The sequence below is a fragment of the Siphateles boraxobius genome, unplaced genomic scaffold (assembly GCF_051911475.1).
Source record: "Siphateles boraxobius isolate OS27281-9 unplaced genomic scaffold, OSU_SipBor_1 143, whole genome shotgun sequence".
In the NCBI taxonomy this organism is placed as follows: domain Eukaryota; kingdom Metazoa; phylum Chordata; class Actinopteri; order Cypriniformes; family Leuciscidae; genus Siphateles; species Siphateles boraxobius.
Window position 1 is genome coordinate 128,049 of NW_027508748.1, and position 144,179 is coordinate 272,227.

The 144,179-nt window shown below is 41.8% G+C and overlaps 2 protein-coding genes and 1 long non-coding RNA gene across 5 annotated transcripts in view; 1 reads left to right on the forward strand and 2 right to left on the reverse strand.

The window, feature by feature from the left end:
• Positions 1-21,716: 21,716 nt before the first annotated feature.
• LOC143738285 (uncharacterized) lies at positions 21,717-22,557 on the reverse strand. Its single transcript, XR_013203872.1, has 3 exons — positions 22,371-22,557; positions 22,182-22,287; positions 21,717-21,807 (listed from the first exon to the last, which is right to left on the reverse strand). It is a non-coding gene; the product is annotated as an uncharacterized LOC143738285 (long non-coding RNA).
• Positions 22,558-25,794: 3,237 nt separating this feature from the next.
• Positions 25,795-101,365, forward strand: LOC143738298 (NLR family CARD domain-containing protein 3-like). Of its 3 annotated transcripts, XR_013203877.1 has the most exons (14): positions 25,795-25,931; positions 33,850-33,946; positions 34,082-34,195; positions 43,610-43,735; positions 44,017-44,112; positions 44,309-46,033; positions 70,782-70,853; positions 72,744-72,917; positions 79,503-79,676; positions 81,063-81,236; positions 92,300-92,470; positions 98,816-100,646; positions 100,722-101,021; positions 101,106-101,365. XR_013203877.1 is itself a non-coding variant. In XM_077230362.1 (12 exons), the coding sequence occupies exons 2-12, from the start codon at positions 33,897-33,899 to the stop codon at positions 101,179-101,181; spliced, it is 2,952 nt and encodes a 983-aa protein (XP_077086477.1). In that variant the 5' UTR covers positions 25,795-25,931; positions 33,850-33,896; the 3' UTR covers positions 101,182-101,365. The 3 variants fall into 3 exon arrangements, 1 of the variants encoding a protein (XP_077086477.1); XR_013203876.1 differs by having other exon boundaries at positions 98,816-101,021; XM_077230362.1 differs by lacking the exons at positions 98,816-100,646; positions 100,722-101,021.
• A 39,500-nt stretch (positions 101,366-140,865) lies between these two features.
• The window catches only part of stard10 (StAR related lipid transfer domain containing 10), a 19,101-nt gene continuing 15,787 nt past the window's right edge, over positions 140,866-144,179 (reverse strand). The window contains exon 6 of the mRNA XM_077230371.1: positions 140,866-143,328. Coding sequence (XP_077086486.1) covers positions 143,101-143,328 — 228 coding nt within the window. The 3' untranslated portion in view covers positions 140,866-143,100. The remainder of the gene's footprint in view (positions 143,329-144,179) is intronic.

Sequence of the window (144,179 nt, forward strand, 5' to 3'; positions counted from 1 at the left end):
GAACAGTTGTATTTGTATTAACTAAAGATTAATAAATACGGTCAGAAATGAATTGCTCATTCATTTTATCCCTTAAAACTCCTCTTCCATCACCAAAATGACATTTAAACGTTTTTTCCTTGAAAAAAAAAAGAAAAGCATCTTCATGCCTTAAAATATCTTGAATGTAACTCGACACCCTTGCCTCATTTAGTATGCATGGTTCTATGCAAATGAGCCCCGCCTCCACTCACTCAGCTCAGAGATCCACTCGTTGACGATCACAAGTTGATCTGATTGGTTACAAGGTAGTTTGTGACGTCAGAAACACCAGCGATTTCAAACTGTGTTTTTGAGACTGTCTTTGGTTCACTGCAGTTTTAAGGAAAAAATACTCAGCAATGGTGTTGACTTATGAATTTACATGTTTTGGTTTGTCTTAAGGTCAAGTCAAGTTAACTTAATTTATATAGCACTTTTAACAATATAGATTGTTTCAAAGCAGCTTTACAGTGATAATAGGAAATTAAAGTAACAGAGATTGTTTTGGCTTTACAGCAGCTCCAGAATAAAGTTATTGTCCAGCTAAAGTTAGTTTTGATTGGTTCACTTCTGTCGCAGAGATCATTAGTTATTAACTTAGTGGCCGCTAACACGACACCGTTCTAAGTGAAAACCCTTAATGCGCTCCGGCCGCTCATTTGCACAAAACAGTGTTTGGCGGCTCGAGAACGCAGTTCCAAGGTCCAAGCCTTAAAAAAAAAAGAAGAAGTTAACTCTGCGCAAACTTTAAAAAGGCGAACCTGTGAGAACGCTGATGGCCTGCACATGCGTATTACGTGTTTAGTCTACAGGTATGCGCATTAATATGAGCAGGCGTGTAGTCCATCTTTACAAACCAACCCTCAACAAACTACTTGTCTGGCCTTAAAAATGTATAATAGAGAATTTGCATCGCTTACGCATAGCCACATGAAACCGGAATTATTCTGACAATGTTTTATCTGTACAGAGGTAAAGGAAGGGAAGGAGGGGAGAGACTAGTTGACACTTCAGGACTGCATTGTTGTCGTGTCCAGGCGCAGGTCATCGCTCTGCTGCAGAATTTCAACAGCATCAACATTGATTTCATGTGATAATATTAGATCTAGAGTATGATTACGACAATGAGTAGGTCCTGACACGTGTTGTCTAACTCCAATAGAGTTAAGAATGTCTTTAAATGCCAATCCCAATGCATCTTTTTCGTTATCTACATGTATATTAAAAATCACAAACAATTAGGACTTTATCTGCAGCCAGTACTAACTCTGATAGAAAGTCAGCAAATTCTTTGATAAAGTCTGTATGGTGCCCTGGTGGCCTGATTTATCATTTACACTAGATAGTGTTACATTAAGCACCAACACTTTAAAATAATTATATTTAAAACAAGAATTCTCAGTAATTCTCAAGATATTACTATAAATTACAGCAACACCTCCCCCTTTGCCTTTCATGTATATAACAGTAATCTTGCGGGGTGCTCTCATTTAAAGTAATGTAACTGTTTGGTTTTAGCCAGGTTTCTGTCAAACACAGCACATCTAAGTTATAATCTGGAATCATATCATAAACAATAAGTGTATTTGAAGTAAGTGATTGAATATTCAAAAACCCAAGCTTTATCATTTGTTCTTCCGTATTATATCTGTTTTTTATTTGTTTAACATCAATTAAATTTTTACCCTTAAATGGGTTTAAGAGTTTTTGGTATGTCCTAATTCGGGGAACAAACACAGTCTCTATATTATGATATCTAGGTGAAAGAGTGATGGGATTTATCTGACCTCAGTGACGTAAGAGAGCCAGCAGACGGTCGGTTTAGCCAGTTTGTCTGCTTCCTGACCTGAGCCCCAGATTATCATGTTTGAGGTCTAAGACTATGTGCCATATTACTAGAGAGAAGAGTAGCACCGTCCCAGGAGGGATGAATACCATCTCTTTTAACTGGCGAACTCTTTTAACTCTTTTAACAGCATCATTAGTGCTGACATGAATAATAATCTTAGAGAATTTACAATTAGCATTAGCCTGCACTTTTAAATTTGCTTTGATGTCAGGCGCTCTGGCTCCCGGCAAACATGTGACTATGGTGGCTGGTGTCTCTATTTTCACGTTCCGTGTAATAGAATTGCCAAAAACTAGGGCTCATTCAAAAAGATTCTCAGTGGGTGTTTCACTGACAGGGGAGAACCTGTTTGATGTTGTAATCGGAACGGAAGAGCTGTGTTTTGTCCCGCGACTACAGCGTCTCACGGTCACCCAGTTGCCCTGCCGCCCGGGCTCTACAGCCGGAGCCGAACAACAGAGTTCACTAAGTTAGTCGCTATCCAAAGTAGAATCTAAAGCCCTTGCACTCTTACTATCCTTGATTAAAGTTTGGATACGTGTCTCTAGTTCTGAAATCTTCTCCCTGCATTTATCACATGTAAAACCCTCATTGCTGACAGAGAATGATATAATATACATGTGACACGAAGTGCAAGTGACAATAACAGGAGATGACATTACTCACCGTGTTTGTTGACTGATCCTACTCCACACAGTTGTTTGATAGACTCGTAAAAGGAGCGAGTGCGCGCGAGAAAAAAAAGATGGCAAGCACGGATGGCAGGTTAACAGGCTAGCGAGATACTAGCATGTTGTGCTAGCAATAACGATTTAAATTATAGCTAGCGATGTCAGATTAATGTGATAGGCAGTATTTGACAATATCTAATATATGTTGATGAGTAAGTTAAATTTAGCAATCATAACAAGGAATGATAGTACATAGAGATTCAAAACAGAAAGCTATATGGAGCTTTCAGACACAAACCAGCACCAAGGCAGACAGAAGCAACTGAAAGGAGCCTATTACAGATAAATGCCCAACGCTGGTTTCAGTTTTGCTTTAAATACATTCGTTTAGGCTTTAAAATAAATATTGTTTGTGGGCTAATTAATAACACAATAATTTATGTTTATTTTATAGGCTATTTATATTTTGTTTTGCAGTGAATACCATTTAAAGGATTTGTTGTGGAAACCGCAATGGCATCCTCCTATAGAAAGCCACGTTAAGCGGTTTCTTTACAATAATATTTTTCTATGGGGGGAAAACGGCTAACGTGTAATTAAATGTGTTGCGTTCATATTCTGAGCTCATCTGCTTTTCTGTACATAATATGCTTTAATAATAAGGTGTGTACAGAATTTGATATTTTGATAATACTGTCTTAGTACATTAAGCCATGTTAAGCGTTTTCTTTATAATAAGGGTTTTGAGGAAAACGCTTAACGTGTAATTAAACGCAATGCGTTTGTAATCTGAGCTCATCTGCTATTCTGTAGGCTACATATGCTTTATTAATAAGGTGTTTACAGAATTTATCTTTTAACATGACTGTCTTAGTGCATTAAGCCACGTTAAGCGTTTTTCACGTCATAAGCGTCCCGTATTGGGGGCTGCTACTATTTTTCTTCAACTTTTCGAACGTGGAACTATAATAAAGACATGATAGGCTATATAAATTTAATGTGGATAAAGGCATATTTTTTACATGACTACACGTGTCCTTATTAGGCCTAGAAAATATGTCGTTTTAATGACATAACATCTCGTTATTAAAAGAAAAGATGTCGTTAAAATGACATAACATCTCATTATTACGAGAAAAGGTAATATGTCACAATAACATCTCGTTATTATTAGAAAAGGTAATATGTCAATAATATCTTGTTATTACGACATAATTGAGATAACTATCTGCATTTTCAGAATCGACTCAGGCTCGAACTGATATGGTAAAACTGACAACATTATTAACTGTCTTACCTGTATTAACTATTAACTGAAAGCTGAAGCTTGCGATTATGGTGAGGGGCGTTACATTTCCGACACACGCTTGAGGTATTGCATCTGCTCCTCAGCGCTTGCAGAGCGGCTCGTCTTCTCTCCTTTAGTGAAGGCACACGAGGATGGACAGTTAAAATGAGACGCAGCTCCTGATAATGCTGACACTGGTTCTACATTGAGTTGTTATCGACAGCATGATCACCTGAGCTGGGATTCACACACACACACACACACACACACACACACACACACACACACACACACACACACACACACACACACACACACACACGATTACCTGAGAATGAATGAGACTGATCTCCATTCAGTTCAGCTGTTCCTGCTGAAACACAATCACAACAAACTACATCTTGTGTTTATGAGAAAGTGACTGACACGCTATTTTGTGATATTTAAAGAGAATAAGGTCTAGGCTACATAAAGTGAATCTGCAGCTTTAAAGAAATTTTCATTGAAGAAATCCAAGCTCTTTTATTCTACAAGATAAACGTGTCACTTTTGCTATGTAGTTCCCTTTCGAAAGGGAACTCGCACTGCGATGATTGACGCTTTGGGGAACGCCTCAGTGTGACTGATGACTGAAGTACTGTATAATCACGGCAATCGTATTGGCCGGCGACAGCCATGACATCACTGCTAGTGCGACAGGAAGTATAAAAGGGCGTCTAGAGGTTCAGGTACAGGTTCCTTTAGTTGTAACAGTAGGTAGATTTGTTTTGCAGTGTCAGAGTTATCCACACATTTGTAAGACAACCACAGACAATAAACATTAGACATTAAAGAAAAGAAACAAACAAAACACAAATAAAATAAAAATAGATAAAAATAAATGACATAGCTTCTGTGTCATCTGTGCATTTTGCTCCTCTGAATAATGGCTGCTGGAACAAAGCTATTTTTATACCGCTTTGTTCTGCACTTTGGGACTCTATACCTTCATCTAGAAGGAAGAAGCTGAATTTCACTGTGCAGAGGGTGGACATCATCATTTAAAAGCACGGTAGAATAAGACCATCATGCTTTTGTCAATGTTGAAATAAAAACAGTTTCCTCAAACAAAACAAGCGCTGGTGCCCCTTTTTGCACACAGCTTCACAATTTGCCTGAAAGTTCAATTTTGAGTCGATAATTGTCCCAAGATATATGTACAGTAGGATTGGGTACATTCCACTGTCTGACCTTTGATGGATGTGACTTCTAAAATCAGTGCTCATATCTTTTGTCTTAGATATGTTTAATTGAAGGTAGGACTCCTCACAAACGTGACAATGACAGGTCTCTTTGTCCTGAAGCCTACTAACAATAACAGAGTCATCTCTGTAATGGTGGATTTCCTGCAGGGGTTCAGGCTGCAAGACTGCCGAATGACTATGAAACGTTGTCAGCAAGATGGTAGAAAACTGTACATTTCTTGTCTATTACCACCCACTGCTACTCATACCAACGACGGAAATAAGCGCAGTTACAATAGCTTAATATGTGGGAGAGCGTTGCTATAGAGTGACAATATTGTATTGCAATAGGTAGCACTTCAAAGTCAATACCAAATTAGAACTAGTTAGCACATTATTTGTAATTGAAAAGGTTTAATGACAAAATATGGTTATGGTTATACTTAAAATGGTTACAACATAGATGTCACAGTTCTGTCACTCTTGTCTGTGTTTTCTCTTGGTTAAGTGACAGAGCTGTAACACTCCCGGTTTGTCATGTGTTTGTGTTTAGTCTGGTCTGTTGTGAGCACATGGCTGTCATGTTATTTCCTTGTGCCATGTGCTCTCCTGTCAATTGTGTTTAATTTTCCCCGCCTGCCTCGTTACCCTCTTATGTTTGTTCCCCTATTTAATCTCCCTGGCTGCGTTCGAAACCGCATACTCAATGAGTAGGTACTTAATTTCAATAAGTACTTACTTAACGAGTGCTAAAGGAGTAGGTACTATAGCCTATAGCCAGATCTCATTAAGGATGAATGCGATCCGACATCTGCCATGTTGACGTTATCATGTGACCTACAAAGCTTTAACACAAGCGCAACAACTTAAAAGATACGAACAACACGTTTAATTAATTTATCTGTAAATATCTTGATATTGATGAAATTTGCTCAGTTTGTGGTATTGTTGAAGAAACAGTTGCCCATTTATTTTGTGAATACATTTCGGGTTGATTTAAGTTGTTATATTTTAAACTCTACTAATGTGACCCACAGTTTTATCCTTATAATGATATAATTTTTTATTAAGAAATCCCAAAATCATCATCTCTTTAATATGTTGTTAATTTCTTTATTTTATATCCAAAAACATTCTCCTTTAAGTCTTCCTCTTTTTCTTGTTGAATTTACCTCTCGTTTCATCCCTCAGGCTTATAAATAAATAAAATATATATATTTTTTAATGTATTATGAAGCACTATTTAAAGATGTTTAGCCTTGTCATTGTTCCTTTTTCCTGTGTATAAATCATATTATGATGTACACAAACCCATGATCTTTATGTTTTTGTCATTATGATTTTTCATTTTTAAAGATACAACTATGGTATCTTTCCCTGATCTTGTATGTAACTATAAGCTCTGCAATAAAAAATTATATGAGTGACAGGTGCACTAACACCTCATAACATCGGTAACTCGACAGCCCTACCTAGAATGATTTTCCACAGTGTTTGTAATGTCTGCACAAAGGAGACGAGCAACTGCTCGAAGAGCTCACCTTTGGAGAAAACTGTTGATTTTATACTCGAAAAATGCAAGTATCACTCCTTAAAAATTAATATTACCTCAGAATAAATTGCATTACTAGCCCACCCCAAAACTTAAACAAAATAGTAATAATAAATGCTGACCAATACTTAATTATATTACTTTTTTAATACTGAAAATTATATAATTGAATAAAACAAGCACAATGTAATTGTTTTGTCATATGACATAAATACACACTAGATAAATGCAGTGAAACATCTAAATGAATCAAGCAAGTCAAGCAATGAATGAATGAATGCATACATTAATTAAATAATTATATTTTATATACTGACAACAATAAGAAACATGAATAAATTAGTAAAAGAACAAATCAAAGTAACCATCACAATAAACAAATGCATATACAAGTCAACAACACATGAAACAAAGCCCAAATCCTTCTGCCATCTCAACACAGCGGTTCCCATTCTGCGGCTTTATTCTGATGAATCAGCTGACCAGGGGAGGTGAGCCGTGTTTTCGTGACAGAGGTTGTTGTGCTTCACAATCTGAGGCGATAAGAGCCGGTGGATTGATGGAGGGTTTCATACGGGCAGGTGGAGAGATGGAGGGTTTCATACGGGCAGGTGAAGTGATGGAGGGACTCTTAAGAGCAGGTGGAGTGATGGAGGGACTCATAAGGGCCGGTGAAGTGATGGAGGGTCTCGTAAGGGCCGGTGGAGTGATGGAGGGTCTCATAAGGGCAGATGGAGTGATGGAGGGTCTCATACAGGCAGGTGAAGTGATGGAGGGTCTCATATGGGCAGGTGGAGTGATGGAGGGCCTCAAACAGGCAGGTGGAGTGATGGAGGGTCTCATAAGGGCAGATGGAGTGATGGAGGGCCTCAAACAGGCAGGTGGAGTGATGGAGGGTCTCATAAGGGCAGATGGAGTGATGGAGGGCCTCAAACAGGCAGGTGGAGTGATGGAGGGTCTCATAAGGGCAGATGGAGTGATGGAGGGACTCATAAGGGCCTGTGGAGTGATGGAGGGTCTCATACGGACAGGTGGAGTGATGGAGGGTCTCATACAGGCAGGTGGAGTGATGGAGGGACTCATAAGGACCGGTGGAGTGATGGAGGGTCTCATAAGGGCAGATGGAGTGATGGAGGGACTCATAAGGGCCTGTGGAGTGATGGAGGGTCTCATACGGACAGGTGGAGTGATGGAGGGTCTCATACGGGCAGATGGAGTGATGGAGGGACTCATAAGGGCCTGTGGAGTGATGGAGGGACTCTTAAGAGCAGGTGGAGTGATGGAGGGACTCTTAAGGGCAGGTGGAGTGATGGAGGGTCTCGTAAGGGCAGGTGGAGTGATGGAGGGTCTCATAAGGGCAGATGGAGTGATGGAGGGCCTCAAACAGGCAGGTGGAGTGATGGAGGGTCTCATAAGGGCAGATGGAGTGATGGAGGGCCTCAAACAGGCAGGTGGAGTGATGGAGGGTCTCATAAGGGCAGATGGAGTGATGGAGGGACTCATAAGGGCCTGTGGAGTGATGGAGGGTCTCATACGGACAGGTGGAGTGATGGAGGGTCTCATACAGGCAGGTGGAGTGATGGAGGGACTCATAAGGACCGGTGGAGTGATGGAGGGTCTCATAAGGGCAGATGGAGTGATGGAGGGACTCATAAGGGCCTGTGGAGTGATGGAGGGTCTCATACGGACAGGTGGAGTGATGGAGGGTCTCATACGGGCAGGTGGAGTGATGGAGGGACTCATACGGGCAGGTGGAGTGATGGAGGGTCTCATACGTGCAGGCAGTGTGATGTAGGGTCTCATACGGGCCAGTGGAGTGATGGAGGGACTCTTAAGGGCAGGTGGAGTGATGGAGGGACTCTTAAGACCAGGTGGAGTGATGGAGGGTCTCATACGGGCAGGTGGAGTGATGGAGGAACTCTTAGGGGCAGGTGGAGTGATGGAGGGACTCTTAAGGGCAGGTGGAGTGATGGAGGGACTCATAAGGGCCTGTGGAGTGATGGAGGGACTCATAAGGGCCGGTGGAGTGATGGAGGGTCTCATAAGGGCAGGTGGAGTGATGGAGGGTCTCGTAAGGGCCGGTGGAGTGATGGAGGGTCTCATAAGGGCAGGTGGAGTGATGGAGGGTCTCATACGGGCAGGTGGAGTGATGGAGGGACTCTTAAGGGCAGGAGGAGTGATGGAGGGAGTCTTAAGGGCAGGTGGAGTGATGGAGGGACTCTTAAGGGCAGGTGGAGAGATGGAGGGTCTCGTAAGGGCAGGTGGAGTGATGGAGGGTCTCGTAAGGGCAGGTGGAGAGATGGAGGGTCTCGTAAGAGCAGGTGGAGTGATGGAGGGTCTCATCCATGGCACCATTTCCAGGATTCAGCTCTGGGCTCCTCATCCTCAGGGCTCACACCAGCCTGCAGAGATTTCAGATCCTATAAAAATGCACAAACATCATACAAAAGCAGTCATTTTAACAGCACAATGTAATTTGATTTCTGTATTAAATGTAACATAAATTACCTTACTTTATATTTAAGTAAAATCCCTAAAACCTTTTTTTCCCCAACAAATGCTGTCATCATCTTTCCTTCCTCTCGAGTATGACGTATCCTCTTCTTCTTCTTCCTCTTTTTTATGACGTATGCTCTCCCGTGGCCTTCTGGGACAGAAAAGTATCCGTCGATGGGTGCTTCAGACTCTGGGCAGAAGCAGTAAGTCATCCGGGAACTTCTCGCCTACTCTTTTATGAGTACTGATGTTTCGAACGTACTACTTCTTTCACGTACTGTTTTCTCCTACTACTGTATATAGTAGGTAAGTAGGCATATTCGAACACACTATTAGTATACGCAGGTCCGAATCTCGCGAGAATTAGTACGTCACCCAGGTAATTCTCGCCTACTCTTTTATGAATACTAAGGATTCATACATACTTTTTCGCTCGGCTACTGCTTTTCCCCTACTATATAGCAGGGAAGTATGTGGTTTCGAACGCAGCCCCTGTGTTTGCTGGTTTGTTGTCCATGTTTCCCTCGTGTTTCCCGTTCCTGCCTGAGACCTCTCTTGTTTTCCCCCATGGGGTAGTTTTTGTTTGTAGTTTTGGTTTTGCCTTTTATTTACTTAATAAACATCCTTATTTCCACACTTGTATCCTCGCTTCACTTTTGACCATTTCGTGACAATAGATGTATGAGATGATAATAAATGATATCATTAATTGTACCCAGCATATATGTAAAATGTTACCAGAAGAAAGGGACCCAGAGAATAAGAAGAGAGCCAGAGCATAAAAGAGTGAGAGCAACAGTTACAATCTTCAGAATCAGAAATCAGAATCAGAAAGAGCTTTATTGCTAAGTGTGCTTGCACACACAAGGAATTTGTTTTGGTACTGAGGCTTCCAGTGGACATATACAAATCCAACATGAAACATAATACTACAAATTATAAGAATAAAAAATAAAAATATAAATATATGAGAATAAAACTATCACAGTTGGGTTTAGTCAGAATAGACATTTTCAGATTTACAGATTATGAACCTATTTACAGTGTTTTGAATATTATAAATAAATAAATCTACATATAAGTATCACCTGAGTTGTGGGATATTGCACTAAACAGTGGGAGTATTGCACTTACAGGCATATGCCTTGGGAGGAGTGTTAACTGTTCAGGAGGGAAATGGCCTGTGGGAAGAAACTGTTCCTGTGCCGAGATGTTCTTGTGGCCAGTGATCTGAGTCTCCGTCTTGACGGTAACAGTTCAAACAGGTGGTGTCCAGGGTGAGTGGAGTCTGTGATGATTTTACCTGCTCTCTTCCTCACTCTGGAAGAGTACAGGTCCTGGAGGTTTGGCAGGGGGGCACCAATAATCCTCTCAGCAGTCCGGACTGTCCGTTGTAGTCTCCTGATGTCTGATTTGGTAGCTGAACCAAACCAGACAGTGATGGAAGCGCACAAGACAGACTCAATGACGGCTGAGTAGAACTGAATCAGCAGATCCTGTGGCAGGTTGAACTTCCTCAGCTGGCGAAGGAAGTACAGTCTCTGCTGGGCCTTTTTCACAGTAGAGTCAATGTGATTGTCCCACTTCAGGTCCTGAGAGATGATAGTGCCCAGGAACCTGAATGACTCCACTGCTTCCACAGTGCTGTTCATGATGGTGAGTGGGAGGAGTGCTGAGCTGTTCCTCCTGAAGTCCACGATCATCTCCACTGTTTTGAGCGTGTTCAGCTCAAGGTTGTTATAACTGCACCAGGCAGCCAGCTGTTCAACCTCCAGTCTGTAAGCAGACTCGTCACCGTTTCGGATGAGACCGATGACAGTGGTGTCGTCTGCAAATTTCAGGAGCTTGACAGTGGGGTCTTTAGAAGTGCAGTCATTAGTGTACAGGGAGAAGAGCAGTGGGGAGAGAACGCACCCTTGGGGGGCACCAGTGCTGATTGTGAGTGTCTTGGATGTGTGTTTCCCCAGTCTCACTCGCTGCTGCCGGTCCGTCAGGAAGCTGGTGATCCACTGACAGATCGAGGATGGTATGGAGAGCTGGGTCAGTTTGGCTGTGAGAAGACCAGGCATGATGGTATTGAAGGCCGAACTGAAGTCCACAAAGAGGATCCTTGCATAAGTCCCTGGTCTGTCGAGATGTTGCAGGATATAATGCAGTCCCATGTTGACTGCATCATCCATAGACCTGTTTGCTCTGTAAGCAAACTGAAAGGGATCCAGCAGGGGTCCAGTGATGTCCTTCAGGTGGGCCAGCACCAGTCTTTCAAACGACTTCATGACCACAGACGTGAGAGCGACAGGTCTGTAGTCATTAAGTCCAGTGATTTTGGGTTTTTTGGGGACAGGAATGATAGTGGAGCGTTTGAAGCAGCAGGGAACTTCACACTGCTCCAATGATCTGTTGAAGATCTGCGTGAAGACCGGGGCCAGTTGGTCAGCGCAGGCTTTTAAACAAGCAGATGAGATGCCGTCTGGGCCTGAGGCTTTCCTAGTCTTCTGTTTTTTGAAGACTCGGCTCACGTCCTCCACACAGACCTTAAGCTCAGGTTGGATGGCAGGAGGGGGGAGTGATAATTGGAGAACAGGAGGTGATGCTGAATGTGTGAAGTGCAGATCAGACCGGGTGTGTGGTGTGAATGAGGGCTTTTCAAACCGGCAGTAAAATGAATTTAAATCGTCAGCCAGGTGTTGATTGTCCACAGATCGAGGGGATGGTGTCTTGTAGTTGGTAATGTTCCTCAGGCCATTCCAGACTGATGATGGGTCGTTGGATGAAAACTGGTTTTTCAGTTTATCAGAGTAGTTCCTTTTAGCAACTCTGATCTCCTTTGTCAATCTGTTTCTGGCCTGGTTATACAAGATTTTATCCCCACTTCTGTAAGCATCCTCTTTGGCATGACGAAGGTGTTTGAGTTTCCCAGTAAACCATGGTTTATCATTAGTGAATGATAAGAATGTCCTGGTAGGAATGCATGTATCCTCACAGAAACTTATATATGATGTTACAGTATCTGTGAGCTCATCCAGATCATTGGTAGCAGCTTCAAAAACAGTCCAATCAGTGCAATCAAAGCAGGCCTGTAGATTCTGCTCTGCTTCATTAGTCCATCTTTTCACAGTCCTTATTCCAGGTTTAGCTGATTTCAGTTTCTGCCTGTAGGTCGGTATTAGATGAACCAAACAGTGATCAGAGAGCCCCAAAGCTGCCCGTGGGACGGAGTGATATGCATTTCTTATTGTGGTGTAACAGTGGTCCAGTATATTACTGTCTCTGGTGGGACATGTAACGTGCTGTCTGTATTTTGGTAGTTCACGGGAAAGATTTGCTTTGTTAAAATCCCCAAGGATGATTAAAAGAGAGTCTGGGTACCTTTGTTCCATTTCAGATATTTGTTCAGCCAGCTGTTGTAGCGCCGCACTCGCGCACGCGTCTGGAGGGATGTAAACATTCACGAGAATGAAAGAGGAAAATTCCCGAGGCGAGTAGAAGGGTTTACAGTCTATGAAATGTGCCCCTAAATTAGGAGAGCACATCTTCTTCAGTGTTGTTACATCTGAACACCAACTTTCGTTAATGTAGAAACACAATCCACCACCTCTCGTTTTCCCCGTTAGCTCCGCGATGCGATCCGCTCGGAACAGCTGGAAGCCCGGCAGATGTATTGCGTTGTCCGGTATGGCTTCACTCAGCCAGGTTTCAGTGAAGCACAAAGCAGCAGAGTTTAAAAAATCCTTGTTAGTGTGGGTGAGGAGAAGAAGTTCATCCGTTTTGTTAGGAAGGGATCGGAGATTCGCGAGATGAATGCTGGGGAGTGCAGTGCGCAGGCCGCGCTCGCGGAGTTTAACCAGCGCGCCGGCTCGCTTCCCGCGTTTGCGTCTGAACGCGCGTTTGAACAACAACGCTGCCCCTCCGACGAGAATGTCCAGCAAAACGTCCGAATAATCAAAAACTGTAGAAAAGGTTTCTGGTGTGTGTTTCCTAATGTCCAGTAGTTCGTCTTTGGTGAAACTGATAGGAAAAGAATGACTAAACGCAGAACAAACGAACAAAAACAACACAATAGCTGGAGAGCTCCACACCGAGGCAGCCATCCGCGGCGCCATCTTGGATCAAAGATCTTCTTTTATCCTTTCCCTGACCATGTGACTAAAACCCAAATGTGAGACATTCAAACTGACCAATCAGATAAATACAACTTCCCCCACGGTACTAAAGGTCTGACCATTCATAGACCCCCGAATTACACACATCTTGGCCCTACAGGCCTTGATCACTATCAGCCCCTAAACTCCAAATGGTCATTGGGGAAAGATGGGGTGGAAAACAGTAAAGCAAATGTCTTTGTTCATTTAAAATATCTTGGATTATTTTCAATCCTACAAATTTTAAGATGGTCCTATTTTCATACCTACTCTGACACATATTTGTGTAGAGGATATATAATAAGGGCGATAATAAGGGCGAAAGCACACATCCTTGAGGGGAGCCGGTTGAGGAGGAGACTTGGTCTGACAGCATTTGATTTACCTTAACTCTGTGTGTCCTGTGGGTTAAAAAGTCAAGTTTCCAACCCACAAGATTGTTACTTAGGTCAAATTGTTCTGCTAAACTAAATGTGAGTTTGAATTGTATTAAGAGCAGAGGAAAAATCAACAAACAAAAGTCTAGCATGAGACCCATTTCCTTCCAGGTGTTTAACAAGTAAGTTAAGCAAGGTAACTGTGGCATCTTCTACTCCTCTATGTGGCCAATAAGAAAACTTAATGGGATCAAGTGCTTGCTCAGTTTTCAGTAGGATTTCTGGCCTAACGAGTTTTATTTTTTTTAACGAGAGTTCTAAGATGTTCATTAAAATTGACGTGAGAGCAATCGGTCTAAAATCATTAAGGGCAACTGAATTTGGGAACAGGAACTACCACAGCATCCTTGCAGATCTTGGGTACATGCTGTGTCTGTAAGGACTTATTTAAAATGAAGTGGAATACAGGTTTCAGTTCTTTTGCATGAGATTTAAGTAAGCGACCACAGATTTTGTCAGGTCCATGATTTTTATTTACTTTTACTGAGCGGAATGCTTTTTCCACCCTTTTTGGTCTATTTAAGAGTGCTGGTTATCTTCAAATTTGTTTCTCAGTTCCTGAGTTTCATTACTAAAATCAAGGGTATCAAAGCGGTTATAAAATAGTTTGAGAGCATTTGCAAGCTCAGTATCAGAGTTAAAACCATCCAGGGTGACATGACTACTGTTCTTTGGATTCCAGAGGCCACTATAGTTTTCATGCTAGACCAGGCTGAGCCAAGATTATTTGTAGCCATCTTTTTCTCTAATTCAGATTTATAGTTCTGTTTTGCTTCTTTTATTTCCATTTTCAGCTCTTTGGTAGCTGTATGCATGTCTGAGGCTACTCCCTGTTTAAAAGCGAGTTTCTTTTTCTGTATGCTAGACTTAACAGATTTGGTCACCCATGGTTTATTATTAGGCTAGATTTTAACTTGCTTGCGGGGAATGATCATGTCCCTACAGAAGGAAGCATATGACCATGTCATCGCCATGTAAGAATTAATTTTCCTGCTAAGACAAAACTGAGATAAAACTCCTTCTGCAATAAAGCAATAAAACGCACCCTTGACAGAAGATCGCAAAGAAAGAGCACAGGACATTGTCCTGTCCAAACGTTTCTCCTTTGCATTCTCTGCATTCTCCTCTCCCTCCTCCCTTCTTTTCCCCCTGATCCAAGTCACTAAAAGTTCACTGAAATGTCAATAGATCACATATGATGTATCTTGTGAATCTATTGTTTTTCCTTTTCATGTTTGGTATCATTTTAAATGTCTCAGTGCGATTGGTAAAATGGTCTTAATTTCATTGCAGTCATTGGTATTATGAGAAAGATTGAACACTTAGGAGAATCCTGTTCTCCTCTTCAGGTGATGTCTCTTCAAGATATCTGATAATCCTCCCCTCTCCTCCAAAACCAGGTGCTACCCCCTGGGGTACATGAATAGACCCAAAACAACTCTAAAACATATTTGTACAAGCCTTTTGTTCTGGTCTAGGTATATAAGGGTAAGTGGCAGAGCAGTCTTTGGGAAACTGTAACCAGGAAAACCCCCATGCAGTGCTGGGTCAGTGTCTTCTCGAGTCTGGCACTCAGAATACACTCACACACCACTGTGTGTCTCTGTCAGGAATGCATTTCTTACTCTTAGAGTCATCTTTGAGCAATTGATGTTATGTATTTATTATTTCTGAATTGGCTTTTAATCATTTACTTGTGGAATTTACATTTACATTTAGCTGACACTTTTATCCAAAGCGACTTACAATTGCTATATATGTCAGAGGTCGCACGTCTCTGGAGCAACTAGGGGTTAAGTGTCTTGCTCAGGGACACATTGGTGTCTCACAGTGGATTCGAACCCGGGTCTCTCACACCAAAGGCATGTGTCTTATCCACTGCGCCATCACCACCACCATTTACTCTGAAGTAAAACTAAAGGAGCAAACTAAAGGTCAAACTAAAGGAGCATGTATGAATGGAGCAGTAGGCACGTCATCTGAAGACCTTTTGATTTCTGTCTATCACTGATTTAGCAAGTTGTATAGAAATGGCTAAAGTAAACTACACTTTTTGTATGAGTGAGCAGTAGGCAACCGACTTAAGAGGTATTAGCTAACCCTGCATCCTCTGACTAAATTCAGAACTGACAAGCTTTGTGTCCGTGAGAAACACGATCCGGCCGACGTGATCTCTGTGCGGCATTGGGTCCATAATGAATTAATAAATGAAAGTATAAGAAACTCAGACTAATCAATGATCTAAATTAAATCATAATCAATATTTATGATTATTTTCTAATAAGAATCAACATTTGATTATCAGTTGAAAATGGAGTTAGAACTGTAATCAATAGTGATTCATAATAGCATAGAAGAGCAATAGAACAGAGCTAAATGTGACTAAAAGAGTGTGATGTGAGATAACAGAAGAGATCATTTTAAAACATCAGGATTTATTCATTATTTAATGTGTCGCAATAATTTTTGTCCTTTCCTCTCGATGGGTTTTGACCATTTCAGTAATTAAATTAAAAGTGCAATAAAGTAAGCAGTAAGTACAAAATAAATTAAAACTGTTAAAAAGTTTACAATGTTTTGTACAGTACTGTCACTGTTGCGCTAGCAGGACAAATAACTTTACTTCAATATATTACTATTAAATCCTAATTTAATCATGACAAACTATATATCGTTGGAAAGATCTAAGACTCCTAAATAGATATTTTAGCGCTGTTTTTTTTTATAACAAATTATGTAGGAATAGTAATATATGAATTTATGACAAGAGTGCGCCTCAAAAAATCAACGTCATTACAGGAGTTACTGACCTTTGTCACAAAAAGTCGACGCACACACTTTTAATAATTGAAACTTTGGTTTTTAATGCTAAAAGTTCATATTAAAACATAATGTAGTATTTTTCAATAAAAAAGATAAAATAATGTTTTAAAAAGTAAAGTAAAAAGTCCTCTAAAAAGTATAATATATAGTATATATATGAAAACCGTTTTTAAATTGGACGTTGCATTACCATAGAAACGGTAAATTTTTATTAGGCTCCTCCCCTTTTGGGCATCTTCTTTCATAATTTATCAAAACCTTTTCTAATCTTGACAAAACACATATAGTCAGAAAGGTCTGAGTCTCAAGTTTTCATATTTATGACAGAGGTGATATTTGGATAGAAATGTATGAATTTGTTACAGCAGAATGCATATGTAACCCACTTGAAAATAGCCTACTAGCAGGATTACGTTATTCTAGTTTAATATCTGATTTCTTGATTACTTTTAGTTATGTTTTCTCTGCACACCGTATTTGTCCAGTAGATGACAGTGGTGGCGCTGCATAGAGAGGAAAACTGCTACACTGATTCTCGGAGAAGAATACAAAAAATCGCGAACAGCAGAACGATAGAGCTGAAGCCCCATTTTGATTTTCCACACTGAGTAATAAAGTTAGAAAATATAACAAGCTGGTTAAAAGGGTTTTTCCCACCAACCCCACTTCTAAGGCGGAAATAACAGAGAAAAGGGTCGAAATTACGACAAGGAGCTTACCTACTTTATGATTTTTTTCTCCGGTGAGTGTTTTACACGTGTTCGTCATTTGTGTTACTAGCAGACATGGTGTGATAGATGTGATTAATGAGTTAAGAACGTAAAAGTTATCTTTATTTTTCTATTTTGCTGTAACTCAGTTGTTTAATGCATTGTGTGAAAATGTATTGATGAGATATGTACTGCATAAGCTAAAAAAAAAATCCAATCGGAGTTGAACGTGAGTTTGATGATTTCAAGTGCTGCGCATGCTACGTTGAAGTCACGTGATATGCTAGTGCTTGAGTTTCATGTATGTAGTGAATGTATAGATTGAAAATAAGAATTTAAGCTACTACAGTTTGTGAATATGAGTTATATTTCCAGATCTAGTCAAATTTATCGAGAGAGTAATTGAATGTTGCCCTGCTATGTAGGTTGGGTTTTTTTGGATGCATGATTCGAGAGGGAGTTCCATTGGACAAATTCCCCATCGGACACACGAGGCAGAAGAGCAGAGGGCGCGAATGATCATCTTTCCTGCAACACGAACTGCTTCTACTCACCATTTCTTCATTGCATCGTACAGATAAGCGCGAGATCTCACCCCACTTTTAAAAAGGAAAAAAAAAACATACTACCCGGGTAGATGGACTTTGGTTTATTTTTTTTGAGGTTATTTAATCAGAGCTCTGAGTTTATTTTATTTCATATTTCCCAACTTGTGTGAAAAAAAGTTAAAACTAAGAGAAACACTGATATTCACAACTAAAAGGACGTTACAAAGAAAAGATAAACAAGGTCATACTGGTTGATGTTTGATGTTCAATAAATGCCGGCTATATGTTCTGAGTAAACTATTTTGGTACTTTCATTTGTCTACTCCTCTTGTGAAAAGTTCCTTAGAAAGGTAGCACTTCACTCTACATTATAATAAGTGCCCCGTTACACATACAATTAAATTCAATGGAATTCAATGGCACCCGGTGGCTATTTTTGGTATTACGCCTAAACAAAATCTCATGGGAACTTCAATTTTTGTGATATCAACTTGAAATTTGGAACACAACTTGGTTAGATATATAGTTTTCATTTTATAGTAATTTTATAGTAAAAAATATGTAAATTTTTTTTTTAAATTTTTCGGGGCGGGTGACAGTTAAGGGGTTAATTGATCTGATTCTTTCTTTTTTATTAATGTCACATTGCATTAATCCATATTTGTAGATCGCTTTGAAAATCATCTGCTAAATGACTAAATGTAATTATAAACATGATTGGATGATGACAAACTTATTTCATATCATACAGATGTGATCAAACAGGAAGATAAATGAAAGACAAAACTGAACAAAACTTAACGAGCCAAAGAGAACAAACAAAACAGAAATAATGAAGAAAGACAAATTAACAAAAAAAATTGAAAGAAGAAATTAACAAACTTAAGAGAAGAGAGAGAAAAACAAAATTAAATTAACCAAAGAATATATAAAATAACAAAAATAAAAATAACATGATCATTTAAACAAACTGAAAAAGAGTAGAATAAATTCAAGAATGGTAAAACCAGAAAAAGTACAGAAGACCAAAAGAACGAACAAACGAGTGAACAAATTGAATAATAAACAAAAGCACAAAACATATGCTTTTCATATGCTGTAAGCCGTAATAATCAACATTATAACTTTTGCACAATATTCTAATTTTTCGAGTTTCACCTGTAGAAGAATTCTAACAGAAACAAAAAGAGACGGTGAAAAGATCAGAACAAGGGAACAAGAGCATCATATGAACTTATGATGTCATTAAGGGCCTGTCCCAATACCTCCCCTTACCCTAGATTTCTGCCCTAACCCTTGTTTTTGCACGTTCTCGTATAGGGGTAGGGTGTCCCAATACTCCAAAGAGCAAGGGGGAGTGCTATTCTCCCCTTAAAATCAACCCTCAAAACATAGTGCGGTCCGATGCAGGCTTAAAACGAAGTGGAAGATGAAATTACCCAGGATACCTTGCGGACTTGCAAGCCAAATGTTTTTAAACAAGATGGCGGACACCGCTGGAAAGGAAGAATTGAAGTATATTTTCACAAATAAGCATGTTAAAATTTCTAAATATGTTGGAATATGTTAGTTTGATGCACATCCAATGGACTGTTAAGTTTTGAACACTAATGTTAGAAAATATTTCACAAAGCTATCTATCCGACGATGTTCATGATATCTGCCGAGTGCTTCGAGAGAGTCTGCCCATTAAATATACATCTGATCTGGTTCATCTAATTTTATTTTCCATTTTGGCTTCCAAGGATTATAAAAAGAAGATGTGAGGTAAAAATATTAAAAACTAGCCACGTTCGTCTAACGTTAGTGCTTCATCTTTTTCTTCACAGCGCGCTGTCATTTCTCCAAGAAAAATATGAAATTCTCCCTAACGTTAAACCCAAACTGCACTGAGCACAATCAGTGATTGTTGTAAAATTGCTGATTCTAAATTGCGGGAGGTGTTTGACTGTAAAAAGTGCTATTATAAACACAATGATCTGCACAAGGGACGTTGACCCTGTTCCCATGGCGGCGCGCGTTCGGAAACGGACTGCAACTACACAAGCGAACTATATTTTGGGTTTCATGTGCGCGTCTAAACGATTAAATACAGACCAAAATATGGCGAATGCGTCTTCTATATTCCACATGTCTCTGTTGATTCATCAGACGTAGATAAACGAACACAGGCCACACAACAGCTGGAACCGGCATTTTCTGAATGAAAATAGTAGTAGACACGTTAACGCGGCGCGTGACGTAGTGAGGTTTGCTGCGCGTCACGTAGTGAGGTTTGCCGCGCTAATTTGCATATAGTGGTGTCCCATTTCATAGGGAAAGATCTTCAACTCCACTTCCCTTGTTGAGGGGACTTTAATTTCGAGGGCACTCAAAACCAAGTTGAAGTTTTAAGGGGGGAGAAATGGGACAGGGCCTAACTCTTCACATGAACAGAAGCTTGACCATTTTAAATAACCTCTTTGATTGATGAAGGGTTGTGGCATCTTTCATCACCAAACTGATCAAATGTTCCCTGGCTCTCAACAAGAACTCTACTCTATCACTCCAATTCCAAGAACCCAGGGGACTTTTGAACCCTTTGGCACGTGGATTGTGGCTGTTCATCATGTCAAATAGCCTGTGAATCATCTAAAAGCAAATGTTTGCATTAAAAGAAAGCATTTGATTCATGACCATTTTTGCATAGTATTACCTCAATGAATTCAGCCATTGCTTCACAGTGTTTAAACTTTGAATAGCCAAGGTCTCTCAATGTGCTCAGAGCTACAGCGTCTGAGCGACTTAGTGTCTGTGCAGCCAAAGACACCTTCATCTTCTGGGAATCAAAACGCACGTGCTTGCCTGTTACCTTGTTGTCCATCTTTGACTTGAACTTCATTTAGATGAACAATGAATGTCCAGTTGATCTGACCAGTGCTGCTGGTTATTGGACTGTAAGCCTGTAACATATTTCGAGCCAGCTTCAACATGTGGCAAGCATCCATCATCACAAACACCTTCTCACCAGTCACTGGATGTGCGAAAAAGGTATTTAAGGGCACCTTTAACTGGCACCCAAGTTGGGTGCACATGCTAATGTTAGAGGCATGTCCATCCATTGTGACACACACCACTCTTATTTCACGCTCGAGCAGTTCCTCCAAGGCATGCACAATTAAGACCTTCTGTGTAACTGGTGACAGAGAGTTGGTCAGGTAGTAGGCCAACCACCATAAAAACAAGAGCTTTGGTGGCAACATCAGTTTCATTCATACCATCCCCCATATCCACAAATCCAGACATTTTCTGTGTATGAGGATTGTACTGAACATGTTTTTTGATAGCCTTGGCATCCAGCATGAGAGTCACACATCCATATTTAGCTGGGTCTTCCTCTTGTCGTCTTTTCGACATGTCCAACATCATCATGTTGAGGCCAGGTTTGGAATCTAAAGAACTCGTCCACCTTTGTAAAATGAAAAGTAGTTAATTAACGTATTAAACCATTTTGTGCAATCAAAATCAATGTGAAATCTTTGTGCACAAAATCGATTGTGCAATCAAATAAGAATACCTCTGTAATGTATGTGGATGTGGGAGCTGGAGATGGAGAGACTTTCTCAAATAGTTATAGGCTTTTGGGCCATGTAAGTGAAGAGTGAGGGCAAACTCCCTCTGCTCTTTTGTGTACGCGTGTACTGTTTTGACAAGAGGTCTATCGGGAGATCTGAAATTCAGTTTTTATAGACTAACTAATAAGTGTTCTTGCAATAATAATGGAAATAATAATAATAATAATAACAATGGGAAAGTGTACACATAAGATATGCATCACGTTTTTTGTTTTTTTACCACAGTAGAAATTGAGCCTCTCTTTCAAGTCTTCATTTATGAGGTTCTTCCCCTTCAGATCTTCCAGAAGATCATGCACAGTGCTTTTTGCCCTCCGTTCTCGGTCGTTCACATTCCTCTTCTCTCGCTCCAGACTCTCCACTCTATAGCCAAGGCTTCACAGAGTCTGGCCTTTAAACCAGTGGGAGATGCAGGCAATGCATAGGTGTGGTCCTATTAGAAAGAAGGATGAACATGTTTTGAGTAATGTTTATATCACCTGACACACATTCTCAGCTGGTTATTGAATAGCTAGTACAATGTTATACTTGCTGGCTTGCATTCTTCAACATGCTTACCTGACTGACACACACAAACACAGACGTACATACACACATACATATGTAACAGGTATACATAGTGTACTGTTATATGCATGTATTGTTTTATAATTCACCCAAACTTGTTATTTTGTTATATACCTGATGTGACTGTCTGTTATTCGTTTTCATCAAAATGTCATTTTCGGTGAGAGACAGGGAGGTTTGAATATGAACAGGGCCATAATGCTCACAGCTCTTCTGGGTTTAACTAGAACTAACACTCACAGCATTAGCCAGAGGAGGATCAGTCTCTTGGAAATGCTGAGAACAGTCCACTAACAGGCTTTTCCTCAGCTTTCCTTGAGGCTTGTGTAGTCCTGGTTGCAACGGGCTAAAAAGGAAATAAAAATATAAACAAATAACCATTTAATGGCAAGCGATTAAATCCTTATAATCTAGTGATGAAAAACGTACTCTTTGTAGATGAGTCGGGAAACTGAAGACTGATGGTTTAGCTCCATCCCTAATCCTGACAGTCTGACCTGTCCTGTCAAAGTGATCCGACTTGAAGTGATCACTGCATAGCACAGATAAATCGCTAGCGGAAAAACCTTGCCTTCGTATAGCTACTTCCCACTGTCTCCTCAACTCTTTGTCTTTGGGAAACCTTCAATGTGTGAGAAAAGTGAGCTAGCCAACTCGTGAGCTTAGAATTATACAGTTCTATCTCCGTTTAGGGTATTTCTGAGATATTGAGCATCAAAGTTTTTACAACCCAGCTGGCAAAACTGTTATGTAGTATAATCTACTATTATAGCTCAACAAGACCATCACCCTACAGGTACTTTGAGGATAGAATATCAAAATCCTGGCATATTTGGAAATGGGACTTTTTAAGATGGCCCAAATGGAGATAGAACCTTATAATTCTGAGAGCTTTGATTCTGTTTGGAATTATAAGGTTCTATCTCCACTTTTACTAATAAAACCCCACATTTCAAAGAATAAATGTATATAGCCATTGATTTTAATCAATGTATTATACAAGCACACAGCTTGTAGTATATTATATATAATAGTATAGTATACATCAAAGCCAAATACGTTTTTATTTTCAAAGAACTTGGACATGGAAAAATTACAGCTAAACAAAAAATGTTTTTTTCACAATACTACACCCCACTCCTCTGTACTGTAAAAACATTTAGGAAGCATCTTACATACATTAAAAACGGTTCATTTAGTACATTAAAACATACAAAATATTGTGTAACATCATGAAAGTTATGTTTTCATCCCTTTCCACCCCCACTCCTCTGTGCTCTGAAACATTTTAAAAACAGTGTTCATTTATTTCATTAAAAACATTCTAAACACACTTCTAATCAATAATGTATTGTTGTGATTCATTAGATTCTTTTTTAAACCCTCCAGCCTTGACATCCCCTCCTCTCCACCGGTATACCCCCCCTACACACACTGTTACTAAACATCAGTAAACACTTTTTAAAAACACATTGTTTATTTATTTTATAAGCTAGTGTTAAACTATGAGACACTTTGAGAACACACTAGAGCCCCTTTCACACAGAGATTACGGAAAATACACGGATAAAGTGACCCGGGATTTGACCCGGGTTCGTTTGATTTTGGTTCATTCACACTGCCAGTGATTTTCCGGAATCAGAGAGTGCGTTCACACACAACCCGTAAAAATCCCGTAAAGACACGTGACATCGATGTGACATGTAATGTCTCAGCGGCGTCTATAGTTTGCGTATGAGCTGCGATTCCTCTCTGGAGAAACCACGCTTGTGCATTTTTTTCTCTGATTCGATCATAAACTAGCGCATTACGTACCGTTTCACTCCTGCTTTCATTTCACTTCAGCGTCATCATTACGACACGGCATTGGTTACGGCTTTTGTTCACACAGCGCGCGTTCCGGGACTGATACATTATTATTATAATATAATAATAATAATAATAATAATAATACATTATTATTATAAAACATTGTACACTAATCTATAACATTTTAATGTTGCTGTGGGACAATGTGAGAGACAGTTAACTTAAATATTATTTATTGCAAAGACCACAATTGGCCAACAAATAAGTCTGAAAATAAATTATGCTTCTTAATAAATGTAGCCTACCAAAAATAAATAAATAAATAGTACTAAAAAATATACATACACATACAGTCTTTGTAGTGCAAATTAAAATAATAAAACTCACACACCTTTACAACTGGCAGACATACTGTATAGCCTACTTGAAGTATTTTCTTCCTCACAAAAGTAAACAGTTTAACAAAAAGTGTTCTCAATATAATACTGAACAATGTAGGCCTACATATACCTATAAATAATAATAATAAAATATAATATTTTTGGTTTTATTTTTATAACCTATGCTACAACCAAATTCTAGTCGTGTTTGCAGCAGGTGTTTACAACCGGTCAAACAAAGATGTTTTCTTTGAACGTTCCCTGCAGGATATTTTGGAGTTTAATTTTATAACCATGTAAACTAATTAAAACATTTCAGATGATACTGATAGAGAGCCTAAGTCCCTCCCCTCCGCTTCCGGCTCATGGGACCTTATTTCGGAAAAAATATGTATGGTAGTCAATGGCGAGAGGCAACTTATCTTTTTATTCCGTCTGAACTGTGCCCTGAATTACACATACGATGTTTGTCAATTTAAAAGATAATTATGAAAGTCAAGAAAGTCACAGTTTGTCATAAAACGGAAGAGTAACATTTAGTTTTATGTGAAAATCACTCCATGAACTACATCTCTCGTCTCGCACTATGTACGTCACCAAGCTCGTGTGTGTGCAGTATGGTACAAAACACACAGGCATTACGGCGTAACGTTACGATTATAACGTTAGACTATAGAAAAAATTACAGACGTTAGCTTCAGTTAAGTTAGCTTCATTCATTGAGAGAAAAGGTATGACGTCACATGCGCGCCTTTTGGGTTTGTAGTCTTTGTAATTACGTATTTTCACAGTCTTATACCTCAACAGTTTTACATCAAACTGCGACTTTCTTGAATTTAAAATCTTTTAAATTGACAAACATCATATGTGTAATTCAGGGCACAGTTCAAACGGGATCCAAATATTTGTTGTCTCTCGCCATTGACTACCATACAATATTTTTCCGAAATAAGGTCCCATGGTCCACCGGAAGGGGAGGGGCTTAGGCTCTCTATACAGTGGTTCCATTTAGGTTGCGTGGGACTCAGCAGCGCACCAACCGGAGAAGAGTCATGGCAATGCAATGCTTGCACATGTCTGTGACTTATCACCCACAACCTACCTCATACATTTCCAGTTATCTTTTCTATGGACTCTTTATAATGTAAATGTCTTCATCTAAATGTATTTACATGTTAAATATGTAAAGAAACTGAAATAAAGATGGTTGTTACTAATATTTAAGTTATGTAATTGTGTTTGCAACCAAATTACACTGATTTTGCACAATTCTTCCTTAATACAGAGAAAGGAGGCAGAATTTCATTCAGTCTTTGTGCATTTTATTTACAGAGAAGGCTAAAAATCATTACATGTTAGAAGTGACATTACATCTTTTGGGAAAAAAAATACATATTTACATATAAGATGTGAGCATGGTGTATAACTCTAACACAACAATAGACAATACTTGGACACATATACTTCACAACAATACTTGGACACATATTGGTCAAAGCACAGCACACAAAAGAGTTATCCTTATCTTATCCTGTATTTTACAGAGTATATGTATGTTTTGATTTGAGAACATGAATAATTGTTTTTACGCAAGATTCATGTGATTTTCAGGGACTGATGGTGCTGTTCTGTGGTTTATTTCCTCTCTCCAGTCAGAGTAGGTCATGTGCCGAATCCAGAAAAACCTGTGAGACTACACACTCTTTTCTGAACACAAAGTTCAGTTCAACTGAAAGTGTTTTTCAGGCTGTGCCGTGAAGGAGAAAACATGATATATTAACGAAGAACCAATGTCAAAATAGTAAGTACTTTCATGAAATATTTCAGTGCACTGGGACACATGGATCATACTTGCTTTCAAGATGTAGTGAATGAGTTAAATTAAATACTTCTTGGCTTATAGATTATTACATTATATAGGCTATTTAACATAGACATATTATGTTAACATATTTAACATTGTTCTCTACGAGAGTCTATCATTTGTTAACTGCACGTTTAATGTTGTGATTTTGAGAAAACAAAATATCCGCAATAAAATATGAATAAAAAATAATAATGGACATAAATTTAGTAATACCAGAGCCCGTATACAGAGAGCCTGGCCACTCCCTATTAAGTCCTATTGTACAGAATTTTGGTTGTAGTTCCACCAGAGTTCCACTGGGGGGCAATCGCCCTGAGTGCAAAATGAATGGGAGTTTATGGAGCTAGACGGCTAAATTAGTCTCTTTCACCCGATTGCCGTTGAGAAATCTCAGATTTGATTGTAGGTTTTGCAAGTTCAACATGGGTTATAGGTCGAAAATTGAATGAACGAGTACTTATGTCCTTTCGATTTCTTACAGGTTGAGTTATTATTGCCCATTACACGCTAGCATTCTGCTAATGAACGCTGATTGGTCAGTGAAGGACTGAATACGTCCAGAGATACCGCTTGATGGCATCGTATCATCCGAAGCGGGACCAGAATGTGTGTGTGTATTTTCGCCGTGGTCTTTTAAAACAACAAAACAGAAACTCTTCTAGCACATGAATTTACCTGTGTCAGCTGTGTTGTCGATGCCTCGAGAGAAAAGAAAGTGCAGAGCGCGAAAGCACCAAAGTGACTGAAGGATTGCCGTAAAGCAGTATCTCTGGCTGTACGATGTGTATGACGTCATTGACATTTTAAAATACTTTTTAAAGCAAATAAGTGACTCTAAAAAATCTAACACCCAGCAATGTGTAATTTCTTTGGATCTCCTTTCGAATACAACATTCAAATTACTAGACAAAAAATGATATCCTGAGAAAAGTGGATTTTGAGGGGTATAGCTCCATAGACCTCCATTCATTCTGCACTCGTCCTGTGAGCGCCCTCATATGGAGCCAGAGTGGAACTGCAACCAGTTCAGAAGCCGGAAGTTTACTGAGAGTGGAAGTTCTCCCCTTATTAGACATTCCCTGGTAATATGGATATTATACATCCATTTACACGTACATGTGTGAGTATAATGCAGTGGATCTAAATAAAACTGAAGAATAAACAAAATAACAAAAATAAATGGTAAAAAAAATCTAGTTTGCAGGGTTCTCTCAAAGTTCTGATTCAACGTTCCAGTAACATCAATAGAAAGTTAATTCAAAGTTGTCAGGTCTTTATGTTCTCAAAGCATTAGCACAAAAATAGCTTCTGACCTCTTTGAATCTGTGGAGAAAGTGAGAAACAGGATTCATGTATCTTCGGAACACAAATTTAGATAATATTTAAGGTATTTAACGAGTTTGTTTGCCCTTAAAAGCTTTAGGATATTAGGTTAAACTTATTTGGCTTGCTGTCCACTGGAGAGGGGCTCGATGAAGCAGCTTCAACTCGAGCTCTGATATACCCCCCAGTGGCTAAATGTAGGATCCGGTAATTGGAGGGCAAGGTACCTTAGATGAAGGTGGAGTTTAGGGAGGTGGAGGGATACTGGAACAGATGATACTAGGGAGAGGTAAGCGGTTGCTTATATACTCTGGCTGTTGATTGAAAGATTAGATTGGCTCACTCCTCCCTAACTTACATTTAGGAACTTCATATAAAGAGTTTGTTTGCCCATAAAATCTTTGTTATTACGTTAAACTTATTTGGCTTGCTGTCCACTGGAGAGGGGCTCGATGAAGCAGCTTCAACTCGAGCTCTGATATACCCCCCAAAAGTGTTGAATAAATATTTGGGACAGCAAGTTAGAATAACGTAATTAAGAATTTAGGAAATACGGGGTGCCTGAGAGCTTAAAGCATGTTACCCCCCAAAAAAGAGTGGAAAATTAAAAACTGTATGGAGCATGGATGGATGCTGCTGCGGTAGTGATGTTAAATGGGGCTCCTGGCTGGAAGGCGTCTCCCTACTATGCCCACCATGTGGGGCTAAGAGTGGAGCTCCGGCGGGAGCTGTGATTTAAAAGAGTGTGCCCGCGTTATTTGTGGAGTGAAACGACATGGGCTTGAGGAAATTTAAATGGGGTATATCTCACCGCTGCACTGCTGTCTATGATGTATCTGAACGGAAGAGCCCACACGGCGATTCAGATGGGAGACCCCACTCCAGGAGTGGTATGTCACACACATCTGAAAAGGGAGAGCTCTCACTGCATCCAGATGAATACACGCCCTGCGGGGCTAGGTAAGCGGGGAGATGCGAATAGTAGGGAGAAGCGGTCCGGACTCAGAAGGATGCTAGTGTTTGTTGTGCTTGTCTAATGTTATGTAGATCTGAACTAACGTATGTTTCAAAGGCGTGGGACGACCATTGACCTAGCATTTTGATTTGGTGATCGGAAAGGCCCCTTTGTGCTGCTGTGGTGGCTCCACCTATTCGGAAGGAATGTGAAGAGAACTGTTTGGTTGGGATGCCGGAGCTGTTGAGGATGGATTTGAGGTTCTTTTGAAACCAATGTATGGAGGCAGGGAGGTTTTATCATCGATGAAGAGAGGATAGAGAGAAGAGGTGATTTGGGATTTCCTCTGGTGGAGAAAAAAAGTGTAAGGACTAGTATGGTTGGATAGGGGTTGGCAAATTGAAGATGAAAATCGAATGACCCTGTTTCAATTGATCGGTTTTGCTTTGTTTGATGTTGAAACGTATGGTGTCGTAGTTTAATATTTGGAGGTCGGAGAACGTAGGATGGATGGATGGGTTGAAGTTTGAGTTGGTGGTAAATTCTGAGACTCTGAGGAAACCAAAGAAAGCCCGATTGAACATGGCGTCTAGGGTTCTTGCTTTGTTGGGAGAAAAAAGACCTGAGCGGAGAGTGGTTAGGCAGATGCTAACAATGTCGATGGTTAAAGGTTGTCTAGAGTCTGGACGAGGGGGATTGTTTTTTGTAAAACTTTGATGAGGAGGTATATCGGAGGATTTGAAATGTTGGGGCACTGTTGGCCATGGAGTAGCTTGAAAAAGAAATGAATTCCGCTGAGGTAGACTTTGATTTATCCTGGTTTAATTGAGCTGGTGTGATGGAGGTATGTGACGAAGGAGGATATTGAGAGGAGGGAAAACTCAGGAAAAACCATGTTGTGAGCTCTGTGGAAGTTTTTGAAGGAACCCCAAGCTGTCCAGTATGTTTGAAGCGTTCTGGGAGAAACGGCTTGTAAGATGGTATTCATGGATAGGGTATGGAGATGACTGAGGGGATGGTCTAGAGGAATATGAGTTCTGAATAAGGTGGAACTGGAGTTGGATCGGAGTCTGCTTCCGGAGCCATTGTTCTGAATTTCTGGAACAGAAAACGGGATAAAGCATCAGCTATTTGATTTTTGTGACTTGGAATATGTTCAGCTTTGATGACGAACTGATGACAGGCAGAGATCCAAATGAGGCGCCTTAGAAAGGGCATGATTTTTGGAGCATTAGAACGGCTCTTGTTGATACAGTGAACGGTGGCAGAATTATCGCAGTGGAACAGGATGTTTTTTGTTGACCATTCGGATCCCCATAGATAGGCTGCTACTACTATGGGATATAGCTCGAACAGGGCGGTCGAATCAGCGGTCGAATCAGGTGTATTAGTAAGCTCAGGAGGCCAGGTTGAAGCAAACCAACGTCCTCTGTAGAAACCCCCAAAGCCTTTGGAGGGGGCAGCGTCAGTGAACAGGGTGATGTCGCAAGGTCGGGACAAAAAGTCGTTGTAGAAGAAGGTGATCCCGTTCCATTGTTTGAGGAATGTGATCCATAATTTAAGGTCTGCCCTACATGATTTCTGGCTTAGTGAAATTATGTTTTCTAAACCAAATGCTGAGGTAGTGAGAGTTTGCAGATGGGAAATGAAAGGCCGGCCTTGGGGAATTATACGCATTGCATAATTTAGGTGGCCTAGGAGAGAAAGCAGATTGCGCTGACTGCAATGTTTAGCTTCTAGCAAATTTGATGCAATTGTGATTATGCGATCTATTTTTTCTTTGCGGAGAGAAGCTTGAAATTTGACAGAGTCTAGGATGATTCAGAGAAATTCCAATGACGTAGAAGGGCCTTCGGTTTTTTCGAGTGAGAGGGGAACTCCTAGTTTGGAAAACACTGTTTGGATGACAGTTAGGTGTTTTGCTGGAGGGGAATTACTTGGAGAGATGACGAGGAAGTCGTCGAGGAGATGGATGAGGTATGGGATTGCGAAGTTGTTTTGTAGCATCCAGCAGAGTGCTTCTGAAAGCATGTCAAAAATTTTGGGACTGCTTTTACAGCCGATAGTTAGCCGTACTGCGAAGTAGTAATTTTCGTGCCAACAGATGCCGAAAAGGTGCCAGAAATATGGGTGAATTGGCATGACTTTAAAGGCCGATGTAATGTCGACCTTTGCAAGCCAGGCTCCGAAAACGGCGTTTTTTATGAGAGAGATTGCTTGGTCTATGTCGTGGTAGTGTAGTGAGAATTCATCTAGAGGAATTAGGCTATTGATACTGGGTTGGTAATTTCCATGGGGAGCCGAGAGATCGATGATGATTCGTTTTTTTGCGGAAAATTTTCTGGTACATACTCCGATAGGGCTTATTCGGAATAATTTGAAAGGTGAATTTGAATAATTTGAATAACTTATATCGGGTTCGGCTTTTGCGGATTGCAGATTGTTGCAAATCAGGCTGGAATCAGGTATGCTTACCAAGCCGGGATCAAAACCTTCTTTCAGGCCTGAAAGAAGAAACTGGGTAAAGTTTTTGTCTGGATGTTTGTCTAGTTCTCTAGCTAATGATGAAATAATGATTGGACTAGAGAGGTACTTTTGAAATTTTTTATTAAGGTAAGCTGAGGAGCGGCGCTCAGGGTAAATGGAATACGTGAGCTCCGCCGCAGAAATTACAGACGTGGAGGAAGCGGCATCGTTGTCTGTTGCAGCCTGATGAATTAAAGCTGTTGCACACTTGTCTGCCTGAAACTGAGGTAAAAATCTGGTTACGGTCATTCCTTGACTGAGGGACGTTTGCGGTGGATTTTTCTTGGAAAGGAGCTGGATGGGTTGGAAGATCTGGGTTGGTTAGGGGACATTCTGAAGTAGAATGAATGATGGACCTGCAGATGTCGCAAGAAAGCTTTGAATGCCTAAGAAGACTCTGTTGTATAGTTCAAGGTCCAAAGCTCCCCAATAAGGACACTGGTTCCAGTGGGTGACGCGGGCGGCGCATTTAGCTGAAAAAAGCTTATGATATGTATAAAAATGACTACCTCCGAAGGGTGACTAAATACCTACGTTGGGAGGAGCTGGAAGATGGATTGCTGTGGAGAGGGAATGGGCTGGCAAGCGGATTGTACCTGGAGAGTAAGTGTCAGTGTTGAGAAAAGAAGATAAATGTTGATCGGAGGGTCCCATTACTGGCTGGTGTCCGAGATGGCTGGCATGGGCTGAAGTTAGAGGAAGGGGAGTGTTTGTGGGAAAGAAAGGTGTAGAAATCCTTTGCGGAGGCAACCTCACGCTCGGATGTGAACTGGGAAGAATATTAGGATACGATTGGAAGATAGAGGGGGGAGGAAAGGAATGAGGTGAATTGGAATGGAAGGAAAGAGGAGGTGATGGAGGGGGGATGGCTAGCGAAGGCAACCTCGCGCTAGAATCCGCTCTTTGGGTAGGTTGGTTTGGGGATGGGAGAAATGTAACCGTGTGTGAGGGTGACCTGGCACAAGGGTTATTATAAAGAAGATTAGAGAAAACTGGAGAAGCAGAGGGAAGTGCTGAGAAAAGTGTTTGAGAGTTTGGTTCTTGCCTGGGAAGTGGGGCTGACTGCATGAAGTTTGTTGGAGCTGGAGAAAAAGCGGAACTGTTTTTTTTTGCGGGCGCTGTTGTTGGCCGTGTGGAAATACCGGCGGACAAGGAAGTGCGAGCCGCGGCGGCGCCGGTAGCCTTTGGATCGGCGCGTTGAGATTGTGTGGGTTCAGGCCGCCGGGTGCTGGAACTGAAAGAACTGATGAAGAGATCGTAGAGTTGCGCCTTTGAAGATCTGCGGGAGAAATGGATTCCGGAACTGGAGAGGACTTGACGTAGGCTGTTGACTGAACATTTTGAAATGGGTGGAATCGGTTTATTGGCGGCTGTAGCATGGAGAGATGAAATCTGAGAAGACGGACGAGGCACAGTTAAAACTGGCGGTCTCGAAGGTGAAGGAGAGCGTTGCCTTTTGGAACGTGGTTTATATGAGCGCTGGATTTCTCGGCCAGAACGCTCATGAAGATTATCCGTAAGACCCGATCTTACGCGGGGTGAGGCTGTCGGTGTCTTGGGAAGGCTTGTCAGTTCGTCATCTGACGGGAAGAGCTGGATTTTCGGGATGTCGGACATTATTCCGTGCGGCAGTAATGCATACTGGAACAGCTGATACTAGGGAGAGGTAAGCGGCTGCTTATATACTCTGGCTGTTGATTGAAAGATTAGAATGGCTCACTCCTCCCTAACTTACGTTTAGGTACTTCATTAAACTACGTTTGGCACTCTAGCGGTTAATAAACAAACTGCTGCGTCTTGCGGAAGAACATTGTAGCCGGATCTACTTCTCTCTGTTTATGTCTATGATGAGTCACACAGGTACTGTGCTACTCCGCAGGGGTTTAAAATAGTCTGAATATACACACGTATTATAGGCGCACCATAGTTATTCAGGATAATACAAAAACACCGGTTGGAAGATTGATTTATGACGGACTCGCTCATTATATACATTCTAAGATTTTGGACAAAAAAAGTTACATGGTAGGTAGGGTGACCAGATGAGATTGGCTGAAATTCGGGACCGGTGGGGGGGGTAATATGCATATTATATTGATAATATGCATTATCGATGCATATCTAAATTCGTGCCTACGTTATCTTTGTAGAACTTAAAAAAAAGAAACAAAAAAGATGCTGCAGCCAGCGGGGGGTAATGCTGCAGGACGACTCAACCTAATTTCGGGACAATAGCTTAGATTTCGAGACTGTCCCGAATTTTTGAGATGGTCCTCACTGCAGAACATGAAATCCACGGGGAGGAGTTGGATCCAGATCCAACTCCTCCCACCTTACATATACCTAAACCTACCCATCTCCGCCCCTTGATCCCTAAACCCACCCCTTATCCCTAAACCCACCCATAATCCTACCCATCTCTGCCCCCTGATCCCTAAACCCACCCCTGATCCCTAAACCCACCCCTAATCCTACCCATCTCCACCCTTTGGATCTTGATCCCACTCCTCCCCGTGGATCTCATGTACTGCATTGAGGTGCTACTGGAATTTTTCGGTACGTCTGGTCTCCCTAATGGTAAGCTAAGTGACCTACATTGACAGTCTACTCCACAAAAGAGAAAGTAAGTTAGAGTTCACCTGTCGACATTTTAAGCAGGTAAAATATCAATACGATACGGAAAAACAGCATCAAAGTGTTTAATAGAAACGTTTTTGCAGGAATTTCCATGTTTATAATGTTAAAGCTGGAGGATTTGAGATCCTGTATCTTGTAAAGTGTTCATGTGTGACTTTCTCATATTAATATGAATCTCTGGAGTGATTGTTTTATATGAAATCTTTAATAAAGGGCTTCTTTCACTTCAAGGTTTCCTTTGTGTTTGGTGATGTCTGATTCTTCAGGAGTTTAACAGCATATGTGTAAACATTAGCTTGAGTTAACGCAGTCACACGATCCTTTTTCTCACACACTCCAGCTATGTTCAGCTAAATTAAGAAGGTTGGTTAATTTAACAATTTAATTTAGTGTGAATGTTTGTTCATTCAGAGTCAGTGGAGGAGATCAAACTCATCAGATTCTCCTGCATCTTCATCATGGCTGATTCACAAGGATCCAGAGATGGAGATGTTTCTCCAGGATGCAGGTACTTTCAACAAACACTGTTAAATATTGTGTCACATCTCAGAAAAAATATCAGTTTGTTTATATTTAAATGGTTCCTCTCATAAAGAATGAACAGTAATCTTGAGGATTAAACTGAATCTGTTCTCTGTTCCAGTTTAGTCCAGCAGAAGAGCTCAAACCCAGAGTCCAGCTGTGTGTCTGTGAAGAGTAACTGCTCTAATGGTCATCCAAAAAAGTTTAAGAGTGGAGACACACAGTCTGATCTCAGGTATATCACATGTGATAATGTGTTGTGTAGAGGTGAGCAGGGCACAACCTAACGCAGGGCTAGTTGTAACAGTTGTTTTAGGGTACGTTTACACGTTCCCCAATTCATTTTCATATTCTTTTACAAAGATATGCTTAAAACGGATAGGTTGTTCCTGTAGTGTTTCATCGCCATCTAATGGTCTGAAAGCAGAATACAGGGGTTTTTAATTGTTGTTGCGGATCCGATCGTTTTGACAATGGTGTCGCCTGTATGCGAAAATCTCATTGGAAAAAACGTATTCGTTTTAAGCGTATTATCGTCATGTAAACGTACCCTACTAATTGCCATATCAACATGTAGAGAAAAAAATGCTCCAAAATTAAAAAATCATTGGAAGAAATCGCCAAACAGTTTTTAGTGTTTATATACAATGAGACATTTATCTCCAATCTGTTATTTAGCAGTTTAGATCTAACCAGCATAAGACACTATCCGGGTGTAAATCCGAGTAGCACAAAAATGCAGTTTAGTGTGTGAGGAAATAAGGAATAATCCTGTCAAATAATTATCACAATAAGTTAGGTTCCATTGTGTAACAAGTAAATTAAAATGATACACATTTATTATTCACAATATGGAAAGAGGAAATAAAACCGTGAGCATGACTCAAACATACCATTAATGGGTTTATTCAAGTACTCTTATTTTTTTAAACATTTTTATCCATTCTGCATCTACCACATATGTGTGTTTTAGCAAGGCGGTCTGTGTTGCAAGTTGGTGAATGAAGATACTTGCCAGGTTACGTGTCACTCACTCCTGCTTTATTCATTTATCCAGTATAAAACCCACACACTGTCAAGTTATCAGGGTTTCTTTGCCTCAATGTCTGCCCAAACTTGAAAAAAGGCTTAAATCAACTTACATGGAATAACTCAAAACATCTGATTCTTCATCGAAGCAATTTATTGAAAATCTTTCAGCAACGACTTGATCTTCTTGTACTTGTTTTTAATGATTAATTCAGATGGTTAGCTTAATAACTTATACAGAAAAAAATATATAAATATGAGTCACTACACAGCATTGAGATCAATGTACATTCAAGGTTATTTAAAGTACAAACAACATTGTTAAAAATTCTCAGTTTACATAACAACTCAACAGCACGTGCTATGGTAATTATGGTAAATACCAAAAACCGACGTGGAAAATGCACATGAACACCCCCTCTTGTGGTATTTTCCACTGGGCAGCTCGTAGAATATTTTGATGCATGAGTTGCGGAGATGAGATAACCATTGACCTTTTCAAAATGGCGGAGAGCAATGCGAGAGTGTTGAATGTTAAGCATTGTACACAACTAAACGTTTTTTGCTACTGTTAGCTAGGGGTGGAACGGTACATTCGTATTGAACCGAAACGGTACGGGCGTCATGGTTCGATGCACGAATTTACACGGTAAAAAAATAAATAAAACTCTATAGCGAAAATAATCTGTACTTTTCATGATCTAGAAAATATACAGCATATTATTTACCGTTTGAGTCTTGATAAATCATCTTCTTGCTGTAGCAGATGACTTAAGCAATCTAAAATAGTTTTAGCTAAATAACAGGTTTGGATCTCCATCTTTTTACCACATTACGACAACAAAAGTGCTTGAACGCAACTCTCTGGTAAATACCAGTTCACAAGTGGAAAATATCACAAAAGCACTTGAACGCAACACACTGGTAAATACCACTTCACAAGTGGAAAATATCATATTTTCCATAGCACGTGAACGCACCATTAGTGCAAATGGTCAGTTAGCATGACAGATGCTAAAACCACTAGCATCAACAAACAACTTGCAAACATTCACAGTCTATAGTCACTAAAGAATTGAGTCTTTGTTCGACCAGTAGCATCTCAAAGTTGATGAACACATTGTGGCTTTTCCCAGCAGTCTTTGAACAAACTCAGCATGTGGTTTACTCCAAACTCAATCGTCACAACCGTGCAGGTTAAGTCTTTCTAATTTGGTTTTATAACCATCAAAAACACCAACTTGGGTAGGAGAAGCACATCCACTTTGCTAACAAAGATCCCTTCTTCTTCTTCTTCTTCTAGGCTTCCGGCAGTGTAGACGCTGCTGAATGTATTACTGTCCTCCACAGGTCAAAGCTTGAACTAAATTCTTACATGCAGTCCTGTGTCAAGAACTGAAGAACTGCCTTGGAGATCAGTTTATGCTCGTCACTATGTCCAAACAAAGAGAAAAGAGAAAATGCCTTAACTCCAAGTCCTGCCAATTTAATAAAGAATATATTTCTTTCTGCCCTATACCTTCTGCATTCTAGGAAAACATGCCCTACTGTCTCAAGACTCACACACGCCAGAAACATGCTTTCCTACAATGCACAAATAATAATTTTACCCACAGTGCATCAAAGATCTCTCTGCATGCTGGTAATCACACACACCTGGTTCTATGTGGTATGTGCAGTTTCAATGGCCAATCAGCTTCGTGGCTTTTCAATCTCTATGGCTGCATTTCAGTCCAAAATTGTCATGCCCTTCACTCGCTAACTTCCCTCCGTCTCATTCACTCGGATATGCGTCATTGTGTTTGGGTTGTTTTATATGAAAAAATTATAATTAATATATCATAGAGTTGTTTGTGGTGGTGGTGATTAGACGAGATCTGCGGTGACGTCACAATCGTGTTGCATTGTGGTATATGGAGCTGCCTGATGTGTACATATGAAGTAGACTCGCTCCCTCGGTCAAAAACGAGGGAGCGAGGGTCTGTCCATATAAACTTCCCTCGTCCACTTCACGAAGTGGAACGCACTTCAAAATGGTGGCAGGGATTCCCCCCGAGGGGAAGTGCTTAGGGAAGTTCGCAAGTGCGTATCTAGAAGTGGACTGGAACGCAGCGCTGGTTCCCTTTCGTTGTCACTCCGAGTTACATCGGATGACGACGAATGGGGTTTCGCTTAGAAAGCCTATCGACTTTGAGTATTACAAAACGAGCCAAAGGCAAAGAAATGCCATGGATCTGCGGAATTTGCATAGCGTATCTCCGCCTTACCTCATGGGTATAAAAGGAGGACGCCGGCAACATGCAGATATGTTTTTGCTTCGGAGCCAAGAGTATCTCTTCACTCCACAGCCATTTCTGACTTCACTCTACGAGACGAGCCACTCTCCGGTGTTGGTGTGACGGCGATCTGCAGCGAGTTCACATTGCCTGCTGACCTGTGCAGTGATCTGCCAGTGAGTGTGTTTCTCCTTGCTCGCTTCAACATTGTGGAGTTTTTTTCTCTCATAAAAGAGCTCGCACGCGGCACGTCTTTTTAAAGACGGCTCGCCCGTGCATTTCTGGTTGCGGTTTACTCATTTCCGATTTTGATGGGCACATTCTCTGCTCTGCATGCTTGGGCTTGATCACGCTAGTGCAGCGTTTGTGGATGTCTCACGTTCTCCCCGTGGGAACGTGACCATCACGTCATTACGGTCGAGACTCAATGTTCTCGTTAGAGAGAGAGTCCCCTCATCCATGCGATTCAGTTCGCACGGTCTCCTCCCTGCTTCAGGGGAGTCCACTCCTCTATGGTCGGTGGCTATGCCCCTATCATGAGAGCGGAGGTTGCTACCCTACTGGCGAAGGGTACGATCGAGACTATCCCTCCAGCCAAAATGAGGTCCGGGTTTTACAGCCCATACTTCATTGTCCCGGAGAAATCCGGTGGGTTACGACCAATCCTGGACCTGCGCATCTGAACCGCCCCCTTCACAGGCTGCCGTTCAAGATGCTCCTGGCCAAGCGCATTTTCGAATGTGTGCCGCCACAGGATTGGTTTGCAGCGATCGACCTGAAGGACGCCTACTTTTATGTCTCCGTTCTCCTTCGACTCAGACCGTACCTACGGTATGCTGTCAAAGGGCGCGCATATCAGTACGCTGTTTTCCCATTTGGGCTAGCCCTGTCTCCTCGCGCCTTCACAAAGGTTGTCGAGGCAGCCCTTGTTCCTCCATGGGAACACGGGGTTCGCATCCTGAACTATCTCGGCGACTGGCTATCCTAGCTCACTCTTGAGACTAGGTGAGCAAACACAGGGACCCAGTGCTCCGGCACCTAGCTCGTCTGGGCCTTCGGGTCAACTGGGAAAGGAGTAAACTTTGCCCTGTGTAGAGGATCTCTTTTCTCTGTATCGACTCGGTCGCCTTCTCCACTCAGCCACTGCTGACTTGCCTGAGACAATCATGCGCAAGAGTGCGGTTCCACTGAAGTCTTTTCAGAGGCTCCTGGGGCATATGGCGTCCGTAGCCGCAACATCGCCGCACGGATTGCTCATATGAGACCGCTTCAGCTTTGGCTTCGCGACCGAGTCCCGAAGTGGGCATGGCAACACGGCGTGCTCCGAGTAGCAGTTACTCCCACCTGCCGTCAGACCTCACCCCGTGGTCGACCCTCTGTTTTCTACGGGCTAGTGCCCCTGGAACGAGCTTCCGGGCATGCTGTTTCTCAACACATGCCTCCACCACGGGCTGGGGCGCCATGCGCAATGGACTTGCTGCCGCCAGCTCCTGGACAGGACCTAGCGCCTTTAGCATGTCTATTGCCTCGAGTTGCTGGCAGTATGCCTTGTTCTGCACCGCTCTTGCGTTGGTCAACGCGTACTAGTCCACTCTGATATTACCGCATCAGTAGCGTACATCTACCGTCAAGGTGGTCTACGCTCCCGCTGTATGTCGCAAATCGCCCGCCACCACCTCATATGGAGTCAGAAGCATCTGAGGTCGCTTCATGCCATTTATATCCCCGGAGCCCTGAACTGTGCAGCCGACGAGCTCACACGGCTTCGAGACACACGGCTGCGAAGAGCCCTCGGGCGGCCAGGGCGGCGAAGAGCCCTCGGGCGGCCAGGGCGGCGAAGAGCCCTCGGGCGGCCAGGGCAGAGCAGATCTTTCAGGAACAGACGCCGGCGCCGGGAACAGACGCCGGCTCGGGAACAGACGCCGGCTCGGGAACAGACGCCGGCTCGGGAACAGACGCCGGCTCGGGAACAGACGCCGGCTCGGGAACAGACGCCGGCTCGGGAACAGGCACCGGCTCGGGAACAGGCACCGGCTCGGGAACAGGCACTGGCTCTGGCTCTGCCTCCGGCTCCGGCTCAGGAACAGGCACTGGCTCTGCCTCCGGCTCAGGAACAGGTACTGGCTCTGCCTCCGGCTCAGGAACAGGCACTGGCTCTGCCTCCGGCTTTAGGAACAGGCACTGGCTCTGCCTCCGACTCAGGAACAGAAACAAGGACAGACACAAACACAGACACAAACACTGGGTCCGGAACCGACATGAGCTCCAGCTCTGGAACAGGCACTGGCTCTGCCTCTGGAACAGGCATAGCAGAGACCGGCCTCTCCAAGATCCGAGTCAGACGCTCCAGATAGTCCGTCACAACTTTGGCGGCCACGCCAAAGGGGATCTCTGGCTCGGTCTCAGACTGGGCAGACGGGACGTGAGCGGTCTCTCGCTGGGCAGACGGGACGTGAGCAGTCTCTCGCTGGGAAGACGTATGACAACGAACCGACAAAGACTGCATACAAGAGGAGACTTAAAAGGGGGACAAATAAAGGGGACAGGTGGAACAACTCAAACACTAAACAGGTAACGAGGGGGAGGGATCAACAATCACAACAGCACATGGCACAACATAACAAACACCCATGTGCAACACAAGACAGGACAGGCATGTGACACAATGGCCAATCAAATTCTTTGTTTCCCTCAGGTTGCACTACGTGCTCACAACCAATAGACTGATTATTCAATTATTACTAAATTATAAAATTAATAAATAAATAAAATTATTAATAAATATCTGATTATTGCTCAAATTAATTTTATTCTTTCTTTATTTAACAATGATGAATATATATATTTCCTTCAATTTCAAGTTTAGCTTAACAGACACCGCCACACAAATGTGGCTTTTTGTTAATGACTGTCCTACTACAGGATTTAACACAAGAGTAACATCTCACTAGCAGTTACAAAAGACACTGTAACCAGGGCCGGACTGGGACACAATTTCAGGCCGGGAAATCCTACACCCATCCAGGCCATCCTATGCACCCAAATAATATTTAGAAAAATAATATTCCCCCCACCTAAATTACATTTATTTCACAGTATGACCATAACATAAAAATATAAACAACCAACCTAGAAGTAAAGTAGTCCTAATATCAAATGGGTCTGCACATAACGTTATACAAGCATTTACTCTAGAAGTCCAAACCTGTTTCTACCTCTCTACTTCTCACTCATAAATTTATATAAACTGCAGAAGTGAGGTTAAACAAAAATGTTAGCTTAGAATGTCAGCAGGTTGCGTAAGACTTTTTAATAAAATAAATGTATTAAAATGTATTAATAAAATTATTAATAAAAATTTGTATTACCTTATTAAATGCATATATCATCTTTCATGTCAAATTCTTACATTTGATCAATAAATTCAGTTATAATAATAAGACACTATAGGGCTGTTACCCATCAAATTAAATAATTTGCAATGCAAAATTACAACTGCAATAAATAATGTTATTAGATTGATGTTTTAAATAAATGTTTGAATATACAAATAAAAAAAATTCAATACGTAAACATTAAACTAAACCGCCAATATGTGGCGACAAGTGACAGTCTTAATTAGTGAATCATCGAGTCATTCATACAAAAGATTCGTTCAAAACGGTGAATCATTCAGTAACTGCTGTTGCTTTCCTTTGGAACTATTTTCGTCGGTGAAATAGAACAAAAACAGTTAATATTGTTTGTGCCTAAAATGTAAGTAACTTAATAATAAATATTAACTACACCACTTGTTTACTGAACAAAAAATTCAATGTAACATTTTCAATCGTGATAATATTCAGCGAGTTGTGTTATGTTAAATTAAATCATATGTTATTAAAAAAAAAATTAGAATCTTTACCTCAGTAAATTTCTTCTGTGAGTTTTCTGTGTGCTGGTTCACTCATTTGTTTTGATTTCTCCACGAATGTAGACGATAGTAATACGGGCGCTATCGCTTACATTTGCTAGCAGTTCAATACTTAGTTAACAAAGAAAAAAGTACAGTATTTACAGATGAAACTAACCTGCACTTGAAGCCCTGAACAGGTCAGTAATTTTGCAACATTTTACTGCTTCTTCTTGGAGTGCTTTCTTTTTCTTTGTCCTTTCCCTCTCTGCTCCACCTGGCCGTTTTCTCTCCATCATCGGGTGCTGCTCGCATTTTCTGTTTAACCGTTTGGCTGAGGCGCAAAGTCGATTCGTAGCCTTGCCAGTCAAGATCATAGATAGACTGTAAAAAAATATGGACGTAGTGTCCATGACGTCACCCGTAGGTTTCTGAAGAGCGTTTTTGAAGCCTAAAGTGGGCGGAGTCGTTCGTCGCCATCTTGGAAGAGCTTCACAGTGCGTCACTCCCGGATAAACGAAAATGGGCAAAAAGGCGAGACGTGGGTGGAGCTGAGGTGCCTGGATGCTGAAACTACGCCCGCCTTGCTCGACGTGATCGAGTTTGCTCAGGCTAATGTGCTACTGGCCTCGTGCTAAAGTGACAGCTGACTTGAAAAAGTAAACCTGAAGCCAATAGTTAAAGTTCATGTTTTTGCCCTTTGAAATACTATAATAGTTAAAGGACATAACTAACCATGAGCCTATGTGTATTGTGATGCATTATTATTTTCATGCAGTAACTTACAATATTTTCTCTGAGCATGTGTGTGACAGTGATTCATGCGCATACATGTCAGTCAGCGCGGCATCGCACGTCAAGTTCGTAGAGAGCTTTATTCAGTCCATTTTAAATTCTGATAGATATTACCTAAGAAGTTCAAGTAAATGCAATACAAATTCCACGCTCATTTAAGGGACGAAGAGAAAGCACTGACACCTGCAGGATTTAATCTGACGGTACTTTTTATTGAACAATAAAAAGTTAAATAAGCATATTATAGTCTATCTGCTCCGTAAGATCAACGGTACAGCAGAACGAGTGTGGCACAGCAGCGGTAATCCACCTGTCACTCAAGTGGCCACGCCCTTGATTATGCAGCATTTGAGTTAAAAAAAAATTCACCCCCCTCACAGTTGTCATGAAGGGCAGAATTAGCTGTATAGACCAAAACAACTTAAGACACCAGGCTGTAAACATATTTGTTTCTGCGGTAAAGTTGGGCATTTTAACATGGGGGAGATACAGATTTGACTCACTTGACTCACTCACTGCCAGCCTCAAGTGGCCAGGCGATGAATTGCAGTTTAATTCACTTCCGTGTTGGTTTCAAGAGAGAGGCAGGGAGGTTGCCGCTTGGTCAAGACTAACAGATTTGTGATGTTATTTTTTATTATTATTATTAATAATAATAATAATTTTATTGAATGACGATTTCGAAAATGATCACTGGTACAGGTAGTAATATAAAATAATAATTTATTTAAAAAATAAATTTAAAACGCTGGCTGGCAGCAGGCCAAATTAGTCGCCACAGGCCACCGGGAATTCTCCCGGTGCTCCCGATGGCCAGTCCAGGCCTGACTGTAACACTCTGTCACAGGCATTTCTAGTTGCTTTTTTCATCAATTAATTTCTTAAATTTTCCTTTGATGTTCTGTCCCGAGGCCAAACTGACTCGACCCCTGCCCTATTAGAACTGTGATATTCTATGATGTTAGCGATATAATTCACATTTATGAAATCTACTGAGAAACCACGAGAAAAAGGTGAATAAAGATTCAATGTCAATGTTCAGAAAGGATTCATTATTTTTATGTGTGGAACCTGTACTGTGTTTTGCGGTGTGTTTGTTGTCAAACTTAAAAATGTGTTTATTTTTAATTATTAAAAAATGCCATTATTTATATGAAAAGGTGAATAGTTGTATTTTATTGATAATATATTTTAGTTTGTCTTTTTTTTATTAGATAAGATAGCATTTTAATCTGTCATGTTACAATGTGCCTCACTTATGGGGCATGTTGTCACATTTCACTTTTCTTCTTTCAGGGTAAAAAAGTATACACTGTATTAATGAAATGAAACCACATAATTGTACTAGACATGTCTAAAATCAATGTGGGAAAAAATAAATAATACCCAAAGTAGATTTACACAAACTGTGAAAGTCAGAAAGTGTTAGGTTGTGCCCCACTCTCCCCCCACTGTCGCTTTGGTACATTTTTTTAAATCATGCTTAACATTTGCAAACCAGTAAGGTAATTTCTCAAAATAACTAAGTTTGAAACACCTCTGAGTTACAGATGTTAATGCAAACGTGCTACAAAACTCCCTGAAGTTTCCTAAGACAGATGTTTCCAGGAAAAGTGCACAACATTTATAAGTCTGTATGTTTTTTTATTTTACTTAGTTTTGAAACCAGTTCAGTCCAGCAGAAGAGCTCAAACCCAGAGTCCAGCTGTGTGTCTATGAAGAGCAACTGGTCTATGAAACCGCCACTAAAGTTTAAGAGTGGAAACACACAGTCTGATCTCAGGTATATCATTTCTATGTTTTTCTTATAGTAATGGATTTTTATGAAATTATTATTAATATACAGCAGTTTAATGATCTCGATTTGAACCACATAATTCTAAGTTCAATCCTGTAAGTTTCAGTCTGTTAATGATCATCATTGTGCTCTTGTGTAAACCTCTATGTATTGTATTGTTAATACATTCACACACTGTAAAAGCTGTTGGTCTGTTACTCAGTTAATGACACAATTACATCAATATCAGTGTGTCTGATTCTTTACATTCTTCATTCTGATTTAAGGTCAAATCTTCCATCCAGACCAGTTAAAAACAGAACTGTGTTCATGCCTGTGATTCAACCACAGGACTTTAATGAAAGCATGTATCCTGGTTTCAGGTAAAATGAAGGACTTTTGTTGTTGTTGATTTCATTTTAGGTGTTTCAATTTAATTAACACATCACTCAAACACATGATCAATAATTGAAACATTTCAGAAACCTAATGTTGTTCTGTGTACCATAAATATTTTTCTGTAATTCATGGCTATTTACTTCTCTGACTTAAGTAATAATGTGTATTGTAATCTTATAGCCATGACTCTAAACCTGCTGAAGTCCTCAACACATTGAGATTAAATCTGAGACAGAAGTTTGAGTGTTTGTATGAGGGAATATCAAAGCAGGGAAACCCAACACTCCTGAATGAGATCTACACAGATCTCTACATCACAGAGAGTGAAAGTGGAGAGATCAATAATGAGCATGAGGTGAGACAGATTGAGACACAGTCCAGGAGAGCAGAAACAGAGGACACACCGATCAAATGCAGTGACATCTTTAGACCTTTACCTGGACAGGACAAACCCATCAGAACTGTGCTGACAAAGGGAGTTGCTGGCATTGGAAAAACAGTCTCTGTGCAGAAGTTCATCCTGGACTGGGCTGAAGGGAAAGAGAATCAGGACGTCCAGCTCATATTTCCACTCACTTTCAGAGAGCTCAACTTGATGAAGGACAAAACACTCAGTCTTTCAGATCTTCTTCATCGCTTTTTCCCTGAAACCAGAGAAATGGACATATCCAGTGATGAGTATAAAGTGCTGTTGATCTTTGATGGTCTGGATGAGTGTCGTCTGTCTCTGGATTTTCAGAGCGATGTGAGGTTGTGTGATGTGACTGAATCAGGCTCAGTGGACGAGCTGCTGACGAACCTCATTGTGGGGAATCTGCTTCCCTCGTCTCTCATCTGGATCACCTCCAGACCAGCAGCAGCGGATCTCGTCCCCTCTGAGTGTGTCCATCGAGTGACAGAAGTACGAGGCTTCAGGGACACACAGAAGCAGGAATACTTCAGGAAGAGGATCAGTGATCAGAGTCTGGCCGACAGGATCATCTCACACCTGGAGTCCTCAAGGAGCCTCTTTATTATGTGCCACATCCCAGTGTTCTGCTGGATCTCAGCCGCTGTTCTAGAGAAGATGTGGAGTGAAGCAGAGAGAGGAGAGATTCCCAAGACTCTCACTCAAATGTACACACACTTCCTGCTCATTCAGACCAACATGAAACATGAGAAGGACTATGAGAAGAAAGTGAAAGATGAAGACATGATTGTCAAACTGGGGAAACTGGCGTATCGGCAGCTTGTGAAAGGCAACCTGATCTTCTATGAGGAAGACCTGAGAGAGTGTGGCATTGATGTGACAGAAGCATCAGTTTACTCAGGATTGTGCACTCAGATCTTCAGAGAGGAGTTGGGCCTGTATCAGGGGAAAGTCTTTTGCTTTGTTCATCTGAGCATTCAGGAACATCTAGCAGCTCTATATGTGCATCTCTCCTTTATCAACAATAACATCAATGTGTTTGACCAGATTACCAAACCAACTAATGGAGACACAGTTTCACTGTCTGATCTCCATCAGAGAGCTGTGGATGAGGCTTTACACAGTAAAAATGGGCATCTGGACCTTTTCCTTCGTTTCCTTCTGGGTCTGTCAGTGAAGTCTAATCAGAGTCTCTTACAAGAACTAAAGACACAGACAGCAAACAGCTCTCACAACAATGAGGAAACAGTTGACTATATTAAAGAAAAGATCAGTGAGAATCCCTCTCCAGATAAATACATCAATCTGTTTCACTGTCTGAATGAACTGGGTGATCTTTCTCTAGTGAACGAAGCTGAACCTCATACGTATGGAGGATTACGTGCTGTGAAACTCTCCTCGTCTCAGTGGTCAGCTTTAGTGTTTGTGTTGTTGTCCTCAGAGGAGACACTGAAGGAGTTTGACCTGAGGAAATTAATTGGAGGCAGAAAAAATCGGTAAGTAACACTGAGTGCAATCATTACAGTCTAAAGCATTATGAACAAAGAGAAACTCAGAGATCAGAGGTGTTTAAATCACGGGGCACAGATTGATTTCTGGGATATTGTACATAATTTGCGGGTGTTTCTCAAACCGTGGCTGTGTCCTAGTAAGGCTGCATATCTCGACTGCCACGTCATCAAGCGCCTCTGAAGGCCGTCTCAGTTTGAAGGATCTTTTGAGGACAGACTTCATTTTGTGTCTTTAATTCAGATCATTTTGAAGGATGCATCAAGTGTATCCTTCATGTCATTGAATCTCCCACAATCCTTTGCACACATTCCAATTCACGTAAAAGAACTGATGGAAAATGAGTCGGCACTGAGTTTATCTGAGTTCATTATGAAATGTAAGACACAAATAATGTATTTGGAGATGAAGGCATACATGTTATCTTTTGTTTCTGTGTAAATTAATCACTGAACACTAAACTGCCAATAATGTAAGACACTGAGACACAGACGACTGTCATTCACTGTATTGCATTAATAAAAAAGTCAGTTAATATAAAGATATTTAATAGAAAGTATTTTTCCAAAGTTAGGTTTTTATAGTAATAGCAAATGGACGTCCGCGGATCCTCCTGATGATTAAATAAAGTCACGCGGACGGCCAAAGTAAACTTGATAAAACAGTTAATGGCCTTGATGCCGTTCCTGGAGGCCGTTCAGCTCTTCACAGTGGCGTAGCGGACGGGCACGCAGGGCATGTTAAATTATTGTTGTTATTGTTTTTAGGCTACTTTTATCCTTACATTAATATTACAATTCATTTAGTGCAAGGTGGAGTTTATTTACAGTGTCAGAGAGGTTCATCCACAGTGTAGAATATATACAAGTGCCCACATGAATGACAAAACAAAAAAAATCCAAAGTATCAAAGAAACCACAAAAGGGAAAAATAAACCAGAAAAATACTCAAAAATTATATATTTATATGATGTTTTATTAACAAAGTTCGGGAGGAGCACGTTCAGATAATTAACACGAGTGGAGTGCACTCAGAAATCAATGATAAGAGGTATATATAGATTCAGCAATCTCACCTCAATCCATTGACAGTTTTGCAGCAGTTTAATAGCTTCTTGGTTTGCCGCTCTGCTATCATGTCTCAGCGACTAAGCTTTTAATCGGACGAAGAAGTAAACATCGCCAGGGATGCGCCTTCGCATTTCGCCGGTCCTACGACCATTCCTCATATGTCGGACGTCGCACCTGAGCCCCAGGCTTCTTCATGCGGCAGCACACCGGTCCGAACAGCCCTGCACTCACCAAGACGTCGAGGCCAGTTTTCGCCGCCCCCGGCAAGACTTCCATCTTCCTCCCCGGGCCTCCTCCTACAGCTCGGCCGTCCCGACGATCCCACATATCAGGAAATGGACCGTAGCTGAATTGAGGCAAGCACTGGGCAATTCAGACATACAGGCTTCGCGGAATATTAATAAAGCGGAGCTGTATGATCTGTATGTTTCCTTAGTCAACTCCCAGGAAGACCCACAGGCAGAGCAAAGCCCGCAGGGCCCAAAATTCACCTGCCCAGCCACCATCGTGGTTCTCCCGCTCAAGATCCGGCTTGCTTCGCCCATCGAGCCGCAGCAACAGGCCTTCAGCGAGCCTGGGCCGCGCCCCAGATTCTGCCAATACAGGTCAACTCCCACCTCTTGACGAGGCCCAGCCCACCACAACAGCTCCTACTGCCGCAGAGCGGCATGCAGCCGGGCCCAGCGGCCTCCCCACAGCCTCTCAGTTCTATTCTCACGCTGTGCATAACCCTTTTTCTTTTCAATGGCCAGCGAGAGGCAATTGCCACTAGTATCCCAGGCCCAACCTTTTCAACAGTCTCACCCAACAGGTTACAACCCCGCCTACATCCAGTGGCCTGCAGCTCCAGTAGCCCAAACAAGCGTGAGCCCGCCTCCGCTTGCATCACAAGTCCATACTTCATGCTACCATCCTCCCTTTCCTTTCTATCTTCTTTCCCCCCATTTAAACAGACAAAATGGTAACGGTCTGATAAGTACGATCTAAACCAGCTTAATGCCTGTCCCTGAACACCAGTGTAGTTTTGTAGTTGATTCAAGCGTATTTTATGATCTATATTGTCGAACGCAGTGCTAAGATCGAGTAGAACTAGTATTGAGATACAGTAATTTTAACTAGCACAGTTTCTGCGCTATGATGCGGTCTGAATCCTGACTGAAATTTTTCATAGATATCATTTTCTTGCCAGAAAGAGCACAATTGAGCGGACACAACTTTTTCTAGTATTTTAGACATAAATGGAAGATTTGAAATGGGTCTGTTGATGGCGCAGTGGATAAGACACATGCCTGTGGTGTGAGAGACCCGGGTTCGAATCTACTGTGAGACAACAATGTGTCCCTGAGCAAGACACTTAACCCCTAGTTGCTCCAGAGGCGTGCGACCTCTGACATATATACCAATTGTAAGTCGCTTTGGATAAAAGCGTCAGCTAAATGAATAAATGTAAATGTAAAATGTAAATGTCTGTAATTTGCTAGGTTATTTGGATCTAATTGTGGTATCTTAATGAGAGGTTTTATTACTGCCAGCTTGAATATTCTTGGAACATGACCTAAAAATAAAGAGGAGTTAATAATATTTAGAAGAGGCTCTTCACTACAGGTAACACTTCTTTCAGTAGTTTAGTGGGTATTGAATCTAATAAACATGTTGTTGGTTTAGATGCAATGATAAGTTTATTTAGCTCTTCCTGTTCTATAGTTGTAAAGCGGTGTAGTTGTTCTTGAGGGGCGATAATTGAGGCTGAATCATAAGACACCATAAAAGATTGTACATTTACAATTGTGTTTCTGATGCTTTTTATTTTCTCAGTGAAGAAATTCATAAAATCATTACTACTATACTGTAACGGAATATTTTGCTCTGGTGATGTCTGTTTATTTGTTAGTCTAGCCATGGTGTTAAATAAAAACCTTGGATTATTTTGGTTTATTAGTTTGCTGAGATGCTCAGCCCTGGCTGCTTTTAGAGCCTTTTCATAATGTGACATACTGTCTTTCCACGCGATTGTAAAGACCTCTAAATTAGTTTGTTTCCATTTACGCTCTAAGTTACGAGTTTCTCTCTTGATAACATGCGTAGCACTGTTGTACCATGGTGCTTTAGTTTTCTCTCTAACCTTTTTTAATCTAATTGGTGCAACAATTTCTAATGTACTACAGAAAATGGTGCTCAAACTGCTAGTCATTTCCTCTAGTTCATCTGTTTGTTTGGGTTCACTGAGCAGCTGAGATAGATCAGGTAAGCTATTTGAGAATGTATCTATAGTGGTTGGAAGGATTGTTCTGCCTGGTCGATAACGTGGTGCAACATGACAAATTTCAGCAGTACGTAGTATGCAAGTTACCATGTAATGATCAGTGACATCATCACTTTGCGGTATAATATCTATATCGGTTGGATTGGTTCCATATGATATAATTAAATCTAGTGTATGATTTAGACGATGAGTGGGACCACTGACGTTTTGCTTGACCCCAAAGGAGTTTAATAAATCTGTAAACGCAGCCCCTAACGCATCATTTGTGTTATCTACGTGTATGTTAAAATCTCCAACAATTATTGCTTTATTGACATTGACCAATAGATCTGAGAGAAAGTCTGCAAACTCTTTTAGGAAATCAGCATAGGGCCCTGGAGGTCTATATACAGTAGCCAAGGCTAGAGATAATAGGGATTTCTTTCTTGCATCTAAGAGCGTAGCATTTAGCACAAGTACTTCAAACGAATTAAACCTGTGACCTGTTTTCTGAGTAACATTTAGAATATCTCTATAGATTGTTGCAACACCGCCGCCACGACCGATCAGACGGGGCTCATGCTTATAACAGTATCCTGGTGGAGTGGACTCATTTAGACCGAAATAATCATTGGTTTAAGCCAGGTTTGAGTAAGGCAAAGTACATTGAAACTATTATCTGTGACCATTTCATTTACAATAACCGCCTTATGTGTGAGCGATCTAATGTTTAGAAGACCTAGCTTTAGAAATTGTTTTTGTTCACTGATATTGAGATTTTCTGGTTTAATTACAATTAGATTTTTCCTAGATTCTACAGTAGATTTATTGTTTGGCCTCACTAAACAAGGAATAGACACAGTTTCTATATAATGTTCTACACTACTTATGATATCAATTAAGTTGGGACAGCAAAGACTGTGATTTGGACTTTGACTTACTAGTCATGTGGTGTGTAACGTCTTGGAGATGTTGTCCGACAGAATAGCCTCTCCAATTCTGCTGGGGTGCAGGCCATCAGCACGGTAGAGCCTAGGTCGCTCCCAGAACAGATTCCAATTATTTACAAATTACAAATTATTTTTCTGTTCACTAGAGAAGGACGTAGACCTTTCTTCTCTTCTCTCTCTACTCCCCGCAGCCGAATCAGACCGCCAAATCGATTGCGGGGATTTCTCCGTTACCCTGAAAAATACAAGCACACAATCCCGCGTTCTTTCATTTTCCGAATTTTCTATTGCTTTTCCCATTTAACTGAGATTATCTGTTCAGCTTTCCCCCACAGGCGAAGCAAACTGAATGATTATCTGGCAATCATAGCGGAGCTCGCGCTGTCCTATGGGGGAGGGCACTTCTACACATACCATAAACTTTTTTCAGCCAAAAGTGCCGTGCGAGTCGCACAGTGGAACCAGTGCTAATACTGGGTTGCACTCGACCCAGATCTCCACAGCAGGGTGTTTTTAGGCTGCAAAAATAATTCCTGCGCGGTCTGCAGGTCAGTAGCGCACTCAACTGCATCATGCCCGCAGGTTAACCCCTCTTCTCTTCCCGGCTCGGGAACAAGAACTGCTAAATCCACCAGCTGCGTGCCTCGCACAACAACCACCAGCCCAAGCCAGGACTCTTTCGACGAAAGCAGACTGCCTTGTAACAATTTGAACTCGGGTAAATGTACCAGATCACGCTGCTGGTTCATGCACATCTGTAGCTTTTGTGGCGGTGCTCATGCCCGCATTGCATGTCCAGTGTACAAATCTGTGAATAAAAAATCAAAAAATTATTTGGCAACTCCCGAAATATTTCTCGCATGCACTTAGAACTAGCTCACCACCTGGACGCTGAATTCACTAATTATTTGCTGTCTGGCCTAAAAAACGGCTTTAACCCCGGCCTAGAATGCCTGCTCTCCCAAAATTTCACATTGTAATAATCTTCAATCCGCCCTCATAGAACCTGAAGTCATAGACAATCTGACCAAAAAAGAAGTCGAGTCAGGCTTCATGATCGGCCCATTCGATAACCTTCCATTTAATCTATTTCGTATTAGCCCCATTGGAGTGGCTACAAGAAAATTCTCGGGCAAAAAACGCCTAATGATCGACCTGTCAGCCCTGCACAATTCCCCGTTCCCAAGCATAAACAGCTTGATCCCTCTCAACGAATTTTCGCTTAAATACCACGACATCGACCGAATAATTCTAGTCTCATCTACTCTTCAAAAAAAAACAAATTATTCAAAACGCGAACTCTCCCTGCTTGGCCACTTGAACTTCGCAATGCGCATCATACTGCAGGGCCGACCCTTCATATCGCATCTCCTCTCGCTCGCGTCTTCCGTCCACTCGCTAGAGGACCTAATTTCCATAACTCAGGCATGTTGCGATGAGCTCAGGCTATGGTTAACATTTCTAAACCAGTGGAACTGCCTATCCTTTTTCTATAACAATCTCGTTTCGTCCCCCACCGACATCCAACTGTTCACAGACGCCGCCCCCCTCAGTCGGTTTCGGGGGATTTTTTCAAGGTCTTTGGTTTCCGTCTCCTTGGCCACCGCAGCTCCAGGACATACCTCAATCCTCAGCTCTATTCGAGCTTTACCCTCTCGTAGTAGTGTTGTGGCTAATTGATGGTCTCTGGTTCTGGTCTGTAGTTTTTCTAAGTCTTGCAGGAGTTAGTCTTCAAAAAGTTTTCAGAGTCGAAGTTCCAAGTCTCAGAAGAAGTAACTTTATCAAGCAATTCAACAAAGTGAGATGTTCAGCTGAGTCATCTGATCTTACAGTGGTCAGTACATAGGTCTTATACCATTTTCTTATCGCCAGTGTCCAATTGGCGTTTGTACTGTTATCTCTTACACCTTGCTCCTCCTCAGTATCACGCCACAATTAAGATCACATGCTCCGAGGCCTTATTTCTATTGGTAGCGAAGCATCACATGTATAGTTTTTTTAAAAATTACATCATACATGTTTTTTAATACTTTCCTGTACCTTGCACTAACGTCATCTATGCATTACATGGGTTTTTAGGTACTTTGCCATCTCTACATTGCCCTATGGCCTACTTTTGCTTAGTATTACAATATTCAGACTCAAGCATCAGATAGAGGAGGAGTAGCAGGATTCTCCAAAACATCCCCCCTTTGGGACTAACTCTAGTCCCACCTCCAATTTTTCTTACCCAGAATGTATCTCCATGAGCAGGCCTCTCTCTTGTCTAACCAACATGGTCAATTTAGACCATCCATTCATTCTACCAATAGACCTGTTATCACAGAGGTACACCCTGGAGGAAGGGCAAGACCAAATATCTCCACCCCCATTTGTCTGGAGTGGAGTAAAAGATCTTACCTTCCTGTCAAACCATCACTCTCTATATGGACAATGCAGCTTCAAACATCCAGTGTATTCACCATACAGTGTATAGTCTTAGTCACATCTGTCCCACGATGCCAGAGGAACCATGCAGGCGCTTCCCGTGGCCTGTGGTGCTATCTGGGTTGCTCCATCGTTGCAAGAGGTGCCCTGGTAATGCCTAGGGCGCTATCCGGTGTTGGAGCAGACAGCGGGTTTTTAAACCACCAGTTGAGTCTGCCCTTTGTTGAAAGAACAGTAGACGACCGCGCTTGCAAATAATTTCTCTTTTACATCTTATATACAACAGTTCCAGCAGTCTGAATGCACATAATGTGAAAGCTTCTATGTTTGTTACTGTAATATTTATACAGTATATATATTCAAAAATATAAAAAGGTGAATAAAGTGATGTAGGAATAATAAAAACATTCTCATCATTTCTTTCACACTCAATTACATCACCTCATATCACGGGTAATGACCTGCTCTAAACCTTCTGTTTCCCCTCAGTCCTTCATTAAAAAATTTGTGACAATGGTGTGATTACATAAAAACATACTTTGACATGATTATAAGTATAGAATATACAGGACGGGGGCCCTTAAAATAAATGCATAACTGCCCATCTTACTACCTCCCTACTCTACCCATGCATGTTCTAATAAGCTTCCTATTTTTACCCCAAAAAGAAAGACAGAGTTTACTAACTCCCTCTCTTATCAAATACGTCAAAATTTTAAAACAAAAAATAATAGGTACCCCCAGTCCTTTTACCTTTTTTCCACAAATTTCATTAGAACTCATCTAGCTCATCCAGGCCTGGTCCAATTGGGTATATGCCTGAGTTGCATCCAATGTCAACTCTGTCTCGCTTAACCGATACATTGATCATCTGCTTGGCTCGGGTCATTGACTGAGCAGCTGCAGTGGCCAACATGGATCTAAGAAAAGTTATAACGCAACAGAACAGCAGAAGAGCAACAACAACAACCACAGCTATTATTATTCCCACCTTAATCAGCCATTCTTTCCAGGTTCCAAACAACGAATCAAACCAGTATCCAATATTTCTGTCCCTTCCTGCATTTTCAGCCGCATCCTGTCTTAGTGTCTTCAGTTTCTTCATAGCCCTAGTGAAAGTTCCATCAGGGGCTGTGTTATTAGGAATAAAGGTGCAGCAGTCAGTCCCAAACATTACACATACTCCTCCTTTGTCTGCCAATAACCAATTCAGGGCCTGTCTGTTCTGCCATGTCATTTTCTGGTGGCTTTTAATTGTTGGCCTAGCGCCTCAAATGCATCATCTGTATAATTAATAAATCTTTGCTGATTGTACTATATGTAGTTTATCCACTCGGTATTCTTATTAACAGGTACCCATAGAAGAAATGATTCAAACCCTGACTTTATTTCATCTCTAGCTTTAAATTCATGTGGTATCCCTCTAGGCTGTCCAATTGCATCAATTTTAGCACCTGGGTCTGGAGCATAATCTCTCTTAGCTCTATGTTTATGTCTACTCCATTTTTCCACAGTTTCTTCCTTATTGAGATCCCAGTTTACAATTCCTATTCCTTGGGCTAGCCTTACCCTGGCACAGAGTTCTTTCCAATCAATTAGGGTGGCTCTTAGTCGTCTACCCCCACATAGCCAAAAGAAGTCAGCTACTGCTTCAGTTTGATTTTCAAGCGGTCCAATCAGGGGAAATGATAAGGTAGCATTTTCACAGCTTTCATGAGTACCTGTTACTGTCATGTTTTTATTTATTGTTGCTGTGGCATATATTGAGCCAAACTACATCACATTTACCTTGAAAGGTTCCTACATTTCGGTAGCCCATAGTTTTGTTAAAACATTCATACTCCAATGTTTTATCCAGTATGTAATTTTTAGGGGTCTCTTTATTAGCTTTATCTACTCTCACGTCAAGCTCCTTACATGCACTTCCCCAACCTTCCTGGGTATAAAATCTTTGATAATAGTGGTTCCCTAACATGGCCAGGCATTCAGCTGGACAGTATGGAATTACATGTCCAGTTCTGTTACAATATTGTGAGTTAAATCTGGCACACTGCATGTATTCATACTGGTTTGGCACTATTCTTAATTTTTTCAAAGGTGAGGGTGAACATAATACACATGTGCCTTGCTTTACCTGTCTTACAGTATACACTGCCCATTTATACCATTCATTGTGATAGGCACCATCCAGCAGTTTTTCTTTTTGTAGTTCTACTTCCAAATAATGTTCAGTTTGAGTGTAATCTTCATGACTAGTCATAGCTTTCTTCAGGGATCTTTTTACTTTGTGTCTGCTTGTTTTGTTACCTTGTGTTGGTTTAGTCAGGTTAGGGTGACTCATCCCATTCAAAGCTTGAGAGGTCTGGTAATTCAGTGTCTGGGGGATCAATTTCTGGGAGGTCAATGTCTGGGAAGTCATCTCCTGGGAGGTCCGTTCCCTGCTCTTCTTGGGCATCTTGAGCTATCTCCTCTTGACTCCCTTCTGGACTATCTATTTCCTCCTCTTGCCTCCTAGGCCTCAGTCTTGGGACCCTGGTGCAATGATTCAAATGATACCAGGTTGTGCTGCCCTCTACCTGTACTGCTGTGGGGGTTGCTCTTACTACAGTATAAGGTCCTTCTCTTCGTGGCTCATTCCACCTTCTCCTAAAGACTCTTAGGTACACTTGGTTTCCAGGGACCACCGGACAGTGAGCTTCTTCCTCTTCTCTGGGCCCCCTGTTTTGTTCCTGTGAATGAATTGCTTCATGTATAGCAGTCAGTTGTCTCATATATGTCCTTAACTCCAATTGTAACTGTTCTAAAGGTGGCCCTTCATAAGGTCCTCTCAAGTGCGGCACAGGCATTGGTCTCCCAGTCAACATTTCATGAGGAGTCAGATTAGTGATCCTGTTGGTCTGCATTCGATAGCTCATCAGTGCGAGTGGCAACACATCTACCCAATTAAGCTTAGTGTCTGCACAAATTTTGTTGATTTTGGCTTTAATAGTCCCATTAACCCGTTCCACGAGACCCTGTGACTCTGGATGGTAGACACACCCTAGTCTCTGCTTGATCCTCAACTGTTGTATTACTGCCTTTACCGCTCTTTGAATAAAAGCGATCCATTGTCTGAACTGATCTGGGATGGGATACCAAATCTTGGTATGACTTCTCTCGTCAGAAATTTGATCACTGTCTGTGCTCCCTGCTCTGCTGAAGGTTCTGCTTCCACCCATCTACTGAACCTGTCTATAATTACCAACATGTATCTTTTTCCTCTTATTGATTTTATCATATCCACATAGTCCATTACTAGATGTTTAAAGGGCCCTTCTGGAACTGGAATAGAGCCTATTGGAGTTGTTGTTCCTTTTCAAATTTCACATTCACTCAGAAATTCATCTACCCTTGTTTGTAAGTATGGGGACCAAAATCCTTGTCTTTTTATCTTTCTTATAATCTCCCCCCTTCCACAGTGATCAAAACTGTGGGCGTCTGGGATAAGAATGTTAAGCAATAGGGTGGGGGCTATCATAAAACCTTCATGAGATCTCCAGATATTATTAGCATCTCGCGTCGCCCCCCTTTGTTGCCATAAGTGTATTTCAGGTGGTTTAGCTCTGGACTGCATTTGGGCAATATTTTCTACAGTGGGGAGAGGCTGGATCAAAACAGATGGTGCCATAACAGCAGATTGGCACCCTGAAGCCTGTTTGGCTTGGCTATCGGCCACATTATTGCCTGTGATAACAAAGTCTTTTCCCTTTTTGTGGGCCTGACATTTGACGATGGCCAATTTAGCTGGAAACATCATAGCATTAATTAATGCAGTAATTTGGTCCCCATGTTGGATTGGGGTTCCATCACTCTTTTTGAATCCTCTTTGCTTCCATACGCACCGAAAAGATGGCATACACCATGGGCGTATGCAGAATCAGTATAAATGTTGGCCGCTTTGTTTTTGGCCAACAAGCATGCTGCAGTAAATGCTTTTAGTTCGGCCAGCTGTGCTGAACAAGGCTGTTCGCAATGTTGTGTCAACACAGGAGTAAAATTGTCACCATCTCGTTGTACAACAGCAAAGCCAGCCTGATTACCCAAGTGATCTCTGAAACATGAGCCATCTACAAAATAATCTACGTCTGCATCAACAATTGGTGTTGATTCCAAATCTGGTCTCAGACGAGTGAACGCTAGAGAGGCCGCAACACATTCATGAGGTGTTCCCTCCCCTTCTAGTGGGACAAAATTAGCTGGGTTTGTTGTGGCACATCTCCTGATTGTTATATAAGGATAAGTCAACAATGTAGAGTATGCCAAACATCTGGCCTGTGTCAAAACAAAACGTCCTTGTTCTAATAATTCAGCAATCTTATGATGGGTGTAAATGATGACTGGATAGCCCATAGTAATAGCAGAGGCTTTCACATAAGCAAAGTATACTGCAGCTAGACCTTGTTGGTAACACGGTGGGTAGCCCTGGGCCACACTATCCAATTTGGTGCTGTAATAAGCGATAGGTTGCTTCTTCCGCCCACTGCATTTTTCCTGCATCAGGGCAGCAGAAGCAAATCCCTCCTTTCTGTCTGCTACGTATAAATGAAAATCTCTATCATAATTAGGAATAGTTAATGCTGGGGCTGTTTGCAATTCTTTTTTGAGTGAGCTAAAGGCCATCAGTGCATCAAGATCCCATTTCAATGATGCTCTAAGATTTTGGTGACCAGCCTGTTTCATAATGGTCCGTAATGGAGCTGTTTTGATTGCATAATCTTCTATCCACTCAGCACTAAACCCAGTCATTCCCAAAAAGGTCATCATCTGACTCGACAGTTTGTGCTTGTGGCGCTTTACTAATTCCTTCCAATTGGCTGGGTGATATTGCCTTTGTTTGATGGGCAATCAATCGACCCAGATACTCTACTTGAGGTAAGCAGTATTGCAATTTTTCTTTCGAGGCTTTATGGCCACCTTCTGCTAATTTAGTTAATACTTTAATGGAGTCCTGATGGCACTGTTCCAGTGTCGTTGAACAGATCAATAAATCATCCACATACTGTATTAATGTGCTGTCCATTCTTAAGTCTTCTAGATCAAGTTTCAAAACTTGGTTAAACACATGAGGTGAGTGTTTAAATCCTTGGGGCATTCTTGTGTATGTGTACTGTTTACCTTGATAAGTGAAGGAAAAAAGGTTTCTGCTTTCTTCTGCTAGAGGAACACTGAAAAATGCAGAACAATTGATTGATCTCACAGTGAAATAATTAGCAGCAGGTGGAACATTTGTCAACAGCGTATGCGGATTTGGCACCTCAGCTGGCCAGTCTTCCACTACTTCATTCACTGCCCTGAGATCATGCACTAGTCTCCACTTGGATTTATTGGCCTTCTCAACTGGTAGGATTGGAGTGTTGCAATAGCTAGCGGTTTCAATCAGTACTCCTGCCTCTATTAATCTTTCAATTGTTTTTCTTATTCCTTCTATTGCTTCACGTCTCAATGGGTATTGTTGTTTCCTAGGCAGCTGGACTCCTGGCTTAACAGCAATTCTAACAGGGTTTGCTGACTTGACTAGTCCTACATCTGTGTAATGCTTAGACCATAACTGCATAGGCACTCTTTGTTCCATTTCTATCATTAGTTCCTTCATCTTGGAGATTGGGTCATGCTGCTGTTCTGTCTCTACTACCAATTTTGGGGTCCCTATCATATCAGTTACACATAGAATTTTTAGGTGTGTTTTGTAAGGCGTTTGTAAAATAAAAGGGTTCTCAGTGGCTTCCCATAGTTTTTCTTTAGCTTTTAACATCATTGGACCTAGGTCTTTTGCCTGACACCCTTCATTCACATACAACGTAACATGCGGGACTGAGTTATCAACCCTAAACCATGTTCTGGTAAAGTCATTGTCTTCAATTTGCAGTGCTGCCCCTGTTGGTCCTATAATTATATGATGTGATCTCAAGTGTACTTCCTGACCCTCAGTTTTCTTGAACCAATCTTTTTCCTGCATTGGATCCCTAAGGGGGTCATATATCATTGTACAGTGATATTCAGTCTCTGGTGGGGTTGGTTTCAGGAATTGTTCTTTTATGTATTTTCCCCAGTTGTTCATTGTTTGTCCTAGCCCCTCATCTAAATTTCCTATCCAAAATGCATTAGCTTGTGGTTCTTCTTGGTCAATTTCACTTATTACTGTCATCTGTTTTATACCTGCATTGTCTATGTATATCCCTTGGGGAGTGCACCATATCTGTAAATTTAGCTTGCATATTGCATCCCTTCCCAGCAGATTGACTGGTGTTTGGTCTGATACTAGCACAGGAATTTTAATCTCAGAGTTCAGAATCAGAATCAGAAAGAGCTTTATTGCCAAGTGTGCTTGCACACACAAGGAATTTGTTTTGGTACTGAGGCTTCCAGTGGACATATACAAATACAACATGAAACATAATACTACAAATTATAAGAATAAAAAATAAAAATATAAATATATGAGAGTAAAACTATCACAGTTGGGTTTAGTCAGAATAGACATTTTCAGATTTACAGATTATGAACCTATTTACAGTGTTTTGAATATTATAAATAAATTAATCTACATATAAGTATCACCTGAGTTGTGGGATATTGCACTAAACAGTGGGAGTATTGCACTTACAGGCATATGCCTTGGGAGGAGTGTTAACTGTTCAGGAGGGAAATGGCCTGTGGGAAGAAACTGTTCCTGTGCCGAGATGTTCTTGTGGCCAGTGATCTGAGTCTCCGTCTTGACGGTAACAGTTCAAACAGGTGGTGTCCAGGGTGAGTGGAGTCTGTGATTATTTTACCTGCTCTCTTCCTCACTCTGGAAGAGTACAGGTCCTGGAGGTTTGGCAGGGGGGCACCAATAATCCTCTCCGCAGTCCGGACTGTCCGTTGTAGTCTCCTGATGTCTGATTTGGTAGCTGAACCAAACCAGACAGTGATGGAAGCGCACAAGACAGACTCAATGACGGCTGAGTAGAACTGAATCAGCAGATCCTGTGGCAAGTTGAACTTCCTCAGCTGGCGAAGGAAGTACAGTCTCTGCTGGGCCTTTTTCACAGTGGAGTCAATGTGATTGTCCCACTTCAGGTCCTGAGAGATGATAGTGCCCAGGAACCTGAATGACTCCACTGCTTCCACAGTGCTGTTCATGATGGTGAGTGGGAGGAGTGCTGAGCTGTTCCTCCTGAAGTCCACGATCATCTCCACTGTTTTGAGCGTGTTCAGCTCAAGGTTGTTATAACTGCACCAGGCAGCCAGCTGTTCTACCTCCAGTCTGTAAGCAGACTCGTCACCGTTTCGGATGAGACCGATGACAGTGGTGTCGTCTGCAAATTTCAGGAGCTTGACAGTGGGGTCTTTAGAAGTGCAGTCATTAGTGTACAGGGAGAAGAGCAGTGGGGAGAGAACGCACCCTTGGGGAGCACCAGTGCTGATTGTGAGTGTCTTGGATGTGTGTTTCCCCAGTCTCACTCGCTGCTGCCGGTCCGTCAGGAAGCTGGTGATCCACTGACAGATCGAGGATGGTATGGAGAGCTGGGTCAGTTTGGCTGTGAGAAGACCAGGCATGATGGTATTGAAGGCCGAACTGAAGTCCACAAAGAGGATCCTTGCATAAGTCCCTGGTCTGTCGAGATGTTGCAGGATATAATGCAGTCCCATGTTGACTGCATCATCCACAGACCTGTTTGCTCTGTAAGCAAACTGAAAGGGATCCAGCAGGGGTCCAGTGATGTCCTTCAGGTGGGCCAGCACCAGTCTTTCAAACGACTTCATGACCACAGACGTGAGAGCGACAGGTCTGTAGTCATTAAGTCCAGTGATTTTGGGTTTTTTGGGGACAGGAATGATAGTGGAGCGTTTGAAGCAGCAGGGAACTTCACACTGCTCCAATGATCTGTTGAAGATCTGCGTGAAGACCGGGGCCAGTTGGTCAGCGCAGGCTTTTAAACAAGCAGATGAGATGCCGTCTGGGCCTGAGGCTTTCCTAGTCTTCTGTTTTTTGAAGACTCGGCTCACGTCCTCCACACAGACCTTAAGCTCAGGTTGGATGGCAGGAGGGGGGAGTGATAATTGGAGAACAGGAGGTGATGCTGAATGTGTGAAGTGCAGATCAGACCGGGTGTGTGGTGTGAATGAGGGCTTTTCAAACCGGCAGTAAAATGAATTTAAATCGTCAGCCAGGTGTTGATTGTCCACAGATCGAGGGGATGGTGACTTGTAGTTGGTAATGTTCCTCAGGCCATTCCAGACTGATGATGGGTCGTTGGATGAAAACTGGTTTTTCAGTTTATCAGAGTAGTTCCTTTTAGCAACTCTGATCTCCTTTGTCAATCTGTTCCTGGCCTGGTTATACAAGATTTTATCCCCACTTCTGTAAGCATCCTCTTTGGCATGACGAAGGTGTTTGAGTTTCCCAGTAAACCATGGTTTATCATTAGTGAATGATAAGAATGTCCTGGTAGGAATGCATGTATCCTCACAGAAACTTATATATGATGTTACAGTATCTGTGAGCTCATCCAGATCATTGGTAGCAGCTTCAAAAACAGTCCAATCAGTGCAATCAAAGCAGGCCTGTAGATTCTGCTCTGCTTCATTAGTCCATCTTTTCACAGTCCTTATTCCAGGTTTAGCTGATTTCAGTTTCTGCCTGTAGGTCGGTATGAGATGAACCAAACAGTGATCAGAGAGCCCCAAAGCTGCCCGTGGGACGGAGTGATACGCATTTCTTATTGTGGTGTTCAATTAAGTTGTTTTGATTGATACTGTGAAGCAGCTTTGATACAATCTGTATTGTGAAAAGCGCTATATAAATATATTTGACTTGACTTGACTTGACTTGGTGTAACAGTGGTCCAGTATATTACTGTCTCTGGTGGGACATGTAACGTGCTGTCTGTATTTTGGTAGTTCACGGGAAAGATTTGCTTTGTTAAAATCCCCAAGAATGATTAAAAGAGAGTCTGGGTACCTTTGTTCCGTTTCAGATATTTGTTCAGCCAGCTGTTGTAGCGCCGCGCTCGCGCACGCGTCTGGAGGGATGTAAACATTCACGAGAATGAAAGAGGAAAATTCCCGAGGCGAGTAGAAGGGTTTACAGTTTATGAAATGTGCCTCTAAATTAGGAGAGCACATCTTCTTCAGTGTTGTTACATCTGAACACCAACTTTCGTTAATGTAGAAACACAATCCACCACCTCTCGTTTTCCCCGTTAGCTCCGCGATGCGATCCGCTCGGAACAGCTGGAAGCCCGGCAGATGTATTGCGTTGTCCGGTATGGCTTCACTCAGCCAGGTTTCAGTGAAGCACAAAGCAGCAGAGTTTAAAAAATCCTTGTTAGTGTGGGTGAGGAGAAGAAGTTCATCCGTTTTGTTAGGAAGGGATCGGAGATTCGCGAGATGAATGCTGGGGAGTGCAGTGTGCAGGCCGCGCTCGCGGAGTTTAACCAGCGCGCCGGCTCGCTTCCCGCGTTTGCGTCTGAACGCGCGTTTGAACAACAACGCTGCACCTCCGACGAGAATGTCCAGCAAAACGTCCGAATAATCAAAAACTGTAGAAAAGGTCTCTGGTGTGTGTTTCCTAATGTCCAGTAGTTCGTCTTTGGTGAAACTGATAGGAAAAGAATGACTAAACGCAGAACAAACGAACAAAAACAACACAATAGCTGGAGAGCTCCACACCGAGGCAGCCATCCGCGGCGCCATCTTGGATCTTTAGTTCTTGACTTTTATGCTGACAGGAGTTGTCATTGGAATTATCTGCGTTAGTCCCGAGAATCCTACTGTCTTTACATATTTTCCAGACCTGGGGAGGTGAGAGGCATAAGTTGGGCTCAAGCAGGTATATGTTGCTCCTGTATCAAGCATAATAGGTGTTATCTTGTCCTCTATCTTAACCCGAAGCATAGGTTCTTGGTCAGCATTAGATGACAACATTGGAAGCTGACTCCTCCCCGTAGGATTCTCTGGGCAGCCCTAGTATCCTTGGTCTGGGCCACGCTACGGATTGACAGGGCCAGACACCTGATAGTGCTGGTTCTGGTTTCCTTGTCGCCATGGCTGCCCTTGCTGGGGTCCATTTTGAGGCCATGGATTAACTGGGCAGAATCTGTTGGTATGCCCAGGCTGATTGCATCCCCAGCAGATACTTGGTTGGTCAGGGTTTCTTTGTTGGTTGTTAAATTGTCTCCCTCTTCCTTGCATTGCTCCATTTCTATGGTTTTGCTGTTCAGGAAGGTATATTACAATGGGTGCAGCTGGTTGCTGTGGGTTTCCTGTGTTAGCAGGCATTTTCTGATTTATGCTGTTTGGTGCTTGTTGGACAACTTGCGGAGCTTGACTTGGTATGTTGACAGCAGCCATCATAACAGTTGGGTCTTCTGTTTCCTTCACAGCAGCGTGCACTTTCTTCTTTTTGTTGATTAATTCATCCAGCTGCAATTGAGTTAGCTTTCTCTGAAGATCCCTTTCTTGGTTTTTCAGTTTTTGCTCATTTTTTCTGTGTTGTTCTACTGCATGAGCCACATGGTCACTGACTTTTGGTGACTTTGAGGTCAGTCCCACCACATCTTCTAACTTGGCTTTCACCGGTGCAGGCATGGCCTCGACAATGGCGGTTCTGAATAGTGCTGTTATTACTGGATCGTGTTCGGGGTCTCTCTCCAATTCCTGCTTCCATCTCCTTGCTTGTTTCTGGACATAAGTGATTGGATTTTCTTCGTCCCCTATTGGCTCCCCCTTCAGTGACTTTGGGTCCATTTGGGTTTGATAATGTTTTCTTAGCACTTGCCATATCAGTGATCTGCATTGGTCCAGTGGTCTGGCGTCCATTCTAGCCGAGTCAATTGCCTGATATAGTCCTGCGTCGTGTAGGATCTCATTAATTCTTGCTCCTCCCACACATCTAGCCAGCAGGGCCTTAACATCTCCCAGGGCCAAAATCTTGCCCATCGTCTCTTCCTCCAGTAATCTGATCCACTTGCCAGCTCCTTCATGTAAATCAGGTAGGCGGGCTATCAGTCCTTCCAGGTCTTGCCCTGCCCATGGCGCACATACTGTCCTTGCTGTCCTTTAATCAGGATGGGGCACTGCACATTCTCTTCCTCTAATTGGTCCATTCCTTGTTTGCACGTGCTTAGTACAGGGCAGAGCTTATGATTCTCCACATGCCAGCCTTCCTCTTCTCTGTACATACTTGGTTTCTTCAGTGGCCGTTCCCTCAGATTGTATGGGGTGGCTGGTGGGGTGGCTGGTGAAATATCTTCCAGGAGTAGGGTCCCTGTTACACTCTTGACTTCCCTGCGGGGTCTAGCTGGGCTGAGGGAGTGTGACTTGTGCTTTCGATGGTTCTGATGTCTCTGGTGTTCTTGAGGTTCGTGTTGCTCTGAGCCCGTGACATTCTTCAGAGATTCCTGTAAGCGTTTAAAGCTGTGATTGATTTGTTCTTCTGTTGCCCTTATATCTTGTTCCAGCTCATCCCGTTCTTGTGCGAATAGCTGATTGGTGTCTACTTCCTGGTTTAGTTTTTCCCCAAGACTCTGCAGGGCTTTCGCTGCATAATGGTATAGATTAGACAGGGTGGGGTTCTTGCGTTCAGTCAGGTGTTTCATACTCAAGCTGCTGCCTTGGCTTCCGTCATGGCTTGATGGCCCCTTGTTTAGCGGAGATGATGCTTCAAATATGTCAGCATCTGTCAATGTTTTGTGGTCATAACCTGCATTCCTGTGGTCTTCTCTTTCCTCCTCCTCTCTTTCCTCTTCCTCATCTTGTGTATCTGTAAGGGTTACGTTGCCTTTGATATTCACAGTGCCCTCCATCAGGGGGAGCTGTTTACCAGTCATATCATAGGGTGGTGCATAAGGGGGTGGGGTTTCTATTATGCTATCTTTTTTCTCAGTTTTTTCTTTTAGTTCCTTAATCAGCTGTATGGCTTTGTCTCTAAACAAATTCAAAACCTCTTGTTCCCTTCCTCTTTTCTCCCCCCTTTTCTGGAATCTGCGATTCCAAATGATGTCCTCCCCCAAGTAAATTAGTTTGAAATCCCAGGTTATGTTGTCCTCAAACCATCGACCTCTTGCAGTTATTTTCCCTTCCCTATACAAATAAGTAAGAGATGGGGTCAACTTTACCTCATGACCTTTCCACATGGTTATTAAAATATTCAGTTCTTCTCGGGTGCAAGTTTTTAGTGTTAATGGCTCAAATAAATCAACTAAGGTTTTTCTTTCTTTTTTATCCAGTAGCCTCCTCCCTCTTCTCCCTCTTTTGCCATGCCTATTCGTCCAGAGCTTCAGCATCCTCGTTGGTGCCTGACTGTTCTTCCAATTCTTCCTTATTTCGCCATACTTCTACCCACATATGCCGAATACTGCGTGGGTTGTTTTTCAGCACTACCATTACCACTAGTTTTTTCAGTGTCCAATTCTCTACCAGTGCTGGCCTGACATCTCCTCTTCTCCCTGCCTCAAAGATTACATCACTTTCCCACTTAACTGGCCTGATGCATGAGCACACTGTCATGTAAAGGTTGTTTAAAATTGTTGCCCCTCCCATATCCTGGGGCCAGCGGTATGTAGCATTTCTGTGCAGGTATGGGACATATACTGGATTTATTTTAATTTCTGATGCAGTGAATGCTGATTCCAGAAGAATAGCTTTGGGAAAGTGAAATTTGTTCAAATGCGGCTTCAAAACCTCAAATGTTATTTGGTTTTTAACTATCTCAATCCAATCTAGCAAAGGCCAGTCTTTATCAAGCTGGTCAAGTTTCGCAATTTTTGTCAAGTTTCGCAAGAGTTCATTTCTTTTTTGATCTGTTAACTCCTGTCTTTGTCCTGTCTCATCCACAAATTCTTTTTCCAACCAAAAATGATTTTTAATTCCCTTCGTTTGTTTTAGGGCCTGCTCAAACCTTTCTTTATCTTTGTATTGAGCCAATGCTCTCCTATGCCTCTCTTTCTCGTATTCACTGAGTCCCTCCCACATTTGTTTTCTCCTTGACTTCAAACTTTTTCTTTAAACCTTTTCCTAGCTTTTTATCGTCTCTTTATTTTCTTGCTTTATTTGCAATCCGTCTATTCATGTGCTTAGAATTTTGTTCACACGTTTTTTACTCCTTCTTTAATATCAAAATATATGGAAAGCTCCAATATTCAGTTTAACTCTCTTTCACCAAGCGCTGAGTTTCCCTATCTGGATCACAATTTTTGCAGTCTGGCAAATGGCCAAATAGTCGACAAAACCAGTTCTTTGGAGTGTTCTTTGTTTTTTGGTAAACACCGTTCTTTACTTTATCTCTACTTGTTGGCTTTACTTTATCCATTAGTTTCTAACACTTTTCTTTTCCATTCTTATAATTCTTTTCTTTTTATTCTTATTCTGGGCTTTTCTGCTACTGCTACTATTTCTCACTAATTGGCTCAGCTATCCTCTGCTTCCCAGCGCTATCACTGATTAATACCTAGTTAATGGCCCGCTTGGCAGAATGCCCGGAAGGGCCAAAAACTCCCTTCTCTCTGTATCTCACTCCTCTATGGTATGATTTTATATTCTTTAACTTAATTATTTTTAACTTTTCTTGCCTTTTTCTGTATAATACTTTTATTAATAAGTTTATATGATTTTTAGATATTTTGTTCTTTATCTATCCTTTACCTTCACTTTTGTGCACATTTTAATCCCCCTTTACTTCTTTTTTAATAGACAAACAAACAAATGGGCAGTGTACTTCTTACACTGCCTGGTGCCTTCAAACACTTCTTTTACTAGACAGTATATTCTTACTTCATGAGCGTAATCTCCAGGCTATGCACTTCTAGCTTTTTAAGACAAAAAAACACACAGCAACTTCTCTGGACCTTGCTCCTCCTCGGTATCACACCACAATTAAGATCACATGCTCCGAGGCCTTATTTCTATTGGTAGCGAAGCATCACATGTATAGTTTTTTTTTTTAAATTACATCATACATGTTTTTAGTACTTTCCTGTACCTTGCACTAACGTCATCTATGCATTACATGGGTTTTTAGGTACTTTTCCATCTCTACATTGCCCTATGGCCTACTTTTGCTTAGTATTACAATATTCAGACTCAAGCATCAGATAGAGGAGGAGTAGCAGGATTCTCCAACAGTAGCAGCTTTTCTGTGGGGGAAAGAATGGGCCGCTAGTAGCATCTTGGTGCATTGCGACAACGAAGCAACAGTGCATTGCATTAACAAAGGCTGTTCCCATTCACCTGCTCTGATGCCACTCCTAAGCCGTCTCACCTGGATTTCAGCCTGCGACCAATTCATCAAAATTGCTAAACACGTCCCTGGGTCAGAAAACCAAATCGCTGACTCCCTGTCTCGTTTTCTGTTTCAGAAATTCAGGATGCTGGCTCCAGAGGCAGATCAATTCCCAACTCCGGTACCTCGCTATTCGGTACTGATATTCCCGTAAACGAGAAGTTCTCAGGTTAAATCTCCTCTGGAGCCCCTGTTCATAGACGAATCCAATAAAACCTGTGACACGCTTTTGGTTCCAGAAAGACCTCAAATCTGTTCTCCAACAGTCAGGCGTTCCAGCAAGAATTTTTACGTGATAATGTGACCAACCGGTTCCAAAAAAAAACAAAACACAAGTTCCTCACTGATTAAAACCACTTGGGGTCTCTTTTTTTTTCCGTCCAGCGAGCATTTGGCTTCAGCGGACGCAGTGACAAAATCCCTCGGTCGAGCACCCACGTTCCTATTTTTCTGTTTTCTCTTTCTGTCCAGCGAGCATTGGTCTCACAGCGGATGCAGCGAGAACTTTCCCGGTAGAGCACTTACGTTTTCTCTCTCGTCCAGCGATTGGTCTCACAGTTGATGCAATGTGAGAAAATCTCCCGGTTGAGTACTCATTTTTCCTCTTTTTCTGGTTTCTCTCTCGTCCAGCGAGCACTGGTCTCACAGCGGACGCAGTGTGAGAAAATCTCCCAGTTGAGAACTCATTTTTCTCTTTTCTCTGGTTTCTCTTTCTGTCCAGCGAGCATTGGTCTCACAGCGGACGCAGCGAGAACTTTCCTGGTTGAGCACTTACGTTTTCTCTTTCATCCAGCGAGCATTGGTCTCACAGCAGACGGAGCGAGAACTTCCCCCAAACACTGGTCTCACAGCGGACGCAACAAGAACCCTCCACTAAGCATAGATCGGAATTGTCACTCAACCGTCGGCGGGTAAGGCCCGTCGGAAACAAGCTGCCCTCCTGGTTGAGCATCCAGGCCCCTCCTCAAGATGCCAGCCCGCCAAACTCGGCACTCATTTGAGGGGGTCTTTAGTCCGGCGGCTGTCCTCTGCTCTTTAGTACTCTGGGTTCGGGCCAAACTCCGAGCTCAGAGCCCTCCCCCCGGACAGCACACCAAAGGCATTAAACCTTACCCACTCTAATTGTATGTAAGTGGGATCTCGTGAAATATATATAAGCAAAAACAGGTATCCACAGTATACAAAAGGGTTTGGGGTTTGTTCGAGGCACTACCGTAGCACTCTTGCATCAACATGGTAAACAAGTACCGACTTCTTCTTCTTCTGTCAGGTTTTATGGCAGTTTACAGTCAAACTGTATTACCGCAATCTACTGGACTGAGATTAGGATGACCATATTTTGATTTCCATAAAAGAGGACACTCTGCCTGGCCTCAAGACACAAATTCAGACAGGCTTCTCAGAGCATAATGAACTTGCTTTATTATGCCTTGATGGTACAAAAATAACTGCCGTAATAAAATAAAATAAAATCTGTAACAACCTGTAACAAAATAATAGCTCTCTTTTCAAATAAATAAATAATATAAAATAATGTTCTAAATATGACCTCTTCTGTGTTAGAAAATCCAGCTTCAACAAAAAATCTCTTAATATCTTTTCAATGTAATAAGATAAATAATAAAATAGTCTCACAAATATACTCACTTAACAAACAAAAAGGATCTAAACTTTTAATTTTTTAGTTGTCTTCTTCATCCTGCTTTTCTTCTTCATCCTCCTTGTCTGCCCATCCATATTTGGCTGTAGAGCTGATCTTTCCCAGCAGTTTTCGGTTGCTCAACAAATACGCATAAAAGTCTTTGCAAGAAGTGTCTTTGAAATTGTATTACACTAATAGAATCCCCTTCAGTGACTCAACAGACAGCTGGTTCCTCTCCTTGGTCCACTGGCTGTGCATCAGTGAGAAAACCCTCTCAAAATTTGCATTGTGAGAGGGAAGTGCAAAGACAAACTGCGCAATCTTCAGTAGCTCTGAGTAACATGCAATGCTTTTTGCCTTCTCAAAATATTTGGCCCACTTCTGATGCACCAGCAGGCCACTGAACTCCTCATCACTCTTGCACCTTTCTAAGAATTGGGGGACAGTACGTGGGAAAATTTCTTTGCAGTTCAACTGTGAAGCTGCACTTACGCTTCGGCATTTTGTGTGCAATGCTTCTCGCCTGCTCTGCTCTCTGCACTGTGTATGTGCCGTCGCAGAGCCGCCCACAAGGCAGCCTCTCGGGAATTACGTCACGCAACAAAGTACAGCATTGTGTAAAAGGTAAGCGCCAGTCAATTTAAAGTACATGCTTAACGGTCCCATGAAAAACATTGAAAACCGGACATTTTCATGAATTTATAATCCCCCCCTGGACGCCCCGGACGCCCCGGACAGCGCGTAAAAAGTGGACATGTCCGGGCAAAAGAGGACGTTTGGTCACCCTACTGAGGTGCAATCAAATGGATATCATTCAAGATAAATAAATTAAATCATATTTGCTAACTTTGTTTCTTTGATAAATTTTATCATAGCATTAGTGATGTTTTCTGATCTAGTCTCACATAATAGTGTTTCTAAAGAAAAGGCTTTTAAGTACCGACTTTAGGTTTGGCCTTGGCTTATGTAGCCCAAACGTTGCCCCTTTTTGGGCCACACCATTTTCAGGTACATATAACATTGAATAAAAGTACTTCATCTGTAATTGCGACTTTTTATCTCACAATTCTGACGTTTTTTCTCACAATTGCGAATCTACATCTCGCAATTCTGACTTTTTATCTCAGAATTGCGTGCTGGTGAATGCCCAATTTTACCAAACACTTATATTTTTTACCAGCCACTTATTCCGGAATTCAAATTTTATAAAAGAAAGTGCACTAGCATATTTTGAATTGCTTCAATACATTATTTTTTATTATTAATACATATTTTATTAATATAGGCAATTAAAAAGTGATGTGAAAAAACCCTGTGAGACCATGGTAAAATTGTGTTTGGTCAGTTTGGTCATATTCTACAGCCTACATGTTTAATAAACAAAACAAAAAAATATTGACTCATCTGTCAGTAACATAGCATTAAAGTGTCACTTTAGTCTTCTTCAGAGTCATCATCATCTTCCTCCTCAGACGTCTCCTTCTCATCTTTAAGTTGGGTCTTTCTCTTCTTGGCTCCTCTTTCCATGAAATCTGTCCTCCTCGCTCCTTTCTCCGAAATACTGAAGCCTTTATAAAATAACTCAGTGCTAATGCACAGCCATACAGTGCTGAGGCTTACTCGCACGCTATTGGTCAGTAAAATGATCCGAACTTGCCACTACTAGTGCGTGCGTGCGTGTGTGCACCAGTGCTGCTTCCCCAGCAGTGGCAGGTAATGTGACTTTATCACAATTAGCTTACTTCTCATTTCAAAAACAACATGTTTAACACAGAATACTTCTTGATTCATGAAAATATAGGCAATTGACAGTACAAAAAAATCTGATATGTCAAAATAGTGTTGTAGTATAAATGTAGACTAATAGACCTTGACAAGCGACATTGACAAGATAAAGGAAAAACAAGTCTGTGTTGCTGAATACCAGGCTTCTACAGTTTTAGATACTAAAACAACTTTTTCACACGTCCTTTATAAAGCAGTGTTTAATAAAAAAATATTTGAGGGTATTTAGGAAGGTATATGTATTATTTACTTATGATATTAATTATTATTATTGTTAGCATTAATAATTAACTTATTTATGTTTCATTTTCAATTAGTCCCCCACAAAACACAGCAGATGAAGTTCTTCAGAAGCTGTTGCCTGTGGTTACAGCAACTAGATCAGCTTGGTAAGTAACACTGAGAACAAGCGTCACTGTTAAAACATTATAACAGTTCTTACTTAAACATTATACATTAAAGGAGAACTCCGGGCAATTTTTAAGTTAATCTTGATCGTTATATCTCTGTGAGTACTGTCTATAGAAAAAAAAAAACGAACCGGATTGGTGCTTGCAACACGGAGCTGTTCCCGCAAATGCCCAGAGCTCCCCCTCAGCTAAAACGGCAGTTTTGGGGGCATATACATAAAGAGTGTCTTTGTGCCTTTTAACAGACACAAAATGCAATTAAAATATCTGGCCCTTACATGTGAACAAGATGCGTTTAGCAACTTTGCCATTGTATAAATTCACCTAAATAGTGTTTTAGACGGCTAGCTGTAGTCTCCCGCTGAAGTCCCGTAGGAACTCAGTTGTAGCCAAAGGTAAATAGCAGTGTGTAGGTGAAGAAGAAATGGTTCGCGTTTGTGCTGTACAAGGATGACAACACAGACACAACACAGCGCCCAAATTGAAGGATAAATAAAGTTTACATTACCTCCACAGTAGTTGCACACGTCTTCGTCCACGGAATCGCTTTTATCTTCAACCGGCCCTGCTGTGTTGTGTCTGTGTAGTCATCCTTGTCAAAGTGTTCGCTGCAAATGCGGTAATCTTTAGCGCGTAGTACTTGTATGGGAGTTTGCACGTCAAGTTGAAGTACAACTAGCCTCAAATGCAGAATCTCGAGGTCATGGAAAGGAAGACAATGAAAATAAGTTCTTGTATTTTCGCATTATGCTGCCATAATTCGGAATGGCACAAACGCGAACCATTTCTTCTTCACTTGTGATAAACTCTCCGATCATCACTCTTCACACACTTCGCTCCTCCCACCTGCACACTGCTATTTCTCTCTCGCGCGCGCGCGCGATCAGATTCAGCGCCGTTTTGCTACAGCGATTCTCAAGAATTGTTGCAGTTTCGAATCACCAGTACACTGAACCGAAAACTGTTTCTTTCGGACCCATCATCTGAGAACTGATGATCTCCGCGGGATGAAAGAATTTACGTCATTGCGTCACTCTAAATGAAGTCATTGCGTGATGACGTAAAAGAACCGGTGAACAAGTTTTTTGAACCAGTTCATTGAAACGAACTGTCCGAAAGAACCGGACTTCCGATCACAAATATTACAACTGAGTTCCCACGGGATTTCAGCGGGAGACTACAGCTAGCCGTCTAAAACACTATTTAGGTGAATTTAAACAATGGCAAAGTTGCTAAACGCATCTTGTTCACATGTAAGGGCCCTGTTCATGTTGGACAGATATTTCAATAGCATTTTGTGTCTGTTAAAAGGCACAAAGACACTCTTTATGTATATGCCCCCATAACTGCCGTTTTAGCTGAGGGGGAGCTCTGGGCATTTGCGGGAACAGCTCCGTGTTACAAGCACCAATCCGGTTAGTTTTTTTTTCTATAGGCAGTACTCACAAAGATATAATGATCAAGATTAACTTAAAAATTGCCCGGAGTTCTCCTTTAACGGTTTAACAAATAATACGAGTCACACTTCAGCTTCGAAACCCTCCTCTGATCTTACCTAATTTGTGATCTATGTAACCGTTTTTATGATATTTGTGAGAAATTTATTTTCAAATATATGCATTTATAATGTATATAAACATTTATATTTATTTTAAATAATTTTTTTTAAATTATTTAAATGTTAATATGTTTATTTAGGTAAAAAACAGACGTATAGAGACAATCTGTTAGAATAACAGTTAAACTTACTGATATATTGAATTAATTGTTCAGAAAAGAGATATTGCACAAATTATAAACACAATTAAGAAAAACAAAGATTTCTGTTTTGATCTGAGAGAGTGAAGAGTGTGTCATTGTTCTCTACAGGTTGTATGATTGTGGAGTCACAGATGAAGGTTGTATTGCTCTGGCTTCAGCTCTGAGATCAAACCCCTCACACCTGAGACAACTGAATCTGTCTGGGAATAAAGTAGGAGATTCAGGAATCAAGCAGCTTTCTGCTCTACTGCAGGATCCTCACTGTAAACTGGAGATACTGAGGTAAGATCGTCTCTACCATAAAGACTCTGAGTGAATAAGGATTAATATGTACAGTAGATAGTGCATACAATATATCTTCTTGATTATTATTGTGACTTATTCACGATACAGCACAGCCTCTCGTACCTTATTGCTTACATATAAGCTGTACTTAATATATTAAGAGACTATATACAAATAATTGGGTGCCAATACGATATATTGCGATTTTTAATTAATTTCGATTCTTCAATATTGCGATTCGATATTGCAATGTATTGTGATTTGTTTTTAACACTAGATTATGGGGAAAAGTTAAATCATACACTTATACAGACTGTACATGATGTATAAGATGAGTCAGATTTACAAAAACAATTAATCACATCTTTCTGAATTTTATTTCAGAAGCATCATATAGTACTACATTCTCTAAACAATTCAATAACAAATACATTTTTTAATAGTCACTTGTCGCAACCTAGTGGCAAAACAATGTAATCGATAAATGCTTTATTTTAAGTGTCAAGTTTCTAACAAAAGCGTCTCGGTTACGTATGTAACCCTAGTTCCCTGATAGGGAACGAGATTCTGCGTCAAACCCTGTGGGAACGCCCCTGCGTTGTGCGTCATGAAGCACGTATGGAATCAGCCCAATGGAGAGATGGAACGTCATAGGCGGGTGACGTTATCGACCAGGAAACTATAAAGCACCCCATAAACACAAGCGCAACAGCTTCTGATTGGCCTGAAGGAAGCGCTAGCGGGAATGCCGGGAGTATGGTGGAATGATGCAGCGTCTCGTTCCCTATCAGGGAACTAGGGTTACATACGTAACCGAGACGTTCCCTTTCAAGGGAACTCGAGCTGCGTCAAACGCTGTGGGAACGCTAATACCCACGTCGCCATAGGACTAAGTCGACCGCCATGTGAGAACTAGCGCACAGAGGACGAGAGCACCTGTGCCCCAGGGGTAGAACTTAAGTCTAGGTCGTAAAACTTAATGAAAGTATGCGGTGAAGACCATCCAGCCGCATCACAAACGTCACTGAGGGAAACTCCTGACAGTAAGGCTTTAGAAGCCGCCATACTCCTGGTAGAGTGGGCTCGTACAGCCAAAGGTGAAGGCTGACCAGCCGACTCATAGGCAAGTGAGATAGCCTCGACCACCCACTTGCTCATTCTCTGTTTAGACGCGGGACACCCCTTCTTGGGTGTCCCAAAGCACACAAATAGTTGTTCTGACTTCCTCCACAGGGCAGTTCTGGCGTCTAACGCCCTAACAGGGCAGAATAAATTAAGTTTCTCCTGGTCAGACGACAGAAATGGAGGAGGACAAAAGGCCTGCAGAACTGTAGGTCTAACAACATTAGTAGGGACCTTGGGAACGTAACCTGGTCTAGGATGCAGAAAAGCCTTAACCATGCCAGGCGAAAATTCCAGGCACGAGGGTGAAACCGACAGAGCCTGCAAATCTCCGATTCTCTTTAGTGAGGAAGAAAGATAGTCTTAAACGTGAGAAACTTCTCAGGAACTCCTTCGATAGGTTCAAGAGGAGCTAGGGAAAGACCTTCTAATACGATGGCCAGATCCCAGGCCGGCACCCTCGTACGAACTGCTGGCCTCAGCCTCAGTGTGCCACGAAGGAAACGAGTTATAAGCGGGTGTCTCCCAAGAGAAACTCCACTGAAAGGGACGTGGTAAGCAGCCAGTGCCGCCACATACACCTTTAGTGTGGAGGGGGATAGCCCTGTGGAGAAGTGCTCCTGCAGGAATTCCAGCACTGCACCCACTGGGCAGTTAACTGGGTCCTGCAGGTGCTCTCCACACCAAGAAGTGAAGAGTTTCCACTCCGAGGCATAAAGCTTCCTCGTGGATGGAGCTCTGGAGTGAAGAATGGTCTCAACAACCTCGGTTGAGAGACCAGAGTTCATGAGCTGGGCCCCCTCAGAGGCCAAGCCCACAATACTGGGCGGGGGTGAATTATCATGCTGCCCGCCTGAGAGAGTAGATCCCTCCTGACCGGGAGCTCCAACGGAGAGCCGTCCAGGGGAGAAATCAGGTCCGCAAACCATACTCGGGCCGGCCAGAACGGGGCTACTAATAGTAGGCTGACCCCGTCCCGGCGAACCCTCTCCAGAACTCCAGGTAGCAGAGCAATCGGGGGAAAGGCGAACAGACGTGACCTCGGCCACGGCTGCACCATAGCGTCCAACCCCAGAGGGGCTGGATGGCTGATGGAAAACCACAGATGACAATGCGTGGTCTCCTTGGAAGCGAATAGGTCCACCTCGGCGCGACCGAAACTCAACCAAAGGAGCCCCACCACCTCGGGATGGAGTCTCCAATCCCCCGGCCTCGGCCCCTGTCTCGACAAGGAGTCTGCTACCACATTCAAATACCCAGGAAGATACATTGCTCTCAGAAATAGTAACCTCCCTTGGGACCACAGGAGGATCTGACGGGCCAACTTGTAAAGCCGGCGAAACCGCAGGCCCCCCTGATGATTTATATAAGAGACCACCGACGTGTTGTCTGACTGAACTAACACATGATGACCTCTCAGGTCTGCTAGGAAGTGTTTCAGAGCCTGGAACACCACCAACATCTCTAGACAATTTATAAGCCGTGATAGATGATGGTCCTGCGACAGCCCTTGGGCTGGACGACCACTCGTGACCGCCCCCCACCCTGTGAGGGAAGCATCCGTCGTTGGTGTTACGCGACGACAAAGAGCCCCCATCACAGGCCCTTTGAATAGGAACCAAGTTTCTTTCCACATGACCAGAGCACGAAGGCAGCGCCGCGTGACTATGACCGTGCGGAGCGGATTTCCCCTCGGGGAGAATCCCTTGGTCCTGAGCCACCACTGTAGCGATCTCATGTACAACAGGCCGCAAGGTATAACGTCGGACGCTGCTGCCATCAGACCCGACAGTCTCTAAAACTGTTTTTACAGTAAGTAGCTGGCCTAGCTTTACTTGTTTCACAGCTGAGAGAATCGAAACGATGCGGGTCGGAGCGAGTCGCACCTGCATCGAAACCGAAACCCAAACGACACCCAGAAAAGTGGTCTTCTGAGGAGATAATACACTTTTCTTTAAGTTCAGCCTCAACCCCAACTTCCTGATATGAACGAGAACGACATCTCAATGTCGAACCGCCATCTGCTCTGTCTGAGCTAAAATCAACCAATCGTTGATGTAATTGAGAACACGAACACCCTGAAGCCTCAGGGGCACTACTGCTGCGTCCATGCATTTCGTGAAAGTGCGGGGAGATAAAGCTAGGCCAAATGGAAGAACCCTGCGCTGGTACACCTCGCCCCCGAAGGCGAACCTCAGGAACTTCCTGTGTTGTGGAAGGATGGAAATGTGGAAGTACGCCTCGCTTAGATCTATCGTGACAGACCAGTCCTCGGATCTGATTTGTGACACGATCTGCTTGATAGTGAGCATCTTGAATTTTGGCTTCCTTACCGAGCGATTCAATAGGCACAGGTCTAAAATTGGACGCAACCCCCCATCCTATTTTGGAACGATGAAATATCGGCTGTAATAGCCTGACTCCACACTGGGAGGAGGAACCCGTTCTATAGCCTCCTTTTGAAGGAGTGCTTTCACCTCTTGTTCCATAACCAGAGCCTGCTCGGGGCCCACCACTGTAGGCAGAACCCCTCTGAATCTTGGTGGACGACACCTGAATTGGATAGCATAATCCCTTTCTATTGTCTGCAGGACCCAATGAGATATTTTTGGAAGGCTTCTCCACTCTGCCAGAAATTCTACTAAGGGTACCAGTCTCCCGAGACTGGCCTCTGGTGTAACTTGAGCAGCAAACGCAGCGCCCTGTAACGGCAAACCGGCAGGGAACAACTGGTCTAACCGCTCTGAAACCCTCCTCAGAGGGAGTGAGCGTCCCTCGGGAAATCGCTCGCTGGGACCGTCTGCGCCCCGGCATGAAGCCGGGGTTGGCAGAACGGGCCCCTGAGGGCACCGAGGAAGAATGGGCACCGTAGAAAGAGGTGAACACCTTTCCACCTCGGTGGGGTCCACCCTCAGTGTCCTGCGCGCCGTGGCGCCAGGACTTCTTCTTAGCCGAAGCCTTCTTAGCTAATATAACTGTCCTCAGATCAGTTCTATTACTGGGAGATTTCGGCTGAGATCCCTATATTATGATCTCGCAGACGGCCGGGGCTGCTCCCGCCCAGCAGCCCCAGGGACATGAATTTTTAAAGGGAGAAATTTCTTAAAAGCTGTTGTTTGCTTTTCCTTCTCCTGGAATTTATCGATGACAGAATTTACAGCATCGCCAAATAAACCCAGGGGGGAGAGAGGAGTGTCCAAAAGGAAAGCTTTTTCTTTTTCTTTTATATTTGTCAGATTTAACCACAGATGTCTTTCTGCGGCCACCGGAGCTGCCATAGATCAATCCACTAGCTTAGCCGACTCTCTGGTTGCGCGCAGGGATAAATCAGCAGCCTGACGCAGTTCGCGAACCACGTCAGCACTGACCTCCTCACTCTCACTCACGTCCCTCAGCAGGTCAGCCTGGTATGCCTGCATAATAGACATACTATGCAGACATGACGCAGCCTGACCCGCCGCCGAATACGCTTTACCCACAAAAACCGAAATATTTCTAAGAGGCTTGGTGGGTAATGCCGGTGCCTTAACAGATGACGCAGCCTCGAGGGAGAGAAAACTCGCAAGCGTCTCTTCTACGCGAGGCATAGCCGAATAACCATATGATTTTGCCCCCACAATATTAGAATATGTTGAAGTCTGGGGACTAAACACTCTATATGACACCGTTTTTTTCCACGATTTCGACACCTCTGTGTGGAAAAAACGGCCAGCACCGGCGTGGAGGTTGCACTCGTGACGGCAAAAAACTCTCATCTAATTTTGATTTAGAAACAGACTCCTGTCTAGTCACTGGCCATACAATGCTGAGTTTTTCTACAGCTCTTGTTAATACCTCCACTAGCTCATCACTTTCGGGAGTGTAAGGTGGCGAATCCTCCACATCTCCCTCATTTATAACTGGTGCCTCAGCCCGAGCGGAAGAAACAGCAGCGCGTGCTTCCGAAAACGGGACTGAGGCACTGGATCTCACAGGTGAAGGGAGAGATAAGGCAGAGCCCCTCTCTAACCCCGCTGAGAGATCCATCTGCGATCCCCACGATACGCGACGTCGCTCTGCCTCGGCAAGAGCGGGACCCGAACCGCGGGGAGAGCGCACCGAACCGCTCTCCTCGAAGAACGCCCGGCGGGAGCGGAGCGTCCTTAATGGTAGACGCTCGCAATGCTCACAATCAGCTCCCTCGAGAGCTGACTGGGCATGCTGCACTCCCAAACAAACAACACAAAGAACGTGTGTATCCCCACTCGTAAAATAACGCGAGCAGGGAGGGACACACTTCCTAAACTGCTGTTCATTCGCCATATCTCTCTTAATATATATATATATATATATATATAAATTGTTTGTGTGGTGCAGAGTATGTAAAGACAGACAATATTCACACAGGGACATATTCACATATAGTGCGACTGAAGGCACAGAAAGCTGTTGCGCTTGTGTTTATGGGGTGCTTTATAGTTTCCTGGTCGATGACGTCACCCGCCTAAGACGTTCCATCTCTCCATTGGGCTGATTCCATACGTGCTTCATGACGCACAACGCAGGGGCGTTCCCACAGCGTTTGACGCAGCTCGAGTTCCCTTGAAAGGGAACTGATTTACTCTATTGTGATCGCTACTGTAGACATCAGTGTTTAAATTTAAACTTTAAACTTTTATCCCAGTACTTCCATGATAATTTGAACTATTGTATCACAGAAATAATGATAAATTATTTGGTTTAAAATACCTTTTGTGAAGCTGTTTCATGACAACTCTCTCTGGGTCAGCAGCAGCGCCGTCATATTTAAAATGTTGCGATATGATTTTGTCAAAGGTTTAATAGACAGAGGAATTGGAAGAAGATTGTGTGGGTGTTTGAATGGAGATCACAGTACTGTAAAGATGAATCGTGCCGCTCTACTGTCTTATCTCTCTCTCAGCATATGAGAAGCGCGAAGGCTTTTCAGTGCATTCAGTCTGACGCCGCTTCCACATGTCCACTTGAAAGTGATATTACGACACTCATAGATTTCATCCTCTGTTGGAACAAGAGTGTCTAACTTCTGTCGACCTCGTCTATAAGCAAGGACAAAAATAAAGCAATTCAATTTGAACAAATATCGATTCTGGAATAAGAAAAATCTATTTTAAAACAGTAAACAAAAATATTGCGATAGTTTGGTGAATTGATTTTTTCCCAGCCCTAACACACACACATATTCCTTAAAATGTTTACCAATACATTAAGCACACACACACATGTTGGATTTCCATGTTTTATGGGGACTTTCCATAGAAAAAATATTTTCATACTGTACAAACTATATATTCAATCCCCTAATCCTAACTGATGTATTTTAACAAAGTGAACTGATGAGTATTTCTATACATTTCATATTGACAGCATTATGTTATTTATTGTTTAAGTGTTATGTTTATCTCTGGATATAGGCTTAATGTGGGTCATTGTTCTCTACAGGTTGGATTATTGTTGGGTCACAGATGAAGGTTGTGCTGCTCTGGCTTCAGCTCTGAGATCAAACCCCTCACACCTGAGAGAACTGGATCTGTCTGAGAATAAAGTAGGAGATTCAGGAATCAAGCAGCTTTCTGCTCTACTGCAGGATCCTCACTGTAAACTGAAGACACTGGGGTAAGATCATTTCTACCATAAAGACTCGGAGTGAATAAGGATTTATATTTAGAGTAGATAGTGCATACAATATATCTTCTTGACTATTATTGTGACTTATTCACGATACAGCCTCTCGTACCTTATTGCTTACATATAAGCTGTAGTTAATTTATTAAGAGACTATATACAAATAATTGGGTGCCGATACGATATGTATTGCGATTTTTAAGAATTGCGATTCTTCAATATTGCGATTCGATATTGCAATGTATTGTGATTTGTTTTTAACACAAGACTATGGGGAAAAGTTAAATCATACACTTATACAGACTGTACATGATAAATAAGATGAGTCGTATTTAACAAAACAATTCATCATCTTTCTGAGTTTTATTTCAGAAGCATCATACAGTACTACATTCTCTGGAATAAATAATTCAATAACAAATACATTTTTAAACATTCACTTGTTGCAACCTAGTGGCAAAACAATGTAATTGATAAATGTGTTATTTTAAATGGCAAGTTTCTAACAAAAGCTGATTTACTCTATTGTGATCGCTACCGTAGACATCAGGGTTTATATTTGAGCTTTAAACTTTTATTCCAGTACTTCTATGATAATTTTAAATATTGTATCACAGAAATAATGATACAATTATGAGGCTGAAAAGACCTTTTGCGAAGCCTGTTCATGACAACTCTCTCTGGGTCAGCGGCATTGCCAACATAGATTTAAAATGTTGCGATATGATTTTGTCAAAGGTTTAATAGACAGAGGAATTGGAAGAAGATCTTGTGGGTGTTTGAATGGAGATCACGGTATTTTAAAGATGAATCGTGCCGCTCTACTGTCTTATCTCTCTCTCAGCATATGAGTAGCGCGAGGGCTTTTCAGTGCGTTCAGTCTCACACCGCGTCCACACGTCCATTTGAAAGTAATATTGCGACACGGAACAAGAGTAGCTAGTTTCTGTCAACCTCGTCTATAAGCAAGGACAAAAATACAGCAATTTAATTTGAATCAATATCGATTCTGGAATAAGAAAAATCTATTTTAAAACAGTAAACAAAAATATTGCAATAGTTTGGAGAATTTTTTTTCCCCAGCCCTAACACACACACATGTTCCTTAAAATGTTTACAAATACATTAAGCACACACACACACACACACACGTTGGAGTTCCATGTTTTATGGGGACTTTCCATAGAAACAATTAATTTCATAATGTACATTGTATAACTGTATATTCAATCCCCCAATCCTAACTGATGTATTTTAACAAAGTGAACTGATGAGTATTTCCATACATTTCATATTTACAGCATTATGTTTTTGTTTTTTCAAGTGGTCATGTTTATCTCTGGATATAGGCTTAATGTGTGCCATTGTTCTCTACAGGTTGTGGGATTGTGCAGTCACAGATGAAGGTTGTATTGCTCTGGCTTCAGCTCTGAGATCAAACCCCTCACACCTGAGAAATCTGGATCTGTCTGTGAATAAAGTAGGAGATTCAGGAATCAAGCAGCTTTCTGCTCTACTGCAGGATCCTCACTGTAAACTGGATACACTGGGGTAAGATCATCTCTACTGTAAAGACTCGGGGTGAATAAGGATTAATATGTACAGTAGATAGTGTATATAATATATGTTTGGCGTAAGCCCCATCCGGTGGTTCAGCGACAGATTCCTGCTTGAACCGTCAGATCCTGCCGGCGGTAGAAGGCAGCGGTGAGGAGTCTCCCTGAAGAGGAACATTTACATCTTACTATATTATTATCCCACAAAAGAAAGTAAAACCAACAGTTAAATAAACCGGACGAGCTACAAACCAGACATCAGATGCAGGTTACCGTGAAGAGGGTTTTTAAAGCACAAATGTTTGGTATAAATCAACTTGCCTTGTAATGCTTGTGCAAATAGACCCTTGCAAAAATTTGAGCATTTCCTCAAAATGTGTGTGTGCAGCTGAAAAGAGGGAAGCAGTGTGTGTTTCACCTGAACCAGGGCTGTCACCATATCAGATTTATCACTACATGATTATCATGGCAAAAATAACACACAATAAGAATATATCACCATATCTATAGAAATCTTAAAAAAATAATAATAATGGTATCAGTCAAATTTATCTTTACTTTGTTTATTTTGTGTTATACTTGAAAAAGAAGAATCACTCCATCTAAAGGAACAATTACACTTAATGCGACCAGTTTGAAATAATGGTGACTCTTTATCACAAGTATACAGTAACACAGCGCTTATAAATCATTTGCAAACTATTAGTTTATAGTTAATGAATAGTATATAATAGTTTATAAGCTGTAGTTAATGTATTAAGAGACTATATACAAATATAGTCACTGTCACTGTAATTAATAAAGTATTATTGTTTAATTAGCTCTTATGTAAAGAGTTAGATAATGCTTTGTTAACAACGTATTAACCATAAATAGTTCTCGCTTTAGATTAGGTAACGGAAAATCTGAAAATTTCATTAAGTGCTTTAATACAGCCTTTATTGGACATTAATTACATTCATATTAAGAGATGTATTTACAAATACATTAAGCTCACACACTCTCTCTCTCTCTCTCTCTCTCTCTCTCTCTCTCTCTCTCTCTCTCTCTCTCTCTCTCTCTCTCTCTCTCTTGGTGCATGCTGGGAGCATTTGGGTGCGTGTGAGGGTTCTCACGAGGGAAGGGTGATTGTGTGCTTGTTTCAACCTTTTCTAAAACTTTTTTTCAATTTTCCTGATTAAAAGTATTGTTGTAGTGATAAGAGTATTTTGAGGATCAGATTGGGAGCGGGATGGCGTCCCTTACGCCACCTGTATCCCTCCGCCATGGAGCCAAGTGTGTGACGGCGAACGGGGTGAATGTGGAGGAAGTGTTACTTGCAGTTGGACAGGAGATCGGGTATCAAAACATTTCATCTGCCTCGCGAATGAACAAAGTGGTGGTTGTGTTTGTAAAAGAAGAGAACCAAGTAAATCGTCTTATAAGCAGTTGAATAGTGGTAAGTGGAGACTTTATTACTGTTTTGCCGCTGGTTGCTCCAACGATTAAAGTGACCGTTTCAAAATGTGCCGCTTTTCATCCAGAGTCAGGAAATAGAACGAGAGCTTTTGCGATATGGTAAGTTTGCTAGCGCAATTACAACCGTTGCTCTCGGATGTAGAAATGAAACGCTAAAGCACGTAATGTCGTTTAGAAGACAGGTTTTTATGTTCCTGAATGAACAGGAGTTAGATGTGTCTTTTAAAGTTTGGGATGAGGGAAGAGCGTATATGGTTTACGCAAATACTGGAAACATGAAATATTTTGAGCGTGGAGATGTTGGGCATAAGCGGCTAGCATGCCCACATAAAGCTCAAGCTGCTGAAGAAGCCGCTAGACACACTGATGAGGTTGATCCTGTGGATGATCTTGAAAACGTGTCTGTAGATGTGGAAGAGAATGAGCCTCAGGGAGCTGAGGAAGTTATAGGGGTAGATGAGACCCAGGGAGCTGAGGAAGTTATAGGGGTAGATGAGACCCAGGGAGCTGAGGAAGCAGTTGAATTAAATGAAGAAAATGACAACCAAATTGAGGAAAGTGCGATTGTGAATAATGAAATAACAGGAACGGTTGTAAACAATGTAAGGAGTGAAGATATGGAAAATGTTGCAAGTAGTGGAGAAAATGGCGTTGGTGATGAACATAGGTGATGCAGAAATGAGAGAGGAAGATACACTTTCTGAGTTTTCGGACATTGGGTCACAAGTGATGGAAGACACGTACTCTTTAGAGGAAATGAATGACTTTCTGGATACAACATGTGGTAAGGTTTGTAGAAGTAGAAGATTTTATTCCAGATGTGGACACATTTATAATATCAGTGTTGTCCCTGCAAAAAAAAAGTGAGCTATGAAGCTTTGGATAAAAAGAAAAGATTCCGGCTGAAAAAGATGGTAACGAAATTGAGGAGAAAAAATAGATACAGTGATGTGAATAAGTTAGGACACCCATGCTAAAGTTGCCTAAAAAGAGGAATAAAAAATCATCTTTTGGAAATTGATCTTAATGCTTTAATTAAAAAAATGAGGATAAATCCAACCTTTAAAGACACCAATTTTCTTTGTGAATGAATAAATAAATAAATAAATGTTCTTCCTTAAAATACAGGGTGCATAAGTCAGGACACCCCTATGTTAAATTCCCATAGAGCCAGGCAGATTTTTATTTTTTAAGGCGTTATTTCATGGATCCGGGATAATATGCATTCTGATAAAGTTCCCTTGGCCTTTGGAATTAAAAAAGCCCCACATCATCACACACCCTTCACCATATCTAGAGATTGGCATGGTTTTATTTCAGTTAGCCTAATAGCTGGTTTGATTTGCATTGAAAGATGATCTTATGGAAAGTACCCCATGCCAATCTCTAGATATGGTGAAGGGTGTGTGATGATGTGGGATATTTTAATTCCAAAGGCCAAGGGAACTTTATCAGGATGCATATTATGCTGGATCCATGAAATAACTGGCCTTAAAAAATAAAAATCTGCCTGGCTCTATGGGAATTTAACATAGGGGTGTCCTGACTTATGCACCCTGTATTTTAAGGAAGAACATTTATTTATTTATGATACATTATTCATTCGCAAAGAAAATTGGTGTCCTTAAAGATTGGATTTTTCCTCATTTTTCTAATTAAGGCATTAAGATCAATTTCCAAAAGATTATTTTTTATTCCTCTTTTTAGGCAACTTTAGCATGGGTGTCCTAACTTATTCACATCACTGTATGAACAAATCACAAGTGGTGTTCTTTACTCTGTGCTTTTTCTTTTCAGTTTCTGTCTTTTTCTTATTTCTTTATATGGATGGGTGGAGAGTAGGATCATTAAATATGAATACAGGTAGGGACAAGAATAAATTAGCACAGATTTCAGAATTTCTAAAACTTGAAAAGGTTAATGTTTGTTTTTTTACAAGAAACACACACAGACACTGATAATGATGTTGAATGGGGATTATGGGGGAAAGGAAATGGCACAACAAATAGTGCTGGGGATAACTATTTTATTTTCTGAAATTGTGAATATTTTAAAGGTAGAAGAAATTGTTAAAGGAAGATTACTATTAACACAAATTGAGTATAAAGGAATAGAATCTGTATTTTTTAATATTTATTCTCCTAATAATGGTCCAGAGAGGCTGATATTTTTATGGAATTAAGAAAAGTGCTTGAAAAATATTATGATAGTGTTTGTCTAATACTTGGTGGTGATTGGAATTGTACAACAGACTTTGTTATCGAAAAAAATGGGGAAGAGCCTCATAATAAGTCAAGTGATGCATTAAAAAAAGTCATTAATGAATTCCAGTTAACAGATGTATGACGAATGAGAAATGAAGGAGTAAAGCAGTATACATGGCTAAGAGTGGTTGATAATAGAATTAGTGGAGCGAGATTGGATAGGTTTTATTTAAAAAAGACGTGGAACAATAAGGTGATGAATACTTTTATTAGACCTAATGGCTTTTATTAGACCTAATGGTTTTTCAGACCATCATATGGTCATATTAGATGCTAATTTGAAGAAGACACCCAGATCTAATTATTACTGGATTTTTAACATTAAGTTATTACAGGATGTCTCTTTTTGTGAAAAATTTAAATTGTTCTGGGATATTTGGAAATTGAAGAAAAACTCATTTGAAAACCTAGGCCAATGGTGGGATGTGGGCAAGGCAAATATAAAAATGTTTTGTCAAAACTATACTTTCCACTCATCAACTATAATGAAAGCAACAGTGAAAGCTTTACAAAGTGACATTGAGTTAATTGAAAGACAAGTTGTAAATAATAATGAAGCTGTACAGTGTAATGGGTTAAATAAGAAAAGTCAAGAGCTGGGTTTTCTCCTACATGAGCAAGCAAAAGGAGCATTGATAAGATCAAGATACTGTTCCATAAAAGAAATGGATGCTCCAAGTACTTTCTTTTTTAACTTTGAAAGAAAACATGTCCAACAAAAGCTGATGTGCCATCTTCGTCGTTCGGACGGATCAGTTATATCAGATCCTACAGAAATGAGGAGACTGGCAGGAGACTTTTATAAACAACTATATAGAGCTGTGACATTGACTGTACTGAAGACTTGCTTAAAGAGTTACCTCAGCTTGGAGAAGAACAAAAACAAGCGCTGGATGATTTATTCACCTTTCAAGAGTTCACAGAGGCCATGCAGCAAATATCTAAAGGCAGATCGCCTGGAATTGATGGATTACCAGTGGTATTTTATCAACAATTCTGGGACTTAATAGGACCAGATTTATATGAAGTAATTTTAGAATGTATAAAAAATAATTCACTTCCAATAAGTTGTCGTCGAGCAGTTTTGTCATTGCTTCCAAAAAAAGGAGACCTTGGACTGCTAAAAAACTGGAGACCAGTATCTCTTTTGTGTCTGGACTATAAGATTGTTTCGAAGTGTTTAGCAAATAGACTCAAGCACCGTCTAGACTTGTTGATCAAAAATGATCAAACATATTGCATTCCTAAGAGATCTATTATAGATAGTTTTTTCTTAGTGATAGATATAATTTAATTCAATCAGAATATTAAGAATGATATAGGAGTGTTGTCATTGGATCAAGAAAAAGCATGTGATCGTGTTGATCATGAATATCTATTTAAAGTGTTAAAGAGTTAGGGAACGAGTATTGCGTAGCCGGCCGCACTGTAGTAACATGGCAAGTTGTCTCTTCAGTCGTTAAACCTGCTATAATTGCGAATTTGGGGACTATTATAGGCTGAGGCCACGCCCCCTTGGTGGGCTCTGACGTGTAATGACGTAGAGTTGTCTCATTGGTCGCACGTCAGAGGCGCCCGCGCCATTGGATGTGCAGTTGCCGCAGAACAGCCTATGAGCGAGCCAGACGCTCAATGTGCTAGCTGTGCAGCTGCAAATGCGCTTTACATATAGGCTTCAGTAAAACTAGGAAAAGAAGTTTCCCCACTGCGTATAGCTACGCAATACTCGTTCCCTAACTCAGGGAACTGTGGTTACGTGAGTAACCGAATAGTTTCTCTGAGTAAGAAGGACATTTGTTCAGTGTCACTTAGTTCAAAGAATGATGGAATCAAGGTTTCAAATCTGGGCAGAAAAGTTTCTCTTATATTAGTATATTTGGGACAGAAGAGCAGAAAGTGTTCCTCATCCTCTATGTGCTGTAGATCACAGTGTCTACAGATCCTCTGCTCTCTCTCTCTCCATGTTTGTCTATGTCTTCTCTCTATCTCTAGATCATGGTCACTTAATCTGTATTTGGAGCGGATTTGTCTTTCTTTAAAATGTTTAATAAATAGATAACTGGCCAATTTAGTAGTTCTATTGAAGGTCGAGTAATTTTGGAGTTTATTTTGGAGGTCAAAACTTGCTTTTAGTGATTGATCATGAGTGTCTTTTAGATTTGGTTTTATTATTGAATTATATAATCCAGGTTTTAATGGGTAATTTTAAGTGGCCACATCGTGATTGTATAGCATAAAAAGCCCTCCGAGCCTTTTCACTCAGTGTTTTAACAGCCAGACCGAAGCGTACCGAAGCGCTGATGTCGATGCCCAGATAGCTATAGCTAGTGCTGTGCTGCACACACACACACACACACACACACACACACTCAGATAGCTATAGCTAGTGCTGTGCTGCAGCACCTGGCCTTTATACAGGAACTGGTCTTTGTGTTCCTGAGATCTGGCCTTCTTCTGGAAAACCATGACTCTGGTTTTGTCCAGATTGACGATCAGGGCCCAGTCGTGACTGTGTGTACTGTAGAGTGAGGCCGGCACAGTAGAGCTCTCCAGCGCTGATGCCAGATCTTTGATGTAGATTGTAGAGTATTTCTGGTCAATTTGGGGAATATGTATTCAATAATTAATAATTATCCACACGGGTTTGAACCAGATAATCTTTACATTATTAAATCTCCCAAAAAGGGATAATATTTTCCCTGCATCTGCATTCAAATATGTACCTAGACAATTAACCACAAAGGATTATAATTAATTGCATATGTAGACTATATTTTACAGACAGGTTAAAATTAGCTCAATTGTATATCAATACTTAATCAAAACGGATTATAATTAAATATTAATATATCAATTAGGTCTATCATATATCAACTCTAAGGATAGTCCCTGTGGAATTAATTTGTGATCTGATAATCCGTTTGTCCAGCAAACTGATCATGTGATCTTTATCAATTCTCACACCCGAAATCATCTCAGAGATTCGCAGGAAAGGAGATTTCTGGCCATGAATACAACCTTCCGGTTTTACAAAGATAGCCTGCTAGTTAAAGTAATTTCCTACTTTTGAAGCACGTAGCTTTGGATCGTACATTAAAGGGACCTGTATATGAGCAAGAGACAGAATCAATAAATGAATATAATGTATTTTAATAAATGAAAACTACGTTACAGTTACCAACGTTACATGGGTACATGTATATACAAACAGATAACGGACAAAACACGGAAAGAGATTGAAATGAAAGAAACAGGGAGTGATGAGTGAGTGAGAGAGAGAGAGAGAGAGAGAGAGAGAGAGAGAGAGAGAGAGAGAGAGAGAGAAGATCCGTAAGGATCACAGTGGCTGCTTCGAAGGCATGTAGATGTGTGTTTCGTGGGAGCGTCACGTGGCCTGCGGATGGGTCCGGAGCGCGCACTTTCAAACGAAGGTTTAAAGGTCTCGGACGTAAATTACCAAAGAAACAATTCAGGCTAAGTTCATTTACCCGTCTGGGGAAATGAACAAAGTCAAAAGGAAAAAGAAAAACTTAAACAAACAAAAGAAAAAGATCCCTGGAGGAGGATCACGATGGAGTTACATGGTGATCCGAAAGAGGTAAGAGAGAGCTGATCTTGGTGATCAGTGATTTTAAAGCATGAAGATGTCAAACCCTCTGGAGGTGTGATAGCCAATGGGAAACTGCCCCCTTTGGAGGGATTTTATAACTCTTTGTCTTGTCAAGGCGTTCATTTGCATGTTTGGCATGTTTTATGACAAGGGTGGTCAGAGTCATGACGCGCATCATTTCTACACTCAAGAATGGAAAGTATAGTATAATACATTCTATCATAACTTAAGATGCATTTTTGACTGGAGGAAGCCGCGAGGATTCCAATGATACCACGCAAGGCGTACAAACAAGAAAGGAAAGCAAATTTACATTCATATGCATGAATATAGGCATTCAGAGTTTGTCTAACACATCTAGAGAAGTCATGATTACACTAAAATGACAATAAAACACATGGGTATGCAGGAAGATATCGTATTCTTTTCAGAATTAGTCAAGTTACAGATTTCAATGAAGGAATGTCTGTTTATGTGTGTGCATTTTGGAGAGAGTTTTCTGGCCGCCTGGCCTGGCTCTGAGGAGATAGCGATCTCTTTGAGGCCTGACCCCCGGGTGTGTGTGTGTGTGTGTGTGTGTGTGTGTGTGTGTGTGTGTGTGTGTGTGTGTGTGTGTGTGTGTGTGTGTGTCTTTCAAACAAAAATCAGGCAAAAGACCAAAGAGAGATAAATAGCACTGTCTATTTAAAATGTCTTTACCTCTCTTTTCCTGCAAGTGTTCTTATAGTTGTTGTTGTTGTTTGTTGCTTGATGTTATCCTTTCCAACATGAATATCCTCTTCTGCAGAGGGTCAGCTTCTCTTGAACTTTTCCTCAGATGAAAAAAAAAAAAAAACATGTCCAGACTCAACAAATTATATGCCTAGATGTTGATGTATGATGAATCCTCTATTTTCTTTAACTTGTTTGCAAAAAAATCTTATTTTTCTTGCAATTTATCTGGAGCTCAATTCGTGACCATCTCTCATGGAATTCTCTCTCTCTCTCTCTCTCTCTCTCTCTCTCTCTCTCTCTCTCTCTCTCTCTCTCTCTCTCTCTCTCTCTCTCTCTCTCTCTCTCTCTCTCTCTCTCTCTCTCTCTCTCTCTCTCTCTCTCTCTCTCTCTCTCTCTCTCACGCCAAGTTTCTAACAAAAGCTGATTTACTCTATTGTGATCGCTACTGTACCTGTCACGGTGTTGGTTTTGTGTCTTGTTCTTGTCTGTCATGTGTTCCCCTGTCTTTTCATGTTCAGTGGTCCCCTGTTTTAGTTTAGTTTATTTCTTTATTTGATCAGGGACAATGCACAAAAAAACATTAGTCTAAAAAAGAAGAGATGTCATGTGCCAGGTTATAGCAAAAAATGCTAATTTCCACCCGCTGTCCCTGGACATGTTATGATGTTATGTCTAATAGTCTCCCCAGGTGTTTCAGATTAACCACGCCCCCTTGTTATCTTGTTTAGCTTGTTTGCCTGTGTATTTAAGCCCTGTGTCTAGTTCAGTCTTTGTGAGTTCTTGATGTTGTAATGTTGATTGTTCTGTTTCCTAGTCTGAGTCTTTGTCTTGTCTGGAGTTTGTTTAATACAGTGTGCTGCATTTGGCCTCCTGCTACTTCAGCCGCATCATCACAGCTACCGTAGACATCAGTGTATATATATGAATTTTAAACTTTTATCCCAGTACTTCTATAGTTTGAACTATTGTATCACAGAAATAATGATACTATTATGAGGTTTAAAATACCTTTTGTCAAGTCAAGTCAAGTCACCTTTATTTATATAGCGCTTTTTACAATACAGATTGTATCAAAGCAGCTTCACAGTGATAACATGAAAATAATGTAACAGAGTTTGTTTCTAAAAGAAAATTGCGTCAACGTCCACCTTAAGTAAGGCAGATAAATAATATTATTGAATATTAAATGTCCCCAACTAAGCAAGCCAAAAGCCAAGGCAACACTTTTGTGAAGCTGTTTCATGACAACTCTCTCTGGGTCAGCGGCAGCACCAACACATGAATGTGAGGCAAATTTGTAAAGCGCTTTGGTGGCCATTGGGTCTGTGAAAGCTTCATTTCATTCAAAGCTCATTTATCATATACATATCCTATATTGGATATTAACATCCAATAGTGTAAATCGCGGCAGCAGTTTCGGGTTGGTAGTCCAAGGCATTGTTGTATAGAAAGCCATTCTTTAAAGTGAATTTCGTTTTGTATAAATTGTATCTTAATTTAAATCAATGTTTCATCAACCAATTGCCTGGATTTAATAAATAAGAAGCAAATATAGCAGACAATATCAGAACACGGAGGCGCCGACGCGAGAACTGGAGCTTGTCTCATTAATGAACCGAAACTCAGCGTATAAGCTACTTGCTTCACAGACCTGAGAACGTATAGAACGCTTTAAATGTCTACTTTAAAAAAAAAACCAATTCAAATCGAAAAGAAACGAGCTACTCTCTGCTTATGTAGGCTAATCCGTATGAAGTGTGCATTTCTCTCTATAGGCGCGTTCACTACTGAGAAGATGGCGAGTCAACATTGCCTTTATCTTTGCAGCCAGAAAACACTAGTTTATTAATAAACCATTAAAATGTTTCATGCTGCATAATCATTACTTTTGCCAGTTCTCTGTGGCAAGTTTTATGAATGCGCTTGAGATGCGGAATAGGCAATATATTACCACAACCCTCATTATGGTTTGGTATTTGCTCCCATATATTTAAGTAATTAAATTCATATAAATATGCGATTAGACTAATGGCTTAAATTAACTAGCCTACTACTAGTCGACTAGAAAAAAGCTTTAGTCGTGCACGGACACCCCTACTTATTTCACATATTTTCTGACCAGCTGTCACTGTGTGGCCGTTCTGAGCGAGCCTTAGTCTTCATAAAGACGCTCTCCAATTTTTCTGCATTTTGGGAAGACAGTCTACTCCTCTTTTCATCCAAAACGTCTGCAGCTATACACACTGCATCATATTGTGATGGGTTTCTGAGATTGGCCAAGTTTAGTGAGTACCGATCGAGTCATAAAATGTGATTATCAGCCGATAACGATCTCCGGCCGATCGATCGGAGCATCCCTAGATTACAACGACCATCATTTGAAGTGTCACACAATTCTGAAACTATTGTACATTATGGGATTTTTTTCATTATTGATCATACATCGTACAGTGGTCAAATATATCTACAAATACGATAATTATTGTAGGTCTGGCAACACTGATTCAGTCTCACGCCGCTTCCACGCGTCCACTTGAAAGTGATATTAGGACACTCAAAGATAACGACACATTTCATCCTCTGTTGGAACAAGAGTAGCTTAGTTCTGACTTCAAAACTAACTTCAAATCTAAAGCAATTTAATTTAAATGAATATCGATTCTGGAATAAAAATAAATAAATTTTAAAATCGTAAATAAAAAAAATCGCCATTTGGTGAATACATTTTTTTCTCCCAGCCCTAACACACACACACACACACACACACACACACACACACACACACACACGTTGGGTTTCCATGTTTTATGGAGACTTTCCATAGAAATAATGATTTTTCTACTCTACAAACTGTTTATTCAATCCCCTAATCCTAACTGATGTATTTTAACAACATGAACTAATGAGTATTTCTATATTTCTATTTTATATTGACAGCATTATGTTATTTATTGTTTAAGTGTTATGTTTATCTCTGGATATAGGCTTAATGTGTGTCATTGTTCTCTACAGGTTGAGGGAGTGTGGAGTCACAGATGAAGGTTGTATTGCTCTGGCTTCAGCTCTGAGATCAAACCCCTCACACCTGAGACAACTGGATCTGTCAGATAATAAACTAGGAGACTCAGTGAAGCTGCTGAAGGATCTGAAGGATGATCCACATTATAAACTGGAGACACTAGAGTAAGAATAGTTTTTAACGATTTTTATCATCATATTTTCATTTAAAGTTTAAATGGCTGATTTACTCACTAGAAATAATAGTCAAGTCATCTTCATTTATATAGCGCTTTTAACAATGTAGATTGTTTCAAAGCAGCTTTACAGAGATAAACATATAATTTAAGGTAACAGAGATAGTTTTGGCTTTATAGCGGTTCTTGAATAATGTTACTTTCAAGCTAAAGTTAGTTTTCATTGATTCACTTCCGTTGAAATTATAATTTGTTATTAAATTAGTGGCCGCTAAGACGACACCGTTCTCTCTAAACCGACTTTAAACGCGAACCTGTGATAGACGCTGATGGCGTTCACATGCGCATTAAGAACTGATTCCATAATTATGTGCATTTGAACATATGTGAGCAAGTCTGTAATTCCCCACAAACCATGCCTAAACAAACTACTTGTCTTGCCTATAAATTTGATACAGAATTTTATTTTATTTTATCACTTCGGGTTAGGTACGCGAACCGAATTTTCCCACAATGCTTTATCTGTAGAGTGGTATAGGGATCCTCCATAGGGAGAGGCTAGTTGGCACTTCAGCATTGCATTGTCATCGGGTCCAGGCGAAAGTCCTAGTCAGATCTGGAAACGGCCTGGATCCGGCAGGCTGCGGGAAAACCTCGGGATAAACAAAGACACTAAAATTAGCGTAGATGCCACTCTTCTTATGATGTAACGAGTACATCAGGATTTGAGGGAAGTATTCCCAGTTCCGGCTGACCTAATCTAAGCAGCCTAATATTGAATTATAGAAGTCTATAGAGTGTTATGTGAATGCTAGGTCAAAGAGATGTGTTTTTAATCTAGCTTTGAACTGACAGACTGTGTCTGCTTCCCGGACAATGTTAGGAAGACTGTTCCAAAATTTTGGTGCTAAATAGGAAAAGGATCTACAGCCAGCAGTCGATTTAGATATTCTAGTCATTATTAACTGGCCGGAATTTTGAGATCACAATGGACGTGAAGGACTATAATGCGTTAAGAGCTCGCTCAAGTACTGCGGAGCTAATCCATTTAGTGCTTTGTAAGTAATCAGCAATATTTTAAAATTTATACGATGTTTAATAGGCAGCCAATGCAGTGTTGACAGAACTGGGTTACTATGGTCGTACTTCCAGGTTCTGGTAAGAACTCTAGCGGCTGCGTTTTGAACTAGCTGTAGTTTGTTTATTAAGCGTACAGGGCAACCACCCAGTAGAGCATTACAATAATCTAGCCTTGATGTCATGAACGCATGAACTAATTGTTCCGCATTTGTCAATGAGAGCATTTTGCGTAATTTAGATATATTTTTAAGATGGAAAAATGCGCTTTTACAGATACTAGACACGTGACTTTCAAATGAGAGATTGGTATCATAGAGCACACCCAGGTTCCTAACTGACGACGAAGACTTAACAGAGCAGCCGTCAAGTGTTAGACAGTATTCTAGGTTATTGCGTGTGGAAGTTTTTTGTCCAATAATTAGAATCTCTGTTTTTTCAGAATTTAGTAGTAGGAAATTACTAGTCCTCCAATTTTTTACATCAGCTATGCATTCCGATAATTTTGTGAACTGGTAAGTTTCGTCATGGCGTGAAGAAATATACAGCTAAGTATCATCGGCATAACAAATTATTATTATTATTATTTTTTAAAGCTAATTCCATGTTTCCTAATGATATCTCCTAATGGTAGCATGTACAGAGTGTACAGCAGCGGTCCTTGTACTGAGCCTTGTGGTACACCATACTGAACCTGTGATCGGTTCAGTGTGATAAGACATCTCTTCATTTACTGCTACAAACTGATAACGGTCAGATAAGTGTGATTTAAACCATGCTAGTGAAATTCCACTAATGCCAACATAGTTTTCCAGTCTATTTAATAGAATGTTGTGGTCGATGGTGTCAAATGCAGCACTAAGATCAAGTAACACTAATAGAGAGATACAGCCACGATCAGATGATAAAAGCAAATCATTTGTGACTTTAATGAGAGCTGTCTCAGTGCTATGGTGCGGTCTATATCCTGACTGGAAATCCTCGCAGATACCATTTCTTTCAAGAAAGGAACACAGTTGTGAGGATACTGCCTTTTCTAATATCTTTGACAAAAAAGGCAGATTTGAGATCGGCCTGTAATTGACTAATTTTGTAGGATCAAGTTGTGTTTTTTTAACAAGCGGTTTAATCATAGCCAGCTTAAAGGTTTTTTTGTACGTATCCTAGAAACAAAGACGAATTAATGATATTTAGAAGAGGATCTATGACATCTGGAAGCATCTCTTTCAGTAGCTTAGTCGGTATAGGGTCTAACATACAAGTTGTCGATTAAGATGAATTAACGAATTTGCAAAATTCTTCCTCTCCTATAGCAACAAATTAATAACATTTTTCCTCAGGGAGACTATAATGCACTCCCTGATGCGATACTGTAGTAGACGGTTGCATAGTTATAATTTTCTCCCTGATATTATCGAACTTATAAGTGAAGAAGTTCATAAAGTCATTACTGCTGTGTTGCTTGGGCACTTCTGGGCTTGAAGCTTTCATTTTCGTTCCAGCCTCTCTGTAAGCAATCGAGCTCTCCTTCCATGAAATCCGAAATACCTCTAGTTTTGTTTTCTTCCAGTTGCGCTCCATTTTTCTGGCTGCTCTCTTAAGGGCCTGAGTGTGCTCGTTGTACCACGGCGTTGGACTATTTTCGTTAATCTTCTTTAAGCGCAACAGAGCAACTGTGTCTAAAGTGCGGGAAAAGAGAGAGTTAAAAGTTTCTGTTGCAATATCGAGTTCTTCTAAGCTCTCTGGGATGCTGAGATGGTGAAACTGATTAGTAAGATTATTGATAAAGCAATTTTTAGTGGCAGAAGTTATAGGTTTAACATATTTATAACACAGAGTCGGCTCTGCAGCCTTGGCTAAATGTAATTTACATGAGACTAGATAATGATCTGAGATGTCATCGCTCTGCTGGAGTATTTCAACGGCATCAACATCTATTCCATGTGATAATATTAGATCTAGAGTATGATTACGACAATGAGTAGGTCCTGACACGTGTTGTCTAACTCCAATTGAGTTTACAATGTCTTTAAATGCCAATCCCAATCCATCTTTTTCATTATCTATGTGTATATTAAAATCGCCATGATAATAATGATCTTAGAGAATTTACGATTAGCATTAGCCAGCACTTTTAAATTTGCTTTGATGTCAGGCGCTCTGGCTCCCGGCAAACATGTGACTATGTTGGCTGGTGTCCCTATTTTCACGTTCCGTGTGATCGAATCACCAATTACCAGGGCACAATCAACAGAATTCTCAGTGGCTGTTTCACTGAGTGGGGCAAATCGATTTGTTATGGTAATCGGAACGGAAGAGTGTTTTTTTTATTCGCTACTAGCAATCCCTCACTGTGCCCCATCTGCCCTGCTGCATGGGCTCTACTTCAGTTGGAACCGAATCATGTAAAGGGTTCACTATGCTAGGCGCATCCAAAATAGTATCTAAAGCTTTAGCACTCTTTCTATCCTCAATTAGAGTTTGGATGCGTGTCTCCAGTTCTGAAATCTTCTCCGTCAGCCTGACTGTCTCCTTGCATTTATCTCATTTAGCTGACGCTTTTATCCAAAGCGACTTACAATTGCTATATATGTCAGAGGTCACACGCCTCTGGAGCAACTAGGGGTTAAGTGTCTTGCTCAGGGACACATTGGTGTCTCACAGTAGATTCGAACCCGGGTCTCTCACACCAAAGGCATGTGTCTTATCCACTGCGCCATCACCACCCGTATATGAACTCAAAGGGGGGGACGCAATAGAGAAAAATAAATAAATGAATAACTGAGCGCACGGGTTGCCCGTTAAAAGGCTAGCGAGTTACTAGCGTGTTGTGCAAACAATAACGGAAGCTAGCGATGTCAGGTTAATCTGAGATGTTGGGTAAGCTGTATTCAGTAGTATAAACAACTAGAAATGATAGTAAATGATGGTTCAAAACAGAAAGAAATACGAAGCTAATACGAGGCTTAGACGGAGCTTAATCCCAGCTAATAAAAAAAGGTCCCCAGAACGTCCCCTGAATGGCCTGTACGAACGTCCCCCTGGGCGCCCCCGTGTAGGGTCCGCTTGATGTCCCGCGGACTTTCGCGAAGACGTCCTCTGGACATTCAAGATATAATTTTATTTTATTTTACTTCTGGCTAACCAAAGAAAACAGACACGTTGTAAGGAACAAAGTACATTTATTTCATTTGAACAATTGTAAAGGTGTTGTGCTCTTTCTGTGTGTGTGTGTGTGTGTGTGTGTGTGTGTGTGTGTGTGTGTGTGTGTGTGTGTGTGTGTGTGTGTGTGTGTGTGTGTGTGTGTGTGTGTGTGTGTGTGTGTGTGTCTTCAAACGCGCTGGCAGCTGTGTGTGTGTGTTTGTCGGTCAGCTGTGGGGTTAGTCTGATGGCAATTCTTCCCCTGGGCATCTACCTAAAACAACAAAATGAACACATTCCGTGGTGTTATGATTTTATATGTCTATATATCCATATATGTGAACTATAACGTTGTCTCATTTCAGCTTAACACATAACGTTAGCTTCGTAGTGTTAGCATAACGGTTATCAGCGGTAGTTACATGGCGGACAACTTCAGCAAACGTTTTAAAAGGTAACATTTTCATATAATTTAAAGATGGACAGTGCTTACGGAAACTAATGTATACTTATTTAAAAATTAAAAATACCCTTTAGACAGACGAAAGAGAAAACACAAGGCTGCGTCTGAGGAGGACCGTTAACTGTCACTATGCAGCTGAGCGTTGCCATGGATACATGGATACATGCATAGACAAACGCTACTTTTGCGTCATCGAAGGGTAACGCCCCTTTTTGGGGGAAAACAAACGGATACGGGGTTACAGAGGTGTCCCTTTGAAATGGTCGAAAACTTGATTAATGACCCCACGCAGTGGCCAAATATGGACTATTCAGACATCTACCACTATCTCGTGGAATCACCAAAATGTAGCCTATTTTTTTTGTCATTAACACACTCACAGTATGACAAACTAGACGATGAGGCCATGAGGGATGTTCCATTGTGGCGGTTTGTATTTTGGTGAAGAAATGATTTACTTCATCTTCCGAAAATTCAACACCGGTAAATACATTATTATCTCAGACCATGCCTCTGTTCGTTCAAGATAGCTTGTGAAATGATATATTAAAGATGTTAACCAAACCTAAAGTGATGGGAAAAGATGATATGCCAGGAAAGATTAGGCTATAATAGTTTTTGCGTTTACTTGCATAACTTCTGTGTTGATATAGGCTATATATTTCCTCCCAGCTCTTTATTTCATTCTCCAAAGTTTCTCTGGGGAAATTTTTCGTAGAAATTTTATGACCGAATAAAACTTTCTCGGGCAATTCAAAAGTTTTGCAAGTGAACGCAGAATAGAGATATAATTTGTTAGGATTATATAGACCAACGCTACATATTTTGCCATACAATGTAAACCTTTTTACAACTTTCAGAGTCCTAGCACTCTAGACACAAGCAGAAAGCAGCCAAGTCCACTTTAGTCCTAGCCTGCCACTATTTCAACAGTAAAATCAGTTAACAGCCAAGGTAGCGTGCCTAGCGAGAGCTAATCGCGTAGCTGCTAGCAGCTTCGTCTTTCTAACTAGTATAGCTAGTCGACAACAAAACTATATCAATAGCTTAAATCAAGTTAAATATGATCCAAGTGACATGGCCTCATCGTCTAGTTTGGCATACTGTGAGTGTGTTAATGACTGAATATGAGTGTGTAGATGTCTGAATAGTCCATATTTGGCCACTGCGTGGGGTCATTAATCCAGTTTTCGACCATTTCAAAGGGACACCTCTCTAACGTTAGCTTCTTCTTTAAATACCGCTCACGGTCCTCGGCCGGCAAAGAGAGTGTGTATGTTTGTGCCATTTTTGCTATCAAGAAACTTTGCAGACCAAGAGCGAGTTCTGTTCTCAGAGGAATCCGTTTGTTTTCCCCCAAAAAGGGGCGTTACCCTTCGATGACGCAAAAGTAGCGTTGGTCTATGCTGTACCATAAGGAATGACGTCACTCGCGTAGATGCATTTGAACATCACTTGCTTGTTTCTCCCAGTTTTTTGTTATTTGAGCTGCATGTGCTATCAGTCTTAAGTGCAATAATTAGAATAATATTTTTCCTAAAATAAATTGTTTTGAATAAAATCAGTCACCTTCGCCTGACCAACAGTTTGACAGGTAAATGTTTAGGATACTTTTATTTGTCTTACCTGTGTTATTTTCCACTTTCTTTCCAGCAATTTTTCCATTCTTCTCGTTTTCCTTGGCTGCATTCATCATTTGAAGTCGATGCATTCTTTTAGAGCTCCTGGGAATGGAATTCAACCTCTTCATGCATGTGGAATAGCCTATAGCCTATAAATTGTAGCTCATATTCAATTGAATCAATTATCATGTTTTTGGTGTTTAAATTATAACGAGTGAAAACAGACTGATTACATCTTTAATTAGTGATAGAATTTACCAAGTAACGTGAAAGTTATTATCTGAACATTAACATTAAAACACTAACATTTTTAACATTTTACACTTAATGCAAATATTTGCATTTATATTTTAGTTTAATTATTCGTTTGTCTGAGTTGCAAAGTGTCAGGTCTGATGATAAAAGCAAATGCATGGGCGACTGGATTTTGCAAGTGATGTCATGGAAATGGCAGGTGAGGGACGAAATAGGGACGTTCGCAAACTGGCCCAGACAAATGTCCTCAGAACGTCCGTCAGCGAACATTACAAAGTGGACCAAATGCTGACGTCATCGGAATGTTCGTCAGCGAACGTTACAAAGCGGACCAAATGCGGACGTCATCGGAATGTTCGTCAGCGAACATTACAAAGTGGACCAAATGCGGACGTCATCGGAATGTTCGTCAGCGAACATTACAAAGTGGACCAAATGCGGACGTCATCGGAATGTTCGTCAGCGAACATTACAAAGTGGACCAAATGCGGACGTCATCGGAATGTTCGTCAGCGAACGTTACAAAGTGGACCAAATGCGGACGTCATCGGAATGTTCGTCAGCGAACATTACAAAGTGGACCAAATGCGGACGTCATCGGAATGTTCGTCAGCGAACATTACAAAGTGGACCAAATGCGGACGTCATCGGAATGTTCGTCAGCGAACGTTACAAAGCGGACCAAATGCGGACGTCAGTACACTTCCTTAGAACGTCCGTCAGTGAACGTTACAAAGCGGACCAAATGCGGACGTCATCGGAATGTTCGTCAGCGAACATTACAAAGTGGACCAAATGCGGACGTCATTGGAATGTTCGTCAGCGAACATTACAAAGTGGACCAAATGCGGACGTCATCGGAATGTTCGTCAGCGAACATTACAAAGTGGACCAAATGCGGACGTCATCGGAATGTTCGTCAGCGAACATTACAAAGTGGACCAAATGCTGACGTCATCGGAATGTTCGTCAGCGAACATTACAAAGTGGACCAAATGCGGACGTCATCGGAATGTTCGTCAGCGAACGTTACAAAGCGGACCAAATGCGGACGTCAGTACACGTCCTCAGAACGTCCGTCAGTGAACGTTACAAAGCGGACCAAATAACGTTACAAATCGGACCTGCGGACCTAAGGGGACGTTCGAAAAGTCCGGGGGACGTCCCCTGTTTGCTGGGTTACAGCCTCGAAGCAAACAAACACAGCAGGCAGCGAGGCAGACAGGAGCAATCGATCAGGGAAGTCCTTCAGCGCAGCGCAATAGTGTTGGCTACTTTCTGAGATATATTTTTTTTTTTCTCGTGACTCGTGAGGGTGTCGTTTACATTATTAATTTGTTGGAAACGCACATTAATATTCGACTCGTCGGAGTCGGGCTTTAACAACAGCACAAACTGTTTGCATTGCCCTAAAATTCTTTGCGAGTGGCTCTTTCCTTTATACTATTGGAGATACGGAGAACTTGATAAAGTGCTGTCTGTCGTGCCATTCACAGATGGCGCTCAAGGAGTTTTTTTTGTGGCAAATTTTTTTTTTTTGTGGCATTTTTAAGCCACAAATAAGACATTGCAGTATTTTTCTTTTTTTTTCTTTTTTGCCAACGCAGGTAGGCTATTATAATTTTTTATGGAGATTATGCAATCGTGACCATGCCGATTATGACTTACAGTATGTCCCTCAGGCTTCACTAACGTGATTGGTGCCATAGACTGCACACACGGTCCCATCAAGGCCTCAATGAAGGGAATTTTGTGAACAGAAAGTGGGATCACAATGTAATTGTGCAACCAAGTTACTATTGCGATTCTTAATATTCCAGATTAGTAATATTATATCAATTATCTTTTTTTTAAAAAGGCAGTTGACTGACTAAAATCTCTTAGATGGTGTGTGACTATGTTCCATATCACAAATGTGGAAGCAAAATGGCCAGGACCTGTAATTTTCAGAGATTCACATTTATGCACATTATTTGAACGTGGTAAGGAAAATTATAAATATCAAGCTCATTGTATTACATACACTTATGCTGATCCTAACAGAACTGCATTTTTCCATTATACAGGCAATTACAACAGGATCTTGCTTGGAGACAGGTGTTTTATGACCCAAACCCCAGACCAGTTACAATGCAGCTCTAGCCAGGACAAGGCACACAATGAAATGAACTTTAGCCAACTAAAGGGAAGATTTCAGTGTCGGAAAAGCCTGAGAGTTGCACCTGTCAGGGCCTGTGACATTGCATGTGCCATATTACACAACATTGCCAACATCAGAAAAAAATATGAAACATTTCATTAAATGTTTAATAAAAGACAAGTCAAATATGCTGAGTTCTTTGAGTTTTATTTTAATTGTTCTTTGTAAAGAAAAGCCAGTGATCAAGTCATCTTTTGCCTGCAATAAGAGATATTATGCAAGGTCAGCAATAGTACTCTGTGTGAAATAATATATTAGCACTTACCCAGTTTTTTCTTTAAGTTGTCAAGTTTTTTTTTTCAAAATACTCTATTTTCTAGGGGTAGGGGTTGGGGTAAACTTGTCAACACATGCCTTATGCAACAAAAATGAAAAGGAAAAGTACAACACTGCCCACCTCTGTATCACTGCTTTGTGCAGACTCTTCTATAGGCCTTTCTGTAGATGTGGACTCCTGCAACTCATATTGCATTCAGAAATAATAGGTACTTAACTGTAAATTAAGTAAAGTTATGTATGCACTTACAGATACTTTCTCCAAAAGACAGTCACCTGAGTGGGTTTCTTCACTGTCCTGTGCATTGGGGGAAAAATGGGCATTACAAAGTGTTGTACTTTCTTCCCTTTTGATGTAAAGTTAGAAAAAGTCCACTTACTGCACATGCTTCAGCCAGCATTTGCTTGGGAACAGATAAAAGTGTTGGTGTATTGTTTAAAACTGCACAAAAGAGGAAAACACAATTTCCTACCCAAAGTGATAAGATAAAATAAAATTCTGCATCAAAATTTATAGACAAGACAAGTAGTTTGTTTAGGCAAACGCACATAACTATAGTATAATAAACTTTTAGCTTGGTAACTTCAATATACACAAGATGGCACTCATACAGAGAGGAGAACGACAGAGAGAGAGAAAGAGAGAGAGAGAGAGAGAAGAAAACAATACAGGACAGAACAGGGCAATACAGAAAAGGAAAAGACAGCAAAGTAGGAAAGGAAGAAAACTAAACCAGTGGAGTGAAGAGAGTATGGCTGGGGCTATTGAAAAATATGAGCAGGAGGTGACTGAAGGACACAAACCAAAATTAAGCTTTTTAGCCAGGGCATGGAACATCCCAAAATCAACACTGCAAAGGCGAGTGAAAGGGCTGGTGAGTGGCTACGCCATGCCTCAGGTAAGAGCCCCCTGCTCTCAGCTCAGGCTGAGACTGAATTGGCTAGCCTTGTTAAAATGTTAGCTGAAAGGGGGAATGCAGTGGTAAACGGCTTATTGCGTTCTAGTACGCCAAAATGAATGGCATCCCTGGTTTTTCTGCGGAAAAGCCTGCTGGTGTCTGCCCCCTAAACACGAACAATGAAAGTTCCATTCATTGAATGTAGAGTGAAGTTCACAATGTTACAATTTTTTTCATTAGTTCCAGAAATCCATTTTTAAATCCTTCCAAGTATTAATTAATTGAAGGTCTCTGTTGTTGTATTTTGCTTTCATAATGTGCCACACATTTTCAATGCATGTATTCTGGTTGTATTTACGTTTTACAGAACGTCCCAACTTCATTGGAATTGCGGTTCTATTTCTCATGTTTATTTTAACCATAAAATAGTGCCCCACTTTCCCTAACAAAGTGTCCCACTCAACCTGATTGCTTCCAGTTTGCTGAAGAGGGTGTCAGATGGTGTTTTTTTTTTAAGATTAACAGTTTAATAAATACATAAATTGGGAAAATTTCACCATAGTGGCATTCATTACAATCTATTTAAACAAAACACATACAATTTTTAATACATTCTAACTGATTTAGGTTGTTTAAAATGCAATATACCAAAAAGTGTCCCACTTTACCTGACTTCACCCTGTGTGTGTGTATATGTATATATATATATATGTATATATATATATATGTATATATATATATATATATATATATATATATATATATATATATATATATATATATATATATATATATATACCGGTGGAGGTGCGTCAGTTAGCAATGCCCAGCAGGTCGACCATCAGCCTGTATTTCTATGAGCTCAATCTGGAGGCATCCAGTGACTACTGTGAAAGGGCAGTTGGCGTCCAGGGAAGACTGGAGGACTTCCAGGAGAGACTGGATGACTGCATGAAAGTCTGCATCGGGGGTGGCAGGCTAGTTACCTTATCCACCGGTTCCTGACAGGACACCCTAAATAAACTACGAAGACGAATAAAGGAAAACAACCTGATGGCCCTCCGAGAGGCGGGGTGGAAGAAGGGCCAAACCAGACGGACTTTTTGGTAATGACTGGAACGGACACAGGCAATGACCTTAAGATTTTGAGAAGATGCAGGTGTGGATGGGAGAAGGTGACTACCTTCAGAGGTTTAAGGATTCACCAGGGAAAGAAGAAGTGTCAAGCGGGGGGCCAGCAGCAACATTGCTCTGCAACTGCAGGTCAGACAAGAGGAGCCCAAAGCCAGGTCGCTAACCACAGCGCTGAGGGTTCCAATGTTGCTGAGGGAAGGCAGGTAGAGGACACAGGAGAGTCTTTGGTTGATACGTATCCCTCTGAGGGTGGCACATGAGAAAATACCCTTAGGAAACCTTCATCACTAAACCCCAACAATCAGGAGCCAGGCCAGAGGCCAGAGAGGAACGAACCTGGGCGGAGGGAGCTAGTTAAATGAGGTGGCAGTGTGGCAGCAGCTCGATGAGGACCTCGGCTTAATTCTGGAGCAATCACTACGTGGCCAGGTGGAAACCAAGCTAAATCGCATTGGAGACATCCTGTAAGAGGAGTGCAGAAGCTGGTTCGGAGTAGTGGCTGAGAAGCAGAGGGGGAGGAGGGAGAGAGAGATCGAGCAACTGGTAAAGAGGCGGCGCCAGCTCCGAAAGCAGTGGAGGAAGGCAAGCAAAGAGGAGAAGGAGGGCCTGAAGCCACTCTGGGAGGAGGTGAAGAAGAACCTAGCCAGCCTTCGGAGGGCAGAGCGCATCCGCAAACGCAGAAGGCGGAAGGAGAAGGAGAGGAGCAACTTCTTCAAAAACCCCTTCAAGCATGCGAGACAGCTACTGGAGGATAAGAGAAACGGGAAGCTTGAGATCACACAACCACAGCTGGAAAGTTTCATCAGGGAGCAGTACAGTGACCCAGCGAAGTCAACGCCACTGGGATCACCAGGTTATGTTCCTCGCCCAGCCCCCCCATCTTCCCTGTTTAACACTGATCTCCCCAAACTCAGTGAGGTAGCAGAAGTTGTACGGAAAGCGAGAGCAGCCTCAGCTCCAGGCCTCAATGGGATATCGTATAAGCTGTACAAGTACTGCCCAGGGGTCCAGAGACATCTGTGGAACCTCCTGAGAGTGGCCTGGAAGAACAAGGTCATCCCTTCAGAGTGGCGACGAGCTGTTACAGTGTTCATCCCGAAGGAAACGAACTCTACCACCATTAGCCAGTTCAGGAGCATTGCAATCCTGAATGTGGAAGGCAAAATTTTCTTCTCCATCCTGGCCAAGAGGTTGACCACTTACCTCATAAGCAATGGGTACATCGACACTAGCTGCCAGAAGGCAGGCGTGCCAGGCTTCCCAGGGTGCGTGGAACACTCTGCAGTCATATGGGAGCAGATCCAGGAAGCAAAAAGAGAGAAAGGTGACCTGCATGTGGTGTGGCTGGATCTTGCCAATGCATACGGGTCCGTCCCCCACCAACTCATCGAGTATGCCTTGGATTTTTTCTACATCCCTGACTGCATTCGTACCCTGGTGGCCAAGTATTTTGAGGACATCAAGATGTGTTGCACTCATCAGGACTTCACGACAGGCTGGCAACAGCTGGAAGTGGGCATTGCCATGGGATGCTCAATTTCTCCCATCCTTTTTGTAGCAGCCTTCGAGATTATCCTGATGGGGGCAAGGGTGATGGTTGGAGGTATGAAGCTACCATCAGGCCAAAGGCTACCACCAGTGAGAGGCTATATGGACGACATTACCACCATTCTTCAGACAGCAGCATGTACAACAAGACTGCTGAAGAGGATTGACGAGCTTGTGGGGTGGGCGAGGATGAAGATCAAACCCGCCAAATCACGCAGCCTGTCCCTCAGGAAAGGGGTTAGAAATGACCATACCATCTTTGTCGCAGGCGGTGAAGAAATCCCTTTGCTGGCAAATCAGCCCGTCCGTAGCCTGGGTCGTATTTATACAGCAGACCTCTCTGATAGGCAGATGGGGGAAACAGTGAGGAAGCAGCTCGCAGATGGCCTCGCCAGGATCAATCAGAGCCAGCTCCCCTGCAAGTATAAAGTATGGAGCTACCAGTTCATACTGTACCCAAGGGTGATGTGGCCTCTGAAGATGAGCGAAGTTCCCTCCTCGGTGGCAAACAAGATGGAAGGGCTAGCAAACTCATTCATCAGGAAGTGGCTGGGTCTGCCAAGATGCCTATCAGATGTAGGCCTCTTTGGCAGGAACACACTACAGCTGCCACTGCGATCCATTGGCCTGGGATACAAGCAGGAGAAGGCTTGGATGGTGCTGGAGCTGAGGGAATCCACTGATCAACTGGTGAGAGCAGCTGGCCCTAAGATACAAACAGGGAGGAAGTGGAAAGCCCAGGAAGAGGTCGACATGGCAATTAGCAGGCTGAAACACTGTGAAATAGTCGGCAGAGTCCAGGAGGGTCGAGCAGGCCTTGGGAGGAGCAAGACCCCCCTCTTCTGGTCAAAGGCCTCCAAGGAAGAGCGGAGAGCCATGGTGGTGGCAGAAGTGACAAGGACTGAGCAGGAGCGCCTTAACATCAAGGCGGTGTCTCAGAGCCGGCATGGGAGGCTGGATGTCATGGGAAGGTGTCACAGACAGGCATTTGTCATGGTCTGATCTGTGGAAGATCCCCCAAGCCAGGCTCAGCTTCCTGATTAGATCTACTTATGACACCTTACCTTGTCCCAGAAACCTCCATCAGTGGTTCGGCACTGAAGAACTTTGCCCCCTTTGCAGTACCAGCAATGCAAGCCTCCAGCACATCCTGTCGGGCTGCAAGACAGCATTGTCCCAAGGTCGCAATAGGTGGTGACATGATCTGGTGTTGAGGAAGCTAGCAGAGGTGGCAGAGTCATGTAGACAGGAGACTAATAGCAGACCTTTTGGGCCAACGAGAAGTCCCATTCTGTTTGCAAGGGCCGGGGAAAAAATCAACCAGCCTCACCAGAGAGCAACATCTAGGTCCTCTCATCTGGCAGTGAGTGGAACATGAGGGTCGACCTGGGGAGGCAGCTCCAATTCCCCAGGGAGATCGTGGAAACTTTGCTCCGGCCAGACCTGATCATGTGGTCAGAGTCATGCCAGACCATCTTGTTGGTGGAGCTTACTGTCCCATGGGAGGAGGGAATGGAGGCTGCCAACGAGCGGAAGCGTGCCAAGTATGCAGATCTGGTAGAAGACTGCAGAGAGGCTGGCTGGAAAGCCACCACATGTCCCGTTGAAGTGGGATGTAGGGGCTTCGTTGGGTCTTCAACGGTTCGCCTGCTCCGCGAAATGGGATGTACAGGAGCAGGGTGTCGAAAAGCCATTAAAGAACTGGCAGGGGAGGCCGAGAGGGGCAGCTTTTGGCTGTGGCTAAGGAGGAAGCATAGGGGATGGTGGCCAAGTAACACCTAGGGCATCAGCAGGGGGTGGCAGGGAGTTATCCCTGCCATCGCTCCGCCACCAGGAGATGTACTGGGGTTAAAGGAGCGAAACATCCATGACTGGTGGTCCCCAGCTGATGACCCGTTTTATGCCCGAAGAAGTGGAGCACACCTGCACAAAAGGCACCGGTGGAGGTGCGTCAGGCAGCAATGCCCAGCAGGTCGACCATCAGCCTGTATTTCTATTAGCCTATAACAAATCTAACTTAGCATTTCAGATAATCTATGTATTACATAATGGTGTCATTTTGCGTTGCGATTACGTAATGACGTCATAACCTATACGCATAACTTCATTTAGCAACGTTTAGCAACAAATCGATCTGCCTTTGGCAACTTCCCCTTAAAATTTGTTGGCAACAGTGGTTTTAACCAGGCTATCTTTCCTCACCATTGACTGAATTTTCCAGCTATCCATGTTTTCACTGTTATATTGTAGGGGGCGCTATGACACATCTTCTAGTACAGAATTTCCGGATCAAAACAGAAGAAGAAGCTGAAACAAGTGATAGAAGATTGCTCACTCAAATGTAAAATAACATGATCATCAAACATTAAACAGCCTGTAAATCAAAACTGCTTAATGTTTCCAAATGAAATGAAGCGTTACACATGAAGAGAAAACGACTGTTTTGATCATCGTTCTGAATCTGATCAAGGCGTAGTCTTTGACACAAATGAGATTTTTTAAACTTTTTTGTTTAAAATGTTGCCTTTCTTTATGAAACTTACCAACATTCAAGTGTTGATAAAAAAGGATGCATGTAGCTAATAAAATGTTTTTAAAATGAAAGTACAGTTAAAGCTATTTTTCAAGTATAAAAATAACATTTGAACATAGTAGTATAGGCCTACTGCAAGTGCAAAAATAATATATAAATAGTAAACTATAAGTATAATGTTAAGTTCACTTAAAGAAAACTTGTAGTATAAAACTACTAAACTACTAGTTTACTGAGAGTACACTAAAATAAACTGTGCAAGTATACTTGCAGTATAAAACTACTAAACTTGTAGTTTACTGAGAGTACACTAAGAGCAAAAAGAATATATAATTAGTAAACTACAAGTATGATGTTAAGTTCACTCAAAGAAAACTTGTAGTATTAAACTACTAAACTAGTAGTTTACTGAGAGTATACTTCAAAGTGTACTTTCATACCCTAAAAATTTGCTACAAGTATTAAAATAGTAAACTACTAGTATACCCATAAGTTCACTTGCAGTACAAATGAGAAACGTAATTATGAACTAGTTGTGCACTTAAAGTTTACTAATGTTACACGTATAGTACACTTAAACATATACTTTTATATACTAAAAGTGGGCCAATTTAGTCCCAAGTGGTATTAAAATAGTATACTTACAAGTTTACTAGTACATATTGACATTAGTATACTTACTACATAATTATACTTAAAAATATACTTGAACATTACTTAAGTATACTTCATAAAATGAACTTGAAGTATACTTCTTTTTCGTAAGGGTTGATATTACTCCGATAACATGTGAAGACTATTTAGAGTATTTCATTATCAAGATTGATGCTCTACAGCTAGTATTATACCTTCAGGTCTTACCCTTGACTATGTCACTCCACCTTCACTAGTACATTATTTAAGTGAGTTTAAACCAATTTCATTTCCTGATTTGGTGGACATAGTCTACCAAATGAAGCCCACTCAGTGTTCTCTAGATATTGTTCCTCTGCGCCTCCTCGTTCAGATATTAGACGTGGTTGGTTTAGATCTTTTGTCAATAGTGAACTCCAGCTTATTGAGTGTGTCGTGCCGTCCTGGTTCAAGCATGCAGTGGAGCAACCCCTACTAAAGAAGCTCAATTTGGAATCATCTGATTTAAAGAACTATCGACCAATCTCAAATTGTCTTTCCTGTCAAAATTCAAGTCAAGTCATCCTCATCCTCAAAAGATAGCGCTTTTAACAATGTAGATTGTTTCAAAGCAGCTTTACAGAGATAAACATATAATTTAAGATAACAGAGATTGGTTTAGTTTTATAGTGGTTCTTGAAAAATGTTTTTTCCAGCTAAAGTTAGTTTTGATTGATTCACTTCCGTCTAAATGATCATTTGTTATTAAATTAGGGTCCGCTAAGACGACACCGTTCTCTCTAAACAGACTTTAAACGTGAACCTGTGATAGACGCTGATGGCGTTCACATGCGCATTAAGAACTGATTCTATAGTTATGTGCGTTTGCCTAAACAAACTACTTGTCTATAAATTTTGATGCAGAATTTTATTTTATCTTATCACTTCGGGTTAGGTACGCGAACCGAAAAATTCCACAACGCTTTATCTGTAGAGTGGTATAGGGATCCTCCATAGGGAGAGGCTAGTTGGCACTTCAGCACTGCATTGTCCTCGGGTCCAGGCGAAAGTCCTTCGTCAGATCTGGAAACGGCCTGGATCCGGCAAGACAGAAGGCTGTCTTTCAACAGCTTCCTACTTATTTAAATGGAAACGGTATTTTTGATAAGTTCCAATCGGGATTTCAGGCTCAACACAGGACAGAGTTAGCCCTTCTCAAAGTGTCAAAGTGTTTTTGGCTGTCGATTCAGGAAAGTGTGCAATTTTAGTTGTAATTGATCTGACTGCTGCATTTGATAGGCTACTACAGTGCATGCTATACTGTTGGAGCGTCTAAGAGAGTGGGCAGGGATTCAAGCCAAAGCTCTTAATTGGTTCAACTCATATCTTTCTGGGAGAACATTTTCTGTGGAACTAGGACATTTGGTGGTCACACTTGTTTTCTCCACTATATCTAACAAATCTCCAAAGAGCAGAAAAGCACGTGACCAAACAAAGCTTGGGAAGTCGGTGACATACAAGTGTGGGATCATTACAGTTCTGTCTAATCTCATCTATATTAATTTCTGCCAATGAGAACAAAACTTGTGTCATGTGTAGCCTGGTCAACGGATTCACATATTGATAAATGATATAAGATATACAAGTGTGTGATCATAATTATAGTCATTGAAAAATGATGTTATAGGGAAGTGTACTGACCTTATCAAACCAGAGGACATGCTGGTTATGCTGTGTTCTTCCCTGACTGGAAAGGAAAAACTTGGAGAATGTGATCTGTAAGATACTGATGATTTTACAATTAACAAGCAGGAGATATGGGCCATTCAAAACCACCTGTTCAAAAGTTTGAGGCATAGTATGAATTATTTTTTTTGAAAAGTCTTATGCTCTCCAAGGCATTTATTTGATCACAAATACAGTAAAAACAGCAATATTGTGAAATCTTAATGAAACAAATATTTCAATTAAAAAAGCTGCGTTGTCACATGATCCTTCCGAAATCATTCCAATATTCTGATTTGGTTCTCAAAAACATTTATTATTATCAGTTGAAAACAGTAAATATTTTTGTAGAAATACAAATACCGTTCAAATGTTTGGGGTCAATCATACTTTTTAAAAAGAAATGAATACTTTTATTCAGCAAGGATGCATTAAATTTATCAGATGTGACAAATACATTATAAAGGGGGGGTGAAAGAGTCAGTTTCAGTCAATCTCATGTTAATCTTGAGTACCTATAGAGTAGTATTGCATCCTTCATATCTCCAAAAAGTCTTTAGTTTTATTATATTTATAAAAGAAAGATAGGCTGTACCGAGTCTTTCCGGAAAAAACCGAGCGGGTGTGGGCGGAGCTAAATAATCACGAGCGCGCGAAGCTTTTGCGTTGAGAGCGTCTGGAAGCTGTGACACCCCAAAACAAACCATGGCTAACAATCAGATTCAGCCATACATTTTTGATCCCGAATCAGATCCCGTGAGATGGGCAGTGAAATGGGGGGAAAACACAAAGTCTCGAGGATTTTTAAAAGTAGAAATGATTTGAACTTGAGCGCAGTGTTTTTAGAACACCATGTCATGCGCGAGTTTTACAACATTTGTGTGTGTTTACTCGTGATTTATGAGGACATGATTTGGTTTTACAACAAACAAACAAACACCTACAGTGGCCAGCTAAACAAATGTATTTAAACACACACACACACACTCACACCATACATCGCATGCTCCATAGATACATTAACTATACTTGATCATGTTGATTACTTGTTGATTAACCGATAGTTAACAACACACAGACATATGAAGCAGTTTTACTCACCGCCTGCGGTTCCAACGCACGACCGTGAACCTTTATCGAGACTGCTCCATCCTTAAAGAGCAGCATGCAGGTTGAATTTATTACTTAATACTTTAAATTGTCTGCAGAGGTATTTTAAAAACACATATGTAGAAATTACTAATGAAATCTCATTTGATATTGAGATTTTGATGAAAATCTACTAGGCTCTGGAATACGCCTTTCCCGCTATTGCAACGCGTCATATGACGTAGGCCGAGGTACATAAAAGAGCTCGCGGTCAGCTTTCTCATTGTTGGGTGTTGGTGTAGTTAGAGCAGTATTGAGAGACAGAATGTTTTAGATCGAGTTTTAGAGAAGCCATAATGGTAAATTATTGTGTTTGTGCTAGTTGCACGAATTCCAGCCTGTCAGGACATCGTGTCCATCATTTTCCTACTAGGAAAAACAAGGCTTTTCGGTCTTGGGTGCGTTTTGTGCAGGTGAAGAGAGCAGACTTCACTGCCGCGTCTGTTACCACACACTCGGTCGTTTGTGGTGCACATTTCACTCCGGAGAATCATCGACCTGGAGATTTGATGGAGTCTCGGATGGGATTTCGGAGTAACGTTAAGGACCACATGAGGCTGATTACTAATGCTGTTCCCTCGGTGCACTCGATGGAATCAAGTCCACCGTCAAAGTTTACACCGGATTTTGGCGTGGGCGGGACTGGAGGACCAAGTGCTAACGGAGAGGGGGTATTAACATTAAGTGACATGGGCATCTGACGCACAGAAGCCAATGGAACGTCACTATGCGTATTGGCACATCCGGTGGCACATCAGGTCTCCACTGGCATGTGCCAGTGGATATAGTGACATGTGTCACTGACATTATTGGCATGTGCCAGTGGATATAGTGACATGTGTCACTGACATTATTGGCATGTGCCAGTGGATATAGTGACATGTGTCACTGACATTATTGGCATGTGCCAGTGGATATAGTGACATGTGTCACTGACATTATTGGCATGTGCCAGTGGATATAGTGACATGTGTCACTGACATTATTGGCATGTGCCAGTGGATATAGTGACATGTGTCACTGACATTATTGGCATGTGCCAGTGGATATAGTGACATGTGTCACTGACTTTATTGGCATGTGCCAGTGGATATAGTGACATGTGTCACTGACATTATTGGCATGTGCCAGTGGATAGTGACATGTGTCACTTACCCCTTTTCCACCAAGGCAGTGCTGGTTCGAAGCCAGAGCCTAGTTTCAAATCGGTTCTTTGTTTTTCGACCACCAAAGCACCAGCTCCGAACCAGTAAAAGTGGTTCTTAAGTAGCACCAAATCATTGCTGGTCTAGAAGTAAGAACCGCTTACGTCAGCGGCTGGGGGCGGGGTTACCGTGACCAACAAGACGAACAGAAACTTGTGACCGCCATTTTTTAAATAGCAGCTAATCGTGCTAATAGCAGCTCGATTGTAATCTCCGTTAATGCAAGTTACGGCGAGCTGCACGAACGTGCTGGATTCGCCGTGTTTGGACACCGATGTAGGTTTGCAAAGCCATGAGCATAAAAGTAACGCAACGACCGCCATTGTTGATGGAAGGCTTGTTCGAGATGCATCGGAGCGGCGTGGACTGATCGGAGCTGCGGGAGTGTTTGGAGAGCATACGACTCCTTCTGCTTTTGGGTCGCTCTCGCAGTGCTTCGATGTCTTGCGCCGATCGGTCTGAGAGAAGCCGAACTATCTCGAACAAGCCTGGTGTGTTTGTGTTTGGCGCTGCCGCGCTAGCGTTGCTGGGCAACATGAGATGACGTAAGATCTGGCTCTGCGATGGCTCTCTAGCCTGTGGAAAGGCAAACCAGTTCTTTGAAAGCTCATCAGTCAAACCAACTCCGAACCGGCACTAGCTCTGGCTCTGAACCAGCACCTGGTTCTTGTTGGTGGAAAAGGGGTAACTGACATCGCGGAACACTGACACTGTCTCGGAACAGGTTGCCGTCTTGTGACACCAATTGGTAGTGATTGACAAATGAGCTGAGCAGCTATACTGACGTAATTGTGAAACAAACGCCTATATAAGTGATCTTTTTTAAATATATGTCAATTTAACGTTTTAAAGTCAGTATTTTTTTTCTCAAACATGTCAGTGTGACACATCATTAGCCAATCTGAGTGGTATATAAGCCACTGAATGTTAAATATGTAATGCCAATGTTGTTGATCACGCAAACTGCCCATCCTAGGAAACACAACGAATAAATCAGAAGTTACTACGAATAGCGCATTAACAGTCGCATCCGTTACTGTAACCTTTATTTTTGCATGATGCTGCATGCACGCCAATAGGTGTCAGTAAGTCCACACTGGCCAGCGCAAAATAACCTAAAACTTGCGACAGTTGAGGAACATCTACGGGTGGTGTATTTGTCATTTGTTTGAGTAGCAACTGTACAGTAAGAAGGTAGCAAAAATTAAATTTAAATAAACGAGTAATCAGTCTCTAAAATTTTATAATTAGCAAATAATTTACTAAGATAAATTATAGCTCAATAATATTGATATATTATATATATATTATAAATTATCCACTAATTATTTATATCGGCATCAGACTCTGAATACTTGTTTTTATTTATTTATTTTATTTATTTTTAAGTACTTACTGTACTTGCTACTCAAACAAATGACAAGTACACCACCCGTAGATGTTACTCAACTGTCGCAACATGTCACAAACTGACATGTTTGAGAAAATAATAGGCTATTTATATAGGCGTTTGTTTCACAATTACGTCAGTATAGCTGCTCAGCTCATGTCAGTCACTACCGAGGTGCCACAAGACGGCAACCTGTTCCGAGACAGTGTCAGTGTTCCGCGATGTCAGTAACACATGTCACTACCCACTGGCACATGCCAATAATGTCAGTGACACGTCACAATATCCACTGGCACATGCCAGTGGAGACCGGATGTGCCAATACGCATAGTGACATGTGCCATTGGCTTCTGTGCGTCAGATGCCCATGTCACTTAATGTTAAAACTGCTACTGTGCTAACGGTAGCAAACATAGCTTAGGTATTGTTATTATTAATTTGTTGTTATGGCATGGTATTTAGTCTATGTAGATAGTGCTAACCAGTTTGGATGGACTACATAATCACTGTCAGCGTAGAATATGAGAAGACAAAACGTTGCTGGCTTAAATTAAGACAATCTAAATGGATGTTTAATCAAGAACAAGGTCGAACGCTAAATGGCTAAATATATATTACTCCAGTTAAGAAAATCTAGTTGTTCTATCATCAACATACACTATGCTATATAGGGGTGTCCAGCCTGCATGTTGCTCTTTAATGGGTTCATATAATGCCATTTTTGTACAAGCTAATATGATTCTTTAGGGTCTAAATTAAAAGTTTGTAATGTACTGTAATTAAAAATTATCATTAGTATTGTAAGAAAACACTTATTTCACCTGGTCAAAAACAGCTCTATTGTCTAGGGGTGCTCCGATCAGGATTTTTGGTGCCGATCACCGATCCCCGATTACTGGAAGCTGTATCACCCGATACCGATCCCCGATTACTGGAAGCTGTATCACCCGATCACCGATCCCCGATTACTGGAAGCTGTATCACCCGATACCGATCCCCGATTACTGGAAGCTGTATCACCCGATCACCGATCCCCGATTACTGGAAGCTGTATCATCCGATACCGATCACCGATTACTGGAAGCTGTATCACCCGATACCGATCCCCGATTACTGGAAGCTGTATCACCCGATCACCGTTCCCCGATTACTGGAAGCTGTATCACCCGATCACCGTTCCCCGATTACAGGAAGCTGTATCACCCGATACCGATCACAGATTACTGGAAGCTGTATCACCCGATCACCGATTACTGGAAGCTGTATCACCCGATACCGATCACCGATTACTGGAAGCTGTATCACCTGATACCGATCACAGATTACTGGAAGCTGTATCACCCGATACCAATCCCCGATTACTGGAAGCTGTATCACCCGATCACCGATCCCCGATTACTGGAAGCTGTATCACCCGATACCGATCCCCGATTACTGGAAGCTGTATCACCCGATCCCCGATTACTGGAAGCTGTATCACCCGATCACCGATTACTGGAAGCTGTATCACCCGATACCAATCCCCGATTACTGGAAGCTGTATCACCCGATCACCGATCCCCGATTACTGGAAGCTGTATCACCCGATACCAATCCCCGATTACTGGAAGCTGTATCACCCGATCACCGATCCCCGATCACTGGAAGCTGTATCACCCGATACCGATCACCGATTACTGGAAGCTGTATCACCCGATACCGATCCCCGATTACTGGAAGCTGTATCACCCGATCACCGATCACCGATTACTGGAAGCTGTATCACCCGATACCGATCACCGATTACTGGAAGCTGTATCACCCGATACCGATCCCCGATTACTGGAAGCTGTATCACCCGATCACCGATCCCCGATTACTGGAAGCTGTATCACCCGATACCGATCCCCGATTACTGGAAGCTGTATCACCCGATACCGATTACCGATTACTGGAAGCTGTATCACCCGATACCGATCCCCGATTACTGGAAGCTGAATCACCCGATCACCGATCCCCGATTACTGGAAGCTGTATCACCCGATACCGATCCCCGATTACAGGAAGCTGTATCACCCGATCACCGTTCCCCGATTACTGGAAGCTGTATCACCCGATCACCGTTCCCCGATTACTGGATGCTGTATCACCCGATACCGATCACCGATTACTGGAAGCTGTATCACCCGATCACCGATTACTGGAAGCTGTATCACCCGATCACCGATCACCGATTACTGGAAGCTGTATCACCCGATACCGATCCCCGATTACTGGAAGCTGTATCACCCGATCACCGATCCCCGATTACTGGAAGCTGTATCACCCGATACCGATCCCCGATTACAGGAAGCTGTATCACCCGATCACCGTTCCCCGATTACTGGAAGCTGTATCACCCGATACCGATCCCCGATTACTGGAAGCTGTATCACCCGATCACCGATTACTGGAAGCTGTATCACCCGATACCGATCCCCGATTACTGGAAGCTGTATCACCCGATCACCGATCACCGATTACTGGAAGCTGTATCACCCGATACCGATCCCCGATTACTGGAAGCTGTATCACCCGATCACCGTTCCCCGATTACTGGAAGCTGTATCACCCGATCACCGATCACCGATTACTGGAAGCTGTATCACCCGATACCGATCCCCGATTACTGGAAGCTGTATCACCCGATCACCGATCACCGATTACTGGAAGCTGTATCACCCGATCACCGTTCCCCGATTACTGGAAGCTGTATCACCCGATACCGATCACCGATTACTGGAAGCTGTATCACCCGATCACCGATCACCGAATACTGGAAGCTGTATCACCCGATACCGATCCCCCGATTACTGGAAGCTGTATCACCCGATCACCGATCACCGATTACTGGAAGCTGTATCACCCGATACCGATCCCCGATTACTGGAAGCTGTATCACCCGATCACCGATTAGTGGAAGCTGTATCACCCGATACCGATCACCGATTACTGGAAGCTGTATCACCCGATCACCGACCCCGATTACAGGGTCTATTTGAAGCCTTCTATTTATCATGTAACATTATTTATTAAACTATATTTAACATCAATGTACATTAAGTATTACAATTAAGAGAAGACAACGTATCATGAATGGACACCTGTGTATTTATTTGCAAGCAACATGTCCAGCATATTAACTTAGCAGCCTGTGCTTGGTTATTGGGAACAGCTTAGGGCTTGACAAATACAACTTTCCTGTAGAATATAAAATAAAGAAAGATAAAAGACAGAACATATAAGTCTTTAAATTTAGCTTTAGACTACTTTAAACTAAAAACTGCAACAAAAAAGGCTATAGCCAAAATAATGTTTTGAGTCAGTCAGCCATCAGTTTTTCTAAAACACTTAAAAGGACCACAGGTAGTTAAGTGCACAGCAATAAAATAAAATAAAAATAAAAATACTTCTTAAGCATCAATATTTTGGTAATTTTTTACCAAACGCGCCCATACTTGAAAAAACTTTCCGAAACTTGTGACAAACCGGAAGGAGTATTTGTGGCACAGAAATTCTCCATCAAACGTACAACTTAATTTTTGAAACTTTGTCCATGTTTAGCATGGGAATCCAACTCTTTAACAGTGTAAAAAACTCACTATGCATGAAATAGCATTTCACCCCCCCTTTAAATAATAACTTAATGCTGTTCTTTTGAATGCTCAATTCATCAAAGAATCCTGATTTTTTTTAAATCAGTTTTCACAAAAATATAAAACTGTCGTGCTGTTTATCAACATTGATAATAAATGTTTCTTGAGCAGCAAATCATTATATTATACTGATTTCTGAAGGATAATGTGACACTGAAAACTGGAGTAATGATGCTGAGAATTCAGCTTTGATCACAGGAATAAATTATATTTTAAAATATATATATCAAAATAAAACATTTATTTTAATATTTCACAATATTACTGTTTTTCTTTTTTTTTTTTTATCTAAGATTCTGTCTAAACCATGTTCTCTTACGAGAGGTTCTCTCGTATTGCGTAAGTTTAGCTTACGCTATGGGAAAGATTCATCTTTTCGAGATATTGAAGCCAAAAATTATCCTTAATTTTGTATCCATTGTCAACGCAGCAGTGCAGCAGCTAGCAGACCTAGAGCAGGCTGTCTAGCGTGCTCATAGGCTGCCCTGCGTGAACTGCAGCAGCCTACCACTGAGCCCGACTTAACGTTACGTCCAATGAAGCGCTCGCGCCTTCACAGCATCATAGCCCGCCAATATGGGCGTGGCTTAGCGTTTATAAGCAGGGCTCGTAGGCTGTTTCCTCTGATTTTCATCTCTTCAGCGAGCTCTCCGCATCGCTGGATCTAGAGAGAAGCCGCCGCCGTCGAAAGAGCAACTAGCCAGCTTAGGACAGCGCCTGAAGAAGCCGGCCGTCTACGCCACCTTCAGCCGTCCGTGCGAGCTACGCTATCCGGCGACGTATCCTTTTTTACATATACTATTCACTCTAAAAGAGCAGCGAGCGTCTTTTTCAAGATGCCTCACACTTCCTGCGGCTCGTGTGGAGCCCCGCTCAGCGATGGAGACCGCCACGTTACCTGCGCTCTCTGCCTGGGCCAGGATCATGCAGCTCTCGCCCTCTCGTCAGGGGGATGCGAGCTCTGCGAAGCGCTTCCGATGTCGACCCTGCGGGCTCGACTCGAAGTGTTCAACCCTCACACTCCGCCCCTTACAGGACCGCGCAAGAAGAAGCGCCGTTCTCAAAGGCCGCCGGAGCATGTGGCCACTGCGACGCGCTCGCCAGAACCTCTCCCTCGAGCCTCGCTCACACCTTCTCTGTCTCTCCTCACTGACGCGCAGCTGCCGCCCACGAGCCGCACTGCCGTCGTTTCTGATGAAGAGCGTCAGTAAAAGGAAGGAAGAGACGGTTGAGTCCCACTGCGGCCGGAACGCCATCAAAGCTCATTTCCCTGTCAGTCCCCTTCAAACAGGCTACTGCAGTGGTTCATTTAGCAGCCAACGAGCCGGTAACACGACCCTCTCGCCTGCACACAAACGCCGTTTTCACGGCGACCCAGAGAAATTGGTTATTCGCCTCACACCGATGGTGTTTTAAGTGTAGAGAAAGTGCCCACACCCCAGTGTTCACCCCTACACACAAGCACAACACGTCCCGTTTCATTCACAGAGCCCACTCTCATAAAGCGGGCAAAAGCCGCTCGAGTGTTGAATATAAGAAATGTGTCCACAGGTTTGTGCCCACTATCTGCCCGCTCTGTTACACGGCCCCTAATGACTCATATCAGTCAGGTTATGAACGTAAATCACATGCCTGGCTACGAGTGCTCACGCTTACTAAAACATCCCTCTCCCCGAGCACCCCCGTGCATTTAAGTGTTGTCACAAAACGCAGGGCGATCATAAAGCGCTCCCCATCCAAAATGATCGGGACATAAAATTTATGTGTAAGTCTCGTGCCCGCGCAAAAGCGCTCACGCTTACTAACAGGCACTTCGCCCAAGGCTCTGCTCGCGCACCACAAAGTGGTGAAAGTGCGCTCCCCATTCACGGCAATCGGGACTCCGCTTATGTATCAGCCTGTCATGGCTGTCAGCGAGCTGCTGCTTTCAAGCACCGAGGGCGCGCGCGCCGCACCCATGCCTCCGATTCCGTATTCAGGAAATAACAGTTCAAACAGGTGGTGTCCAGGGTGAGTGGAGTCTGTGATGATTTTACCTGCTCTCTTCCTCACTCTGGAAGAGTACAGGTCCTGGAGGTTTGGCAGGGGGGCACCAATGATCCTCTCCGCAGTCCTGACTGTCCGTTGTAGTCTCCTGATGTCTGATTTGGTAGCTGAACCAAACCAGACAGTGATGGAAGCGCACAAGACAGACTCAATGACGACTGAGTAGAACTGAATCAGCAGATCCTGTGGCAGGTTGAACTTCCTCAGCTGGCGAAGGAAGTACAGTCTCTGCTGGGCCTTTTTCACAGTGGAGTCAATGTGATTGTCCCACTTCAGGTCCTGAGAGATGATAGTGCCCAGGAACCTGAATGACTCCACTGCTTCCACAGTGCTGTTCATGATGGTGAGTGGGGGGAGTGCTGGGCTGTTCCTCCTGAAGTCCACGATCATCTCCACTGTTTTGAGCGTGTTCAGCTCAAGGTTGTTATAACTGCACCAGGCAGCCAGCTGTTCAACCTCCAGTCTGTAAGCAGACTCGTCACCGTTTTGGATGAGACCGATGACTGTGGTGTCGTCTGCAAATTTCAGGAGCTTGACAGTGGGGTCTTTAGAAGTGCAGTCATTAGTGTACAGGGAGAAGAGCAGTGGGGAGAGAACGCACCCTTGGGGGGCTCCGGTGCTGATTGTGAGTGTCTTGGATGTGTGTTTCCCCAGTCTCACTCGCTGCTGCCGGTCCGTCAGGAAGCTGGTGATCCACTGACAGATCGAGGATGGTATGGAGAGCTGGGTCAGTTTGGCTGTGAGAAGACCAGGCATGATGGTATTGAAGGCCGAACTGAAGTCCACAAAGAGGATCCTTGCATAAGTCCCTGGTCTGTCGAGATGTTGCAGGATATAATGCAGTCCCATGTTGACTGCATCATCCACAGACCTATTTGCTCTGTAAGCAAACTGAAAGGGATCCAGCAAGGGTCCAGTGAGGTCCTTCAGGTGGGCCAGCACCAGTCTTTCAAACGACTTCATGACCACAGACGTGAGAGCGACAGGTCTGTAGTCATTAAGTCCAGTGATTTTGGGTTTTTTGGGGACAGGAATGATAGTGGAGCGTTTGAAGCAGCAGGGAACTTCACACTGCTCCAATGATCTGTTGAAGATCTGCGTGAAGACCGGGGCCAGTTGGTCAGCGCAGGCTTTTAAACAAGCAGATGAGATGCCGTCTGGGCCTGAGGCTTTCCTAGTCTTCTGTTTTTTGAAGACTCGGCTCACGTCCTCCACACAGACCTTAAGCTCAGGTTGGATGGCAGGAGGGGGGAGTGATAATTGGAGTGCAGGAGGTGATGGTGAAAGTGTGAAGAGCAGATCAGACCGGATGTGTGGTGTTAATGAGGGCTTTTCAAACCGGCAGTAAAATGAATTTAAATCGTCAGCCAGGTGTTGATTGTCCACAGATCGAGGGGATGGTGACTTGTAGTTGGTGATGTTCCTCAGGCCATTCCAGACTGATGATGGGTCGTTGGATGAAAACTGGTTTTTCAGTTTATCAGAGTAGTTCCTTTTAGCAACTCTGATCTCCTTTGTCAATCTGTTTCTGTCAGTCCAATCAGTGCAATCAAGTCCAATCAGTGCAATCAAAGCAGGCCTGTAGATTCTGCTCTGCTTCATTAGTCCATCTTTTAACAGTCCTTAACACCGGTTTAGCTGATTTCAGTTTCTGCCTGTAGGTCGGTATGAGATGAACCAAACAGTGATCAGAGAGCCCCAAAGCTGGCCGTGGGACGGAGTGATACGCATTTCTTATTGTGGTGTAACAGTGGTCCAGTATATTACTGTCTCTGGTGGGACATGTAACGTGCTGTCTGTATTTTGGTAGTTCACGGGAAAGATTTGCTTTGTTAAAATCCCCAAGAATGATTAAAAGAGAGTCTGGGTACCTTTGTTCCGTTTCAGATATTTGTTCAGCCAGCTGTTGTAGCGCCGCGCTCACGCACGCGTCTGGAGGGATGTAAACATTCACGAGAATGAAAGAGGAAAATTCCCGAGGCGAGTAGAAGGGTTTACAGTTTATGAAATGTGCCTCTAAATTAGGAGAGCACATCTTCTTCAGTGTTGTTACATCTGAACACCAACTTTCGTTAATGTAGAAACACAATCCACCACCTCTCGTTTTCCCCGTTAGCTCCGCGATGCGATCCGCTCGGAACAGCTGGAAGCCCGGCAGATGTATTGCGTTGTCCGGTATGGCTTCACTCAGCCAGGTTTCAGTGAAGCACAAAGCAGCAGAGTTTAAAAATTCCTTGTTAGTGTGGGTGAGGAGAAGAAGTTCATCCGTTTTGTTAGGAAGGGATCGGAGATTCGCGAGATGAATACTGGGGAGTGCAGTGCGCAGGCCGCGCTCACGGAGTTTAACCAGCGCGCCGGCTCGCTTCCCGCGTTTGCGTCTGAACGCGCGTTTGAACAACAACGCTGCACCTCCGACGAGAATGTCCAGCAAAACGTCCGAATAATCAAAAACTGTAGAAAAGGTCTCTGGTGTGTGTTTCCTAATGTCCAGTAGTTCGTCTTTGGTGAAACTGATAGGAAAAGAATGACTAAACGCAGAACAAACGAACAAAAACAACACAATAGCTGGAGAGCTCCACACCGAGGCAGCCATCCGCGGCGCCATCTTGGATAGATTCACACTAATAAACTTTCTCAGTTTATATACTGTATGTATTGGAAGCTCAATTAATAAAATTTGTAATCCTACAGCGGGAAACCTGGGACTCATGTGTGGATGCTTGGCGCACACGGCGTTGACATGGGGTTCCCGTAGCGTAAGCTAAATTTACGCAATACAAGAGAACCTCTCGTAAGAGAACGTATCGGTTACCTAACGTAACCTCGGTTCTCTCTAGAAGAGGGAACGAGTATTGCGTAACCTGCCGTGCTCGCGCCACGAGCGTTTTTCCGCTTCAGTTGATGAAAACCAGAGGAAACAGCCTACGAGTCCTGCTTATAAACTCTAAGCCACGCCCATATTGGCGGGCTATGATGCTTTGAAGGCGCGAGCGCCCTTCATTGGACGTGACGTCACGTCGGGCTCAGTGGTAGGCTCCTGCAGTTCCAGCAGGGCAGCCTATGAGCACGCTAGACAGCCTACTCTAGGTTGAGCGCAGAGTGCAGTATCCACTGTATCAAGTCTCTCCAACACGAGGAGGTGTGGAGCACAAAGACCCGTACAGAGAACACGTGGTGTTGTTCTTTTCCAGTTTGCTGTACGCCACACTATGGCCCCCAGTTTCATGATCAGATGACACGACCCACTGATCGAGACTCTCCGGCCCACAGAACTCCCACTGGACACGGGTCTGTTCCAGCATGTGCTCTAGTATGTTATTATTAGAGCCCAAGCCCTGAAAGAGTGAAGTCACCCTCGTAATCATGCTTCAATGCTTCAGACTTTGTCAGAATAATGGCAAGACATGACATATGTAGACCTGAATAAAAAATACTTGGTGTCTTGGTGCCATTAAAATTTAATATTCTTTTTGGATGCTTTTGAGGCTTTTAACATGCTTCCAATTGTATGAAACTCAACATGCACATAATAGATATTAGCCAGTAAACGTGCAAAGTCTCAGAAACGGGCGTGGAGGGGCTAAGTAGCGCCACCTTTTGGCAAAAGTGTGTGTGGGGGTGGGGGGGGGGGGGTTAGTTTTACCTACAGTCACAAAACTTGGTACTTATATTGTTCTCATCAAGCCGGACAACTTTCTAATTTACAGTCATTAGCTCCGACCAACAGGGAGTCAACAGGGAGTATTTTTGTCTGAATGTGGATTTTATGCAAAATCAGCCTCTGAATTTTTATCCACTCCTCTTAAGTGGTTCCACCAAACTTTTTCAACATGATGAAAATACATTAGAGATGCTAAATTGTGAACGAATATTGATTATCTCAAATGATTTTGCTATGGCGAGGGATTAAAGCATGTCAAAAAAGGAAGCAGGAAATGTCTCATATCTTCTAAAAATGTAATTGTACACCATTTAAATTATTCAAATATTAGAACTAAACCCATTTTATTCTGTTTTTTTCAATTCATGTGGTATGGAAAGTTAAAAACAGGCTATTTAGTGCTATTTGGTTAAACAAAAAATCATACATAGGGCTATACTGCCCTCTTGTGTCAAAAAATGACAAAAATAGTGCATAAAACTTATATATATATAAATATATTAGGTATGTGACTGTGAGGACATTTTCCCACCGGTCAATCGACGTGTGACACCAGCGAGGGATTTTAAATACGGACGTCCGCACGGACATTGATAATGGTGGCGCTCGCAGAGCTCTCGAATGAATTCCTATGGAAGTAGAAATGAACTAAAAAACGTTCGCTCTGTTCTGCTCACTCCTCGCCGTGGACGTGCACCGTTATGAATGCCCGTGCAGCCGTTAGTTTCACTTTCATTTTAAAATTAGCGCCTTTTCGGTGGACGACTGCTTGAATTGTGAGTTCAATAGCCTATTATTCTTCATGGCAGAGCCATTCCACTGAAAGGGTGACCTTCCTGTCCCCAGGACATTATATGTATAAAATTGCATGAAAATTACCTCTAAAATACATTTTATTATTAAGCAAAATGTCCTGCACATTAAGCTAAGTACAAATTTAAAATGTATAATTAAAAACATTAATAAAAACTACATAGAACACTGAAAAATAGAATTTTCTGCATGTCTCCACTCTCTATCTCTAAACTTTACCATGAAATATGACTATTAAAGTCCTTCAGAAATCTTAATTTTTTTTTGCATTGTTGTGTGACTTTATATCCAATCTATGCTGTAAAATTTTTGTTTTTTTTTTCATGAGAAAAAAATATTGTATCTAATATTTTAGATAAAATACACATTTTAGTCATGTCCTGGGGTTTTCACTCAGTCCTTTTACCCTAGCACACAGGAAGTTGCATCATCTGGATCTTCTGAAGGCAATGGGAAGACCATAAGTAAGTCCTCTGATTTTAATTTCTGTATATTTGATGAAATTGTGACTATGACTGAGAAGGTAAATCTCAACGTACTGTCCTGTTACCTAAACTTTTTCTTAGATTTTATTTGCTTATTTTAAAAAATATTAACTTTTGGTAAGTCACTAGAAATTGCTCTGTGTCCTCGTGCTATTAGCATGTATGCTATGTGGCCATATGCTATGTATTTGATAACTTTTTGCTTAAAAACTCAATTCTGCTACTTTCAGTCCTGTTACTTGTATGAAAAATAACAGGAGTGAGTTAAAGTAACAGGAGTGAGTAGAGTCCTCTGTTTTGTTGATTTAATACTGTAAATATTAATTGATATAATACTATTCATCTGAATTATGAGTTTTAAGGTTGCAATTACTTAAATTGTAGACATTAGCATTAGTTTTACAATGTGAACACCATACTTCCAGGAAGCCAGTCCACCATGAGGCGACTTAATGTTTTGTCTTTGTCTTTCTTATATTTTGTTGAAGATGGAGAAAACCCATACTACGCAGGTGCCAGAAACACACACACCTATGGCATATTGCAATGGAAGGAGCGAAACACACCCGCAAACCTCTCTTTTCCCCCTTTTTTATCTTAACTTCCCTCTTTCTTTCTCCCTCTCTCTCTCCTTCTTTCTCTTTCCACCTCCTTCTCTGTAAAGTACTAAAAGCACATAGTACATCACTTCAACACAGGACTCTCTCTCATACACACACATTATGGACACTCATTCCTGTTACCTAATGCTCATTCCTGTTACTATTTTTTTTTAAATAAAGTTAAACCACTGTTTTTATCAGTTTTGTTTGGTCCATAATTTATACAATTGTTTAATAAATTAAATTATAAAAAAAATTATAAACTTGAGGGTTCGGTCTTCTTTACAATAAAAAATGGCTTTGTGTTTTTTATTAAAATACACCTTGCCTTAATATATAGTGATTTTTTTTGAACAAATATCAACTATTTGAACATATAACCAACAATTTATTTTTCTTGTGAGGAAAACAAAGGAATTAATTGACATGCTTTTAAACATGCTTTTTAAATGGCACATGAGTTTCAGTAACAGGACTGAGAAAACACGCGTACATCTTCTGCTTAGAAACCTTGTAAAAAAATAAAATAAAGTTGCCTGAGATTGACCAATACACATTTTGAATAGTTACATATGTGTAGTATTAGATTCAGTGTTGAAAAAAGATTTAAAAAATAAAGTTTAATTTTGAAGAGTTACAACAAGCAAATGTCACCCATTCGGTGGAATGTCCCAACAACAAAAGAGTACAATGACAGATTCTCTTAAATAGGCACTTTTACACAAGGGAAAGACCCTCAGACATGTCATAACAGGATAAATGCGGCTGCAGGTAAAATTATATGATAGTTTGATTTTCGTTTACCAATTGGCTTTTTTTTGTGCTTCCCTAGCTGGTGCCTGTCACGCAGTACCACAACATCCAATAGGACAATGCAACTGCAGTAGCCACCGTTCACCATGAAGAGGGCAGCATTAAAACACTTTATAGCCAAATGTCAAAAAATTTACTCGAATCAATGAACAGAATTAATAAAGTCCCAGTCTTACAGATCATTAACTAAAAAAAAAAAAAGTTGTTTAGGGTTTAGTTACCCTTTAAGTGTATATTTACATTTTTAATCATGTAAGGTAGGTAGGTAGGTATACTTTATTGTCCCAATGGGAAATTTGTTTTGGGCTCACAAATACAACCACTGCAGCACCAGACATATAAAACAAACACAATACATAAGATACACATTTACAAACAAGTAGTTGGCTTCACGCTCCACACTATACACTGGAAATTGATTAGAATCACAATATACACTATAAAGTCATTGACATCACGCCACTCTATACACTTTGAGAGGCAGAGAAAAAAAACGGTCTCAAAGATGACACTACTATGTTCATGTTGTGTGAATGTGTTATAATGGCAAATGTTTGTACAATTTAAATACATTTTAAGATTGTGTAGGAGCCATTTGTTGTTTAGCAGGGTTTTTGTTGTCCACTGAGTGGCGCTGTTACTGAGAGAATAATTAGAGCACCTGAGCAAAAAGTGTGTGTGTTGGTAATTGGGAAGCACACCGTTTTTGACCGCACTGTAGAGCAGCTCACAAGGTGGGTTTAGTCTTATGCTGTCCACAAGGTATGGCTTTGTGTGTAGGCCTACGTGTGAACAAGGAATGGCCATAAGAAGTTTTGAGATCATGTTTAATAGAGCACAACAAGTAATAATGAAAGCATTTGTTTGCATCAGATCATGGGCTGGGATGATGCCATACCATCGATCCTCCAGAAGGAATGGAACCAGTGGATTTTCGAATTGGACAAAATTGCAGAATTCCAGGTGAACCGATGTTTTAAATTCATGAAATTTGTACTAGTCTCTCGTGCTTGTTTACATCACTTTCCTGATGGAGGATAGACCCCTTTACAGTTGGTAAACATGATGACGTTTTTATGTGGGCGGAGCTTAGGTGGAGGCAGTACGATACTGCGGTCAAGCAAGCCGCGGTTTGAAAATACACGGTCAAGCCATCCGCCAAAAAAGTGTGTGCGCGCCTATTACTATGAATACGGTAATTTCAGTAACGGCTGCAAGAGGGAACGTGCTCTCTCCCCTATGGCTCTCTCTCTCTCTCTCTCTCTCTCTCTCTCTCTCTCTCTCTCCCCAATGGCGCTCTCTCTCTCTCTCTCTTCCTTTTTTCTTTCTTTCTATTTCTTCCTTTTTTCTTTCTTTCTATCTTTTTCTCTCTTTCTTTCTCTTTCTTCCTTTTTTCCTTCTAACTTTTCTTTCTTTCTTCCTTTTTTCTTTCTATCTTTTTCTTCTTTCTTTCTTTCTATCTTTCTTTCTCTCTTTCTTTCTTTCTCTCTTTCTTCCTTTTTTCTTTCTTTCTTTATATATTTTTCTCTTTCTTCTTTCTTTCTTTCTTTCTTTCTCTCTATCTTTCTCAAGGTCACATCTCAAGAAATAGTTTTATGTAAATGTTTACAGCACAAGAAGAAAAAATAAAGTATTCACTCTTTCTAAATACATTTACTGCATATGGTTTACTGTTCTCTTGTATTCAATGTGCCATACAGTATACAAACCCCATGCGAAACACGATGGACATTTTCGACTTCAGAGGCCCTTAAAGACCTCATTTCTAATAAGTAGAAAAAAACAATGATCAGGTTTAATACAGGACGTCCCATACAGTTTACACATATCATATCAAACCATTTTACTGTAGCATTTTGGAGATATGCCACTTTAATTGACTTCAGAGGTGTATAAATAACACATTTCTAATAAGTAGAAAAAAATAACGGTCAGGTTTAATACAGGACGTCCCATACAGTACACACCCCTCATATCAAACCATTTTACTGTAGCATTTTGGAGATATATGTCATTATTCTACTTTAAACACCTATAAAAACCTCATAGAAAAAAACAATGGTCAGTTTCTATACAGGACGTCCCATACAGTAGCTACACACACCTCATATTAAACCATTTTACTGCAGCATTTTGGAGATATGCCACTTTAATTGACTTCAGAGGTGTATAAATAACACATTTCTAATAAGTAGAAAAAAATAACGGTCAGGTTTAATACAGGACGTCCCATACAGTACACACCCCTCATATCAAACCATTTTACTGTAGCATTTTGGAGATATATGTCATTATTCTACTTTAAACACCTATAAAAACCTCATAGAAAAAAACAATGGTCAGTTTCTATACAGGACGTCCCATACAGTAGCTACACACACCTCATATTAAACCATTTTACTGCAGCATTTTGGAGATATAGGCCATTATTCTACTTTAAACAACTATAAAAACCTCATTTCTAATAAGTAGAAAAAAACAATGGTCAGTTTCTATATGGGACGTCCCATACAGTAAGTACAACTCATATCAGACCATTTTACTGCAGCGTTTTAAAGATATGTTATATTTTACTACTTCAACGTCCCAATACTATGCATGTCACAGATTGTGTTGTAGAACGCAGATGAACACTATGATGAAGGCAAAGGCGCTACCTCCTGGAAGGCGCGACCTCGCACCAGTAGATGGATAGAGGCGGCTTAGCTGGAGGACAAGGAAGCCGGAGAGAGCCATACAAAACCGTCCAGGGTGTTGCAGATGGTGGTGACAGCCAGGGGATGGCCTTGAACAGGGAAGAGCAGACAGAGACCCAGGCCACTGCAAGGACTGCCTCCCACGGCGGCGGTGCAGGAGGGAGAAGCCATGGAGTGAAGAGTCCCGACACCACCATGGGGACTAACGGAGGTGACGACGGTGATGGAGGTGGAGCACACCGTGTAGCCAGAGAAGCGATGAGGCAGTGAGACACAAAGACCTAGGAGACCGCGACTGGGCCACAGCGCCGACCCCCTGAGGTGGAAGCAGGGATCCTGAGGTTAGTGGCTGAGCTGGAGCGACCATAGGTGGAGGTGGAGGGGTGGAGCTAGCCAAAGCCGAAGAGGTGGAGGGCCACAGGGCAGCGAATGGGCTGCAAGTCCATGGCGAAGGTGGTCAATGTCCAACCCAAGTGGAGCTGACATACCCTGGGAGCCCGGCAAGGCAGAATGCCCAATGGTCCACGCTCGAGTCGAGGGTGGTAAGGGCACAGGAGCCAGAGGGACAGGTAGAGGTGGAGCGGAGGCGGAGATACAGTCTCAACACTCGCAGGAGGAGATGGCTCCCAGCAGGCACAAGATGTAGCCGTGCCACTGAGAGGAGGCTGAGTTGCACTGCGGGACTGATGGGAGGAAGAGATGACTGGGTGGCAGGAGTGTCTTGGGACTGCAGAGACAGACAGATACTGAGGAAACATACAAGTTAATTACAAGTGGTTTGGAGAGGTGGTGGGAGAGGGAGGTTGGGCGGGACCAGCTGATTCACTCTCGCTGCTTGCGGTGGGCTCATGCTGTTGAACCTCACAGACTGGGTGGTCTTGGCTGGGAACTGGGTTGTGAGTGGGACTGGCGTTGTTGTCCTCAGTTCCGACAGTGAGTGGCGATCCACAAGACTCCAGCACCCACTCCACAAATTCTGAATTTCTACTTATTTGAAACAAGGTCTTTATACACCCCTGAAGTCAATTAATGTGATGTATCTCCAAAACGCTGCAGTAAAATGGTTAGATATCAAGTATGCATACTGTATGGGAAGTCCCGTATAGAAACTGACCATTGTTTTTTTCTGCTTATTAGAAATTAGGTTTTTATAGGTGTTTAAAGTAGAATAATGACATATATCTCCAAAACGCTGCAGTAAAATGGTTAGATATCAAGTATGCATACTGTATGGGAAGTCCCGTATAGAAACTGACCATTGTTTTTTTCTGCTTATGAGAAATTAGGTTTTTATAGGCCTATACATATGAATAACGTGACATGTCTCCAAAACGCTGCAGTAAAATGGTTAGATATGAGGTGTGTGTACTGTATGGGACGTCCCGTATAGAAACTGACCATTGTTTTTTTCTACTTATGAGAAATTAGGTTTTTATAGGCCTATACATATGAATAACGTGACATGTCTCCAAAACGCTGCAGTAAAATGGTTAGATATGAGGTGTGTGTACTGTATGGGACGTCCCATATAGAAACTGACCTTTGTTTTTTTCTACTTATTAGAAATTAGGTTTTTATAGGTGTTTAAAGTATAATAATGACATATCTCCAAAACGCTGCAGTAAAATGGTTAGATATGAGGTGTGTGTACAGTATGGGACGTCCAGTATAGAAACTGACCATTCATTTCTTCTACTTATTAGAAATGAGGTTTTTATATGTGTTTAAAGGAGAATAATGACATATATCTCCAAAATGCTACAGTAAAATGGTTTGATATGAGGTGTGTGTACTGTATGGGACGTCCTGTATTAAACCTGACTGTTATTTTTTTCAACTTATTAGAAATGTGTTATTTATACACCTCTGAAGTCAATTAAAGTGGCATATCTCCAAAATGCTGCAGTAAAATGGTTAGATATGAGGTGTGTGTACTGTATGGGACGTCCCGTATAGAAACTGACCATTGTTTTTTTCTATGAGGTTTTTATAGGTGTTTAAAGTAGAATAATGACATATATTTCCGAAACGCCACAGTAAAATGGATTAATATGAGGTGTGCACACTGTATGGGACGTCCTGTATTAAACCTGACCGTTATTTTTTTCTACTTATTAGAAATGTGTTATTTATACACCTCTGAAGTCAATTAAAGTGACATATCTCCAAAATGCTACAGTAAAATGGTTTGATATGAGGTGTGTAAACTGTATGGGACGTCCTGTATTAAACCTGATCATTGTTTTTTTCTACTTATTAGAAATGAGGTCTTTAAGGGCCTCTGAAGTCGAAAATGTCAATCGTGTTTCGCATGGGGTTTGTATACTGTATGGCACATTGAATACAAGAGAACATTAAACCATATGCAGTAAATGTATTTAGAAAGAGTGAATACTTTATTTTTTCTTCTTGTGCTGTAAATATTTACATAAAACTATTTCTTGAGATGTGACCTATAAAAAGAGAGAATAAAGAAAGCATCTTGTTACATTGTCTCACAAATATGTGCAACTAACATGAAAGAAAGAAAGAAAGAGAAAGAAAGAAGAGAGAAAAAGATAGAAAGAAAGAAAAAAGGAAGAAAGAGAAAGAAAAAAGGAAGAGAGAAAGAAAGAAAGAGAGAATGAAGAAAGAGAAAAGAATGAAAGAAAGAAAGAAAGAAAGAAAGATAGAAAGAAAAAAGGAAGAAAGAGAGAAAAAGATAGAAAGAAAGAAAAAAGGAAGAAAGAGAAAGAAAGAAATAGAGAAAAGGTAGAAAGAAAGAAAAAAGGAAGAAAGAGAAAGAGAGAAAAAGATAGAAAGAAAAAAGTAAGAGAGAGAGAGAGCCATAGGGGAGAGAGCAAGTTCCCTCTTGCACCGTATTCATAGTAATAGGCGCGCACACACTTTTTTTTGGCGGCTGGCTTGATCGCAGTAGAACGATCCCTCTGGCCGCTTCACTAACGTTAGTTTGCAAGTTTTGTTAGCTTGCTTTTTAACAATGACTGGAGAAAATCCGATTTAATCTTAATGTTCAAGGTCACTCACTGTCCAGGACCTCGATTGTTATTTGCAAAAGTTAATTTTAACGGACGGAACCAGATTGGCCGACCCATACACGCTCAGTCAATGGATGGTGGATCTGACAGGATTAACGTTAATGTTAGGCTCCCTCCGTGTTGAGTGGCCTGCCTTCTACACCTATCCGATAGAGAAACAGAGCGTAAAGAGAAACTGAGGGCATATAAATCTTTAGATGTCTATAACTATGTGCTGAAAGGTCATGTACAGGACTTGTGTGGTACAGTTCCGCAGTTCTGCCTAGCCAGCGCCAAGAAGACGACAATGTAAAGAGTGACATTACGTTAGTGATGCGCGGGTCGTCTCATAACCCGAGGACCCCGCGGGTAACCCGCGGGTCGGGTTGGGGCGAGTAACAAAATTGTCACTTCATTTGCGGGGCGGGTTGGGGCGGGTTATTAAAAGCAACATTTAAAAAAAATCCATGTATGTCGCGTGTAATTTCCAGCTTATATTAAATATTTGGGAATATAGATTTTCATATTTTATTAAGTTCTTTGATAAGGTTACAATACGAATGCCGTAGCAACATAACTTGTGTGATTTCCCCAAACCTTTGGCGTCACGTGACACGGCACGAAAGCGGCGCGCCAAGCAGCTCCCGCCGCCAGCCACGACAACAAGAGCGGAGAAATAAAAGTGAAGATGGAAGACGAGGTGCGGGAGAAATTGAGGTCGGGAATGTACATAATTAAAAGAAAAAAAAAAGATCAGACTGCTAAATCTAATGTTTGGAACCGGTTCTCAAAAATAGTTGCAGCAGGAGACAGTATCGGCTACGTGAAGTGCAACTCGTGTGAAAAATAAACAGGAGAGCATTTCCACTTTTCCAGCATGTCAAGACATATTTTTGGGGGGTCTAAGAAATAAAAAATTGTTTAGCCTATTAGATGAATACAAACGCTGCTTTGTAAATGTTGAATATGTTTATCATTATCTTATTAATATGACCAGATTTATGGTTCATATTCATAATAGTCTGTTGTCGCAAGTACGATGTTTAAAGGACGATGTTTGCAAGCACTTTCAGGCTGAAATAAAGGCTGTTTTCATTTTACAATTCCTAGTATGTCTATTTAACGGTCGTGGGTGCGGGGCGGGGCGGGTTGTAAAAATAGATACAGTGGTGCGGGGAGGGCTGGTGCGGGGCGGGCTGGGGCGGGCCAAATAATTTCATAAAACCGGGACCCGCGGGTTGGAAAAAAAGCTGACCCGCGCATCACTACATTACGGTGCAAATTTAATGATGTGAATATTTTCTAGAAATAAAAATTCCAGATACAGCATATTCATTTTTCATTGATTCTAGCACCCAACAACACAACAAGATGACATTCAATAATAATAATAATAATTTAAGCTCCTTATTATGTAGCCGAATCTGTGGTGTTTCGTATTGGCCGCCTCCAGTTTTCCCTTTGTTTTGCCTCCAGCTAGCGCCGTTACGTAATTGTGACGTCGGCGCAAAAGGGGTCTATACAATAGTATATAAACTGAGAAAGTTTATTAGTGTGAATTTTGTACCTAAGGTAAATGATGTCACAAACCTGTCTGTCCTGATCTCTCTATTGTAAGTTAAATTGATCAGAGCACTGAGACTATCACCTTTTGTCTTTATGCACTGCCTGGCCATTAAGCTCTATGACAGGGGTTTTCAAATTGGGTGAATGTGAGCCTCCCCTTACAGTGGGTTAGGACACCCTTCCCCAAAATCCTGCCCGCCTGCCCTAACCCACACACGCCTCTGCAGTAAATGCCATCTTTTGTGTGTTCCAGGCAGGAAGACATTTTGAAAACATTTTATTTACACAACTTTTTTTAAAGTGCATTCATAAACTATTCTTTGCAACAGCAAATCATTTCCAACTTTATGCAGGCCTAATTGAGGCTACTTTTAAAATCACTCAACATCAGTAAGCCTAACCACAAGTCAACAAACATTCTTAACATGTGTAATGCAACGAGTAGCAATGTTTCGGCGATGTTATGGGATTTGCCTGCCTTTGCTATACGTGACACGATAAGATGTGCATGGTCTCATGCTATCATTTGCTAGCACCTCCTTACAGAACACACACACACACACACACTGCAGCAGAGGTGCAGCCTCGGACCCCGACTACTCAGGATCATATTTCCTACGTTTTTTGATGGGTCCTGTCTCATCCCTTAATGCTGACTTTTGTTGACTTGGGACAAGGAAACGATGCATTTTAAAGCTAATACACGCTTTACACACAATTACCGATATCGGGGGCTAAAGTCCTGAGTCTGAATTTTTTTATGGCATCTTTTTATGAATAAAGGCCAGTATCACTGATATTATGTCACAATCCGCACACGGGAAAGGGGGTTAAATACAATAGCAGTAGTTTATTTAGGGATAATCCAAAATCGTAAACCAGTCCAAAGCAGGCATGTCCAGGATCCGAGCCAGACGGTCCAGATAGTCCAGGTCCATGAAGGCAGACGGAACGGGAACAGTCTCTGACTGGGCAGACGTGACGTGAACAGTCTCTCGCTGGGCAGACGTGACGTGAACAGTCTCTCGCTGGGCAGACGTGACGTGAACAGTCTCTCGCTGGGCAGACGCGACGTGAACAGTCTCTCGCTGGGCAGACGCGACGTGAACAGTCTCTCGCTGGGCAGACGCGACGTGAACAGTCTCTCGCTGGGCAGACGCGACGTGAACAGTCTCTCGCTGGGCAGACGCGACGTGAACAGTCTCTCGCTGGGCAGACGTGACGTGAACAGTCTCTCGCTGGGCAGACGTGACGTGAACAGTCTCTCGCTGGGCAGACGTGACGTGAACAGTCTCTCGCTGGGCAGACGCGACGTGAACAGTCTCTCGCTGGGCAGACGTGACGTGAACAGTCTCTCGCTGGGCAGACGTGACGTGAACAGTCTCTCGCTGGGCAGACGTGACGTGAACAGTCTCTCGCTGGGCAGACGTGACGTGAACAGTCTCTCGCTGGGCAGACGTGACGTGAACAGTCTCTCGCTGGGCAGACGTGACGTGAACAGTCTCTCGCTGGGCAGACGTGACGTGAACAGTCTCTCGCTGGGCAGACGTGACGTGAACAGTCTCTGGCTGGGCAGACGCGACGTGAACAGTCTCTCGCTGGGCAGACGCGACGTGAACAGTCTCTGCCTGGGCAGACGGGACGCGTCTCCTTCTCCGGACCACCGGACTCAGGACCACCGGAACCGGGACCACCGGAACCGGGATCATCTCCTGACTAAATCCTCCACTGTGACCTCCACGGAACCCGCGAAACTTGACCAATCGGGTCCCCTTAAAAAACTCCCTTCTCTCCCGCTCGGTGGCTGGGGAAGAGATGTTAAAAAACATACCGCTGGATTAGGTGTGACGGAGTCCTTCTGTCACGATCCACACACGGGAAACAGGGGTTAAATCCAATAGCAGTAGTTTATTTAGGGATAATCCAAAATCGTAAACCAGTCCAAAGCAAGGGTCAAAATCAAAGGCAATCCAACATGAACAGGAACAAAACAAGAAGCAAGGAAACTGGATGACAGAAGTAGCGTTATACATACAAGGACTCCGTGACACATACTGAAACAGACAGGGTTATATACACAGGGAATCGACAATGATAATGGGGAATTGGCTGAGTGCAATGATCATTGATAAGGAACAGCCAAGTGCAATGATGAGACAAAGGATCGTGGGAAATGTAGTTCATAAGTGAAGGACACCGTGGGAAGGATTGACATCTAGTGGATGTCAGGACATCAGGGGAACACAAACCCAACACTGTGACATATTAATATAGCTACTGATGTCTCCATTAAAATAATCATCCCCAAACTTTTAAACATTTATTACGCTTCAAAAAGTATAACAACTTTTAATTTAAGTTAACTTAAAACAATCCTCACTTAAACCCATAATAAATGTCATATTTCCCTGTAGGCTACCTTTCCTGTCTAACAGGTATGAAATATACAGAAATTGAATAATGTTATAAAACAGTTCGCACTGCATAAATTATAAATGAAATATAGATTAATCATTATTAAAGCTACAAGTGTTCTTTAGTCAAGAGCAGTGAGTAATTTTCCATTCCATTCGGAATGTCCATTCGGAAATGGCATACTTGCTAGATACAGAGTCCTGCATCTGTCATCGTGGACAGGTCTATCACATGAGGTCTGATAACGGGACGAATTTCATCGGAGCTGAACGGGAGTTAAAGGGGTGGCTCAGGATTTTAGACATCGGACCTCATTTCCAAGTTCGTCTGGGTGTGGAGACAGTTTTCAAAAATTTTCATCCAGTCCTTCCAGTTGCATAGTTCGCCGGTGCTAGGCTAGCGCGAGTCAATGGTAACTGCTAGCCTGCCATTAAAAACAGTTTTACCCACTCCACAGTACACCAAAAGCAAATAAATTATAACGTCCGACTATCGATGTAAATGTCTGTTAAGAGAATAATGTTAGAAATCAAACAACATTATTTATTTATGTTGTTATGGCATGGTCATAAGTCAATGTAGCTAACGTTAGGTCAATGTAGATAGTGCTAACCAGCTTGTATGGACTGCATAATCCCTGTCAGCGTTTAAATGGTTGTAGAATATGAGAAGACAAAACGTTGCTGGCTTAAATTGAGACAATCTAAATGGATGTTTAATCAAGAACAAGGTCGAAAGTATGTTTGCTAAAGTAGTTTTATTACATAACACCAAGGCACTAGCCCTACAGTAGATGAACCAGCGTTAGCCACGGTGCTAACTTACATTGACTCACCAAGTCACTTGCCCCATTCGCCACTGGTTTTCTTGACACCACAACTCTACTTCTCTCCTCTGCCCATTGTTCCTCCCCTGATCTCCCCCTGGCCTCTATCCCGCCTAGGAGGCTCATAATTATAGGCCTGTGGGCCATCATAGGCATGCTCGTCCACATTGGAGAACTCGGTTTGTTCATTCACATCCATTGTAACCTGAGCTTGAAATTGACCGGACTCCCTCGTCGATCGTCACTTCCGGTTAGTGCTTTAAAATATCGTTAATGGCATAGTAATATATTACTCCAGTTCTGAAAATCTAGTTGTTTTATCATTAACATACACTATGCTATATAGGGGTGTCCAACCTGCACGTCGCTTTTGTTCTTTATATTTTTTGTTTAATGTTTAAACTAAAAGAAAACCTTAAGAAATATAGTAAGCTTGTTGTGTATATTGCTAAGCTTGTTCAGAAATGACAAAAACTTAAAAAAATAAATAAAAAAATTAAACTACATTTAAATAAACGAATATTCGATGTAGGGCTGGGCGATAAAACTATAACGATAATTATCACGATATAATTTTTCTCGATAAAACGATATCAAGAGTTCGATAAATGTTCGATAATGTTTATGCGCCTAAAGCGGAACGAAACTCATTTGAACCGCCCGCCACACGGACCGTTAATCCGCTCGGCTCAAAGTCCAAATGGCAGCGCAGTGAGAGCTCACTAGAGCAAATGCGTTTACTCCTTTCACTTACGGTCTATGGTTTATTCTGATCGGACTCGCTCACAAGATCCAGTGAGAAGCGATTGAATTCAGCGAAGAACACAAATGTCTTAGTGATTTAAACCAGTTTAAAGGCAGATGAAACAGCGCTGACAAACAGGAGAAACACTGTGCGCAACGATTCAGTCAGAAGGCTTTTCCGTCTACAAATTCCCATCTAGTAGGCTACCATGGATTTACTGTAACGTTAGTCTAGTCATATTAACTGCACCATGAAATGTGGGATATACATATTAAATTGTATTATATTATTAATGTAGACAATGTATTAAATGACTAATGGAATATAATTACAGTATTTAATCATGTATTTAGGCTACTGTTTTTCGTACATATACCATAGAAACCATAAAGTTACATTTTGCCATGATGATGTGAGGTGCTATAGGCTATGCCTGGTTTTATCTGTGGTTATCATGATCTAAATGCATGATACTGGATGACCAATGGTTAATTTGAATAAAACTTAAACAGTCAGAATATTACATTTTACCAAATAAAAATGTGGTTGTGACATTTTTTTAACAGATGTTAATGTTTTTGTTAATGAACATAAATTTAACATAGTAGTATTAGCTTGAGTTAGGATGCAGATTTACAGTCAACTCACTGTCAAAAATGCGTTTCGAGACAAAACATGTAATATTAATATTGCAGCCTGCATTGCAAACTGTGGTGAAGATACAGGCCATCAAATTCAGGCAACACAAACCTGTTTCAAGACTTGAAACAATATCCCCAATTAGCACATGCAGAAACTAAGAAATATATTTTTCTATTAAGTCATTTATTTTGTTAAGGAAAAATGACAAATGTTTGAATGTTGTACCTGAGATTTGTGAAATGTTCACCTGTTTGACAAGTCCACAATTAATGCTTTCTACAACTTTCACTTAGGAGCAAAAATCTGCCTTTAAATTTGAAAGAAATAAAGATTTCACATTTATCGTGATAATTATCGATATCGACTGATATAAAAAAAATTATCGTGATAAATTTTTTTGGCCATATCGCCCAGCCCTAATTCGATTCTTATGAACCAGACTATTTGAATACAATATTTTTGAAAAATGCCAATCCCTACTGGGATGGTATAAGCGTTTCACCTAAATACATATATTAAATTGAACATAGAAAAAATATATAATATTTATTTATTCATTTATTTTTTAAAATCTCAGGATAATTAAAACAGGACTTTCTGGGTTTTAAAGGCCCCCTGAAATCAAGTTCTGAAATCAACAATACGTTTTTTAGCTTTTCGTATGAATATGTTACCCTTAAGGTAATGAATAAGCTGGTGTGTTCCAAAACAATGACAAAATTCCCATTTTGGACATATAAGCATTAAAAAATTACAGTCTCACTTCCGCTAAAATTATAAAATTTGTACCATAGACAGTAAAAGAAATGGACACAGCGACCCCATTGATTTCAACGGAGAAGACTGAAGCCCGATTATTGCACTTCCTGTCTGATGGCTGAGCGACTGCGCAGGCTCAAACTGAGCTTCACGACAGTCTGACAGTTGTAAATCTTCTAGTAGCTGTGCTAAGACAAATCTGAATCATCTAATTCCTCAAACACGTTGTTGAAATATTTTGTCCCGTTGCTTTTATGGACTCTATGGGCTCCTCCCTTGACTTTATGCCTCTATGTCCCCCCGATTGCCTCATAGACAGGAGGAGAAGCTCGCAGGCATTCTTTTACTGTCTATACGGTAATTTCTCTACTGTGCGTCGTTAGAGTCGCATGGTTACGACGCAATCGTTAGCCTATTTTTTTACCAAAACGGCTTCTTCGGGGCCATAACGTAAGATACAAAGTATTAGAGCCTTTTATACATTGTCGTGTTTCTTTAGAAATAAATAATGGACAAATTAAGTCTTTGGACACCTCAGATGTAAAGTTATTCGCTATCAAAGTGATGCCAAAATGAATGGGAGTCAATGGAATGCTAACAGCAGGAGAAGTTCTGCTATTATGGCGGCTCCCGCAAGGCTTTAGTATCCGGCTGATGGATTACACCCCTGGTTCCAAGGCACTTCAGTGGTCTTTCATTAAAACTCTATTCATGGGATTTATTTTACATGCATGCTTCTCTAGTCATGCTCTTTAGAAGTGATTGATTTCTGATCTGGCTGATATATGCTGCAGTTTATGGACGCTGTAGTATTATTGAGTTATTTTGTAGTTTTAATGTGTTGATTACAGCTGCATGTACAAGCTTTGGCCGGTAGGTGGCGCTACAGGACTATGAGTGAATATTAGACTGTGCTGTGATGAATACTAGCATTCTACAGCATATACACGCCTTCTATTCTATTATAACACACAGTATGCCATTTCAGACGGTATGTATTGCCCTTATTACTAGGCATCTTTATTTCAGCAAGTTATATTCTCAGAAATAATTTAATTTTGTGTGTAAATGTGTCTGAAAGGAGCCTGATTTTATTGTGAGTCAGTTGATGCACATTTTGAAGGAGGTTAAGTGCAGTAAAACACTGTATTTTCATGTTTGTTCATATGGATGCTACTTCATGAAGAAATATTTAGTATGATTTTCATCTTCATCATCATCATCATCAGTAGACTATAGTGTAGGATGAGAGTGAGTCAGAGTCTAGCAGGCCGGGTCTCGTGTGGGCGCGTTTAGCAGATCACATTATCTGTTTGGTGCTGGTGGGAGGTGTGTTTATGCCTGTGTGTGTGCGCGCGGGCGCGCGCGTGAGTGTTAGAGAGTGCGTGAGTGTGTGAGAGAGCGAGAGAGAGAGTGTGTGTGTGTGTGTGTGTGTGTGTGAGATAGAGAGAGATAGTGATAGTGTGTGTGTGTGTGTGAAAGGGACTTTATAATCATTGAACTCAAAAAAGTAAATAATAATTTGCTCTTTTGAAGGCTGATGACTCTGATAAACTCCTGTTAGTTATTAATCTAAATATAGTTCTGTCAGTGTTTATGACGGTTATGAGTGACATTTTGGGCCTGAGGAGGGAAAATATGATTTCTGTCTGAAAAAAATGATCCAGCGTATGCTCTATCCCGATGGTTCATTATCTGGATCAGTTGTTTGAACAACTGAACTGCAGGAATGATCTCCAAGATGGTGTGTATCTCGGTTCCTTTGATTCCCTGTGTTCCTGTTATTGATTTGCTTATGGTCATTAGTTTAATAAACCCCCTGCAAACAGATCCACTTCTCACTGCCTCGTCACATTCTCAATCACTCATTCTGTCCATCATGTGTCAGAGTCATTATCAGTGTGAAGGACCACAGATCTGATGATGCTGACAATGAAGAACTAAGAGTTTCATTCACACTCTCTCACACACACAAACTGACATGTGTCAGTATAGATGTAGGTCAGTGTCCGTATTTCTAAAGAGAGACAGATGTTTTTATCTGTCTGTCTTACATTTATTACTCATCTAAATAAGCACATATTATAAACATATAATAAGCACATTTTTCATACAGTGTAAAAATTTCCACCCACTTTAGCTCACTTCTGGAGACAATTTAAGTAGACGCACACAGTCACACACACTTAATCTGAATAGTTTATATAAAAAGGGGGTCATTCTGATATGCAAGGCCAGAACTAATTAAATCCAATTCATCACATTTTCTCCTTGTTTTCAAGCAAAAATGCATTTTACAGTGAATTAATTCAAATTAATTGCTAACACCTTGTTGACTCAATGTCTCTGCAAACACACGTTTTTGTTGTGATAAACAGAAGACACAAGACAGGGCTCCAAAAACAGGCAGTAATTCGTTTTTAATTCTTGGTTACTACATTCATTGATTGATTGAACTCTCGTGTCGTACAACAGATCGACTCAGCGGTTCCAGTGTTGTGTCTGCATGCGTGCTGAAGGTCAGAGGTCGATCCGTAGAGTGGGAAACAGCCGGAAATCACTTCATAATTCAATATCATTTACATCTGCATAACTGGATTAAATCTAATTCACTCTGGCTCTCTCACTCACTCTCTCACACTCACTCTCTCACTCTATCTCACACTCATTCACTCGCTCACACTCGCTCACTCTCACTCAATCTCACACTCATTCACTCTCTCACACTCGCTCACTCTCATTCACTCTCACTCTCACACTCACTCACTCTCACACTCACTCACTCACACACTCACTCACTCTCACACTCACTCACTCTCACACTCACTCACTCTCACACTCACTCTATCTCACTCTCATTCACTCTCACTCTCACACTCACTCACTCTCACACTCACTCACTCTCACACTCACTCTATCTCACTCTCATTCACTCTCACACTCACTCTCTCACACTCACTCACTCTCACACTCACTCACTCTCGCTCTCTCAATCTCACACTCACTCACTCTCTCACACTCACTCACTCTCTCTCACACTCATTCACTCTCGCTCACTCTCGCTCTCTCACACTCACTCACTCTCGCTCTCACACTCACTCTCGCTCTCTCACTCTCGCTCTCTCACTCACATTCACTCTCACACTCACTCTCGCTCTCTCACTCACATTCACTCTCACACTCACACTCACGCTCTCTCACTCACATTCACTCTCTCACACTCATTCACTCTCTCACACTCGCTCACTCTCATTCACTCTCACACTCACTCACTCACTCTCTCACACTCATTCACTCTCTCACACTCACTCACTCTCGCAATCTCACACTCATTCACTCTCGCTCTCTCACTCACTCACTCTCTCACACTCACTCACTCTCGCTCTCTCACTCACTCACTCTCTCACACTCACTCTCATTCACTCTCTCACACTCACTCACTCTCGCAATCTCACACTCATTCACTCTCGCTCTCTCACTCACTCACTCTCTCACACTCACTCACTCTCGCTCTCTCACTCACTCACTCTCTCACACTCACTCTCATTCACTCTCTCACACTCACTCACTCTCGCTCTCTCATTCACTCTCTCATTCACTCTCTCACTCACACTCACTCACTCACTCTCTCACACTCATTCACACTCACTCACTCACGCTCTCTCACTCACTCACTCACGCTCTCTCACTCACTCACTCTCATTCACTCTCTCACACTCACTCACTCTCTCACACTCACTCACTCACTCTCATTCACTCACTCACTCACTCTCTCACACTCTCACTCACTCACTCTCTCACACTCTCACTCACTCACTCTCTCACACTCTCACTCACTCACTCTCACACTCTCACTCACTCACTCTCTCACACTCACTCACTCTCTCACACTCACTCACTCTCTCACACTCACTCACTCTCTCACACTCTCACTCTCTCACACTCACTCTCTCACACTCACTCTCTCTCTCACACTCACTCACTCTCTCACACTCATTCACTCTCTCACACTCACTCTCTCACACTCACTCTCTCACACTCACTCTCTCACACTCACTCGCTCTCTCACGCGCTCGCTCTCTCACGCGCTCGCTCTCTCACTCGCTCTCTCACTCACTCTCTCACACTCACTCTCTCACACTCACTCTCTCACACTCACTCTCTCACACTCACTCTCTCACACTCACTCTCTCACACTCACTCTCTCACACTCACTCTCTCACACTCACTCACTCTCTCACTCACTCGCTCTCACACGCACTCGCTCTCTCTCTCTTACACACACTCACTCACTCTCTCACACACCCACGCACTCTCTCACTCACATTCTCACTCTCTCACACTCATTCACTCTCACACTCACTCTCTCACACACATGCTCACTCTCTCACACTCTCGCACGCACGCACACTCTCTCACTCTTACATACTCGCTTTCTCACTCTCTCTCTCTCGCTTTCTCACCCTCTATCTCTCTCGCTTTCTCACCCTCTATCTCTCTCGCTTTCTCACTCTCTCACACACACTCACTCACTCTTTCTCTCTCACTCTCACTCACTCACTGCTTAAATGTGCTGATCTGACAGGGAATCGACCTCAGAATCGCTCACAGGTGTGTGTGTGTGTGGGTGTCAGTTGTGCCCCTCCTCGTCGCTGTGCTCGGCGCGCTCGTCTTTGCTCTCCCGGAGCGAGCTCTCGTCGATGTTCTCCAGGGATTCTGCGTGTTGGATGCAGAGCTCGGACAGTGGGACGCTGGACAGCCGGTTCTGCTCCGGGAAAAGCCACGGCTTGAAGCCCGGACTGTGTTTCTGCTTCCACTCCGGGTACCGAACACACGCTTTACTGATGCGCTTCATCGCCTGACACACACACATATGATTCCAAAATAAATAAGCCATCTAAAATACATTTATTACAGGAAATATATATTAAACTAGATTATAAAGCGGTGAATTATAAAAAAGTAAATTAAAAGAATTCTCTCAATCAATACTCTCTGACACACATACTACCACTAACACACACAGAGACACACTCGCACACACTAATAGTCTAATTCAATCTCACAGACACATTTAGACACACTGCAGCTCTTTGTCTCACTGATCCAGTTTGTCTCAGAAATGTTTGCAGCGTCATCAGTTCTCTTAATCAGTCCGTCTCCTCTTTTAAAATCATTTATATAGTGAAACTTTAACAGAAGTATTTCCAGTATCAAAGAGGCTCTATCTGGAACCTTCAATGGTTTCGACAGGCGCTTCACATATAGAACCTTTAGTGGCTCCGTCATGGGATCATTTTATTGATTTAGTTTTGAGTAAATTGTTTTAGTTCATTTTTAACTTTTATGAATTAAGCAGCTCGTAAACATACTTTATTACTAGAAAAAATGAAAATAACCCACTAAACATGAAAGTATTCTCCTTATTTAGAATCTTATTGGCATAAACTCAAGAACCCCAGAGTTCTATTAGAATCTTTATGTGCTGTTTGTGTGAATGATAAACTGCAATGGTGTAGAAATGATTGTATTCACGCTGACGGCGTTTAATATTTCATATGTTCTTTTGTCACTGTGTGTCTCTTTATCGATCAATCACTCATCTGTTCTTTCACTAATGTTTCCTGAGAAACTGTTGACCTACTTCAACACACGCTCACACACACACACACACACTCACTCACATGTCTGTCATTATGTGTGGTTTCA

Bases quoted from the DNA above. Each gene is read 5' to 3' on its own strand.
- LOC143738298 (XM_077230362.1), top strand. From the start codon at position 33,897: ATGGCTGATTCACAAGGATCCAGAGATGGAGATGTTTCTCCAGGATGC. The intron at 43,736-44,016 runs GTATATCATTTC...TTCTGATTTAAG, and splicing joins AACACACAGTCTGATCTCAG to GTCAAATCTTCCATCCAGAC. The intron at 70,854-72,743 runs GTAAGTAACACT...TGTTCTCTACAG, and splicing joins ACAGCAACTAGATCAGCTTG to GTTGTATGATTGTGGAGTCA.